The sequence below is a fragment of the Pelophylax lessonae genome (genome assembly GCF_965119305.1).
Source record: "Pelophylax lessonae genome assembly, chromosome: 5".
Taxonomy (NCBI): domain Eukaryota; kingdom Metazoa; phylum Chordata; class Amphibia; order Anura; family Ranidae; genus Pelophylax; species Pelophylax lessonae.
Window position 1 is genome coordinate 343922029 of NC_138772.1, and position 144179 is coordinate 344066207.

Sequence of the window (144179 nt, forward strand, 5' to 3'; positions counted from 1 at the left end):
ATATTTTTTTACAGACACATTTCATACATCTACTCATGATGAAGTGGCAATACTAGTCCATGAAACGCGTCAAGTCTGCTGATGTTATGATTACAGTCAACTACTTTTTACCTTTGGTACTGTGCCATGATGATCCTTATGAACCTGGACTGGGGACCACTTACCAGCTTTTCTACTATCTTGGTTTTATAAATTTTACATGTCATGTTTGTATATATGTATGTATCAATAAATGTGTTATTTTTTGTTCTACCAACCTTGTCGTGTCTCTCATATAAAGTCCCAACCCTTCTGTATTTCTACTTGAATAGGGATGGAGGTGCACGACACAACCCACTGTGTGCCTCATTTAAAGTCCCACACCTCCCCCCTCTTTATAATGGGGTGCATACTAACACCTTATATCATAAACTACCTGGTGGCCCTTTAATTAATAAAAAAAAAGTGGCACCTTATTAGCGTTTTAAGGCTAGGTTCACATTTGTGCGTTGTAGGAATGGGCGCAAAATTGCGCTCCTGCAATGCGCAAAGATGCATTTCCATTTTACAGGCACGTGGTGTTGCCAATTATTCTAAATGCACCCCAACACACCTTGGTAATATGCATGCCAAATTGCATGGTAACAAACTACCCTGTCGTTTGGTGCTGGGCGGTTTTTAAAAAGGGCATTGCGCTTCTATGTGCTTTTTGTGCTTAGGGCAATCCATTAAAATGAATGGGCTGCCCTAGGTGTGATGTGTATATATATATATATAGTGATATATAACTTGGCCCAACCATGATCATCAGCTGGGTCTGCAGTTACAGGTGATGGATAATGTAAATAAGAACATGTAAATTAAAAGGAGAATTGCAAATAGTAAATACTATCATGAACTGCATACAGATACCAGAATCCATATAAGGGGAATTTATTAAAGTCTGGAGTACATGGCAACCAATCAGCTTCTTGCTTTCATTTACAAAGAGTACCTGAACGACCTGAAGGCAGAAGCTAATTGGTTAGAATGCACACTTCTCCAGATTGTATTTCTCTCTGTAGATTCCTGTGTAGATTGGTGTAGAGAGCTGAGCGGATTGCTCCATGTCAGCTGAGTTGATGTAATCACCTGCACTGACCGAGGAAGCCCAGATGGGAAGAAGGAAGTGCAATGTTCAGGCTTCCTGTACTCTTCTATCCTCTGCTCTCAGCTCTCAGCTCTCTACATACAAGCTGTGACGTGCTCTCCACATAATGGCACCTCGCTGTGTATAGAGGGAGGAGATTATCATTGCTACACACAAGAGAGAGAGAGAGAGAGAGAGAGAGAGAGCTCCCTGGAAGGAGGAGACAGGGGAATACACATGTCTGTGTACCAGACAGGAGCTCCATAGGAACACACCGCACGGAGCGCTCCGTCCAAGGTAAGCTGCCTCCTTCCTTCCCTCACTTCTTCCCTCCACATGTGTCTGTCTGCACAGCTGTTACATATACACAGCATATACCTATACCACATACACATCACATACACACCATATACCTATACCACATACACATCACATACACACCATATACCTATACCACATACACATCACATACACACCATATACCTATACCACATACACAGCATATACCACATACACAGCATATACCACATACACAGTATATACCACATGCACATCATATACCACATACACAGCATATACACATCACATTCACACCATATACCACATACACAGCATATACACATCACATACACACCATATACCACATTCACAGCATATACACATCACATACCACATACACACCATATACCACATACACAGCATATACCACATACACAGTATATACCACATGCACACCATATACCACATACACAGCATATACACATCACATTCACACCATATACCACATACACAGCATATACACATCACATTCACACCATATACCACATTCACAGTATATACACATCACATACCACATACACACCACATACCACATACACAGTATATACCACATACACACCACATACACACCACATACCACATACACACCACATACCACATACACACCACATACCACATACACACCACATACCACATACACACCACATACACACCACATACCACATACACACCACATACCACATACACACCACATACCACATACACACCACATACCACATACACACCACATACCACATACACACCACATACACACCACATACCACATACACACCACATACCACATACACACCACATACCACATACACACCACATACCACATACACACCACATACCACATACACACCACATACCACATACACACCACATACACACCACATACCACATACACACCACATACCACATACACACCACATACCACATACACACCACATACCACATACACACCACATACACACCACATACCACATACACACCACATACACACCACATACACACCACATACACACCACATACACACCACATACCACATACACACCACATACACACCACATACACACCACATACACACCACATACCACATACACACCACATACACACCATATACCACATACTCACCACATACACAGCACACACTACATACACACTACACACACAGCACACACACACCACAAACTACATACACACTACTTACTAAATCTATCTAACTCTATTCATCTTAGTAAATCTATCTATCTATCTTAGTTAATCTGTCTATCCTGCTATGTATATCTAGCTATATTGGTAAATCTATCTATCTATCTATCTATCTATCTATCTATCTATCTATCTATCTATCTATCTATCTATCTATCTATCTATCTATCTGTCTGTCTGTCTGTCTGTCTGTCTGTCTGTCTGTCTGTCTGTCTGTCTGTCTGTCTGTCTGTCTATCTATCTATCTATCTATCTATCTATCTATCTTTGTAAATCTGTCTGTCCTGCTATGTATCTATATTAGTAAATCAATGAATCTATATATATATATATATATATATATATATATATATATATATATATATATATATATATATACAGTAAAACCTTGGATTGCGAGCATAATTCGTTCCGGAAGCATGCTTGTAATCCAAAGCACTCTTATATCAAAGCGAATTTCCCCATAAGAAATAATGGAAACTCAGATGATTCGTTCCACAACCATTTATTCATAAATCCTTCAGTTTATAGTCCATATAAAAAGATTATAGCATTGCGATAGGTTATATAACCATAAAATGTCCATCCACAAATAGCCGCTTCCATAAGGGGATTAGAAGCAAAATCCAGCAGGAGCTACAGAGTATGAAAGAGAAGAGAGGCGCCTCTAAGTGTAGCAATATGGTTCCATTTAATGAAGGTACAACATTTAGCAACTCACATGGTTGATGAATAAAACAGGCATATCTAAGTATGCAGGCATCCGGAGTAAAGCTGTCCACATGGACTATCTTCTGCACCGCCAGCTGCCAGTCTGTAATCCTGACCGGGAAGACCACCCTGGAGTAAATCGATCTGAAAGCGAGGGGCAACATGGAAGGGATGACGTAGATGATGGTGCGGAGGATGGTCTATGTGGACAGCTTTAGCCTGGATGCCTGCATCCTTAGATGTGCCTGTTCCAATCATCAACCATGTGAGTTGCTAAATGTTGTACCTTCATTAAATGTAACCATATTGCTACACTTAGAGGCGCCTCTCTTCTCTTTTATACTTAGCTGTGACTTGAGGCTACTTGTATATCAAGACATCACTTGTATATCAAGTCAAAATTTATTTGAAAATGTTGCTTGTCTTGCAAAGCGCTCTTAAACCAAGTTACTCTCAAACCAAGGTCTTACTGTATACAGTAAAACCTTGGTTTGAGAGTAACTTGGTTTAAGAGCGCTTTGCAAGACAAGCAACATTTTCAAATAAATTTTGACTTGGTTTACAAGCGATGTCTTGATATACAAGTAGCCTCAAGTCACAGCTAAGTATAAAAGAGAAGAGAGGCGCCTCTAAGTGTAGCAATATGGTTACATTTAATGAAGGTACAACATTTAGCAACTCCCATGGTTGATGATTGGAACAGGCACATCTAAGTATGCAGGCATCCAGGCTAAAGCTGTCCACATAGACCATCCTCCGCACCGCCATCTACGTCATCCCTTCCATGCTGCCCCTCGCTTTTAGATCCCTTTACTGCAGGGTGGTCTTCCCGGTCAGGATTACCGACTGGCAGCCGGCGGTGCAGAAGATAGTCCATGTGGACAGCTTTACCCCGGATGCCTGCATACTTAGATATGCCTGTTTTATTCATCAACCATGTGAGTTGCTAAATGTTGTACCTTTATTAAATGGAACCATATTGCTACACTTAGAGGCGCCCCTCTTCTCTTTGATACTCTGTAGCTCCTACTGGATTTTGCTTCTAATCCCCTTGTGGAAGCGGCTATTTGTGGATGGACATTTTATGGTTATATAACCTATCGCAATGCTATAATCTTTTTATATGGACTATAAACTGAAGGACTTATGAATAAATGGTTGTGGAATGAATCATCTCAGTTTCCATTATTTCTTATGGGGAAATTTGCTTTGATATAAGAGTGCTTTGGATTACAAGCATGCTTCCGGAACGAATTATGCTCGCAATCCAAGGTTTTACTGTATATATATATGTCTATCTATCTTAAGGTTATATGTATATGTATCCATCTAGCTTAGTAAATCTACCTATCTAACTATATCTATATTAGTAAATCTATCCAGATATCTATTTTAGTAAGTCTCTGATCTATTGAAATTGTTTGTAACCCTAAAAAAAAAAAAAAAAAAAAAAAAAAAAAAATGGATCCTGTTCTCTTAACCACTTGCCGACTGCCTAACGCCGATCTACGTCGGCAGTCAGCCCCTCACAGGCAAAGTGACGTAGGGCTACGTCACTAGCTTGTGAGGGTCTAGGGAGCGAGCGCGCGCCCCCGGAGGCGCGCTCCCGCTCCCGCATGGTCACGGACCCCCCCGCGCGTGTGACCAGCGGACCCGATGTCCACCGGTCACTCGGCGATCGGCGGGGGAGAGGGAGAATGTCAGGCAGCTTGTGTAAACAAGCCACCTGTCATTCTCCTTGCTGTTAAGACACTGATCACTCGGATCTAGTATGTAGATCCGTTGATCAGTGTCCATACAGCTCAAGCCCCAGCCAATCACAGTAGAAAGCACGCCCCTAGGGACACACACAGCCCCTCCCTCCCAAATAAAGTTAACCCCTTCACTACCAGTGTATTTTTACAGTAACAGTGCATATATATAGCACTGATTACTGTAGAAATGTCACTGGTAACCCCAAAAGTGTCAAAAATGTCAGTCAAGGGTCCGATCTGTCTGCCCCAATGTCGCAGTACAGCAAAAAAAATCGCAGATCGCCGCCATTACACGTTAAAAAAAAAAACAACAAAAATGACAGAAATCTTTCCCTTTGTTAGTAAACGTGATAACTTTTGCGCAAACCAATCAAAATACGCTTTTTGCGATTTTTTTTACCAAACATAGGTAGCATAAAACAAATTGGCCGAAAAAGTAAAAAAATTTTGATTTTTAAATTTTTTTTTTGGGGAATTTCATATAAAAAAATGTGAAAAATATTGCTATTTTTGCAAAATTGACGCTCTTTTTTTGTTTATAGCGCGTGATCAAAAAATCGCACAGGTGATCAAATACCACCAAAAGAAAGCTCTGTTTGTGGGAAAAAAAGGACGCCAAATTCGTTTAGGTACAGCGTCGCACGACCGCGCAATTGTCCGTTAAAGTCACGCAGTGCCGAATCGCAAAATACCCCCTGGTTGGAATGGGGGTAAAATCTTCCGGGGCTTAAGTGGTTAAAGCATGCATAACTGCCCAATGTTTGTGCTGTGTAATTTGGCCCCCTGTATCACCTGAAATACCTGGCTGATTCTGCCTTCTGCCCTCCCCCCTGTAAACTGACCACATTTGTCATGGCTGCTGAGTCCTGACACCGTGGTCAGTTTACGTGCTTCCGTCATCCAGCTGTCTGTCCTCTCTCCCCCCTCCCCCTGCCTGTCAGCTTGTGTCAGTGACACTCCGCTCCCCGCCCCTCCCCTCTTGAATATAACATCCGTAATAGATGTTATATTCATACCATATCCAGGGTTAGATAACGATATGTGCCCCACTATATGTGTTTTATAAAAAATATGCAGATTTATTCCTTATTTTAGAGCGCCTCTCAGCGCTCACATGACCGCCTGCTGCTCTCCTCCTCCCCTCCTCTAAGCTGACATAAGTGGGAGTTCTCGGGCCTTCCTGCTGGAGCTGTCAGATCGGGAGAGAAGAGCGGCGAGCAGTCACGTGAGCGCTGGGAGGCGCTCTGAAATAAGATAGAAATCTGAAATTGGGATATTTTTGGAGCACATATCGTTAAACAGAAGGTATGGTGTGATCATGACAAAGTGGCTTTACAACCACTTTAAATCTATCTTTCTATCTATCTTAGTAAATCTTTCTTTCTATCTATCTATCTATCTATCTATCTATCTATCTATCTATCTATCTATCTATCTATCTATCTATCTATCTATCTATCTATCTATCTATCTATCTATCTATCTATCTATCTATCTATCTATCTATCTATCTATCTATCTATCTATCTCTAACCTGTCATCATCTAATCTAAGTGGTCCCCAGCCAGTGGCTCAGGTATCACCTGCGGCTCCCAGCTCCCTGTGGTGTTGTTCTCATTGGTGCTTAATAGATACCTGGCTGAAATCTTGTCCTAGAATCTTCTTTCTAACAATGTTGTGCGGCTAACTGATGCCCTTCTGTTCTGGGAACAATTAACCTGAGCCCTACATTTAATGCTGTATGACACCATGTCTCCCTACTCAGTGTTAAACACTTGTATCAATGTGCCCATTGTCAGTGAGGGTCATCTGCTTTCTGTGTCTCAGCCAGTGAAGCCTAAGGCTCTGTTCACATATTGGCGTCTCGGATCGCAGGCAGAATTGCCACGATTCTGCCTGCGATCCCAAATTATTGCAAATCACGGGGCGCCCGTGCAATTCCAATGGCTTGCAATGGCACCCCAAATGTGGCATGATTTTGCAGCGATTGTCACCCCACGAATAGTGGTAAAATCATGCAAAGAGAATCATGGGACAAGAACTTCATTTAGACGGCAGGTGTCATGCAATTCTGTTTGCGCAATTTTCCCCGCGATTGTCGGTGCCATTGCAAGACACGGGAACCACATGGGCGTCCCATGATTTTCAGTGATTCGGGATGGTGGGCAGAATCACTGCGATTCTGCCCACGACCTGAGACGCCACTATGTGAACCGAGCCTAAACTATTTATCTTCTCTGGGAATGGCAATATTCATTTTTGCCATGTTCCCAAAGCATTGTACAACCATGAGTAACTGTATGTTCTTCTTTAGGTGGGGGTGGTAAAATCACAGCTCAAGCTTCTGATTTTACTGCCCCCCAGCTGCCTGTGTGACCAAGCCCTAGAGGTAGAGGAAGAGGTGGTATTACTTACCTTAATCCCCTGCTCTGACAGGCTCTGGCGCTCTACTCTTTTTCTGGCACTCCAGGCTGTGACCACTCTTATGACATCATCATGTACAATGTAGGACTATTACCCTGTATTGTATATGGAGAAGGATGGCATCCGGGAGTGCCTTAGGGAGGAGGGGATTGGTTGCACAGCAAGTCCTTGCTGGAGTGAGGAGTAAAGTAAGCATTGCTCTTTAATTACCTCCAGGGGTATCAAACTCAATTTCATCCCGGGCCGCACCAGCAGTATGCTTGCCCTCAAAAGGCTGATTGTATCTGTTTTGCGCTATATAATGAGTTTAGAGCTCAGGATTGTGTTACATAGTGCAGGGATCAGGGGTGTGCTATGTACAGAATGCAGGGTTTAGGGATTCACTGTGTACAGAGTGCAGAGTTCAAGGATGCATTACACACAGTGTACATAGTTCAGGGGTACACTACATACAGAGTGCAGAGTTCAGGGGTGCGCTATTTACAGAGTGCAGATTTCAGGGGTGTGCTGTATACAGAGTGCAGAGTTCAGGGGTGTGCTGTATACAGAGTGCAGAGTTTAAGGGTGCACTACTTACAGAGTGCAGAGTTCAGGGGTGCGCTATTTAGAGAGTGCAGAGGTGCACTACTTACAGAGTACAGAGTTCAGGGGTGCGCTAGTTAGAGAGTGCAGAGTTCAGAGGTCTGCTGTGTACAGAGTGCTGATTTTACAGGTGTGCTGTTTACAGGTGTGCAGCTTTCACCAGCAGTATGCTTGCCCTCAAAAGGCTGATTGTATCTGTGTTGTGCTATGTAATGAGTTTAGAGCTCAGGATCGTGTTACAGAGTGCAGGGCTCAGGGGTGTGCTATGTACAGAATGCAGGGTTTAGGGATGCACTGTGTACAGGATGCAGGGTTTAGGGGTGCTCTACATGCAGAGTACAGAGCTCAGGGGTGCACTACATACAGAGTGCAGAGTTAAGTGATGTGCAATATACAGAGTGTAGAGTTCGGGGTAGTGATGTGTACAGAGTGCAGATTTCATGGGTGCACTATGTACAAAATGCAGGGTTTTTGGATGCACTACTTACAGAGTGCAGAGTTCAGAGGTGCTCTATGTTCAGGGGTTCACGACATACAGTGTGCATAGTTTAGGGGTGTGCTGTGTACAGAGTGCAGATTTCATGGGTGCACCGTGTACAAAATGCAGGGTTTAAGGGTGCGCTACGTACAGAGTGCAGAGTTCAGGGGTGCACTACTTACAGAGTGCAGAGTTCAGGGGTGTGCAGTTTACAGAGTGCAGAGTTCAGGGGTGCGCTACTTACAGAGTGCATAGTTCAGGGTGCGCTACGTACAGAGTGCAGAGTTCAGGGGTGTGCTACGTACAGAGTGCAGAGTTCAGGGGTGTGCAGTTTACAGAGTGCAGAGTTCAGGGGTGCGCTACTTACAGAGTGCATAGTTCAGGGTGCGCTACGTACAGAGTGCAGAGTTCAGGGGTGTGCTACGTACAGAGTGCAGAGTTCAGGGGTGTGCAGTTTACAGAGTGCAGAGTTCAAGGGTGTGCTATGTACAGAGTGCAGAGTAAGTGACTTCCCACCCTGCAAAGCTTTCTTGCATTTCTTTCTCCTACATGGTCCAGCACTAGTACCTTCCCGTATAAGCAGTGTGTCTTGCAGGGAGATCATTCTATCTCTCTGGAGATCTGCTCCTGCAGTGCAATGCGGTGAGTGGGTGTAGGGATCTGTTACATCCACAAGCCGCTAAGCAAAGCTGTTTCTTGTAAACACAGAAAGCTTCTGTATTTACAAGTAACAGCAGGGAGTGGGAGCAGAGGGTGAGAGGCGGAGGTGGTGGAATAGGTTTCTTGACAAGGCCTGGGGAGCCGGATTCAGCCCACGGGCCTTGTGTTTGACATTTGTGCTCTAGGCAAACACAAGCATTTAATCCTTGCAGTGTGCAAAGGTAGTTTTTTTTCCTGTGTCCGGAGTGGGGCTTTAAGAGAATATGTCAGTCTAAAATTTTGGAAGCTGCCATTGCTCACCTGCTTTTGAGGGTGCAATGTCTGGGGCTTTCATATGTATATCAGATGACCTGACAGCTCTGGATCCTGTACCTATAAAACCAAGTCAGTTGCTATCATACTGATGATTTGGGAAGGGGTGGCATATAGGAACACACATAGTGGCACGCTAGATGCTCTGTGCTTCTCCTGTTTGGTTTAAAGTTTAATTAAAAGTTGACAACAGATTGGTCTCTATGCTATAAATGAAAGCAGGATTAAACCCCAAACCAACAATGTAATATATTGCAGTTTACCAATTCCTCCATATGGTGGCTGCATTCATTTTCTTTTTTAGGCTTTTATCCCTTTGTGTTTACATGGTGATCTGGCCAGTAACACACCTCCTGTATTACAGGGCCCCCCACTCTGGATGAAGGAAAACAGGGGCACCTTTTAGCAGCAGCATTGTCAGTCTGGGGTGTAGGGGAGTGTTAGATGCAATAGCAGATTTAGATACACCAACAAATTGAAGTAAGACTCCAACTCACACTGCAGTTACACAATCAGTTACAGCAAACCATTTTTTTTACCTTTTGGGGTAAAGGTTTTACATGAATAAATAAGAGCTGATCATTTTAACCAGTCCTGGACTGGAAGGATTTCCCCCCTAATGACCATTCGGCACTGCATTACTTTAACGGACAATTTCTCAGTCGTGCGATGCTGTACCTAAATAAAATTGATGTAATTTTTTTCTCCACAAATAGAGCTTTCTTTTGGTGGTATTTGATCACCTGTGCGATTTTTTTTTTTTTTGGTTATAAACAAAAATAGTGACAATTCTGAAAAAAAAAAAAAAACAATATTTTTCAGTTTCTGCTATATAACATTCCCCCCCAAAAAATGTAAAAATCTAAATTTTTCATCTGCTTAGGCCAATTTGTTTTCTGCTACATATTTTTTGTAAAAAAATCGCAATAAGCATATTTTGATTGGTTTGCGCAAAAGTTATCCCGTCTACAAACTAGGGGAAAGATTTATGTCATTTTTATTTATTTATTTTTACTAGTAACGGCGGCGATCTGCAATTTTTGGCAGGACTGCGACATTACGGCGGACAGATCGGACCCCTAACTGACATTTTTTACACTTTTGCGGGGACCAGTGACATTACTACAGTAATCAGTGCTTACAATATGCACTGTTACTGTAATAATGACACTGGCAGGGAAGGGGTTAACCTAGGGGTGATCAAAGGATTAAGTGTGAGCCTAGGGGGGTGTTTTCTAACTGTGTGGGGGTGTGGCTTGTGAAATGATCATAGAGACCTGTGATCCTATATAGAAGGATCACAGGCGCTCTGTGATCATTTCAGAAGCCCATCCCCTACAGTTAGAAAACACCACTAAGGGCTCTTTCACACGGGCGGTCCGATCAGATCCTCCTGTCAGTTTTTTAGGCGGATCTGATCGGATGCCCCATTCAGCCCTATGGAGCAGCGGATGTCAGCGGAGACATTTTCGCTGACACCCGCTGCCATCCGCATCCGATCCTGTCCGTGAAATCCAGATGGATGGAAACCCTATTTTCCATCCGTCCTGGGGATCGGATCGGATGGGATCGGATGGGAGCAGACAGGCGGTCCGCTCTCATCCGATTCCCCATAGAGAGCAGCTGGGGCTGTGACACCTCCCTCTCCGCACTGCAAGCGGAGACGGAGCTGTCATCCGCCGGCTCAGCGGGGATCGCGGATCGATCCCCGCTTAGCAGCACGGATCCGCCTACGGAGGCGAACCGTGTGAAAGAGCCCTTAGGCCCACACTTAATCCTGTATTTACAACAGCTGAGGAGCGATCGCGGGTGCCCGGCGGCAATCGGTGCTGCTGGTCCCGTACATCGGCATCCACGCTGCCTAGTGAGGGCGGGCGCGCGGCGGCACACGCTCGCCCCAGAACCGCTCCTGCGAACTGATGTACCCCTACGCCGATTCGTGTAGCCGAGCCATACTGCGGAAGGCAAGTGGTTCAGCACCCCTGTCAGTGGTAAATGGTTTGTCTCAGCCCTTTAACTGCTATCTGCATCTGTAAGAGAGCTTGTTCTTTTGAAAAACAACAGCCTTACTGGCCAAATCACCAGGTGAAAATAAAGGAAAGAAAGCCTAAAACGAAAACAAATGCAGCCATGTCAAATAAGAATTGGTAATCTGCAATATAATAAATGTTTGCTTTTTGGTTTTATATGGCTTTAAATTACTAGGAGCACACTGCTAAAGTGAAACCTCTTTCTACAAGTTCCAGCACAGGAAAGGAGATGTGTTTCCATGAATGTGTAGGGTATTCCCACAAGCAGTTCCTTTGAAAGTCCCATAGATTAAATATCACACATCTAGATCAGACCTGTCTAACCTGTGGAAGAGCCATGAGCCGGCTGTGATGTAGGTGTGTACTACCGCAGAGACTATACAGTATGTAAGTCTAAACATGAAGCTGTGTTTATTGGGTGGTAAGTATTTTTCCTGAATATTAATGCAAACAGCTGTAGAAAGGATAATTGGAGAATCGCAGTGCCAGGCCTTTTAGGTGACACATACTTTGTTTCCTTGGCTGTTTTGTAATCCATTGTTTTTTCGTCTCATCAATCTGCCTCCCTCGGCTGGTTCAGTCAGTCCCTTGCAGGTGTGTACTGTGCGTCTCTCCCCACTGATAAATGACCTTTTAATAATGTCACATTGTATTGTTATAGCTATTGAGTGGTGGCTTGGTGACGCAGTTCCCATTTTGCTTTTATTCATAGCTATAAGAAGAAGGGAGAATCATTGTAGAAAGCCATCGCTTTTGTTTTCAGTTCTAACGAGTTGGGACTAATTTTCAAGTTTAAATTCTGGGCTCGGTTACGCAGGCAGCCTGGCAGTAAAAGAGGGCACCGTTTTAATATTTTTTTATTTTATTTTTTGAATTCCTTTATTTTGGGCGCAGTTGACTTCACTTTCAGTCCTGGTGACCAATAGTAAAGGTGAATCTCCTCCGTGTGGACACAAATAGCAATTCAATCTTTAGATGCACTTCAGGCACACAAATCACCACATTCCTAATGCCTGGTACAGACGATGAGAAAACTGGATGAAAAAAATACTGATTTTGGAGCAATTGTCTGATAATCTGATCATTAGTACATAGCTTTCAAGAGTTGATCACGACAGTTCATCCGAAAATAATGAAAGGGACAAGCACGAAAATTTTTCTTGTACACTAACAGACCAAACGATGTAATTAGTATGGTATTTGTACGAAAACAATTGTGTGGCCAAGACAACGCATGCTCGGAAATGAAAGAATACAATACAATACATCAGGGCTCGACAAACCCCAGGCGCCAAATCACCATGGCGACCAGACGTTTCAAGCTGCCCTAATGCTCCCATCGCCCTGGGCTTCCCCCCCCCCGTGCTATGTATCCCAAACTCCCCTTGCCCATCTGGTAATAGCGGGTGCCGCCGAGTAGAGGGGGCAGGGGGGGGGGAGGGAGCAGAGCAGACACACATCATTTCCGGGTCCCCATGGACAGAATGTAATGCAGTGCGATGTACATTGCATTTCGTTAAGTGGAGCACAGGGGGAGACATGTCCCATTAAAGAGAACCGGTCACTAAAAGAAAATCATCACATGGGGGACTTTTTGTCCCCTAAGTGATGAAAAAAAAAACATTGATTGAGATACACATGTTACATATCGCTGCACACACCGGAATGAGAGCAATAATTCTAGCACCAGACACCCTTCGTAACGCTAAACTGATGGCTTATAGGAGGCTTTTACGTAAAGTATCTCCTATGGAAAATATAGGGTACTGACATGTGTAAGGTTTGATATGTTGGGTATCTATTTACTCAGTGTAACCTCAGCTTTTATATTTTACCAAAAATATGGTAATTTATTGTGTTTGCGTCCCCTAAAATGAACTTTTACTGTGTTTTACATTTCCTTTGTGGTAATATTGTGTGACATAAAAAAAATTGGAACAACCAGTATTTTATTCTCTAGAGTGTCTGCTTGAAGAAAATATACAATATTTGGACGTTTTATGTAATCTTAAGGCCTAAATTGAAAATTTAAATTGGGCTGTGAAAGGGTTAACCCCTTCCCGCCCATGCCTCCTGGCCCTTTAAGAGTTCTAAATGTGGTAGGCAGGCATTCAGGTTATGTGACCTCCGTAGTTGGTTCTCACAGTGGTCACAGGATCCGGAAGCTCCCGATCACAAGCATGCATCGGTAGCTTTCCGGTGCCCTCCAGTAACTTTGGTGGGAGTGCACAGGGCGAGCACTCTTAGCACAAGAGGTTAAAGGATGATAAGTTCACCTTTAGGGCTCTTTCACACGGTCCGCCTCCGTAGGCGGATCCGTGTTGCTCAGCAGGGATCGATCCGCGATCCCCGCTGAGCCGGCGGATGACAGCTCCGTCTCCGCTTGCAGAGCGGAGAGGGAGGTGTCTCAGCACCCGCTGCCCTCTATGGGGGATCGGAGGAGAGCGGACCGCTTGTCCGCTCTCATCAGATCCGCTCCGCTCCGATTACTGAACGGATGGAAAAATAGGGTTTCCATCCGTCCAGATTTCAGCACAGGATCGGATGCGGATGGCAGCGGGTGTCAGCGGAGGTGTCTCCGCTGACACCCGCTGCCCCATAGAGCTGCATGGAGGATCCGATCAGATCTGCCTAAAAAACTGACAGGCGGATCTGATCGGACCGCCCGTGTGAAAGAGCCCTTAGGAACATGTTACATGTTCCACCTCTAAGCTTTGTTAGTTAAAAAAAAAATGTGATTGCGACAGTGCGGCAGGCAATCTGGCTCTAAGTGACGTTAGGGACAACGACAACTGACCAACTTCCACTGACATCACCAGTGACACTAATACAGTGATCAGTGCTAATAATATTCACTGTCACTGTACTAATGACACTGGCTGAGAAGGGGTTAACATCTAGGGGCGATTAAGGGGTAAATGTGTGCCTAACATTGTTTACTGTGTGTATTTCACCAAGCAATGTGCCAGTTTTTACTCAGGGGAAAAAAAAGGGCGCATCGCTGGAGAGAGTAGAGACCCCTGTGTTGTTTACCTACACAGGACTCTTTTCTGCCATTCGCTCAGCCGATCCCTGAATTCAAGCCATAAATCATTGGCCAGGACCCGCTGATTGGCTTGTGCTGCAGCGAATGGCAGCACAGCCAGGGCGACGGGCATGCATGCCTACTATCTGGATGTGCTGGATCATTTACATGTGTACAGCGGGAGCCAATCAGTGGGTCCAGTGGATGCGTTGTCTGCTGGGACCCGCTGATCATTTGGAGGAGAGGCAGAACGGCGGTCTGCCTATTCTATGTAAACAAGGCAGACCGCAGTTCAGGCAGAGGGGAAGATGGAGATCTTGTAGAAACATGGATCTTTGTCTTCCTCCAGTTAGGCCGTCCCCCACACAGTTAGAAAGCACTCCCTAGGAGCACATATAGCCCTTTGATCGCCCCTGATTTTAACCCCTTCCCTGCCAGTGTCATTTATACAGTGACAGTGCATTTTTTTATCACTGATCAATGTATTGGTGTCACTGGTCCCCAAAATGTGTCACTTAGTGTCAAATTTGTCCACTGCAATTTTGCATTCCTGTAAAAAAAGAATCGCTGCCATAGTAAAAAAATACAATTTTCATAAATCTATCCCATAGTTTGTAAACGCTATATATATATCAATATACGCTACTTGGGATTTTTTTTTTTTACCAAAAATATGTAGCAGAATAAATTTTGGCCTAAAATTATGAATAAATTAGATTTTTTTACATTTTTTTTTATTGGGTATGTTTTTTTTAGCATAAAGTAAAAAATATTTGTTTTGTTTTTTTCAAAACTTTCTGTCTTTTTTTATTTATAGCAGAAAAAAACGCAGACGTGATCAAATACCACAAAAACAAAGCTCTGTTTGTGGGGAAAAAAAGATATACATTTTTTTTGGGTACAGCGTCGCACATCTGCGCAATTGTCAGTTAAAGAAACGCAGTGCCGTATCTTAAAAAATGGCCTGGTCATTAAGGGGGTAAAATATAAATGAATATTAAGTTATTGTCTTTCAAGAAAAATGCTTCTCTTTAAATTCTTAAAAATGCATCCCTTTAAATTCTATGTATGTCTTCACACTGGTCCTTTGTGCTTCCATTGTGGTGTTAAAAATTTTGCTTGCTGCATTTTTTGGTCAGTTTAAAAAAAAGCCCAAAAAAATCACCTCCCTGTTGCAATACATTGAAAATGCAGCAAGAACGCATCAATACTACAGCTGTGTTAAGTTTTTGATGAGGTTTTTGATGCCATTATCGCTACCTTTTTCTTTATCTAAAAAATGGCGAAAACACCATATTTGCCCGATACGTTTCGGCTGCCGGAATTTGGGTTCTTCTCTAGTATTGGTAAATCTAATGAAGAACTGAATAAAACAATTGTATAATTTATGGCCAACTTTACTCTAGTCTACTGTCCTCCCCTTCCCCAATTTCTCCCACCACAGCCGTATTACTTATCTTATTTACATCACTTTTTTCACGTGTCTCCGGTCTGGGTCTTCTTTCTCTAGCAGTAGGTGGTTCCTGAATGCCACAGAGAGCGGCACCTCATCATTAGTTAGCGATGCTCTCTGCAGCATTCTCCTGTGAGACCAGGGTGGCCTGATGATGTGTCCCCAGTGATTATACTCCTGTTGAGTCAATAGGGCAGCTCCGCAACTGCATACAATGCATGCAGTTGTGATGGGGTGGTGCAGGCTTCTAGGGGTTAAAACAGGTGCTGAGGAGGCAACATATTGTCTCTTTACTGTCTGTTAAAGGCTCTCGGAAAAGCGATCCATAACAGAATGGTCTTCAGAGGGAAGCGCTTATGTAAACGAGCACTATATTTCTTACATTTTCATGCAATGGTGTAAGGTTGAGTTTCTTGCCTGGTCTTCAAACCTCATCAGGGCTGTCCAATCCTCACTTCTGGCACAGCTTTCACAGATTGAGCCACTATTATCACTAGCCTGAGTTCCCAATATATTACTGTGAAGAAGAGTGTGTATGAAACAAAGATACTGCATGCATTTTCTAATGGATTCTTTCTAAAGTTTCTGGATAAAATGAGAATCACAATTTTTTTTGTTTAGAAAAAAGATCACGATTCTCAGCATAACATCATCTTATACAAAAAAAAAAATCACTTTACTGTTTCGTTTTTTTTTTTTTTAATTTCTAAAAATTAAAGTGTACTTTTTCCCTAAAAAATTGCGTTTGAAAGAATTCTGCGAAAATACAGTGTGTCATAAAATATTGCAACAATTGTCATTTTATTCTCTAGGGTCTCTGCTAAAAAATTATATATATATATATATATATATATATATATATATATATATATATATATATATATATATATATATAATGTTTGGAGGTTCTAAGTAATTTTTTAGCAAAAAATACTGATTTTAACTGATCAGTTTCCACAGACTCTGCTGAGCAGGCGGATGACAGGTCCCCAGGGCCGGCCTATGGGGTGTGCGAGCTGTGTGGCCGCACAGGGCTCCATGGGCAACAAGGGCGCCGTGCGGCCATCACAGCTCGCAGAGGATCAGGCGATTCAGGCCGCACAGCGGGAGGTGAGCGGCGACTGCGGCCTGGACAGGGTTAACACAGGCCGCGGCCGCCGCTTATCTCCCGCTGTGCAGCCGTGCCTCGATCACCTATTGCTGCAGTGAGGCGAGCTGTGTATCTCTCACACAGCTCAGCCTCCGATCCTTCCACGGAATCCACGCTGACTTCCTGCCCACACATCCCCGGGAGTGTGGGCGGGCGGGAGGAGGAGAAGGGGCGGGGCGAGGAGGAGCTGACGATCTCTCCTCTGGCGTCAGTGCAGGGAGGGAGGAGAGATCATCAGCTCCTCCTCGCCCCGTCCCTTCTCCTCCTCCTCCCGCCCACCCACACTCCCGGGGATGTGTGGGCGGGAAGTTTTAAAGAAAAAAAAAAAGCCGCAGACAATGTAAAGTAAGTGACATCTCTCTCCTTCAAAAAATGTAAGGGGGGGGCTCTATGTGTGGGGGGGGGGCTCTGTGTGAGGGGGGCTATGTGTGGGGGTCTGATGTAAGGGGGGCTCTCCTCTATGTGGGGGGCTCCGTGGGGAGGGGGGGGGTCTGATGTAAGGGGGGCTTTTTGTGGGGGGGGGGCTCTGATGTGAGGGGGACTTTGTGTGTGTGTGTGTGTAGGGGGGTCTCTGATGTGAGGGGGGCTTTGTGTGTGTGTGTAGGGGGTCTCTGATGTTAGAGGGGCTTTGTGTGTGTGTGTGTGTGTAGGGGGTCTCTGATGTTAGGGGGGCTTTGTGTGTGTGTGTGTGTAGGGGGTCTCTGATGTTAGGAGGGCTTTGTGTGTGTGTGTGTAGGGGGTCTCTGATGTTAGGGGGGCTTTGTGTGTGTGTGTGTAGGGGGTCTCTGATGTTAGGGGGGCTTTGTGTGTGTGTGTGTGTGTAGGGGGTCTCTGATGTTAGGGGGGCTTTGTGTGTGTGTGTGTGTGTGTGTAGGGGGTCTCTGATGTTAGGGGGGCTCTGTGTGTGTGTGTGTGTGTGTGTGTGTAGGGGGTCTCTGATGTTAGGGGGGCTTTGTGTGTGTGTGTGTGTGTGTGTGTAGGGGGTCTCTGATGTTAGGGGGGCTTTGTGTGTGTGTGTGTGATGGGTTGTCTCTGATGTTAGGGGGGCTTTGTGTGTGTGTGTGTGTGTGTGGGGTCTCTGATGTTAGGGGGGCTTTGTGTGTGTGTGTGTGTGTGTAGGGGGTCTCTGATGTTAGGGGGGCTTTGTGTGTGTGTGTGGGGGGGGTCTCTGATGTTAGGGGGGCTTTGTGTGTGTGTGTGTAGGGGGTCTCTGATGTTAGGGGGGCTTTGTGTGTGTGTGTGTGGGGGGTCTCTGATGTTAGGGGGGCTTTGTGTGTGTGTGGGGGGTCTCTGATGTTAGGGGGGCATTTGTGTGGGAGGTCTCTGATGTGCGGGGGGCTCTCTGATGTGGGGAGCTCCGTGGGGAGGGGGGGGTCTGATGTAAGGGGGCTTTGTGTGGGGGGTCTCTGATGTGAGGGGGGCTTTGTGTGGGGGGTCTCTGATGTGAGGGGGACTTTGTGTCGGGGGTCTCTGATGTGATGGGGGGCTCTGTGTGGGGGGGGGGGGGGGCTTTGTGTGGGGGGTCTCTGATGTAAAGGGGGCTCTGTGTGGGGGGTCTCTGATGTAAAGGGGGCTCTGTGTGGGGGGTCTCTGATGTAAGGGGGGCTCTGATGTAAGGGGGCTAAGTTATTAGTGATCATAAAAAAGAAAAGTCAAATAAAGTGCAAAAAAGGTGCAAGAAAATGCGCGCGGGGGGGGGGGGGGAGGGGCGCGCCACGGGATTAGCTCGCACAGGGCGCCTGATCACCTAAGGCCGGCCCTGCAGGTCCCTGTCAGAGTCCCGCTCTCCTCTATGGGGAGATCGGATGAAAAAGGACAGCATGTCCATTTTCTTCTGATTAGACCCGCTGGACGGATGGTGAATGTATCACCATCCGTCTGTTTTCAGCAGATCTTGTCAGATCGGATGCCAGACAGGTGTCAGCTGACACCCCCGCCTCCCCATAGAGTAGAATGGGTGGCCCTGATCGGTCCGATCGTGTGAAAGAGGCCTTAGTCTTATTTATTATTTATTATTTATTATTTACTTCAGGTACTTATATAGCGCTGTCAATTTACGCAGCGCTTTACATATACATTGCACATTCACATCAGTCCCTGCCCTCAAGGAGCTTACAATCTAAGGTCCCTAACTCACATACATACACAGTAGGGCCAATTTTTTTATACAGGATCCAATTAACCTACCAGCATGTCTTTGGAGTGTGGGGGGAAACCGGAGTACCCGGAGGAAACCCACGCAGGCACAGGGAGAACATGCAAACTCCAGGCAGGGAGTGTCGTGGTTGGGATTTGAACCAGCGACCCTCTTGCTGCTAGGTGAATGTGCTAACCACTACACCACTGTGCCGCCCCGGTCTTATGTGGTTAAACTGCCCTCATTTACAGACAGAAGTTCATCCTTTTGATCTAAAAGAACCAAATGATACTGTGTTTATAATTATCTTCCTAATTCTTCCTAGGAATGCAGTTAGGTTAGGTGACAATGTTATCTTGGTATAAAAGCTAAGCTTGATTTGTCAAAGAGTGAATGGGGTGATCTAGAAGTCCCCACCAAGGTAGAAGGCTTAAGTGAAGACCAAAAGTTGATTACCCACTTGACCTCAGGAAGATTTACCCCCCTTCAGGATCAGGAAAGTTTTTGCAATACGACACTGCGTTACTTTACTGACAATTGCACTGTCATGCAACGCAGTACTCTAATGAAGTGTATGTAGTTTTTCCCACACATAGAGCTTTCTTTTGGTGGTACTTGATCACCACTGGGTTTTTATTTTTTTGCTCTATAAACAAAAAAAGACCAAAACTTAAAAAAAAAAAAAAAAAACAATATTTTTTACTTTCTGCTATCAAACATTTCATAAAAAAATGTGAAAAAATCAAATTTCTTCATACATTTAGTCCAATATGTATTCTGCTATTTATTTCTGGTAAAAAAAAATCCAATAAGCATGTATTGATTGGTTTGCACAAAGGGTATAGCGTCTATAAACGATGGGATATATGCTGGAATTTTTTTTTATGCTAGTAATGGTGGTACTTAGCGACTTATAGCGTGACTGAGATATTGCGGCGGACAGTCTAACACTAACTGACACTTTTGAAATTAAACAATGCACTGTCACTGTACTGACACTGGCTGGGAGGGGGTTAAACATCTAGGTCGATAAAAAGGTTAAATGTGTGCCTAACCAGTGTTTTTGTGTAATATGTGTGCTGCTTTTACTCAGGGAAATTATGGATTCTGTTCCCTGCTTTGTAGGGACACAATATCTATCATTTTCTTCCTGTCAGAACGGATCTCTGTCTTGTTTGCCGGCAGACATCTATTGACCGCAGTGGCGGCTGGTGCTCAAAAATTTGGGGGGGGGGCGCAAAAAGAAAAATGTAATAGGTATTGCTTTGCGGCAAAAAATGCGGTAAAAAATTGCGTGACTTTGAGGTCATGGTACAGGCATGGCACAGGCATGGCACAGATGATGGTATAGCCATGGCACAGATGATGGTATAGGCATGACACAGGTCATGGTACAGGCATGGCACAGGTCAATGTACATGCATGGCACAGGTCATTGTACAGGCATGGCACAGGTCAATCTACAGCACTGCATGCAAAAGATCAGGACGTGTTCTCCAGGCGGTAGGATTCATACCCATTTCTGCAATACAGGCTGATTAGCATGCAGCTTCACAAAAACCACACAGTACGCCGCCACCCCCCTATCCCCCCCCCCCACCAAGCCGTGTTCCCTCATCCTGTCCAGAGTTCCACAGGGCTTCTGTGCCCACTTCAATGCTTACACTCCCCTCTCCATCATACCAGGTGAACAGCCGGAATGAAAGAAGAAAGGGGACACGGTACCTGTGCACCAGGATCACATCCTGTCACTTCACCTTCTCACTCGTACTGCGCTCTGCTCTCTGCTACTGCTTCGGGCTGGCTCCCTTCTCCGGCGTGGCGGCGACTGGCGAGTCCTCAGTCCTCCCGGCTCCCACCTCCGTCCTCCCCAGAGACTCCAGCCAATGGCATGGGGTTTGCCTTTCGGCCAATCAGGAAGCACATATCGGACGCGCTTCCTGATTGGCCAGGAGGAGGATCCGTAGGACAATAGTTAATTTTCATTCGCTATTGTCACACAATGGGTGGGCTCGGGACGCACTGCTTTGCGCCCCGGGTCCACCTTTTTTTTTTAGCCTGTGAGAGCCTCTGGCTCTAATCACATGGCTAAAAAAAAAAAAAAAAATCCCATTGTACTCCATGCGTCCGGCGCCCCACATGTAGATTAGGGGGCCGGACGCATGGATAGGGGGGCGGCCTCAACACACCGGCCGCCACTGATTGACCACAACACAGCCGCAGCGCCCCCTACTAGGAGAGCCACTCTGCCGCCATATATTTAACTTATGTAGTCGGCAAGCGGTTAATCCAATTGCATTCAGAATAAGGCTCCTTTCACACTTGTACAACTCCGAAGTCACGACAACTTTAACAACTTTGATGCAACTTTGGATGGGTGTGACTTGGATGTGACATGGCCCTCTGCAAAGTCAGACCCACAGTTGCATATAAAACATTCAGGTACAACTTTCATGCCACTTTTTACGGTTACTGTTGAAGTCTGTGGTCATCAAGTTGCATGAAAGCTGGACCAAAGTAGTGCATGAACTACTTTAAGTCGCACATACAATGCTTCCAGTCACACATACAGTTTGTTTGAAATCTCTACAAATTAATTAAAAATAAAAAATGAAAAAAAAATCACTTGTACATAATGTTTCACAGCTTTTGCTCAATACTTTGTTGAAGCACCTTTGGCACCCTCAAATCTTTTTGAGTATGATGCTACAAGTTTGGCACACTTATTTTTGGGCAGTTTCCCCCATTCTTCTTTGCAGGACCTCTCAAGCTCCATCAGGTTAGATGGGGAGCATCTATACACAGCCATTTTCAGATCTCTCCAGAGATGTTCAATCAGGTTCTAGTCTGGGCTCTGGCTGGGCCACTCAAGGACATTCACAGAGTTGTCCCGTAGTCAGTCCTTTGTTATCTTGGCTGTGTGCTTAGAGTCGTTGTCCTGTTGAAAGATGAACCTTCGCCCCAGTCTGAGGCTCAGAGCACTCTGGAACAGGTTTTCATCAAGGATGTCTCTGTACATTGCTGCATTCATATTTCCCTCGATCCTGACTAGTCTCCCAGTTCCTGCCACTAAAAAACATTTTCACAGGATGATGTTGCCACCACCATGCTTCACTGTTGGGATGGTATTGTCCAGGTGATGAGCTGTGCCTGGTTTCCTCCAGATATGACCCTTGCCATTCAGGCCAAAGAGTTCAATCTCTGTTTCATTGTACCAGAGAATTTTGTTTCTCATGGTCTGAGAGTCCTTCAGGTGCCTTTTGGCAAACTCCAGACGGGCTGTCATGTGCCTTTTACTGAAGAGTGGCTTCTGTCTGGCCACTCTACCATACAGGCCTGATTGGTGGAGTGCTGCAGAGATGGTTGTTCGTCTGGAAGGTTCTCCTATCTCCACAGAGAAATGCTGGAGCTCTGTCAGACTGACCATTGGGTTCTTGGTCACCTTCCTCACTAAGGCCCTTCTCCCCTGATCACTCAGTTTAGCCAGGCAAATTTGCAAAGATTTCAAACAAATTCTTTCACGTCGACATGATGGGGTATTGTTTTGTAGAATTTTTAGGAAAATAACGAATTTAATCCATTTTGGAATAAGGCCGTAACATAACAAAATATGGAAAAAGTGAAGCGCTGTGAATACTTTCCGGAAGCACTGTATATGAATGGTTATGATTGGAAAATATGGGGTATGACTTGTCATGGGACTTTGATGTCTAAAGTGGCATTACAAGTTGCACAAGTGTGAATGGGGTTTAAAGAAATGTGTTTCAGTTCTTCTTTAAACTATAATTATTTAGAAGAAATAAACATGTCTCCAGTTGGAATTGACAAAATATTTCTGGATCTTTGACATAAGAATGAGCAAGCTATGAATCTGTATCACTGACCTCACATTCCTTATAAACAGAGATCAGGTACACTATCATTAAGGACACTTTGCTCCCATATACTGGATGCAGACATTCACCCTATGTACAATGTGACTGAGCAGACACACATTAGGTTTTCATTAAAGAGAAAGAATATGGCAAGTTGGCATGTGGATTTTCCGGTCTGAAATACTGTACGTTACTCATCACACATTAGTGTGGCAGGCTGATTTGATTACTTAGTTTCCATGCGCTGGAAGCAGCAGAGCAGTTCACAGACTTGGCTATTTACATAGGTATTTTTCTGGTTAGGTTTGTTATTCAGTATGTGCTGAGATTCCAGGACGGCCTAGTAAAGTATCGGAGGTTCTCTAGGCTGATGTTAAAGTGGACCTTCATCCTAAATACAAACTTAATTTCCCCTGCCTTCTCCCCCCTTCCTCTCTTACATTTAGATATTATTTTATTTTTCTTAACTTTACAGAGATTTTAATTCTTAAGTGCTACTTCAACTAGGAGAGAATGATATTTGTTACCCCCCCCCCCCCCGATTCTGCATGTTTGTAGATGTGCCACATGGCTTTTGGTCTCCTTTACCAGAGTAAAAAACGATGGTGGTGCCAGAGGGGCACAATGCTAAAGGGGACAGCATTTCCTCTTTAATATTTGGGCTAAGTTATATTGGTTATAAACCCTTAACTATATACCCAGTGAAGTGACTGGCTTCAAGTCATACACAGAGATGAAACAAATCCTCCTACATAAGTTGTATCTGTCTATATGCAGTCTTCTCATTGCTAAATTATAAAGCTTGTCTGAAAGTTCAGAAAAAAGGGGGTGGAGAACTGTGAGTACACTCTGCAGAGCTCAGTGAGAAGAGCTCTGAGAGCTGATTGGAGAAAAGGAACACCCCCTCCCTCCACACAGTACACAGGAGCAGAGCGGAGGCTGTCAATCAGTTGGAGGCCCCTCCCCTGTCACCATTTTTCTCTTGGTGTCAGAAAAACTTGTCAGAAGAGACTCAAGCTAATAGCAGAGGTACGAAGCAGCAGACAAAAGTGACACTTAGTGCTCTTAACTCAGACAAGTACACACTATAGAGGGATATACTTTGTTCATATTTCATGTCTGAGGTTTACAACCACAAGTTTAATGAATTTGTAGATGAGAACTCTATCAGTCAATGGAACAAGACCTATATAGCAAGTTCATTGCTTCACAGGAAAAAAAATGTGTGCGTGTGGGATAAAAAGCTACAAGGCAAGGGTGACATCACCATCTATTAAGAAAGTTCCTGGGGAATACCTCTGGGTAGTTTAAATCTCCCAAGAAGACGCTACTGTGCTGTGCTGTGCTATTTAGCAAAATAGGAATACTTTAGGATCTTGTCAAAGGATGGTAACATCTCCCCTTGCAGTACGGAAGTTAGGGAAAATGTAAGTACATTAAGCAACTATCCCCTATATATATATATATATATATATATATATGTCGTTTTTTTCCCATTTTTCTGCAGTGGATTAAGCTAGGGGAAAGGGGCTCACGGTGTGCAAGCTTCCCATAAAACAGGCAGATGTCTCCCCAAAACTTCTGTCCTTAGCAGTGCTGAGGCCCACCTTAAAAGATAACAGGCAAAGTCCCAATTATTGCCAAGGTTACAGTTACAGTGCCTTGCGAAAGTATTCGGCCCCCTTGAACTTTGCGACCTTTTGCCACATTTCAGGCTTCAAACATAAAGTATAAAACTGTAATTTTTTGTGAAGATTCAACAACAAATGGGACACAATCATGAAGTGGAACGAAATTTATTGGATATTTCAAACTTTGTTAACAAATAAAAAACTGAAAAATTGGGCTTGCAAAATTATTCAGCCCCTTTACTTTCAGTGCAGCAAACTCTCTCCAGAAGTTCAGTGAGGATCTCTGAATGATCCAATGTTGACCTAAATGACTAATGATGATAAATATAATCCACCTGTGTGTAATCAAGTCTCCGTATAAATGCACCTGCACTGTGATAGTCTCAGAGGTCCGTTTAAAGCGCAGAGAGAATCACGAAGAACAAGGAACACACCAGGCAGGTCTGAGATACTGTTGTGGAGAAGTTTAAAGCCAGATTTGGATACAAAAAGATTTCCCAAACTTTAAACATCCCAAGGAGCACTGTGCAAGCGATAATATTGATATGGAAGGAGTATCAGACCACTGCAAATCTACGAAGACCTGGCCGTCCCTCTAAACTTTCAGCTCATACAAGGAGAAGACTGATCAGAGATGCAGCCAAGAGGCCCATGATCACTCTGGATGATTAGGTGGGAGACTCTGTCCATAGGAAAACAATCAGTCATATACTGCACAAATCTGGCCTTTATGGAAGAGTGGCAAGAAGAAAGCCATTTCTTAAAGATATCCATAAAAAGTGTTGTTTAAAGTTTGCCACAAGCTACCTGGGAGACACACCAAACATGTGGAAGAAGGTGCTCTGGTCAGATGAAACCAAAATCGAACTTTTTGGCAACAATGCAAAACGTTATGTTTGGCATAAAAGCAAGACAGCTCAGCACCCTGAACACACCATCCCCACTGTCAAACATGGTGGTGGCAGCATCATGGTTTGGGCCTGATTTTATTCAGCAGGGACAGGGAAGATGGTTAAAATTGATGGGAAGATGGATGGAGCCAAATACAGGACCATTCCGGAAGAAAACCTGATGGAGTCTGCAAAAGACCTGAGACTGGGACGGAGATTTGTCTTCCAACAAGACAATGACCCAAAACATAAAGCAAAATCTACAATGGAATGGTTCACAAATAAACATATCCAGGTGTTAGAATGGCCAAGTCAAAGCCCAGACCTGAATCCAATCGAGAATCTGTGGAAAGAACTGAAAACTGCTGTTCACAAATGCTCTCCATCCAACCTCACTGAGCTCGAGCTGTTTTGCAAGGAGGAATGGGCAAAGATTTTAGTCTCTCGATGTGCAAAACTGATAGAGACATACCCCAAGCGACTTACAGCTGTAATCGCAGCAAAAGGTGGCGCTACAAAGTATTAACTTAAGGGGGCTGAATAATTTTGCACGCCCAATTTTTCAGTTTGAAATATCCAATACATTTCGTTCCACTTCATGATTGTGTCCCACTTGTTGTTGATTCTTCACAAAAAAAAAATCAGTTTTATATCTTTATGTTTGAAGCCTGAAATGTGGCAAAAGGTCGAAAAGTTCAAGGGGGACGAATACTTTTGCAAGGCACTGTATCTTTATTCATTTCTTTATTAGTGCCATCCGCCCCTGCCCTCTGCACTACCTGGCACTCCAGTGAGCACTGGAAGGGCAGAGCAGAGAGCCAGTGACTGACAGTCTCTCTGCTCACTGAATGCTAAGAACTGAACAATCAGCGTTTTTTGATCGCTCAGTTCTCAGTCTTAGCTGTGTGCTTAGGGTGGGTGTCCTGTTGAAAGATGAATCTTCACCCCAGTCTGAGATCCAGAGCGCTCTGGAGCAGGTTTTTTTTATCAAGGATTTCTCTGTACATTGCTTCATTTATCTTTTCCTCAATCCTGACTAGTTTCAAAGTTCCTGTCGTTACAAAACATCCCCACAGCATGATGCTGTCACCATCATGCTTTACTGTAGGGATGGTATTGACCAGGTAATAAGCGGTGCCTGGTTTCCTCTAGACATGACTTTTGCTTTTCAGGCCAAAGAGTTCAATCAAACTCATTATTTCTCTTGCAGAAGGGATTGTTGCAAGGTAATTGTATTATGAGAGTCATTTACCTTTTACTGAGGAGTGGCTTTTGTCTGGCCACTCTGCCATACAGGCCTGATTGGTGGATTTCTGCAGAGATGGTTGTTTTTTTGGAAGGACTATTTGTATTCAAAATGTAGAATGGCTGACAGGTTAGTTTAATGTAGATCTGTAATTAAATAAGACTAAGTTTAACTTTTCTTTAAAAAAACAGCTCTTGCAGCAAGTAGGCCCCAGTAGGTATTCAAAAACTCCAAGTTAGCAATCCCCATGTCTTTCCTTGTTACTAGGATTTGTTTTTTGCTTTTGTAATGCTGGGAGTGAGTGTCCAATAGTTTTCACATCCTAGCAGTAAGGCAGGACGTGGGAAGGCCCAAATAGTCTACAGGTATGGCAATAAAATTAATGAACAGTTGGCAGTTTTTTAATGTCCACTGGGGCCCGTTGACTGAGTAGGACATTTTCTGGTAAAGTTAATAAAGTAGGAGCAATCTAGAAATAAATTACATTTGTTAATCAATGCACAACAAAGTGACGATATGACAACTTCATAGACTTGGTCCACACCTACACGGTCTCCCCGTGTCTTTGTTTGCTCAAGCACAGCCTACTAATTTGAATGCGATGCCTTACCCACTGAAAGTGCAGGGAAAAGGTCCTTGCACCATTTCGGAAAACGGGGCAGCAGGAAAACTGCATAGTGCGGTGCGGTTCCCAGTACATGGTGTGCCATTTGAATAATGGTACCCCACGCATCTCCTAAACTGCTTTGCAGCCTCTCTCCCCCTCCCTGTAACCGTGAGTGGGGGATATTTTCCCTGTGCCTGCTGTCATTTTTTTAAAAATAACACGGCCGTTCAGCCCTCCGCCCACATGGCCGTGCCATACATCCACAGTTTCCTGTGAGCGCATGAACTACAGCAACTGTCAACCATCGTGGCTGATGGCTTGTAATTCTGAATATACTGCGAGGTCACTGATGAGCGGCCTCATAGTTCAATCACAAGTCCTGCAGGTTGTAAGCAGTCAACCCGAATGGAGGTAAAAGCTTAAATTCTGAAAGCTGCAGGGCTTGTCTTCAGGAACCAGCCAAGATTCGAACCCTCTATGGCCGGCTTAATAAAGGCCATAGAGGGTTGACTGGACTTTAGCTCTTCAACGTGGAATTAAAGTCAGCTATACTTACCACCCCTTCAAGTAATGTAATGGTCTTGAGCTCCCTCACTGGTGCGGACATCTTCGCCTGGTCTTCTTCTGGGTAAGGCATCTTCAGCCTTCTTAACCGGCCAGCCAGTCTCCAGATTTGGAAACTGGTGGTTTTTAAGACCAACTCTGAACTGGCATAAGGTGGCACACAGTTCTCAGAGCGATGCTGCCTGTGCTCAGGAAGCTGTCATGTATGTGACAGCTTCCTGCTTGGGGGCGGTATTCCTTGCCCCATACAGCTGTGTGCTAGGAGAGCTAATTGTATACAAACAAAGCCAACAAATGTTTCACAATTTTGGGGGATTATTAAAGTAGGTATAAAGGCTGAAGGTTTTTTTACCTTAAAGTGTTTGTTAGCCTAAGAAAAAAAAAAAAATGGATCCCGTTCCCCTAACCACTTTCCGACCGCCCGCCGCGGTTATACAGCGACAGGGCAGCCCTCCTGCACGAACCGACGTAGGTATACGTCAGTCATGCGCCTGCAGCTAGGCAGCAGCTTGTTCTTCTCCCTGGAATGATCACAGAGTGCCTGTGATCTTTCTATATAGGAACACAGGTCTCTGTGATCATTTCACAAGCCCAGCCCCCATACAGTTAGAAACACACCCCTAGGTACACATTTAACCTCTTGATCACTTACTGTGTTTAACCCCTTCCCTGCCAGTGTCATTACAGTAAACCCCCCTCCATTGCGGGGGTTATGTTCCGGACCCAGCCGCGAAAAGTCAAAATCCGCGAAATAGAAAAACCCTATTAAAATGCATTGTAGGCATGTTTTTTTTTTACTGTCACGGTATGTGTAAAAGCATTTTAAGGTCTTTAACCACTTGCCTACAGTGCACTTTCACCCCCTTCCTGCCCAGACTGATTTTCAGCTTTCAGCGCTCTCACACTTTGAATGACAATTACTCAGTCATGCAACACTGTACCCATAAAAAATTTGCGTCCTTTTTTTCACACAAATAGAGCTTTCTTTTGATGGTATTTAATCACTACTGGGTTTTTTATTTTTTGTGCTATAAATAAAAAAGACTGAAAATATTGTGAAAAAACGCATTTTTCTTTGTTTCTGTCATAAAATTTAGCAAATGAGTAATTTTTCTTCACAAATTTTGTCCAAAATTTATACTGCTACTTATCTTTGGTAAAAATAACCCAAATAAGTGTATATTATTTGGTCTTTGTGAAAGTTATAGAGTCCACAAGTTATGGTGCTTTTCATTGAAAATTGATCACACTTGACCACACCTGATGTACTGAAGGCCTATCTCATTTCTTGAGACACTAAAAAGTCAGGAAAGTACAAATACCCCCCAAATGACCCCTTTTTGGAAAGTAGACATTCCAAGGTATTTAATAAGGGGCATGGTGAGTTTTTTGAAGTTGTCATTTTTTCCCACAACTCTTTGCAAAATGAAGATTTTTTTTTTTTTTTACAAATTGACGTATTAACAGGTTATTTCTCTCACACAGCATATGTATACTTGCAACTACACCCCAAAACACATTCTACTACTCCTCCTGAGTATGGCGATACCACATGTGTGAGACTTTTTCACAGCCTGGCCACATACAGAGGCCTAACATCCAAGTAGTACCGTCCGGCATTCTAGGAGCACAAATTACACATATAATTTCCTGACAACCTATCGTACTTTTGAAGGCCCTGGAGCACCAGGACAATGGAAACCCCCATAAAATGACCCCATTTTGGAAAGCAAACAGCCCAACGTATAATTTTTGAGGCATAATGAGTCTTTTGAATATGTCATTTTTTTCCACAAGTTTTTGGAAAATGTGGAAAGAAAATGAAAACACATTTTTTTTTACACAAAGCTGTCCATTTATGCAATATTTCTAACACATAGCATGTACATAGCAAAAATTGCACCCCAAAATACATTCTGCTATTCCTCCTGAGTATGGCGATACCACATGTGTAACACTTTTTCACAGCCTGGCCACATACATAGGCCTAACATCCAAGTAGCGCTTTACACAAAGTTGTCCATTTATCCACTTTAAGACTGGGCCTATTTTTGACACTTGGTGTTTACAAGCTAAAATCATTTTTTTTGCTAGAAAACTACTTGGAACCCCCAAACATTATATATTTTTTTTTAGCAGAGACCCTAGAGAATAAAATGGAGATCGTTGCAATATTTTTTATCACACCATATTTGCGCAGCAGTCTTCCAAATGCGATTTTTTTGAAAAAAATTCACTTTTTTGAACTAAAAAATAAGAAAACAGTAAATTTAGCCCATTTTTTTTCCATAATGTGAAAGATAATGTTACGCCGAGTAATTAGATACCCAACATGTCATGCTTCAAAATTGCGCATGCTCACAGAATGGCGCCAAACATTGGTACTTAAAAATCCCCATAGGCAACATTTTAAAAATTTCTGCAGGTTACTAGCTTAGAGTTACAGAGGAGGTCTAGGGCTCAAATTATTGCTCTCGCTCTAACGATCGCGGCGATACCTCACATGTATGGTTTGAACACCGTTTATATACGTGGGCGGGACTTGCGTATGCATTTGCTTCTGCGCGCGAGCTAACGGGGACAGGGCGCTTTAATTTTTTTTTTTCCTATTTATTTTATTTATTATTTTTTTATTTTTACACAGTTTAAAAAAAAATATGTTTTGATCATTTTTATTCCTATTACAAGGAATGTAAACATCCCTTGTAATAGAAATAGGCATGACAGGTCCTCTTTATTGTGAGATCTGGGGTCAAAAAGACCTCACACCTCACAACTACACTAAAAAAGAAAAAAAAAAAAAAATTGTTGAAAGAGGAAAAAAAAAAAAAAGCGGCCCTTTAAACCGGTTGCTAGGCAACGTCTTTTGACGTAGCTCCGGTCCTCCAAGACCATAGAGTCGAGTGAGGGCCATCTTGCCCTCACTCGACTTCCTGTCTCTGAGGATCCGGGACCGGATAGTTCTCCCCGCTGCCGGCGGGTCCGGTAAGCTGGGAAAACGTCTGGGACGCGGTAGGAGGGGGGGGGGCACCTCTTCCCTTGCACCGTAAGGGTAATTCCGCGGCGAATCCGCCACTGGGACCACCCTTATCTGAAAGCCGACCGCCCGCCGTTTCAAAAAATACCGGGGTTATGGGGGCTATCTGCTGCCATAACCCCAGTATTTAGCTTTTAATGGCCGACGCATATAGTCGTTATGTATATGGCAAACAGGTGACGATGACTGATGGGGTGACAGGTGACGATGACTGATGGGGTGACAGGTGACGATGACTGATGGGGTGACAGGTGACGATGACTGATGGGGTGATGATGATTGATGAGGTGACAGGTGATGTTGATTGATGAGGTGACAGGTGATGATGATTGATGAGGTGACAAGTGACGATGATTGATGAGGTGACAAGTGACGATGATTGATGGGGTGACAGATGACAATCACTGACAGGGTGACATGTGACGATGATTGATGGGGTGACAGATGACGATGACTGATGGGTGACAGGTGACGGTGATTGATGGGGTGACAGGTGACGGGCGATGGTCACTGATGGGTGACAGGTGACGGGCGATGGTGCACGGCGGTACTGATGGCAGTCTCTGGTGACCGGTGAACTTTAGGCTACGTTCACATGTGAGCGTAGCGATCGTGGGCAGATTCACTGCGATTCTGCCCGCGATCCAGAAATCATTGCAAATTGCGGGACGCCTGTGCGTTGCCTGTGATTTGCAATAGCACCCCAAACGCTGTGCGATGTTGCTGCGATTTCCGCCTGCCGAATCGAGGTAACATCACGCAAACAACGCATGGCGCCCCAAAGAAGCTCTTGTACCTTTTTTGGGCGTCATGCGATGTTTGCGTGATGTTACCGCGATTCGGCAGGCGGAAATGGCGGCAACATCGCACAGCGTTTGGGGTGCTATTGCAAAAAACGGGCAACGCACAGGCGTCCCGCAATTTGCAATGATTTCCGGATCGCGGGCAGAATCGCGGTGATTCTGCCTGCGATCGCTGCGCTCACATGTGAACGTAGCCTTATGGGTGTCAATTTCTGGGCACTGATGAGGTGACTGGTGACATTGGGGGGGGCTGAGGACTGTGTGGGGGGACCTTTATTTGTGTGATTTTACTTTTTTACATGTGTACAGAGCAGTAACTCACTATTTCTAGCTCTGCTCCCCTCATACTGGAAACTGTATGAGGGGAGAAGAGCTAGTGACAGTCAGTTACTGCTCTGTGTTTACATTTTGTGATCGGCTGTGAATGGATTCACAGCCGATCACTTAGTAAACAGTCACTGTCAGTGACTGTTTACTACCGCCGGTGACAGCTGTGTTCCTACGGAACACAGTGCCACCGACATGACCGCGCTGCGCGCTCCCGATCGCGCATGCGCGGTCATCTTCCGGGCTCCGCTATTGTGATCGGCTGTGTCATTGGAACACAGCCGATCACGTGGGAAACAGCCATGCCTATTGGCTGTTTCCCCCCTGCCGGTGACCGGCTGTGTCCCGGGGACATGCCGACACCGGCAGTGCACGGCGGCGCGCCCGCGATCGCGCGCCTGCCCTGCATTTCCTGCGGACGTCATATGACGTCCGCCCAGGATAATAGCCGCACCGTCCCGCCGTCATATGACGGCGGGCGGGCGGTAAGTGGTTAAACACACTTTTAAAACAATAGAAACTCATTTAAACACATAAAAGATACTGAGAGACATAGCAAGAGCTATGGAAAACACAAAAATATTTCATTTTTAATGATTTATATAGTAAAATAACATTAGAAAAAAAAACGCAATATACCGGGACCGCAAAAACTGAACCGCGATGGAGCGGGGGTTTACTGTATTACAGTAACAGTGCATTTTTTAGCACTGATTACTATAGTAATGTCACTGGTCCCCCCAAAAGTGTCAAAAATGTCAGTCAGGGGTCCGATCTGTCCGCCACAATGTCGCAGTCCTGCAAAAAAAAATCGCAGATCGCCGCCATTACTAGTAAAAAAAAAAAAAAAAAACAATAAAAATGACATAAATCTTTCCCGTAGTTAGTAGACGCGATAACTGTTGCGCAAAAAAATCAAAATACGCTTATTGTAAACCCTTACATATACCCTATGAAGTGACTGGCCTCAGGTGATACACAGAGATGAAACAAATCCTCCTACATAAGATGTACCTGTTTATCTACAGTCTTCTCTTCTCTACATCTGCTCAAAGTCCAGAATTTATAAATCTTGCCTGAGCTGTCGGAAAAAAGGGGCGGAGAGCTAAAATTACACACTGCGGAGCTCAGCGAGGAGAGCTGAGAGCAGATTGGAGGGAAGAGACACACCCCCCTTCACACTGAGGCTGTCAATCACCTTTTTTCTCTTGGTGTCAGGAAAACGTATCGGAGTGATTCATGCTGATAGCAGAGGAACAAAGCAGTAGACAGAAATGACACTTAGTGCCCTTTATTGAGATAAGTATACACTATAGAGGGATATGCTTTGTTATTTGCATATTTCATGTCTGAAGTTTACAACCACTTTAAGGCTTAAAAAGGCTTTAAAAATAGCAGCCGTAAATTTTGAGAATATATAGATATTATTTGATTTGCACATAGTTTTTTCGATCTGAGCTCATAGTTTGGAATTTTTTTTGTTTTATTAAGCACAGAGTGGGGATTATTTTAATTTGAATTATTTTAATTAAACGTAAATAAAGATGATATCATTACGAAAATATGAAACTGAAAATATTTGGGAAATGACTTGCCACTAGGTGAGTAGAGCCTGATGGGGAACTGAGAGACTACAACCGTGACCAAAGGTTTTGAAAATTAAACAAATATTAATTTCCACAAAGTCTGCTGCTTCAGTGTTTTTAGCTCTTTTTGTCACATAATACTATGGTATACTGAAGTATAATTACAAGCATTTCATAAGTGTCAAAGGCTTTTATTGACAATTACATTAAGTTTATGTAAGGGCTCTTTCACACGGGCTTTCCGTGTGAAAGGTCCGCTGCGGGACTTTTTTTTTTTTTTTTTTTTTTCACGGAGCGGATGACATTTCTGTCATCCGCTCCGTAGGTCCGCATATCATCCCATCCGTTTACGGATGATATGCGGACCTAATGTAAGTCTATGGGGATTGCGGATGTCAGCGGATGACACCGCTGACATCCGATTTTCATTCCTTTCCGTTTTTTGAACGGAACAAAAATAGGATTTTTTCAGTTCCAAAAAACGGAACAGAACTGACAGGAGGAAAATCGGATGTCAGCGGATGGTATTCCGCTGACATCCGCAATGCCATAGACTTACATTATGTCCGCAAATCATCCGCAAAAAAATAGGATGATTTGCGGACATACGGAGCGCCCGTGTGAAAGAGCCCTAAAGCGTGAATATTTGTAGTGTTGACCCTTCTTTTTCAAGACCTCTGCATTTTGCCCTGGCATGCTGTCAATCAACTTCATCCTGACTGATGGCAGCCCATTCTACCAATGCTTGGAGTTTTTCAGAATTTGTGGGTTTATTTATTGTTCACCCGCCTCCTATTATCTGATATTGACCACAAGTTCTCAATAGGCTTAAGGTCTGGGGAGTTTCTGGCCATGGACCCAACATTTCGATGTTTTGTCCCCCAAGCCATTTAGTTATCACTTTTGCCTTATAGCAAGGTGCTCCATCATGCTGGAAAAGGCATTGTTTGTCACCAAACTGTTCTTGGATGGTTGGAAGAAGTTGCTCTCATAGAATTTTTTGTACCATTCTTTATTTATGGCTGTGTTCTTAGGCAAAATTGTGAGTGAGCCCACTCCCTTGGCTGAGAAGCAACCGCACACATGAATGGTCTCAGGATGCTTCACTGTTGGCATGACACAGGACTGATGGTAGCACTCACCTTTTCTTCTCCGAACAAGGTTTTTTTCTGGATGCCCCAAACAATTGGAAAGGGGATTAATCAGAGAAAATTACTTTACCCCAGTCCTCAGCAGTCCAATCCCTGTACCTTTTGCAGAAAATTAGTCTTCCCTTCTTGACACCAGGCCATCCTTTAAAAGTCTTTGCCTCACTGTGCGTGCAGATTCACTCACCTGCCTGCTGCCATTCCTGAGCACTGGTGGTGCCCCGATCCCGCAGCTGAATCAACTGTAGGAGACGATCCTGTCGCTTTCTGGACTTTCTTGGGCACCCCGAAGCCTTCTTCACAAATGCAGCGGAAATGTTTTTTTTTTTTTTTTATGAGATTTAGTTATTTTAATGGCAAAGAGGGACTTTGCAATTAATTGCAATTCTTCTGATCACTCTTCATAACATTCTGGATTAATTGCATATTGCCATCATAAAAACTGGGGCAGCAGACTGTCAAAATCAATATTTGTGTCGTTCTCAAAACCTTTAGCCACAGCTATAGTTCCCCATTAGTTCCACTCCACTTTTGATCGACAGTGCATGGCAGCGAATTCCAAAGCTGATATTGGACTGAATAGCCGGTAGGGATCCAGCCACTGCTGTTCACTATCTTTTAACAACTTGCCGACCGCTCACGTTGAGGGTACTGCGGCAAAGTGGCTCATTATCGACCAGCGACGTAGACCTACGTCGCTGGACAACGCCCCCTCTTGGTGCCACGCGCGCACCACCAGAGGCTCGCTCCCGCTGTATTCAGACACAGCGGGAGTCGGGCCAGGGGAGGAGAGGCGGTGATCACCGCCGCTGTTCCCCGATCGTCTGGGATCAAGTGTGGAAATCCGCCCACTTGTGTAAACAAAGTGGGCGAATCTCCTATGTGACAGACAGTCACAGATTACAGGATTCAGCATAGCTGAACCTGCGATCTGTGTCTGTTTCACACAATCCCCTCCCCCCACACACGTCAGTAAGCATGAGGCATACATTAAACCCCTTGATCACCAATAAAGTTATCACTTCCCTGCCAGTGTCATTATTACAGTAACAGTGCATATTTATATGTCACTGGTACCCCCAAAAGTGTCAAAAATGTCAGTTAGGGGTCCGATCTGTCCGCCGCAATGTCGCAGTCCCGCAAAAAAAAATTGCAGATCTCCGCCATTACTAGTAAAAAAATAAACAATAAAAATGACAAATCTTTCCCGTAGTTAGTTAACGTGATAACTTTTGCGCAAACCAATCAAAATACACTTATTGCGATTTTTTTACCAAAAATATGTAGCAGAAAACAAATTGGCCTAAAATGTTAAAAAATTTGGATTTTTACATTTTTTTGGGGAATGTTATATATCAGAATGTAAAAAATATTGTTTTTTTTTTCAAAAGTGTCGCTCTTTTTTTCAAAAATTAAAAATCACACAGGTGATGAAATACCACCAAAAGAAAGCTCTATTTGTGGGGAAAAGAAGGACATAAATTTAATTTGGGTATAGCGTCGCACGACCGCGCAATTGTCCGTTAAAGTAACGCAGTGCCGAATCGCAAAATATAGCCTGGTCAGGAATGGGGTAAAATCTTCCTGTCTTAAAGCGGTTAAAAATACGCTCATTGAAGATTTTTTTGTCAAAGACATGTAGCTAAATACATGTTGGCCTAAATATATGACAAAAATTGAATATATTGGATATTTTTTAACTGTCAAATTAGAAAATGTCAATTTTTTTCACAAAATAATCGCTGTTTTTTTATTAATATCGCAAAAAATGAAAAGCGCAGAGGTGATCACCAAAAGAAAGCTCTGTTTGTAGGAAAAAAAAGGACGTAAATTTAGTTTGGGTACGGCGTTGCATGACCGCGCAATTGTCAGTTAAAGTCGCGCTGTGCCAAGTTGCAAAAAGTGGCCTGGACGTAAAGCAGGAAAGTCCTCCGGTGGTAAAGTGGTTAAAAGTAAAGCGGACCTGGTGGAGAACTCGTCATCCAGTTTCTCATCAGGCTACAAAACCCCTCAGCCATGTGCCTGTCAGTGGCTGGGGAGGGAGTGCACTGAGGAAGGAATGCCCAGCATGGACCCTCCCTCCTCACGGCATGCATTGACAGATTCATGTACCCTTCTTTGACAGGTACATGAATTGGGTGCATTGTCGGAGTCACCTCGGCAGAATTTTAAAGGGTGTCTACACTCCACAACACCCTTTATCAATTCCTCTAATAGCATTTTTTTGCAATGAAATCTTTCCTGTTACCAATATTTCTCTTATGTTTTGTCACGGTTAATGTTTTGCTTCAAGGTCAAGAATCTGTGCCAGTTATCTAGAAGGCTTCCAAACTGCATCATTTTTTCATCAGAGTCTGATTTTATTATTTAAATGTCTGAGCATTTTATACTTTGGGCTGTTCTTATGAGCAGTCATTAATATATTTGTTAGGAAATGAGATTACATTGCCAACTTAACTGTTCTGACCTGTGATTTAAAGTGCCGTTACATTTCGGGAAGGACACTTTCTTAACAGCTAAGTGAAGTGACGTCATTTTGTGACATATTTTGTCTAAACGTCCCATGTTCCCTTATCATTACTGTCCATATCACTGACTACTAATCAGAGAGGAGCAGATGGTGTCATTTTTGTTATTTCATTTCCCTTAGCGGACTCTTTGTGTATGGTGTAGGTGTGCTTTGAGTTTGGATATTTTTATATATGTAGCCATAACAAAGATATTGATGTGACCTCATTCAGACTCTGTATAACATTTATTGCAGTTTAACATATGGCAGCCAATGACATACTGACATGACAGTACTGTACACATAGGCAAGCCACTGTTAGTCAGGGCTTTTGGAGGCCAAAACCGAGGAAGAACATTTATTCTGCCAATAGGTGTATCTAAAAAAAAAAAAAATTCATGCATGTGCAAATACTGAGGATACTCATAAAGAATATGAATTTTGAAAATGGGAATGGCTTGTTTATTAAATATTTATTTATTTTTAAAATTGTGTTTCAGGCATATAGTACAAGGTTCATTTAGAGCCCATTCAGACAGGGGCGACACGACTTGCTGGGGGCAACCTGTGACCTCGGCGCGACATGCACGGACTTCATATAATTGAAGTCAATGCAAGTCGTCTCCAGGTCGCCCCAAAGTTGTACAGGACCCTTTTTCGGAGTGACTTGTGTCGCTCTTATTAGAACGGGTCCTGTGCTAATCAATGGCAGGCGACTGACCGCGACTTGTCAGGCGACCAAGTCGCTTGACAAGTTGCGCTAGTGTGAATGGACCCTTAGGCCTCTTGCTGCAGCTTGAAAAAGTTCAGTACAGGGTTTTCGTTTTACTGAGCTAAAATGTAGCCCATTATTTACAATGTGCCTGTGCACACATGCGTGTAAACACGCGCTGAATATTACCCAGTAAAAAAAAAATAAATAGGAAAAGCCTAGTTATTCCTGGTCAGTATTTTGCGCCGGTGTGGGCATATATATATATATATAATATATATATATATATATATATATATATATTGTATGCGCAAATACGAGAAGATGCATATACGTGCAAATGCGCACAAATTAGTGCAAAACAAACACCTAAACTTACGTCTAAAAAAGCAGAAGCTTAAACATCAGTACCCTGAGCAAGAGAGGCCTTAGAAGGAGTACAGACTCAGGACAAAATTTAAAAAACTCTGCCCCCACATACTGTATATGCTGATGCCCAGTACCAGCTGCCCACCCCCCAGTTACTTGCTGAATGTAAATAACAATAATGTCCAAATCAGAGTAAAGACCAATTTCCAAATTTAAAGCGGAACTTCACTCTCTCAGTCAACATTGACTATTTCTAATCCTTATGCTGTTAGCGTTAGTAAATAGATATGAAAGTATATCATATTTACTTGTTTTAAACAGTTTTTTACATTTCTTTAGTTATTTCCTAGTTTCCATGCCTAGGCAAATGATGTCATATGTCCCAGAAGTCTTTAGGAGGAGAGGAGGGGCTTTCCCAGCTAAGCACACCCTCCTGTCTGAATATCTGAGCTAAGGGCAGACGGATTCCATGATATAAATGCTACATGAATCATTTGCCCTTACTCAAGATTGCAACTGCCAGAAATGCTATGGGTTGTTTTTGTAAGTGATTTCTCAGCAAAATAAAGCATGGAGACATGGATGGATGGGGGATTTTACTGTGTATATTGAAAAGTAATTAAATAGCTATTTTGCTTTGTGGCGCTCAGATACAGTGTAGTTCCGCTTTAAGTATTCAAACAAGAAAATGTGCTTAAACTGGTGTGTAAAATGTACACATGTAACATTTGCTTAGGAGGATATAGTAAAGGTTATATTAATGAAGGCATGGTGTAGGCATAGGTTTAAATTACTGTTCTTTATACATTGGGAGGCTTAATCTAATCATCTGTGAGTGTGCATTGGCTGTATATACCCTCTGACAAGGAAGCAGCCGTGCCTGGCCATGTTTTTGCATTTGTTCTATTAGGTCCTGCTAGGTTCTGCTAAGGGTGGACATATTATTGTGGAAGCCATAAGCAGTTAGAAAAAGTAGCATATTGTGGAAAGTAGCATGTACTTGTTGGATTCTTTGTGTTATCTCAATGACATATTTATCTATATAAGTATGCTTTTGTTGCTTTTGGAATATGAATGCGTCTGTGAGAGACAGCTGAAAGCCCACATGAGTGGATTGGTCGCTTTTGAAAGCTACTTTCAACTTTTGAAGTGTCCAGCATGCTTATTTGATATTCAAAATCTGCAATTCTTGTATCTCATAGAAGTCATATTCAGCTGAGGGGAGGAATCTCTGTTGACAAGTAAATATCCGCTGCAAAGACAACTTCAAGTTGCGATAAATTTTTTTTTTCTGAGGCAACTATCAATTGGATTTGAGATATCCTGTGGGTGTTGGAGCCAATCCTAAGTGTTATTTTCATCTGGGCTTGAATTATCTACATGGAAGATATAGTACACTATATTGCCGAAAGTATTGGGAGGCCTGCCTTTACACACACATGAATTTTAATGACATCCCACTCTAAGACCCCGTTCACACTGGGGCGACCTGACAAGTCGCCTGCCATAGAGTAGCACAGGACCCGTTCTAATAGGAGCGACACAAGTCGCTCTGACTTAGAAAAAGGGTCCTGAGCTTCTTTGGGGTGACCTGGAGCTACCTGCATTGACTTCAATGATATGAAGTCCGTGCATGCCGCTCCGAGGTCACGGTGCAAGCTGTGCACCGAGACTTCACAGGTCGCCCCGGCAAGTCAGGTCGCGCCTATGTGAACCGGCTCTTAGTCCGTAGGGTTCAACATTGACTTGGCCCATCCTTTGCAGCTATAACAGCTTCAACTCTTCTGGGAAGGCTGTCCACAAGTTTTAGGAGTGTGTCTATGGGAATGTTTGACCATTCTTCTGGAAGCGCATTTGTGAGGTCATGCACTGATGTGGACAAGAAGGCCTGGCTTGCAGTCTCCGCTCGAATTCATCCCAAAGCTGTTCTGTCAGGTTGAGGTTAGGCCAGTCAAGTTCCTCCACCTCAAACTCGCTCATCCATGTCTTTATGAACCTTGCATCTATCCATAGGTAGAAAATATGGGCGCTTCCGTGGAGCTTAGCCCTGGATCAAAAGGGTGGTCTTGATCAGCATGCACTCAGGCAGCACTTATGAGGAGAAGCAGCCCTGTGGAATGTATGAGAAGAAAACAAGGCACCTCTAAGTGCAGTAAACGGTCAATACTGCACTTAGAGGCTCCTTGTTTTCTTCTATTGCATCTATCCATGCATGCCCCACCTGACATACCCTGAGGAAGACTGACTACAGTTGAAATGCGTTGGGAAAATATTTTTTTGTATAAAACACATTTTTCTCTTTTATAAAAACATTTTGTATGCAATATTACTTCCTGGCGGAGCAACCTTTAATCCATGATATACTCACCTTAATTTACAATGTTAGTATTCTAGTTTAGCAATAAAAATCTGATCGCGGTTCTAATCCTTCACCAATTTATATAAATCTAAAAAAAAGTTTGTCTTTAGTTTTACTTTAAGATAAAATAACTTTAAGTGTACAAAAAGTATATTAATATTTATAGTATGTATAGTGGAAACTTCTAATTCTAATTGGGATTATGCAAGAGATTGTATAATAGCAATCTATAATTTGTTTTGTAATACTCTTTTAGATCACATTTCCTAATATAGTAAGGTAATACACAATTGTTTTCTTAATGTTTTTTTTTTTTTCAGTTCTGACAGGTAGAAATGTTAAGCAACTAATGCAAGTATGGCTTCTGCTGCTAAGATCCTTCATCACACCATGATGATTGGCAATTCAAGCCATGGAGAATTGGCACTGGAACCCCTAATTATGTGCAAGCTGTGTCTCTGTGAACACCCTCTTAATATGATGACCACCCTTCGGGACTGCAGCTGCATTTTCTGTACTGTGGTAAGAAATTAGTTGAAGAATAACTATAATAACTATTATTTGACAGATGCAATCATTGCTTGTCGCTAAAATTTGATTGTAGGGGAAAAAAAGGTGCGGCAGATGGATATTTGGTCCTGTAAATAATTAAAGCCGCATTTACCAAGCAAAATATTAATTGAAATATTGAATTATTTGCAAGTGTAGTTATGGGCATAAGGCACTATATAAAGTACTGCTATACTGAACCCTAGAGTCACAGCAGTTGATGGTTCCCCTTGCTTTAAGGTACAATAACTGCTGATAACGTTTTTCAACCTTGTATTTTTTTTTTCTAAGATGGTTGATTGGAAATAGCCTTGTTTGTGATTCTTTAAGGAATATGTCTTCTAAGGTTGTTTGCTAGCATCTCTAAGTTATTGGTATGTGCATATGGCCAAATCTCTCACATAAAGCTGATTGTCCACATGTCTGTCTTATGGGCACATCCATAGAATCTGGCAATCTAGGGCATCTAGGGCAGTGATGGCAAACCTTGGCACCCCAGATATTTTGGAATTACATTTTCCATGATGCTCATGCACTCTGCAGTGTAGTTGAGCATCATGGGAAATGTAGTTCCAAAACATCTGGGGTGCCAAGTTTCCCCATCACTGATCTAGGGTCTCAGCTTTTTAGTGTCTGGTCACTGCTAGTTGTTCAGCAGCAGGAGCTGTCACCCACCGTATACATAGGCAATTCTTAGCAAATCTGTCTAATGAAGGGCAAAGAAATGAGAGGATTCTCACAGGCATATGGACTGGCTATCGGTTTCCTAATAGGAATGGTCAGCTTGGTTTTTGGTCAGCTTGTTTTTTTTTTTTAAGGTATGCATAACACACCACTTCCTTGTTATCAGGGGTACAACAGCAGTTCCATGAGGTTTTGAAACTATTTTTATTAAGGAGCCTCTGCTGGCAGTGCCAAAGGGTACCTTACAGGTATTAGAGCTTCACCCAATCAGTGGAAATCTGCCGACTCATTTTATATCATTAGGCACCTTAAAACTGCCTATGATAACTAGCCAGTATATGACAATATGTACACTCTCTTGAAGTGGTTGTAAACCCTCACATATACCCAGTGATGTGACTGGCATCATGTAATACAAATAGATTAAGCAAATCCTCCTACATAAGTTGTACCTGTTTATCTACAGCTGTCTTTCCCCTACATTCATTCAAAGTGCATAATTTACACAGGATCTCTCAACTCTGAAAATCAGGGGGTGGAGAGCTGAAGTTACATCAGTGATAAGAGCTCTGAGAGCTGATTGAAGGAAAGGGACACCCCCTTCACACAGAACAGGAATAGAGCTGAGGCTGTCAATCTGCTGGAGGTCCCTCCCCTGTCACCATTTTTCTCTTGGTGTCAGGCAAACCTGTCAGAAGTAACTCATGCTTATAGCAGAGGAACAAGGCAGTGGACATAAATTACTCTTATTGAGACAAGTACACACTATGGAGGGATATGCTTTGTTCCTATTCCATGTCTGAGGTTTACAACCACTTTAAGGTACCTATTGGTCGTTTTGAGAGCATCAGACCTATCTATTGCACAAACCACCACAAAATATGACCTTCCCACAAGCAAAGATATAATTGTTTTCTCACACACCGATTTAGAGACAAAGGATAATCATAGAGATAAATGATGCGCTATTGCATGAGTATGGAAAGTGAAGAAATGTCATCAGCACACCAAGGATTCCTCTAAAAGGGTCTAAAGCTTTATTATCGTAGTCACATGATAAATATACAGCAACGTTTCAGAGCCGCGCAGGGCCCTTTTATTAGGGAAGTGACTTGCCTGATGAAGGGGCCCTGCGTGGCTCTGAAATGTTGCTGTATATTTAATATGTGACTACGATAATAAAGCTTTAGACCCTTTTAGAGGAATCCTTGGTATGCTGATGACGTTTCTTCACTTTGATCATCCATGGTTTCCAGCCTATGGTCATTACAGCAACCAGCACTACTGAACAGCCAGCTTCCTGTACATGTGCGAGGGGAATATTGCACTTGGAAAATTGCATGAGTATGGGTACCGTGACATTGTCGCAGATGGCCCTAGGACTTCTAATGTCAGTGTTGGATTTTCTTAGCTGATAGCCATTGTTTCTTACAGATAGGACTGATGCCTGTATATAGATGCATGCTCTGCAGGTAATGCTGTCCTTATTTGGCAAATATCTGTATGAAGATGAATGCTGTGCAGGTGATGCTGTCCTGATTTGGCAAATATATTGATGATGACCTACCTGCAGAGAGTGCCAGCCAGGGTTCAAGGGGAATAGTGATAGGACATGTTGGAAGATCTTGCCTAAATGCTACAGTCTTCTGAATGGTAAGCCAGCACCAGAGGTATCTGCAGCACATCTCTTCCTCTGTAGGCTACTAAAATGCAAAAAAATATAGTTGTTTTGAGCATTGCTGAAAATAATTAGTTGTTAGTTTCTTGCCAGCCTTGACCTAACAAATCTGGCTATAATGGTCAAGGTGATGCCGACAATGACATTGCCATGATTAGAAAAGAGTGAACATGTGTTTATTTTCAGACATATTCACTTCAGGTTTCCGCCTGATAAGTTCCCAATATTGTGGAAAACAGAAAATAGATTTTCTCTCATTGCTAAGGAAAACGACTGCAGTTTAGCTTTGATCGTTTTTCTGAAGTCTTTCTACCCGGCAGCCTCTGAGCAGTTAGCGAGGCATTCTGAGACCTAGACTGCTCTGTGAAAAGGCAAACTTACTATGTATACTCCATATGATTTTCTGTCTATGAATTGAGTCTTTTTTCTAGCATCATGTCTGCAGTGTGGATCGAATGAATGGTCTTTTATACAAGTGTTATTTTAGTGTTTTATAGCATCCTGACAAACTGCACAAAACTGCAAAACAACACACTTATTCAAAATACTACCAGCATGCAAGAACATCAAGAGACCTTAGAGACTTTTAGTGAACTAACCTAATAGAATATTTCTCTGCAATTTAGTATTTATTCTCAAATGTATATCTTGTGCATCGCTGGCTCTGTCATGAAACAATCACATACGATCTAATACAGCTGTGGCCGTAGTGTTTTATGTACCATACTATAGAAGTTATATTGTACAATAACTGTATATGCAAATAAGCAGCACATTATACATTTTCAGAGTTAATTTTTTGGTGGCAGTTTCAATTTGTGGTTAAGCTTAGTATTAATCATTGATGCATTGCTGTGATACAGAAGAAATGGGTTACACATTTTATTCTTGGTTTGCCAAATCTTCTGCAAATATTTGTGTGATGCATCAGGCCTTCATGTGAGTAATCACTAGTTTAATTCTTTAAATGTGGAGGATTTAGAGGATTTACTTTCATTTAACACAACTTCCAAGTGACAGAATAGATATCAGTGATGCTGCTGCCTCATAGCCGTTCCTAAAATAATGACCTAATAAATTGAGGCATAGTAGTGCTCTTCAGTTCATGATCCAGCATCCTACTGTGAAATGCTCTTTGCTTAGGCCTTGAGATGATCTTTCTTTTTCTAGAACAGGGTTCTCCAAACTATCTAAACAAAGGGCCAGATTACTGACATTCTGACTTTGAAGGGTCCAGACTGTTGCCAGTGGGAGTAAATGCACCGTGTTAGTGGGAATAAATAATGCCTCAGGCTTGTTTGTCATTGGGAGTAGGAAAATTACATAGTGTCTGTGGTCAGTGGGAGGAGGACTACTGCCCCATTATTGGTATTGGTGAGGGTACTAGTGCCAATTGTTGGTATCAGTGGGAGAAATAGTGCCCCATAATTGGTATTAGTGGGAGGAACAGTGCCCCATTGTTAGTGTCAGTGGAAGGAGTAGTTCTCCTATGTTGGTATCAGTGGGAGCAATGGTGCTTCAGTGTTAGTGTCTGGCAGAGGAATAGTGCCCCTTTGTTGATATCAGTGATGGGAAAAGTGCCCCATCATTGATATCTGTGAGAGAAATAGCATCCCATTGTTGGTGTCAGTGAGAGGAATAGTGCCCCTTCAATGGTGTCATTGGGAGGAACAGTGCCCCATTGTTGGTGTCAGTGGAAGGAGTAGTTCTCCATCGTTGGTGTCAGTGGAAGGAATGTGGCCTCCTTGTTGGTGTAAGTTGGAGGAATAGTGCCCTATTGTTGATGTCAGTGGAAAGAATGGTGCCTCATCGTTGTTGTCAGTGGGAGGAATATTGCCTTGTATCAGTGGGAGGAATGGTGTCCCAAGAACCGGATAATAGTAAGCAAAGGGTCGCATTTGGCCCACAATCCACAGTTTGGAGACCACTGTCCTACAAGTTAAAGAGCAATCCCACGGCCAACAAGTTACTTCTTTGAAGCACAGCTGCAGTTTGACTAATATGGAGATAGATTTTGTATTCTGACTGACACATTGCCAAAATGTTGTAAACTTATATTTCACTGAAGTAAAACCTAATTAGTAAACCTAATTGTTTAACTGCAGATAAAATACTGACTGGGTAAGAGATTAGTCACATTACATTACATGACAATAGTCACTTAAACAAGTGTCTCCATTGGAAGATTTCCCCTTCTGTTCCTGTTCCAGTGACTACTTAAGTTCAGCAAAACAAAGGTTTTAACACTTTATTACTTTAAGCAAAATGAAACAAAATTTGTTTTAGATACAATTTGATCTTCACAGACAAATTCATCACATAGTGATTCATTTAAAAAAAAATAAAAAAAATCTATATTTGGACATTGACACAAGCCCAAAGTCCTTCAACACAGGTCCCTGTTTAGGCAACAATAGGTAATTAAACAAAAGGAGTAGGTGAAAATCAAACAGCAATTCACACTCACCAGATAGGACTTCAATTGCGCCTTAATCCAACAACTCTGATGCTTATGTCACCCAGAAGATCCCAGTCTGGCTGCTCACCAAGACAGAGTAATCCAGATGATATTCAGCACACTGTGAAGCAGTGGCGGCTGGTGCTCAAAATTTTGGGGGGGGGGGGGGCGCAAACAGAAAAATGTAATAGGCATTGCTTTGCGGCAAAAAACACTGTAAAAAATTGCGTGACTTAACAAACAATCATTAGGTTGGTTCAAGATTGACCAGCGTGTCCCCATTCAATGCACAGTGACCAGCATGTCCCCCATCAATGCACAGTGTCCAGCATGTCCCCATTCAATGCACAGTGACCAGCATGTCCCCATCAATGCACAGTGACCAGCATGTCCCCCTTCAATGCACAGTGACCATCATGTCCCCCATCAATGCACAGTGACCAGCATGTCCCCATTCAATGCACAGTGTCCAGCATGTCCCCCATCAATGCACTGTGTCCAGCATGTCCCCCATCAATGCACAGTGACCAGCATGTCCCCCATCAATGCACAGTGTCCAGCATGTCCCCCATCAATGCACAGTGACCAGCATGTCCCCCATCAATGCACAGTGACCAGCATGTCCCCCATCAATGCACAGTGACCAGCATGTCCCCCATCAATGCACAGTGACCAGTATGTCCCCTATCAATGCACAGTGTCCAGCATGTCCCCCATCAATGCACAGTGACCAGCATGTCCCCCATCAATGCACAGTGACCAGCATGTCCCCATTCAATGCACAGTGTACAGCATGTCCCCCATCAATGCACAGTGACCAGCATGTCCCCCATCAATGCACAGTGACCAGCATGTCCCCATTTAATGCACAGTGTCCAGCATGTACCCCATTCAATGCACAGTGACCAGCATGTCCCCCATCAATGCATAGTGACCTGACCAGCATGTCCCCCATTCAATGCACAGTGACCAGCATGTCCCCCATCAATGCACAGTGACCTGACCAGCATGTCCCCCATCAATGCACAGTGACCTGACCAGCATGTCCCCCATCAATGCACAGTGACCTGACCAGCATGTCCCCATTCAATGCACAGTGACCTGACCAGCATGTCCCCCATCAATGCACAGTGACCTGACCAGCATGTCCCCCATCAATGCACAGTGACCTGACCAGCATGTCCCCATTCAATGCACAGTGACCTGACCAGCATGTCCCCCATCAATGCACAGTGACCTGACCAGCATGTCCCCCATCAATGAACAGTGACCTGACCAGCATGTCCCCATTCAATGCACAGTGACCTGACCAGCATGTCCCCCATCAATGCACAGTGTCCACCATGTCCCCATCAATGCGTGCCCCCGCTCGAGACTTCACTTACCTCTGGTGCCACTGCCGTCACCATGCATGGCGTGCTGCTCGGGACTCGGTCGGACGTCTTCTCCCTCCGAGTCCTCGTCTTGACATGCATGCGCGCCGCCCATCACCGTCCCGACTCCCTGGCGACCGTGCTGCTCGGGAGTCGACTTCTTCCTCCTCCATGGCGCCGCGACTCGGTCGGACCGGTGTCCTTCGACCGGACACCGGACTCTTCTTCCTCCATGCGCGCCGCCCGCTGCCTCTTCTCTGGCGGCGGGCGGGAAGGTGACGTCGGGACGGTGCGTAACTAAAGCATGCACCGCCCCCCACGCAACGTCACCTGGGATGTCCGCTATGATTGGTCCAGGCTGGAGACTGGACCAATCACAGCCAGGACATCCTGAAAGTGGGGAGTGTCGGGGCGCAGAGCAATGACCCCCAGAAGGCCGCCAATCGACGGCTCTGCTGCAAGCACGTTGGGTGCAAAACCCCACCCCCCCATAGCCACCAGTTAGTCCGGCGCCCCTAGTGGGCTGAAAATTGTATTTTTTAAATTTTTTTTTCCTTTTTTTATTGGCCACAGAGATTGGGGAGGTGGCGCCCCTGCGCCCCATATAGCCTGGCCGCCACTGCTGTGAAGCTTGGTCCCATGGAATCTCATATCACGCATGTACCATGTAAGTAAAGCAGGAAGGACTCATAGCGTAATCTCGCATAGCATTTATTGAAACATATGGTCCCCTGCCCTCCTAAAATATTACTCACATAGGCATACTGTAAACAAGCATAGTAAAGCGTATTGTAGGTAATCGGTAACCTGCTTCCTCGGCCGACTCCACTAAGCATCTCTGCGGCTCGGTACCAGCCGACAGAGCTCCGTGGTGTGACGTCAGACGTTACACTGGTGACCGCGTGCTCACACCCTTACACGTTTCGTCATCAAAGGACTTCTACGGAGGGCGTGGGCACGCGGCATGGCCACCAACCTTTATCCCTCTCCCGAGGGGGCGGCTCTCGCAAATGATACACGGAGTGTACAGCACTTCCGCCCTCACAGGGGAGACACCATAGATCACTTATATCCGCCAACACCATGTCTCACTTCCTCATCAAAACAGTTAACCCCTGCATTCCCTTAACGGGCCGAGAGTTGTCACTGTCAAACAGATCATCAGGAGTTCATGGACATTGTTGATAAGCCTGATCTGTATAACCAAGCATATCTATAAGGCACTATGTATATGAAACATCTTATCATAGCTAAAAGCATATATCAACAATAGTTCAAAACTATATTATATAACATAAATAAATATGAAAGAAATTAAAAACGATTTATCACTAGATAAAATGCAATCCCAAATTTAGATCCAACATAATCTTGATAAACCAAATTGTTAAATATACATTCAATCACAGTATAAAAAATATAAGATATATATAAAATTAAATATCAATAAAACAACAACGCAGCAAGTAGTATTCAACATTTCTTTAGCTTATTATACTCTAAAACTAGAGGAATAGGAATCATAATAGTAGGATTCTTAAAATGGTTTACCACAAAGAAGCAGTTATCACCTGAAAAGAATTAGTAATTACTTATAAAACAATTCACATCTAGGTCTATGTTCAAACCATTCGGTTTCGGTTTTGTGCACCCTTAAAAGTATTGAATTAACCCAATCTGACAATATCTATCTAGTGACTGCAGATGTGGCCTCACCGTATACAGTGATCCAGCATGACGACGCCCTCCTGGCACTCATTCGGGCGTTTAGTACAAAATTCCTGCTAAATTCCTACTAAATATAAAAGTTAAACCTATTTCGAGTTAATAAATAAAAAATATTTTTACATTTTAAATTGCACCTTTTTGTGAAATGGTGAAAACTGAAGGTACACAAAACTGTTTACTCCGGAGATTTTTCACTTACAGCTTTCAGAATTTGAAAAGACCCATCAAAAACCATACATTTTCTGAAAGCACATGACCTGTAGAATAAAAAAAGTGCTACTGCCTTTTTGGCCCCTGCAATAATTGTGCAAATGTTCATCATATCGCTATTTTTACTAAAAATACACTAAAATCATTATTAGTGCACATAAACACAACATATCTTACAAAACTCCTGCTAAATTACTACAAAAGCATCGTTCACATGTGGCATACTAAAGTGTACACCCATGGAGGGCCATGTCTACCCGCCCCAGGGATGCACAGGTGTTCCGTGCATCCCCGTACAGGCAGTCCTATTTATGTCAATTGGGATGCAACAGCTGCACAGTCATAGCTGCTCCTCCCAATCTGACACCTGTGTGGGTGTGAGTGCACGATCCTGAATGCAGACAGTGTGAGCTCAGGGACATGCACGTGGACCTATATGGATGTCAAATTGGGAGCAACGGCTCTGTTCGTGCAGTTGCTACATCCCAAATTACATTACTGGGACTGCCTGCACAGAGATACATGGGAACACCTGTGCATCCCTGTAAAGGTATGCTGTGTATGCCTTGTATGAACAAGGCCTTAGGCCTCTTTCATACAAGCAGACCGATCGGGTCTGCCTATCCGTTTTTCAGGCAGGCCCAATTGGACCACCCATTTTTTTCTATGGAGCGGCTGATGTGTCAGTTTACACGCGCCTGCATCCAATCCGGTTCAGTAAAAATAGATGGATGGGGATCCCATTCCCCATCCATCTAGCAGATCTGAGGTAGTCCATTTCCATCCGACTGCCCCATGGAGAATAGCGGGCTGTGTCCATGTCCACTCTGCACATATTTCTTTTTTTTTTTGGTGGGGGGGGGGGGGGGCTTCTTTGGTGAGTCCACGCCATTTTTTTAAAAAAAATTTTAGAATGATATTTTTTTATCTATTTTTTTTTTGCTGGCGGGGGGTCTTTGGTGATATTTGAGAGATCTAAACAGACCCCCTTAACCTCTTTTTTTTTTGAGACAGAGAAAGGGACTTAATAAAGTCCCTTTTTCTGCAGCATATAGAGACTCCTTATCTATTCATAAACTGACAGTCTGACACATAGTAAACTCTCGGTTTACTATAATCAGTGGACTTAGGAGCGATCGGTAGTGATCACTGCCTAGGTCCACTGTACTACAGGGATGGGGCTGGTAAACACATGTTTTCACAAGCCCCATATTTACCAGCATCCCCCTCTTAGCCTGACAGCTTGCCGGAGCTTAGTGCCGGTCAGCTGCTGCAGGCGGTGGGAGGGAAAGGAAGGATGCCGCCGGAGCAGCAGGTAAGGATCAGGGGTGCGGGGGTCGGTAAGAGGGGGTGTGACTGAACTGGCGGGGGGACAAACTTTGATCCCCTCCAAGCCCCAGCAGCACCTGTAGCCGGCGGGAGTGGCAGAGGAGGGATTCCTGCTTCTAAAGGTAGCTGCAGGGGATCGGGCTTGGGGGGGGGGGGGTCTGATTGGGTGTGGGATAGCTGGATATCAGTGCTGGGGGGAAGAAGGGGGATGAAGGGGACAGGAAATGAGAGTGGGGGGCCAAATTACACAGCACAGTGCTTGTGCTGTGTAATTTGGTCCCTTGTGTAACCTAAAATACCTGGCTGATCCTGCCTGACTATACTCTCCCCCCTGTAAACTGACCATGGTTTATCATAGCTGCTGAGCCCTGACACCGTGGTCAGTTTACGTGCTGCCATCATCTGCAGCTCATACAATCCCCTCTGTTTAATAATGATATGTGCCCACAGTATGTGTTTTATAAAAAATATGCAGGTTTCTACCTCCCGGCACTCACGTGACTGCTCACCTCTCTCCTCCTCTCTTCCCCTCCTCCCAGCTGACATCAGTGAGAATTCTCAGCCCCTCCCACTGTAGCTGTCAGACTGGGAGAGGTTAGCGGCGAGCAGTCACGTGAGCGCTGGGAGACACTCTGAAATAGGATAGAAATCTGCATGTTTTTTTTATAAAAAAAGTACTGTGGGGCACATATCGTTATTAAACAGAGGGGGTTGTATGTTCCTGACCAAGTGGCTTTATAACCACTTTAATAGAGAATTATTATTTGTAGGAAACCAAATTCCACTGTGTTAAAGGGATGGGATTTTGTAATTGCTATTTGCATTAGCAGTACTGTATGAATTACGATAAATGTGCCCCCCCCCCCCATGGCACAGATGAAATGCTTTACTGGCATTATTTATCAGAGTTTTCTTGTCATATTTGATTATCATTTTTTCTTTATGTGTGTTTCCATAATAAGATATTTGTGCAATTAGTGAAGTTGCAAAGATTTAGCCGCTGCAGGAAAACATAATGGAACATAGTGGATGAATGTATTTGAGACAGAAGGCCAGTCAGTAATCATTAAGTTTTTTGCAAGTCATGGTAAAATGCTCAAGAGGCTTGAATGGAAATGAATGAAATAAGATATCTGAAAAAGCATTCAGAAAAATGGAACATGTGTGTCATGTACTGTATTTTCCTTGTTTAATTTCTTACATATTTAATTTTTAGCCAGACTAGGGTTTTTACAGTATTTAGAAATCACTAAACTGTACTGATCAATAAAGAACCTTTCTATAAGTGTTATATACGGTATATTTTACGATGTATGTAACTGAGACAGCAAAGGTTTCCAATGTGTCCCTGGCAAGGAATGCAGAGTGCAAATGTCTGAAAAAATCAGTGGTTTAATGACACATTTAGGAAATAAGATCAGAGGGGCAGTCTGCACTTCTTTTCATTAAAAAGCCAAACACAAAGTCGTTTGTCATATAAGTCGTGCAAAATAATTCACAAGTCGCGCTGAAGTCGCGGTAAAATTGCGGTAAAAAGTCGCTCCGACATGGGGCGACTTTTGGTCGCGGCAGTGTGAACCGGCTCTAAAGCAATGGTGTTTGTGCAGTGTGACAGTTGCTATGTTAGTAAAAAGACAGCATCTGCATATCAAAATTTGAAAAGTAATGTTTGGTAATAGTAACTTACTGAAAGAAAAAGAAAAAATGTTTATGCGCTTGGCCAATATGTGTTATGAACTGCTGCAACCCAATTAGTCTAAATACTAGACTACTGAAAACGTGTATAAAAATGGTGCACTGTTTCTGCAAAAATGATATAACTTTGTAAACAATGCTAATTTAATCACCCATTAACAACAAAAAAATATGTTATAAACAAAAATAAAGTGCAAGTGTACAAATGAATTACAAACGTGTTATACAATACAGTATGTATCAATGGGTAATCAAAGTTAAAGTCCATTGGATCAACTTATGTGATATGAATATATGTAAACACAGTCCACTTGTAAGTGTGGCAAGTAAATAAACTGCTCAGTGCTCATGGACAGACATGCACTTCAAAAAGTGCTCCAGTGCTCCAAATGCGCTCCTTTGAAATAAAAAGGCAGTCTCTTATCAGATAGCATGGATCTTGATTACTGAGATCAAACAGGCCAGCATATAATCTCCACAATGGAAGCTTTAATGATAGGGTATTCCTGCTGTGGTACTCGCAGTTGGGAATGGATTCAAGCGTCCATTGTAGAGAGCCGTTCACCAAGCACATGTATATAAATGTAACAGGGAGAACCTTCATAGCATTAACCAGTATGGTAACTTTATTAAAAGTGTAAAATTGCATTTACAACCAGGCTGAAATCACAAGCGGTGTATGAAAAAACAGGCCGGCTGCAGTGTCCCTCGAGCTCGACGTCACACGTATGCTCCGCCCGACGTGTTTCCCCAAAAATGGTGTCTTCTAGGATTGGAGTAATTTACTAAATGGCTTGTATAGCAATATATATAACAATTTTAGCGATTATGGAGATTTCCATCAGGACCCATTTAGATCCTTACAGTGCATTTAGTGCAGCACTAAAATGCACCAAAAAGGTACATTTAGCATTTTTGGCAATGCACCACAATGCACTTACATTGACAAGGTTCATTGTGGGGACATTCAGAATGAATGGCACCACAGCACGCCAACGTGCAAAACGCACATGTTACCGCGATACAATAATGTAAATCCAACATGGAAGGATGAGCGCATGTTCAAAGTTCCCCTTCACAAACTAAAGTACCCCACTCTCCCCAGGTGCATACTTACCTCCATCCTGTGGTCGCGGCCATCTGCAATATTTATATATTTTGCTGAAATCTTTATATCTTTTGCTGAAGAGTTCAATGGGACTGTCTTTTAGACTTCTTTGAGCTATGAAGTCTATATAAAGTCGACCACAGATAGATCGAATCTTGACCAGTTCAGCAGGGACCAGCTGAGATTTAATTCATCGATTGACTAATACAACCAGCCTGTTGGATCTTTTGCATGAGATTACTGTTATAGCCACCATCAGTGATCATTGTGTTCTGCCAGCAGAGAAGGTTCCCCACCAGTCTTAACTAGAACATTCAGGGCCCTAGTGCAAGAAACCATAAAGGGCCCCCTGATCCCTGGTCAGGGCCCCCACGGTGGTGAAATGCCAGGGCCCGGTCGCAAGTGCGACCTTTGTGACCCTAGTTATGCCACTGGTGTCAGTAGTTTTTTTATTATTTTATTTAATTTTTTTATATTATTATTATTATTTTTTTTTTTACAATTTTCTTTTTTTTACAATTTCTTAGGAGCCCCGTTGGGGGGCTTTTGTGAAATATCAGGGGTCTAAACAGAACTCTGATGTTTCACCTTTGAGACAGAGAAAGGAGATTGAGGACACAGCTCTTAATCTCCTTCTCTGTAGCCTCAGCTGCACAAAATAAATTAACATGAATAGCTCTGTACAGAGCTTCCTGTTCATTCACAAACTGAAGCATAGTAAACACAGTTTATGCCTCAGTTATGAATGAACAGAGTTGGTGATTGGTACAGATCACTGACTCTATTCATCAAGACAAAGAAGGGGCTGGTAAATTACACATTTACCGCCTCCTTCCCTGATCTCCATCCTGACAGATCCCCCGCAGCAGCCGGCAGGAGAGGGGAGGTCGGAACCCTTCAGCACTGCATGGGATGAGGGGGAGCTGGGAGAATATACAGGAGCCCGATCACTGCAGTTGTTGGATAGGAAGGGTGACATATAAAAGAACCAATCCTCTCCATTTTCCTCCTCCAGCTGACTGTGTTGATGGGGGAATAGAAGGGTTTTGTATTCTATTTTTCTATAAAATTGCATCATCTTTGACTTGCTTAAGTTTGTGGGGGTCGGCACAGCTAGCAAAGAGGTGATTTTTAATCCACGATGTAAAAATTGCGGGAGGTCTTGTGGGGGCAGGCAAAAAGGATAAATAGACTGTTTAAAAAATGTGTAATACAGTAAAACCTTGGATTGCGAGCATAATTCGTTCCGGAAGCATGCTTGTAATCCAAAGCACTCTTATATCAAAGCGAATTTCCCCATAAGAAATAATGGAAACTCAGATGATTCGTTCCACAACCATTTATTCATAAATCCTTCAATTTATAGTCCATATAAAAAGATTATAGCAATGTGATAGGTTGTGTAACCATAAAATGTCCATCCACAAATAGCCGCTTCCACAAGGGGATTGGAAGCAAAATCCAGCAGGAGCTACAGAGTATCAAAAGAGAAGAGAGGCGCCTCTAAGTGTAGCAAAATGGTTCCATTTAATGAAGGTTCAACATTTAGCAACTCACATGATTGATGAATAAAACAGGCACATCTAAGTATGCAGGCATCCGGGGTAAAGCTGTCCACATAGACCATCTTCTGAACCACCGGCTGCTAGTCTGTAATCCTGACCGGGAAGACCACCCTGGAGTAAAGCGATCTGATAGCGAGGGGCAGCATGGAAAGGATGACGTAGATGGCGGTGCGGAGGATGGTCTATGTGGACAGCTTTACCCCTGATGCCTGCATCCTTAGATGTGCCTGTTTTAATCATCAACCACGTGATTTGCTAAATGTTGTACCTTCATTAAATGTAACCATATTGCTACACTTAGAAGCGCCTCTCTTCTTTTATACTCAGCTGTGACTTGAGGCTACTTGTATATCAAGACATTGCTTGTATATCAAGTCAAAATTTATTTGAAAATTTTGCTTGTCTTGCAAAGCGCTCTTAAACCAAGTTACTCTCAAACCAAGGTTTTACTGTATTAGGTTTTTATTCTGATGCAATCTTAGACTCTATCCATAAATGTGGCATACTCTTAGATTTAATGTGTAAGTCCAGCCAAAACCATTTTTTAGTTTTGAGTAGAATGGGGTAGAATTAGAATCCATTGTTTTGTTTTTCTGCTATGTGAAGCTCTCTTGCTCTGGTGACGATGATTTAACCAGACAAGAAGAGCAGGTAAAACTGCAACAGGCACTGTACATGGAGAACAATAAAAATCTGACAGTGGCTCTTGCCTTACCCACTGTGCTTAAAAAAAAAAAAAAAAAAAAAAAAAAAGCTTTTCCGGTCTGTGTTCCAGGTCTGGGATCCTGGTTCAGAAAGTAAGGTTCACTTCACTTCTTGGGTAGTAAAACTGTCATTGTGGCAGTCAGAAGGAATCTCTAAGAAGAAAAGGTGCCACTCACCAACCCAGTAGAATAGTATGTAGATGAATGTAGCCTCAGCCAGTACCGCGCCATCTGGCATGTTTTGTCATGACCCCCTGACAGGTTTTGTCCCTCTCCCAGGGCCTTTTTTTTTCTTTGATAATGCTCTTACACCTCTGAATGGTGCACTGACTCCAGCCCCTTCTACTGCAACGGGCAAGGAGATCTCAGCTTAGAGCGGCACTGCAAGTTTCATTTGGATCACATGGAGGAATCTCTGTCACAGAGCTACGAATAGCTGTAATAACCCAACAGAAAAAATGACCAGACATACACATTAAATACGGTTGATAAATGGTCATTATTTTCATATAGTTGTTCCTTGATCAGCAGGTTCAGCCAATAGTTCTCTTTACCTGTACATGGCTTCAAGCAGTTCTTAAATATATGCAAACTCATGTGTTTAGACAATCTACATTGCCGTTTTCTCACATTATTTAACTTTATTTAAAGAACTATAATTTTAAAGCACTAAACAGCTACAGGAAATTGTAGGATGCAGCACACTTTCTATTGGTGTGTTTCAGTTTTATCATTGACTTACAGAAATGTTTTTGTTTGTGGTCTGTAATATAGGTGTGAATACAGTTAATGCAGCTTGGTTCTGGAATCTTTAGTTTCACAAACTGTATAATATAGTAAAATGTACACAAAAAAATGTCCCTTATTAAAGGGGTGATAAATCCAGAAACCATATGTTAATATTTTGCAGCTTACCAATCCTAAGGTTGGTGGCTGCATTCGTTTTTTTTTTTTAGTCTTTCTTCCCTTAATTAATTTACCTGGTGATCTGGCTGGTAACACACCTCCTGTCGTAGGGTGTCTCCTCTCTGGACGGAGGAGTAACAGATACATCTCTGGGCAGCAGCTTTGCCATTTAGGGGAGAGGGTAGTAGATGTACTAGCAGAGTTTTGTGAACTTGACCAGGGGTCTCCAAACTGAGGCCCGAGGACCTGGGTGTGGCCTTTTGCTTGCCTTTATCTGGCCATTACTTCCATGGATTGGCAGTATTCCTTCCACTGACACCAGAGACGGGGCGCTATTCCTCCTCCTGACCCCAACCATGGTGCCCTATTCTTCCCACTGACACCAATGATGGAGCACTTTTCTTCCCACTGACACAAACAATGGGGTACTATTCCTACAAATGACACCAGAGACGGGAACTAATCCTCCTACTGGCACCAATTATAGGGTACTATACCTCCAGTTGACACCAATGATGGAGCACTATTCCTCTTACTGACCCCAATAATGTAATTATTTTACTCCTACTGATCACCAAGCCTATGTCATTGTTTACTTCCACTGATGCCAGGACATTTTCTACTCCCACTGGCCACAGTCTGGCCCTCCAATATTTGAAGGGCAGTAAATTGGCCCTTTGGGTTAAAAGTTTGGAGACCCCTGGACTTGACTAATGAATTAATGATGAACTCCAGCTTACACTTTATAAGCAGTTACAGTAACAGTTTTTTGGGGATAAAGATTTTACATAAATTAATAAATTACCACCTGTCAGTGGTAAATGCTTTTCTCTCTCATTTATTGACAGACACAGCTCCTGATCTTCATAACCATTGGGTATACTGCCCCCTACAGGAGTAGGACACTAGGCAGAAAAAGAATCTGGCTACGCCTATGGGCAGTCCCAGGGGGTATACCACCTCTCCCTGCTATAGGTACTTCTTGCTGGGATCTCTGGCCCTGGCAAAATTATTTCCTTTTAGATAGAATTTTTTTTCTCCTGTTTTTTTCTTTTGAGATCTAGTCAACTGCTTGACTGAGAGACGGGCTGTATAATCTAGATCCAGTGGTCACCCCAGTCTGGCCAGCGAGCGCACGCAGACCTCGGCTCCACGCTAGGTTCGGCCACGACATAACCCCAGTGGACAGGGGCTGGCCTGCAAAATAAATGCCTTGCGAGGTCGCATAAGACCGGGTCTCGGCCTAAGTCGCAGTGTTTATTCTGGTCGACAGCCACCTATTTCAATGTCGAGGGATTCTGTCTGGAGCGGTACTTAACGCTGTTAAAAGCTAGGAAATCTACTTCTAGGAAGACGCACATTGCGTGGTGTGAGTCTCTTGGGGTTCATTCTCGCTCCTCCTCGGTGGCTCGGATCTTGATCTTCCTTCAGCGGGGGGGGGGGGGGTTGAACAGAAATTTACCTTGAGTACCATCAAGGGCCAGGTGTCGGCTTTGGCAGTCTTCTTCCAGAAGCCTCCCTTTGAGAATATTTGAGAGATTCCCTTACTTATGCTGTCTCAGAAGGTGGCCTCTTTTGGTGGCTATCACCTCTGCGCACAGGGTGTTGGAACTGGCGGCGTTATCCTGCTGTTCACCTTACTTGGTGATTCACAGAGGTAAGGTGGTTCTTCGCCCCTGTCCGTCGTTCCTCTCAAAGTTTGTTGCCTTCCCTGTGTCCCTGGCCAAAACATCTGAAGGAAATTGCCTTGCATGCCTTGGATGTGGTCTTAGGAATTAGGGTGTACCTGGCACCTGGAGTCTTTTAGGAAGTCAGATTCACTATTTGTTGCTCGCGGATGGGCCTCATAAAGGGTTGTCCACTTCCTCTGCGAACATTTCCAGATGGATCAGACAGACGGTTATTCAGGCCTATTCCATCAGGGGTCAGGTTCCTACTTTCCCTGTTAAGGCGCACTCTACTCGGGTATTTAGTGCCTCCTGGGCTTTCCGTCATTAGGCGTCAGTGATGCAAGTTTGCAAGGCGGCCACCAGGTCGTCGTTGCACACTTTCACAAAGCTCTGTTAGGTGGATGTGTTGGCTTCTGCGGATGCTTCTTTTGGCCGCAAGGTTTTGCAGGCTGCTGTTTAGAAGACTTGATCCTCTTTGAGGGCGTATTGTTTTTTTTAGGTGGGCTCCAGTTGTTTTGGTTGAGCTCCTGTTGCCTGGTTGCTGGCTACTGTTTAGTCTGGGGAATTTTTTTGCTATTCCCACCCCTCACTGCTTTGGGATGTCCCAATGCTTATGAAGATCAGGAGCTGTGTCAGTCTGTCTGAACGAAAGAGAAAATGGGATTGTTGACTTCTCGTAAAATCCATTTCTCTGATGTTCATTGACGGACACACCACCCATCCCTCTGTGGAGTTGTAATTCTTCTAACATTGCTTGTAACAAAACTGAGTTTCTATAGCAGGGAGAGGCAGTATACCCCGGGGACTGCCCATAGGTGTAGCCAAACTTTTTTTCTGCCTACTGTCTTACTCCTGTAGGGGGCAGTATAACCCAATTGTTATGAAGATTAGGAGCTGTGTTCGTCAATGAACATCAGAGAAATGGGTTTTACAGTAAGTCAAAAATCCTATTTTTGCAAAACTCTCTAACTGTACTTTTACTGGACAGCTTGGTCTGTTAAAGGAAATGGAAGAATAACAGACTTATTGGCTGGATCACCAGGTAAAAATAAAGGAAAGAAATATATTAAAAAAAGAAAACGTTTACAGTCTTCACATCTAAGAGTTATTAAGCTGCAATATAATACATTTTTGGTTTTGGGTTTAATAGCACTTAAAGCCCAGCTCAGAATAATATATATAGCTTTGTGACTTTGTCTTTCTCTCTCCTGTACAGTGCCTCAGACAATATGCCCAGTTGTCAGTTCGGGAAGGATTTGGTTCCCCAATCACCTGTCCAGACATGGTGTGTCCAAAGAGGGGTCTCCTCCAGGAAGCAGAGGTACAGATAACTAAGCTATTTCCGTTTTGGATAAATGCCTCGATTCTGACCAAGTCCTTTTTTAGGTGTTTTACTTTCTCATAATAAACATTAAGCATCGGCCTCTTGCAGCAGCCAGACTCAGCAGCAATGGGTTTTTTATTTTCTACCTTTAGGTAATGTTTACTCAGCTCAGTCAGTATGTGTGCTATTTCTAGCTACTAATTTAAAGTTAAAATATCCCAGTCCTCAACTTCAATTAACTTTTAGGCTGGGTTCACATCTTTGCAGTGCGTTCACACAAAGTGTGTTGACATGTGTTACTTTGTGCATCTCTTGTGTTAAGACAGCACATTGATTGAAAAGTGCTCCCAAGTACACTAAAATGCACAAAAAAGTGCATGTATTTTTTTTGAAAGGCAGCTCACCAAAATGCACTGCAGCACACTGTGGTGCGCTAAAGCGCACAGGAATTAGCAAGGGGTGTTGGGATGCCATTAGGAATAAATTAGGAATGTTCAACATTGTGCGTTGCGGTAACACAAATTTTTCCAAAGCGTGTGAGCTTTAAAGCGGAGTTCCGGCCTCAAAATTGAAAAAAACGATTTTGGGCCATCCGCTTGCTGAGGGCCACCTGAAAAAGAAATGGATGCTCCCAATTTTTTTTTTTTTTGGTCGCTTACCTTGATATTGAAGAAAGAATACTCACCTTCCTTCCACTTCCTCCCTCTGGGGCCGCGCCCCGAGCCGTCAATTCCGGCTTGCGATGACTCCTGGGAGCTGAACGTCATTGCTCCCAGGAGTCAATGCGCCTGCACCGGCCCCGCTCGTCAATTCCGGTGCAGGCGCGACATTCCCTGCTAAACAGCTTCTGGGCATGCCCAGAAGCTGTGCAGGGATGCCGCGCTTGCACCGGAACTGAAGAGCAGGGCTGGTGCAGTGCATTGTGGGACTCCGACGTCACGAAGAGGCCGCAGAAGAGGACGCGCTGGCTTCAGCTGCCCACATCTGAGATGGCAGCGCTGGAGAAGAACTTTTCAAGGTAAGTATTTCTTCTTACAGGTAAGTGCGACCCGGGACAGTTCAGAGGCTATCCATTATGGAATGTACTAGCCCTGACTGTCCCGGGGGTATTTTTATCTAAATTTGACCCCCGAGGCCGGAACTCCGCTTTAAGCTGCAACATAGTAGCTTCTGTTCTCTTTTATAACTTCAGACATCTCTGCTATCAGACAAACTAGGTGCAGCTGTAATTTGCATGTTTATGCAGAACTTATTTGAATACTGTCTAACCAGTTTTGTGTGTTAGCCAGAGATGAAATCTGGATTGATTGGAGATTTTGTGAAGCATTTGCATGAGACTAGTTTTTTTGCCTACTTGTACCACATCTTAGTATGTAAAATGTATTTTATCATCTCCTTATCTATATGTAACATCATTCATCCATTCCCCTTCCCTCCATCTCTTCTGCATTTGATGATCTTTGATCATATCTTGTTTTTTTCATAAACACATTAGGGGAATGAATACAAAGGGGGTGTATTACTAAAACTGAAGCACACAGAATCTGATGCAGCTGTGCATGGTAGCCAATCAGATTCTAACTTCAGCTTGTTCAATCAAGCTTTGTCAATAAGCCCTCGTTCACATTGAATGCGTAGTTCACAGGTCAAATCACATGACAAGTCGCACCCGATTGTCGACAATGGCCATGTTCAAATCGGTGCAATACCAACATTGAGGTGCCACAACGATTTGAAAAAGTAGTTCCTGCACTACTTTTGGTAATTTGAAATCGTGTGATTTCAGATGAAGTTGCACGATTTCAAAGCCGCATGTCAGTGCGACTTCAGATGCAACTTTGAAGACATCTGTGCATGACAAGTCGCTCCAATGTGTATGAGGGCTAAAGCCTAAAAACTGATTGGTTACTATGCATAGCTGCACACCACACCAGTGTATCTGTGTACACTAGTTTTGGTAAATCCCCCCCACAGTGCCTGAGACAAGTGCTGTCTAAATTGCTGCCATTGCCCATAGCAACCAGTCAGCTTCTAACTTTCACTTTTGTCTACACAGCTTTGAAAATTTGAAAGCTGAATGGCAGCTCTAGGCAACTGCTCCAGTTGCCTCAGACACTTTTTTTTAAATAATTCCCATTATGTTTTTTGTATCACAAGTTGCATGCATGCCAATAGACTGCTTTTCAGTGGCTCATCACCTCCACCTAAAATTGACTCAGTAAATGAAAAAGTGTTATTAAGCTGAGTGTACAGACAGCAATTTTTGGGGCCTGTTCACACAAAATGCTGCTGCCTGCACAGCGTTATGAGCTGCAGAGCTATGCAGCAGGGGGCAGTTTAATTTGCATTTTATCACATCACACAGCTCCCTTTTTAAAAAAATGAATTTGAAGTGTAAAAAAGTTACACTTTATCCATGTCACTGCATAGCAGCATGGTATGCTGCACTTACTGTGCGGTGACAAGCAGGACCATACAGAGCAGTGTGATATTTTGCAATTCCAAAGGGTTCACATACTTTTTATTGCCACAATACTCTTGTCATCCACCATCCTTCCGATGTAAGGGAGTGAAAACACTATTTAAAATCTACCATTCTGTGTACTTTGTACCACTGCTTCACCTTTTCCTATATTTTGAACTACTGCTGTACATAGCAGGACTGGTGATGCTCAGCCTAAATTGCCTCTCGTTGTCGTATAGAGCAGGCAAGACTGATTTCAGTTTATGGCTGGAATTAAATTAGATATTTAATGACCTAACCTGAAAAATACATTGATGAATTTAGAAGGAATGCATAACTAAAAATATTGGGCTGATTTATTATGCCGCTGACTTATTGTTTGTAAGCTCTTCCTGTTTCTGTTTCTTGAAGAATACTGTTGCTTAGTAAGACCTCCCATCAAAATGATGGCACAGAATTATTGTACAGGGGGCATAGTTTATGAGAAAACAACAAGAGAAGGGCGCACCGACCTTGTGCATTACCACTTAAAAGTTTATTAAAATCAAAGAAGGGTAGCGTACAATATACTCACAAACGTAGCATATGAACAAGCATATAGGAAATGGGCACCGCTCGCTTCCAGGACACTATTCTACTGCTGGATAGCGTGATGGCGTCCTCAAAACCTGATGTGGCTTACGCGTTTCGAAGGAGGACCCTCTTCCTCAGAGCCAAAATCGCCACTCAGTCCTCCCTCGTCACATCAGGTTTTGAGGATGCCATCACGCTATCCAGCAGTAGAGAAGTGTCCTGGAAGCGAGCGGTGCCCATTTCCTATATGCTTGTTCATATGCTACATTTGTGAGTATATTGTACGCTACCCTTCTTTGATTTTAAAGAGGTTGTAAACTCCGTAAAATATTTTTTTTTTTTTACAAGCTGAAAGATAAACACATAATGAGCTAGTATGCATCGCAGATTTACAGGAGTTAGGACTGCAGGTGAATTCACTGAGTCTATTAGAGGATTGACTGGTATTCATAGAGGCATTTCCTGTGGGAGGATTTTTTATGTCTGTCCACCTAGTGAGAAAGGAGCCAAGTTCCTGCTTAAGGCATACAGAGATCCCTGTAATGGGGATCGTCCATTTCCGGTAAGAGGCCAATTATACTGGTGTTTGGTGGAGGCTACTTCTTCTGAGTTTCATCACCCTTATCTTGGACCTCTTATGGGACTCCTTTTTTCGTTTTAGTATCAAAACTATTACTATTGATTGATTTCTGTGATCACCATATTGAGCGCTGCATACCCTGTTTTTATAGCTCATTATGAAATACTTACCTTAGAACGAGCCCCCGTCGTGCCGTCCGCTCACCTCTATGACGGGCGACATGTCCAGTCGCCCGTCTTCCGGGATCGCGGCATCCGGCTATCTGAATGACCGGAGCCGCGGTGACGTGACTCCAGCGCACGCGCGCGGGAGCCGACAGTCACAGAACGGGTCTCTGAAGAAACGGCACCAGCGGCCGTTCCTTCAGAGCGCATGCGCCAGTGATGTCACTGGCTGCATGTAAGGTAAATATCTCCTAAACGGTACATGTTTAGGAGATATTTACAGTACCTATAGGTACGCCTTATTATAGGCTTACCTATAGGTAAAAGTGTCAGAGGAGGGTTTACTTCCTCTTTAATAAACTTTTAAGCGGTAATGCACAAGGTCGGTGCGCCCTTCTCTTGTTGTTTTCTTCTAGTGCCTTTTGGATACCCTTGGTCCTGAGGGGGGCAGCAAGACCACTTAATTTGTGTCATAAAACCGCCTAGAAGATTCACCTTCCCGCATACCACTTGAGCGCAGGAGAGATATTGTTGTTTTTTGGCATAGTTTATGACCATGAGAGGTGATCACTGGTAAGTATACATGAATCATTTTTTTCACTCAACCAGCAGGTTGAACGAGAAAAAGGACTTAATGCCACAATTCACACACTCCTTGTGGGTGGAGGGAATTCTCCTGCTGTGCTATTGTATTGTAACAGCGGGGAGACTTCCCCAGCATCAGAATACACTGATCAGCGCTGCCTGCTATAGCCGGCAGCGCTGATCAAGTTGCAAAAGTCAGTCTTGCACATTGACTTCTGTACAACCAGGCTGCCCAAAAATGAATTAAAATTCGGCAGATCCCTGCTGAATTGGCCAAATTTTGAACCATGCGTGGCCAGCTTTAGTGAATTGGAGCTTCCTGGTATTCAGAATCAAAATTGAGATGTTGATGCAAATGAAAAAAAGTCACAGACAGTACCCAGTTGTTTCTGTGGTGTAATGAAGAGATAAAATCTGAAGGTGTCTTCCCTAGTAACCACTATAATTCTTGCAGTAAACGTTTTCCTTGCAAAAGGTAAATGATGATAAATATTTAATCAGTGGAGTGCCCTCCTGTTTTATTTTTTCCAGATTTGATATGGGGTTTTGTTGCTTTTGCTTTTTGTTATGTGTCTAAAACCCTCATCTGCTAGTGTTAATAGGACCATTAGGTCAACATAAAGGTGAACCTAAAAAGAGGGAGATGTAACATTCCTCACTACAGACAACAAACACATTATTTAGGATTTTTTTAAGCGGATCTGTACTGAAATGGCAACATAAACTTTATTAATGATCTTACTGGAATATATAAAGAAAACATGATAGAAGGATTGACATACTTACCTTTCCCTCCAAAGTCTAGATATTTAAAGTGATTGAAAAGGAAAAAATGTATTAAAAAACAAACAAACATGGTATACTTACCTGCTCTGTGCAGTTGTTTTGCACAGAGCAGCCCCGACCCTCCTCTTCTCGGGTCCCCCGCCTGCGCTCTGGGCCCCTTCTCCTTGCCGAGTGCCCCCATAGCAAGTCGCTTTCTGTGGGGGCACTCGTGCATGCTCGCTCCCGAGCTGGCTCTCTGCGTCGATAAGACACAGAGAGCGTGGCTCAGCCACCCAAAAGGGAAATTTACGCTTTAAAGACTCGTCCTCCGCTCCTCTTGCACAATTGGCACTTTTGAGGAGTGAGGGGGAGGGAGCAGGTACCCGATTTTGACAGGTACCTGCTCCCACATCTGTCCTGACTGCCACGGTGCTCAGCAACGGAATTTCTCCTCCCCCTTCAGACTTCTGGGACACTGACAGGTCCCAGAAGACTGTATCCACCAGTTAGGATGCGCAGCGCAACTTGCACATGCAAAGTGCGCACCGGGCTGTGAAGCCGCAAGCTGCCACAGCCGGGTGCCTATAGTGAAAATGCCGGCGCCGCCAAGGGAGGATGGAGGATGAAGACGGCTGGGGCAAGCTCACTGCTGGACTGTAGGACTGGTGAGTGACGGTTTTTATAAAAGTCAACAGCTACACTTTTTGTAGCTGCTGACTTTAATTTTTTTTGATAGGTGTCTGGAGCCCCAAAAAGTAAACACCTTCCGGCCTTCACAACCACTTTAAGCTTATATATTCTGCTGTTGGTTGGTTGTGAAAGTCATACTGTAGGAAGCCAGAAGCTGAATTTTCTTCAGGCAAGGAACGTATTTAAGCCCTCTATATCTCATTATTTATCCATTGCAGCAAGACTTAAAGTGGTTGTAAACCTCAGTCATGAAGTCTGAACAAAGCACACACAGTATCTCACAAAAGTGAGTAAATCCCCCACATTTTTGTAAATATTTAATTATATTTTTTCATGTGACAACACTGAAGAAATGATACTTTGCTACAATGTAAAGTAGTGAGTGTACAACTTGTATAACAGTGTAAATTTGCTGTCCCCTCAAAATAACTCAACATACAGCCATTAATGTCTAAACTGCTGGCAACAAAAGTGAGTACACTCTTAAGTTAAAATGTCCAAATTGGGCCCAAAGTGTCAATATTTTGTGTGGCCACCATTCTTTTCCAGCACTGCCTTAACCCTCTTGGGCATGGAGTTCCCCAGAGCTTCACATGTTGCCCCTGGAGTCCTCTTCCTCTCCTCCATAATAACATCACGGAGCTGATGGATGTTAGAGACCTTGCGCTCCTCCACCTTCCGTTTGAGGATGCCCCACATATGCTCAATAGGGTTTAGATCTCGAGACATGCTTGGCCAGTCCATCACCTTTACTCTCAGCTTCTTTAGCAAGGCAGTGGTCGTCTTGGAGGTGTTTTTGGTGTCATTATCATGTTGGAATACTGCCCTGCAACCCAGTCTCTGAAGGGAGGGGATCATGCTCTGCTTCAGTATGTCACAGTACATGTTGACATTCATGGTTCCCTCAATGAATTGTAGCTCCCCAGTGCCGGCAGCACTCCTCACTTGGTTGCCACCACACATGCTTGACACCATTTGAACCAAATAAGTTTAACTTGGTCTCATCAGACCACAGGACATGGTTCCAGTAATCCATGTCCTTAGTTTGCTTGTCTTCGGCAAACTGTTTGCGGGCTTTCTTGTGTATCATCTTTAGAAGAGGCTTCCTTCTGGGACAACAGCCATGCAGACCAATTTGATGCAGTGTGCGGCGTATGGTCTGAGCACTGACAGGCTGACCCCCCACCCCTTCAACCTCTGCAGCAGTACTGGCAGCACTCATACATCTTTTTCCCAAAGACAACCTCTGGATATGACGCTGAGCACGTGCACTCAACTTCTTTGGTCGACCGTGGCGAGGCCGGTTCTGAGTCGAATCTGTTCTGTTAAACTGCTGTATGGTCTTGGCCACTGTGCTGCAGCTCAGTTTCAGGGTCTTGGCAATCTTCTTATAGCCTTGGCCAGCGTTATGTAGAGCAACAATTCTTTTTTCAGATCCTCAGAGAGTTCTTTGCCATGAGATGCCATGTTGAACTTCCAGTGACCAGTATGTCACAGAGTGAGAGCGACAAAACCAAATTTAACACACCTGCTCCCCATTCGCACCTGAGACCTTATTACACTAACGAGTCACATGACACTGGGGAGGGAAAATGGCTAATTGGGCCCAACTGAGACATTTTCACTTAGGGGTGTAGTCACTTTTGTTGCCAGGGGTTTAGACATTAACGGCTTTGTGTTGAGTTATTTTGAGGGGACAGCAAATTTACACTGTTATACAAGCTGTACACTCACTACTTTACATTGTAGCAAAGGGTCATTTCTTCAGTGTGGTCACATGAGAAGATATAATAAAATATTTACAAAAAAGTGAGGGGTGTACTCACTTTTGTTAGATACTGTATATCTGTAGTGTTTGCTTGTCTATCTCCAAAGCTCTGACTGTCATTTATCTCTGGTGCTTCATTCCTCTGTTAAAATGGTGACATGGGGAGGAGAGCTCAGAACACAGCTTGTCTATTCACAACACAGTTCCGCATTGTTTTTTTGTTCCTTCGCCGTGTGTGAAGGGGAGTGTGTCCCTTTTCTTTCAATCAGCTCTCACACACTGTACAAGAGCTCTGACTGCAGCTCCCCACCCTCTCCTCTGTCGGATTTTATCTAAATTCAGCACTTTAAAGGGATCTAGAAAGAGAAGACTTCAGATAAATAAGTAAAACTTATGTAGGAGGATTTTTTTTTCATCTCTGTGTATCATCTGAGCTTCTTCACTTCACTGGGTATATGAGAGGGTTTACATCCACTTTAAGAAAAACTGATAGTAAACCAACACTTTGTTCATGTAGCACAACAGACTCAAATAAATTGCCTCCTCCACCACCACATACGCTCACTTTCTCAACTGCTCCCATGCTGCTCTGCCCAGATGTCTGCAGTAAAGAGATAAACATAGAAACATAGAATGTGTCGGCAGATAAGAACCATTTGGCCCATCTAGTCTGCCCAATATATCTGAATCGTATGAATTGTCCCTGGCCCTATCTAATATGAAGGATAGCCTTATGCCTATCCCATGCATGCTTAAACTCCTTCACTGTATTTGCAGCTACCACTTCTGCAGGAAGGTTATTCCATGCATCCACTACTCTCTCAGTAAAGTAATACTTCCTCATATTACTTTTAAACCTTTGCCCCTCTAATTTAAAACTGTGTCCTCTTGTGGTAGTTTTTCTTCTTTTAAATATGCTCTCCTCCTTTACCGAGTTGATTCCCTTTATGTATTTAAAAGTTTCTATCATATCCCCTCTGTCTCTTCTTTCTTCCAAGCTATACATGTTAAGGTCCTTTAACCTTTCCTGGTAAGTTTTTTCCTGCAATCCATGTACTAGTTTAGTAGCTCTTCTCTGAATTCTCTCTAGAGTATCTATATCCTTCTGGAGATATGGCCTCCAGTACTGCGCACAATACTCCAAGTGAGGTCTCACCAGTGTTCTGTACAGCGGCATAAGCACTTCTCTCTTTCTACTGCTTATACCTCTCCCTATACATCCAAGCATTCTGCTGGCATTTCGTGCTGCTCTATTACATTGTCTTCCCACCTTTAAGTCTTCTGAAATAATTACTCCTAAATCCCTTTCCTCAGATACTGAGGTCAGGACTGTGTCAAATATTCTATATTCTGCCCTTGGGTTTTTACGCCCCAGGTGCATTATCTTGCACTTATCCACATTAAATTTCAGTTGCCAGAGTTCTGACCATTCTTCTAGTTTTCCTAAATCCTGTTCCATTTGGCATTTCCCTCCAGGAACATCAACCCTGTTACATATCTTTGTGTCATCAGCAAAAAGACAAACCTTACCATCGAGGCCTTTTGCAATATCACTTATGAAGATATTAAACAAAATTGGTCCCAGTACAGATCCCTGAGGTACCCCACTGGTAACATGACCTTGTTCTGAATGTTCTCCATTGACTACAACCCTCTGTTGTCTGTCACTCAGCCACTGCCTAATCCACTCAACAATATGGGAGTCCATGCTCAATGACTGCAGTTTATTGATAAGTCTTCTATGTGGGACAGTGTCAAAAGCCTTACTAAAATCTAGATATGCAATGTCTAGATATGCAATAAACATCAGGTACTCTTTGGTATGGAGAGTATGTGGTTCACTCCCATGTTCGGGCCCAATTTTACTAGGCACTAGTGCAGTCATGTGTTGATGGGGAGAGGGTCCTGAACTCTTTTAAAGCTCATTCCAGAGGGACAAACAAGGTGCCTGGGAATCTAAGGGAAAGTGAATATAAGCAGTTTACAGAATCAGGCTATGAGTGAACCTGTTGCTCTGTCTTGTATAGGTAAAGCACAAGTTCATTTAGTTCTAAAATGTATTTTCTAGTCTACATTTATTCCTAAATAAATGTTTTATACAGACTACGCGCATATGTAGTTTACAAGATAAGTGGCTAGTTTGATAAGTTCCTTACAAATAGAACATTTACAAATTCAATACCAGCTTCTTGTGCTAAAAGGTTGACGGCCATATACCCGGAAGATCAGGAGATGCAATTTAATGGAGAAGTATAGCCAAAGCTCGTTTTGCACTCCTGTGATCCATTTTCAGTAGAGAGTAGACTGAAGTCCGCTCTCTGCTGACAGAACAGAAGTCACCGCTGAGAGCCTGAGCCGGTTGCTCCCCCGCCCCTCTACAGCTCAGCACTCCAATGAGCGAGGAGAGGGCAGAGAGCTGCTGACTGACAGTCAGCATCTCTTTGCTTTGGGAGCTGTCAGAACGGAGCGATCGGTGGTGTTCGATCGCTCGGTTCTCAGTGTGGAGGCGCCGGGGGACAGATGCAGCATCAGTAAGTATTAATCCTAAAAAAAAAGACCAAACCTATACTTCTCTTTTAAAATCACATAGCTCCAGTCCTATGTGTTTTCCCTTTTACCACTTTGTAGACAGTTTGGGGCTAGTATATCACCATCTTCTTTCTAGTGTAAACAGACACAGTAATGATTTTGTTAATGTTTACCCAAAGGCAAAACTTTTTTTTGTTTTTGGTGGAGTGGAGAGGGAAATGAACCCGTGAGTGTTTTTTTTTTTGTTTTTTTTGTGCTGTGTCCCATTAGGGAGATTCATCCTCTCTATTTGTCCTGTTTAACATTATTATTGAAAGTGAAAGTAAAAGAAAATCCCACATTTTGGATTGCCCCCAGAAAAGTAATAAAGGGGAAATCTTCTAATGGTGACACTAGTTCTGGTGACCTGGGGGTCCCCAAGGGATTCCTCTAATTTTTAGGAATTTTCTCTCACTTCCTGTTTGGCTACGGGACAGGAAGTAAAGGGAGATCTCTGAAATGGGACACAGATGAGGAAAAAAAACCTGACAAGAGTAATGACACTCCCTTGCTCTATCCAAATGAAAAAAAAAAAAATGTTTTCTATACTTCTGCTTTAACCACGTCCAGCCCGCTGTATAGACAAATAACTTTTGGAGGGTGGCTCTCTCATTCTGGGGCTACATCACATGACGTCGTCCCACTCTCACCACGCTTGTGAGCCCTGGGGGGTGCAGATCGTCGTGCTGGGTCTCTGGGACACGGCGCATCCCAGATCTCAGTAAAGAGCCGATGATGAGGCTCTTTACCCATGTGATCAGCTGTGTATAAGTAAATGCCGGTTATCGGCTTTCCTCTTCCCACACTGACAGCTCAGGGGAGACATGCACAGATAATCAGGGCCCTGATGGTCAGTGCTCTGTTGATCAGTGCAGCCCCAACATTGCACAGCAGTGATGCCAGTCAGTGCCCATCAGTAATGCCAATCAGTGATGCCAGTCAGTGCTGCCTTTCAGTGCTCATCAGTGCTGCATATCAGTGTCACCTATTCCTTTTAAAAAATGATAAAAATTTGTTTTGGGTACAGCATTGTCTGCACAATTGCCGGTACTGAAGTTGTTAAAGTGTAGTTCCACACAAAAATGGAACTTACACTTTAAGCCTTCTGACCCCCTGACATGCCACATTTGGCATGTCATTTTTTGGGGGGGGAGTTCTCCTCTCCCCCTTCCTCCCTGCAATCTTCTGGGACACGTCACAGGTCCCAGAAGTTTGCCTGTCCACTCAGGAAACGCAGTGCAACTCGCTTGCTTCACAGCCGGGTGCCCACACTAGAGATGCCAGCGCCGCGGGGAGAAAAGGGGGAGAACTGAGGCTTCCGTCGGCCGAATCGCTGGACCGTGGGATAGGTGAGTGTGTGTTTATTAAAAGTCACCAGCTACACTTTTTGTAGCTGCTGACTTTTAATAAACACAAAATTGGGTGGAACTCCGCTTTAAGTATTTTTTTAGTCAAGCCAGTCAGATATCTTGTAAATCATATGCAGTATAGTATGCATGCATTCAACATATCAGCTCTTTTAAAAAATTACACATTTCTGATAGATGTCCTTAGACTTTTTAGTATAGGTCAACTTCAGTGGAAGCATGTTGAAGCAGTGCTTAGTGTTAAATAGAATTACACAGTTCTCTGAGTAGGCTAAGGGTGGTTTCACATCCTATTTTATTTTCTCACCCATTCCTTTTAGCAAAATTCAACTAAGATACCATGATGTCAGTCAATAAAACATGTCTTGGCATAGAGTGTCTACTACTAGTCATCGAATGAGCTTTCATCATAGCAGGAACATGGGTAGGACTATTAAAGAGAAACCATTCATCATATCGTTCTCATTTATAATATACATGTAATTGGTGGTAGAGAAAAAGCAATGTTCTACAAATATTTCATTGTATATGATGGCTTTGTAATCTAGAAATGTGTCATGTTTTAAAAGAGCTTATATGTTGAATGCATGCATACTATACTGCATATGATTTACAAGATATATGAGTGATTATTTAATCTATACCTTTAAATATAGTGTTATTTTCTGCTGACTACACAGACAGTAATAATACCCTGATATTCTAACCCTTCTCCACTTTAAAAAAAAAAAGAAGTTGTTTGTTGCAGTTCCCATCACTGCCTGTTCTGACACAAATTGCAAAGAAAAAAAAAAGTTCCCATTAACTTCTATACTTGGTCCAAGACTAGGGCCTCTTTCACACAGGTGCCTCTGTATCGCGGATTCCCTTTTTAGTGGGTGATTGCTCTGCTGATCCCCGCTGAGCAGGTGGATGACAGGTCCGTCTCCTCTCACTGTGCAGAGTGAAGACTGACACAGTCCCACTCTCCTCTATGGGGAAATCAGGTGAAAACGGTCCGCCAGTCCATTTTCATCCACCGCAATCCGATCCTGCCCTGAAAATACAGACAGACGGTGATCCAATTTTCCATCCGTTTGGATTTTGGGGGCAGGATCGGATAGCGGTGGATGTCAGGGCAGAGTAGGGGATGAGTGCCAGGTCCGATCAGGTCCACCTGGAAAATTGACAAAAGGGGCCTAAGGCAGTTTTGGCTGGAGTTGAGTTTTTTTAAAGCATGCTTTACCCCAAAAAATAAATAAAATACTGTATATTGCAGTTTACCAGTCCTTAAATTAAGTGCCTTTTTTCCAGGCTTTTTTCCCCTTTAAGTTTACATAGTAGTTCTGTGAAACACTCCGTGTCACTGGGTGGCTATGCTCACTCCTCCACTGGATTGGTAGTTTATAGAAAATAAATATTATTGTTTTTACTTTCAGTTCAGCTTACAGTAAATGACAATTACACTGCAATTTTTTGGAAGATCAATAGGTATTTTTTGTACTCTCCGAAACTTTTTGGTCAAAAAAGAAAACCAATTCAAGGACTGGTAAGCTTCAATATATTACATTTTTTTTTCTTGGGTTTAGTTATCCCCTAGGGCTTGTTTTTACCACTTGACACTTTACAGAACTTTATTGAAATATCACAAGTGACGTTCACGCTGTGAATATTCACTGCAGTGGTGTTGCAGAAAATCCCAAATTTTGGGTTGTCCCTAGAAAAGTAATAAAGGGGAAATCTTCCAATGAGGACAGTAGTTCTTGTGAGCTGGGGGTCCCCAAGAGATTCCCTTAACTTAAAGGGATTTCCTCTCACTTTCTATTTTGGCTATGGCACAAAGAAGGCAAAAAACACAGCAAATGACATGGCTCCCCAAATCATAACTGACTGTGGAAACTTCATACTGGACCTCGTGCAACATGGATTCTGTGCCTCTCCACTCTTCCTCCAGACTCTGGGATCTTGATTTCCAAATGAAATGCAACATTTTCCACAGTCTGTGATGATTTGGGGAGCCATGTCGGTCGACTGTGTTTTATCAAGTCCAAAGTCAGCACAGCCCTCTAGCAGGAATTCCTAGAGCACTTCCCCCTGCTGACCAGCTTTATGGAGATGGTGATTTCATTTTCCAGCAGAACTTGGCACCTACCCACACTGCCAAAAGTACCAATACCTGGTTTAATGATCATGGTATCACTGTGCTTGATTGGCCAGAAAACTCACCTGACCTAAACCCCATAGAGAATCTGTGGGGTATTGTCAAGAGGAAGATGAGAAACACCAGACTCAACAATGCAGACAAGCTGAAGACTACTATCAAAGCAACCTGGGCTTCCATAACACCTCAGCAGTGCCACAGGCCGATCGCCTCAATGCCACGCCAGATTGATGCAGTAATTCATGCAAAAGGAGCCCCGACCAAGTATTGAGTGCATACTATACTGTACATAATAAAACTTTTCAGTAAGCCAACATTTCTGTATTAAAAATCCTTTTTTTTATTAGTCTTATGTAATATTAAAATTTTCTGAGATACTGAATTTTGAGTTTTCACTAGCTGTAAGCCAATATCATCAAAATTAAAAGAAAGAAATGCATGAAATATATCACTCTGTGTGTGACGCATCTATATAAAATTTCACTTTTTGAATTGATTTACTGAAATAAATTAACTTTTTGATGATATTATAATTTTATGAGATGCACCTGTATTTCCATTGATAATATGGTGGTGGTGCTTTAATACTTTGTGTCACTGATGTGGAACAAGGTTGCAGATAAGGACCTTTACATTTCTTTGATTTTCCTAGCTTTTGCGTAGCATTTTAAAGTGGTTTTTAAGACACTATGTGATCCTAATATCATCCCCTATTAGATTACAAACTGTATCATAGTGCCTGTGCTTTATTTAAAAAAAGCAGATTTCTACCTGTTCTCACAGCTTCTATTGGCAATCACGTGACTCCCGCCTCTCTTCTCTCCCCGTCTGACATCTCCAAGGGGCCAAGAACTTCCTCTGACTTCAGCTGGGGAGGAAAGGAGCAGAGAGTCATGTGACGGCCGAGCGGCCCTGTGAAAGCAGGTAGAAATCAGCTTTTTTTAAATAAAGCACAGGCACTAGGATACAGTTTTTAATCAAACAGAGGGGATGATATAAAGATCACATAGTTTTGTAGCAGCTGGGAGGGGAGCAGAGCAGCGCTAGTGAGCTGACAGGCAGGGAGGGGAGGGGGGGAGGAGGACAGAGGGAGACAAAGGAGAGCTGCAGATAGATGCGGATGACAGAGACACGTACGCTGACCACGATGTCAGGGCTCAGCAGCCATGATACACTGTGGTCAGTGTACAGAGGGGAGGGTAGGAACTGGCAGGATCAGCCAGGTATTTTAGGTGATACGGGGGGCCAAATTACACAGCACAAGCACTGTGCTGTATATCATGCTTTAAGGCAGTGGTCCTCAACCCTGGCCTACAGGGCCCACTAACAGGCCAGATTTGCAAGATAACTGAAATACATCCCAGGTGATATCATTTGCTGCTCAGTGATTGCAGTACTCTAGTCTGCATCTCCCCAAGGTAATACTTAGAATCTGGCCTCTTAGTGGGCCCTGTAGGCCAGGGTTGAGGACCACTGCTTTAAGGGAACATGATCTGTTTTTTTTTTTTTTTTAGGGTAACAAACGCTTTAAGAAAGAAGTTAAGTTGTGAACTTCCATATTTCACTCACGACAGGTCTATTTTAAAGCACTACAATGCTTTCCCACAGTTTAATAAAGGAATGTGACATCTGTTCCTCTGTTAGACTTATGGTTATTTATTAGGAGCAAAACAGTAGCAATAAAGTATGAGTACAATAAAATTATAGTAAAATGTTCATAACATGTAATCAAATATATCTAGAAATGTTAAGGTATGCACTTTGTTATGTTATAATTACAATTGTGGAATTAGCAGATGATGTGGACTCAAATAATTGTAAGCCCACACACAAACCGTCAAAATGTTTAGAAAATGAATTTAACTTTTGTAAAGCAGATGTGTTTTAACAGCGTGGCAATGGGTAAATGGTTCTTACCTTCACATTTTTTTTTTCTGTGCTAGTCACCTTTGCCAGACTAGGCCGGCTTTGACCATCCCTAAATCCTGACCTAAATCGTGATCAAATTATTTTCGTTGCATAGAATTACAGAAAGGAGCATCAGACCAAAACTGGATAAAAGAATGCAAGAACATTTTAATTGTTGATAACAAAAACTGTGTTGACTGGTGTTGCCCCAAAATGCATTGGCTGTTTTTATATAACTTTTTGTTATCCAATCTGGTCTGGCACTCCTTTCTGTATTTCTGTGGTTTGAACTTCTGTTGGAGGCTCATTGAAGGAAGCCTTGCTGTGTGGGAGCCATCTTGCCAGAGCTATTGAACTTGTTGGAGGCTTTCCTTAATCTGATTACATTTACAAGTCTAAAAGTTTCCAACACCTCTTTGAGTATGTTTTTCTGGAGTCTATTATTTTCCATGGGCTGTCTTAACACAGAGCACATTAATTTGTGACATAATACACAGCACAAATGTATTTGGCATTTTCAATGACCAATATGGAGGGTGAAAGGGTGGGGCCATGATTGTTACTTTTCCAGGATATGATGCATATTAGAATTTGCGCATAACATCAACTGGCTTATATCTCTGGATCTACTGATTACTTTGACATGTGGTTTTCACTAAACAAAACCTCAGCTTCTGTTTTCAGTTATAGTGGGCTTAGTTTGAATTGTCTGGTTTATGATTGATTTACTTTAAATCATATATCACTGCAAATTACTTTGAAGACTGATGAAGCAGATTATATATCAGGAAAAAGTTGCATACATAAGTCTAGTTCTAAGCAGATACAACACTTGATTTGTCTATGGCTGAAATATTCTTACTTATCTGATGGAAGCTCGGTGATGACACACCTGTATGTGTAAAAAAACACAGTCAAATATTTCAGATATTTTAGAATGAATAATCATATATGAATGATAAGCATAACAGCCACCCTAATTTTATTTATGTAATATGTGGTAGAAATACACCTGCACCACTCCTTAGTAATGATATATTTATGAAAATGTATTTTTCTCTATCAAAGCTAAACTCCAGGCAGATATAAAAAGCACCAATCAAAGTGGCCTACCAAGCATTCATTAAAAATCATGAAATTTATTAGCGTAGTGTAGCACAAGTATGTTAATTTGTCTTCTAGCTTTCTGTAATCTTCTATACAACAAGACGTAGACAGGGAGAGGGAAGACCAGCACTAGAAATCAGTAAAGCCCTATTTTGCTCACAGAGAATATTCTGCCAGGAGGAGAGAGAAGAATGAGCAGAGGGATAACCTCAATAGTGTGCTGCAGCTCATTCATTGTCCAATAAGTAGGCAAGGGGTATGTTTTCGATCAAGCTGCACTCTTGCTGTATTGGAGATCGAGGATATAAATGTATTGTCTGCAAAGGAAAAGCTAGATCAGAAGAATCTCTGCTCAGAACCTAGATCACAAGAATCTGTGCACAGAACCTAGATCACAAGAATCTGTGCACAGAACCTAGATCACAAGAATCTATGCACAGAACCTAGATCACAAGAATCTATGCACAGAACCTAGATCACAAGAATCTGTGCACAGAACCTAGATCACAGGAATCTGTGCACAGAACCTAGATCACAAGAACCTGTGCACAGAACCTAGATCACAAGAATCTGTGCACATAACCTAGATCACAAGAATCTGTGCACATAACCTAGATCACAAGAATCTGTGCACAGAACCTAGATCACAAGAATCTGTGCACAGAACCTAGATCACAAGAATCTATGCACAGAACCTAGATCACAAGAATCTATGCACAGAACCTAGATCACAAGATTCTATGCACAGAACCTAGATCACAAGAATCTATGCACAGAACCTAGATCACAAGAATCTGTGCACAGAACCTGTATCACAAGAATCTGTGCACAGAACCTGGATCACAAGAATCTATGCACAGAACCTAGATCACAAGAATCTGTGCACAGAACCTAGATCACAAGAATCTGTGCACAGAACCTAGATCACAAGAATCTCTGCACAGAACCTGGATCAGAAGAATCTCTGCACAGAAACTAGATCACAAGAATCTGTGCACAGAACCTAGATCACAAGAATCTGTGCACAGAACCTAGATCACAAGAATCAATGCACAGAACCTAGATCACAAGAATCTATGCCAAGAACCTAGATCACAAGAATCTGTGCACAGAACCTAGATCAGAAGAATCTCTGCACAGAACCTAGATCAGAAGAATCTGTGCACAGAACCCAGATCACAAGAATCTGTGCACAGAACCTAGATCACAAGAATCTGTGCACAGAACCTAGATCACAAGAATCTGTGCACAGAAACTAGATTACAAGAATCTGTGCACAGAACCTAGATCACAAGAATCAATGCACAGAACCTAGATCACAAGAATCTGTGCACAGAACCTAGATCACAAGAATCAATGCACAGAACCTAGATCACAAGAATATATGCCCAGAACCTAGATCACAAGAATCTGTGCACAGAACCTAGATCACAAGAATCTCTGCACAGAACATAGATCACAAGAATCTGTGCACAGAACATAGATCACAAGAATCTGTGCACAGAACCTGGATCACAAGAATCTGTGCACAGAACCTAGATCACAAGAATCTCTTCACAGAACTACAAATCTTTTAGCAGAGAAAGCAGTTACTATATATGTATTTCAGTTAGCTTACTGCCTGGAGTTCAGCTTTAAATACGTTGTATGTGATATATACATATTTTTTTAATGTAACTCTATTCCTTTGTATTTCAGATTGCTTGTTTAGTAACAATTGATCAGTTACATTTGTATCAGCGGCTAAAGCTTGAACGAGGTATAATTCCAGTACATTTTCTCTCTCTTTTTATTTCTCTCTCTCTCTCTTTTTATTTGTAGTATTAAGAAAAGTGTTATTATTAAAAGCATTTTTGATGCTTGTATGACAGAATATTGGAAGGAGATTGAAAAGGAACAAATAGGCAGTAATGATGAAAGTCTAAAGATAAGAGTGGATAAAAAAGAAAATGACTACATAGTAACACTATTTTGAATAAGCTATGATCAAGAAAATGCTCAACCTTTTTAATATAAATAGTCCTACCTCTATGCTTAATTCATGGAGTGGGAGCATGATAACTGCATGTTGTTTGAATCAGCTATTATTGTAATAGTAGTGTGGAATTTCAAATCTGAAACCACCCAGGCAATTGAGATGATGTGTACACAAGTGCATCAGTGATGGGTGTTACTGTCCTTTCATATTATATAATTGTATATTTAACACAGGCTCTATTGTTTGTAGATGATAGAGAACAGTGCTAAGCACTGTTACTATTTACACTGTTAACATAACCCAAATGTAATCCGTGAAAAACAACCCCTATTTTGTTGAAACATCACATACCTGCACTAGTCCTATTCATGTCAATGTACTAAAAAAGTAGGGAATTGTATTTCGTCACCTCTGCTTGCCAGAATGTCAAAGCTGTCAGTGGTGTGGGTGGTCCAGCATGGACCCTGCTGACTTTCAGTGATCTCAAAGTGACAGGAAAGCCACTGCCACTATTTTTGCACATGCACTGCTTTTCCACAGCACAGGCAGTTACTTTTTCTTATTTTAGGAGCCCAGCTTGCGATGTAAAAAAGAGCCACTTCCTGGACACTTGGTATTCTCCCAATACTACCTCTATTTTGGCCACAGTATGTGATGGGGCCAATGGGAAAGTGTAGAGAGATAGCTAAACAATAGTGGACAGAAGCCGCTCAGGTGGATAGATGACAGCCTGAAGGTCGGGTGCACGTCTGGTCCGTAATCGAAACAGCAATGAGTACAAGAAAGGTTGACCACACTCCGGCAAAAAGGCAATGGTAATGTTTATTGAATTAAGGTATTCAATATGACAAGCTCATGGACATAACAGGCAGTAAAGGATGGTTAACACGTTTCACAAATAAATTCGCTTAATCATAACTTGGTTATGACAAAGCAAATTTATTCAGGAAACGCGTTAACCATCCTTTGCTGCCTGTTATGTCCATGAGCTTGTCATATTGAATACCTTAATTCAATAAACATTATCATTGCCTTTTTGCGGGGGTGCAGTCAACCTTTCTTGTACTCAAAGTGTAGAGAGATGGCTGGGGCAGGCTGCAAAGGAACCAAGCAGAAATCTGGCTGTTTTTTACTCTGTTATAGCAGCTGATTTGTAAAACTGCACACTAGATAAATACACAAATGAAATACATTAAAGGGAGCCAAAGACTTTGAATTTTTGTTCACTCAATCCTGATATTTGCATAGCTAACCTACATATCACAGCCAAGTGGATAATACCACTTACTTTAAGAGATACAGCGGTGCCCTCAACCCCCCCCCCCCCCCCCCACCGCTGATTGTAAAGTGAATGAGCAGCAGGAAAATGATACCGCAGTCCCTCTACTCACTCTGCTCTCTTCTGTTTTTAGCATGTCAGTACATTTGCATACAGCACATGCATGTACTGTAATAGGTTCCCAGTGCTGCCCTCCCAGTCTGTTTGCTGTTGCATAGGGGCACATACTGAGCCATAGTTAGGTATTTACACTATTTGCATTTAAAACATAATTTTATTGATATAAAAATGACTACAGAGCTACATTGATTTGTGTCTTTTATATTTGCCTGGAGTTTAGCTTTAATAAGTGGTTGTAAACCTCAGACATAAAATTTGAACAAAGCATATCCCTCTATAGTGTGTACTTGACTGAATTAAAAGCACTAAGTGTAATTTCTGTCTGCTGCTTCATTCCTCTGCTGTCAGCATAAGTCACTTGTGACAAGTTTTCCTGACGCCATGAGAAAAATGGTGACGGGGAAGGGACCTCCAGCTGTGTCTCTTTCCTCCTATCAGCTGTCAGAGCTCTGCTCACTGAGATCTGCAGAGTGTAATTTCAGCTCTCGCCCCTATTTTTTCTGAACTTTCAGCACTTTCAACAGATGTGGAGTAGAAAAGACTGCAAATAGACAAGTACAATTTATGTAGGAGGATTTATTTTATCTCTGTTTATCACCTGAGGCCAGTCATTTCACTGGGTATATGTAAGTGTTTACAGTCACGTTAAGGAGGGCACATTACAAAACTTTTGAGAACACCAAAGAAAGCCCTTTACAAAAAACATACAGCATTCTGTGTCATGCTGATAAGAAGTGACTTTTGTCTGCTTTAATCTATATGTACATCCCAGAATTTAGAGAGGAGTAAATAAGAGACAGCAAGGATAGTTGTAGATTATATGTTTACTTTTATAGGTAATGGCCAGACAACTGATGCAAGGTATGGCTTTTTCACTAAAGTTCCAACTAGACTAAACACTCTTCATATCATGCATACATTTTTTTACTTGTTGGAACAAGTAAGTGGAACGTTTTGAGAGTAACAGATAGATCATTTACATGTATTTTTTGCACGCACATGAAACACAATATAAAAGAACATATGATATCTTGGTTATTAGACCTGTCATAAAAAAGTGACTACATAAATTTACCTAACCTATGGCAGATAAAGGCACAAATGTTGTTCTGAATTTACTGTATTAAAATAACATTTAAAGGCCACTTGCTATTAAGTATTTGCTTACTTGTTTCTGAGAATGCTAGAAAATTCTTAGCTTTTGCGGGGTTCAGTACTTTTTGAGACACTAGTGTTAAAGAACTGCTGATCTGTATACTTCTCCATGTCAGTGACTCTAAATGATTGAGGCCAACGACAGCCAAGGAACTAGCATTTTCAAAATGAGCTTCTCACTGGCAGCCCTGAAATTTGGCACATTTTCCATAGATGTGCAAGAAGTTAAAGAAGAACTCTGCATAAACATTTTTTCATACTTACTGATCTATGACTATAACTCTTAACCTCCTAGTATGTGCCTTAGACTCAGAATAATTTGTTTTCTGCTATAGCCTTGCTTTAAAGGGTAACTCCACTTCAGTGGGGGAAAAATAAAGCAGATAAAAAAATATTATAGCGTATACAGTTGCGACTCCAGCAATATTGTTGATAAAAGTTGTTAAAAATTACCTTTTCCTTTTAATCTGCAGCGCTGTCATTTTCTGTAAAATACAATGCAATTTGGCTACCTGAAGGCATTCTGTACACAGATGGTGTACCCAAGGGCCTCTGAAAAATGTCACTTCCTGCTTGTGTGATTGGCTTACTGATCATCCCAGAAGTCTGCACTAAGATACAAGTCAGATATCAGGCATTCCCTGCAACAAAAATGTCACATCTAAAGGGATGCAGACCTTGCTACTTTCCTCATTAGAGCCCTGCAGGTGAAGCAGCGGATTGATAATTATAAGGCCACTCACATACATATTCACTTAGCAAATGGACACAGGAAAACTATAGGAATCTGCAACAAATTTTATTAGAATCCTTGCAATGTACACAGATCACCTGGAGGGAAATGCTTTTTTGTCAATAAAGTGGAGTTACTCTTCAGGCTTCTTTCAGACGGCCGCTCCGCTGCTTAAGTCCGCTGCAGGACTTTTTTTTTTTTTTTCCACGGAGCGGATGACATTTCTGTCATCCGCTCCGTGTGCCCGCATATCATCCCATCCGTTTGCGGATGAAATGCGGACATAATGTAAGTATATGGCACTGCGGATGTCAGCGGATGACACCGCTGACATCCGATTTTCCTTCCTTTCCGTTTTTTACACGGAAGAAAAAAATGGGGTTCTGTTCCATTCGTAAAAACGGAACAGAACTGACAGGAGGAAAATCGGGTGTCGGCGGATGGTATTCCGCTGACACCCGCAGTTCCATTCACTTACATTATGTGCGCAAATCATCCGCAAACGGATGGGATGATTTGCGGACACACGGAGCGGCCGTGTGAAAGGACCCTTAAATACATTTTGTCCAGGCGAAAAACAAAAAAAAACAAAACAAACTGCTTAAGTTATACAATGCAGACAGAGGTACCATCACAAAACCTAAGCAGCCTCCCCCCCTTCTTGCCTCCCACATGTTACTATTGCTGCCCACTATCATTATGGACAATTAGAAATGTTCTAAAAACCAGTAGAATTTCATGTAAAATCTTTGTTTGTTGAACATTCAATAGATTTTCTAATGATCAGTGGGGTCAAATGGATCATAGTGACAACACGATTCGAAGCAGCAGGATTGATTTGATTGCCGCCTGACACCCGCGATCGCTCCCCGCTGAGAGAGAAGGACGGTCGGCTGTTGTAAACACAGCAGACTGTTCTTCTCCCTGAAATGATCACAGAGCTCATGTGATCCTTCTATATAGGATCACATGTCTCTATGGTCATTTCAGAAGCCATGCCCCCCCCACAGTTAGAATTACTCCCCTAGGCTAACATTTAACTCATTGATCAACCATAGGGTTAACCCCTTCCCTGCCAGTGTCATTATTACAGTAACAATGCATATTTTTAGCACTGATTACTGTAGTAATGTCACTGGTCCCCCCAAAAGTGTCAAAAATGTCAGTTAGGGGTCCGATCTGTCTGCTGCAATGTCGCAGTCCCGCAAAAAAACGCAGATCGCCGCCATTACTAGTAAAAAAAAAAAAAAAAAAAAAAAGCAATAAAAATGACATAAATCTTTCCCGTAGTTAGTAGACGCCATAACGTTTGCGCAAACCAATCAAAATACGCTTATTGTGATTTTTTTTTTTTTTTACCAAAAATATGTAGCAGAAAACAAATTGGCCTAAAATGTTAAAAAATTTAGATTTTTACATTTTTTTTTTTGAGAATGTCATATAGCAGAATGTGAAAATTGTTGCTCTTTTTTTGTTTATAGGGCAAAATATAAAAAAAGCGCAGGTGATCAAATACCAGCCAAAGAAAACTCTATTTGTGGGAAAAAAAGGACATCAATTTTGTTATGGTACAGCGTCGCACGGCCGCGCAATTGTCCATTAGACTAACGCAGTGCCGAATCGCAAAATAGGGCCTGATCATTAAGGGGGCAAATCATTCTGGTCTTAAAGTGGTTAATATGTCTGAGATTCAATTGAAATTACAGGTCTGGGCAAAATTTTAAGAGCTTTCGAATGAAATTAATTGAATGTTCTGACAAACAATTTTTCCATGAATGTTTGAATGAAAATCTGCCTGTGTATGACTTGCAAAGGTGTGCGCAGCCTATTGCATTAGGGCAGGGGTGGGGAACCTACGGCCTGAGGGCCGTATGCGGCCCGCAAAGTCATCTAGTCCGGCCCTCCATGCAGCTGAGTCTGTGTCTCAGCTGATCTGTCAGAACGGAGCCGATGCTTTCTGTATAGTTCAGGCTCTGTTCTGACAGCCGGAGTGAGTCACAGGCGGAGTGATATCAATTGCACTCCGCCTTTGACCAATACAGGAAACATCGCCTCTTCCTCCAGCGCAGCGCCGCTGCACGCTACACTTCTCCTAGCCAGCATTTCCCGCCAGCAGGACACACAGCAGTACCAGCCAGAGCCAGCAGTACCCACCAGCAGTACCAGCCAGCTGTACCCACCAGCAGTACCAGCCAGCTGTACCCACCAGCAGTACCAACCAGCAGTACCCATCAGCAGTTCTTTTCAAAACTTACCACCACAAAGAGTCGACTGCGCTCCAGACTGACCGACGCAAACCTGGAAAACCAGTTGCGAGTAGCAACATCATCAATACCAGCACATCACACACCTCACCAAACAGAAGCAGTTGCAGCCATCACATTAGGGGTGATTTAATTAAATGTTTTACCAAATATAACAGGCACATTTTTAGGTTGATAATTTTGTACGGCCCCCGAAGGATTTTATAAATACCTAAATGGCCCTTGGCAGAAAAAAGGTTCCCCACCCCTGCATTAGGGTGTAAACTCCAAAGCTAAAACACACATGCATGCTTGTGTGTATATATATATATATATATATATATATATATATATATGCCCCCCGCTTATTGATCTCCCTGCCGGCACCGTGAAAGAGAAGTGCATAAACATTTCTTTTATGGCAGAGCCGATAAGAGGGGGATCTTTGCCATCTCCCCACCTGCACACAGATTAATAATGCTAATGCACACAAGGTGATTAGGGTGTGCTCCAGTTGTGGTTCCAAGAGGGCCGTACCGGTACCATATCCCACAATCCTTTGCATGCAGCCTTGACTGTTTGTCACTACTAGCCACTGATTGGTCAGAGAATCATTGTTATCCCACCCACTTTACTTTAGTGGAAAAGCAAACCGTACCAAACCGTTCCAACACTGTACGATGCGGTACCATGCAGTGGAAAACCAAACAGAGCCAAGCAGGGCCGAGTGGAGCCGAGCCGGTACTTGCAGTGGAAAAGTGGCAATAGAGTAAAAAGCAACCAGATCTAGTCACAGTTGCTCTGTAGCTCTCTAGCAGAGACCAGCAGCAAGGAATACAAGGTCATTTAAAAGCATGGGGGAAGTGTCTTTTGTATTAAGCTGTAACTGGGAGAACCAATATAACTGTTGGCTGGGCTATCGTAAACATTTAGGAGTGAATAAAGCTAATCAGTTAAATTATTTTAAATACAGATGCTGGATAAATACTCCTGATGGACATCATAGCTAGGTCCTGACCATTTACTTTTCTTCACTGTTGTCAAAACTATACAGCTTGTTCATGATTGTTACTGGATAATGGAATTGCAGCTCACTACATAGGTCATATATGTGTTCTCTTCTCCAATCAACAGGCTCTATTTGTTAGATTCACAGTAGTGTGCACTAGTAGAGCCCGATAAGTTTATGGTGACATCCCTGTCTCTCCCAATCTAATGCTAATGTGCAGGGGATCACAGGAGGGTATACCAAAGATAGACATTGCTACTTAAAATTACATTTTAAGTGGAATTCTAGCTTATACCGAACTAGTCTTAAAATAGCCTCCTTTCTGCTAATAACACCTATGCTAGCTAGCCTGTGTAAAAAAGATATATATATATATATATATATATATATATATATATATATATATACTTACCTATTTCTAGGCTGCTCCAGTTGGGTAATGTGATCTCCCCTGTGTCAACCAACAGCAGCTGCAGGGGAGAGGAGAGAGCACTTCAACAATGGCTAGTACAGTGTGGAAGAATGATGCAGTCCATAGGCTTAAATGGTCCATTCTTTGTCAGCACTCCCTCCTCTCTACCGTAAAGATTCTGGCTAACACAGGGGAGCCAGACTGTGTAACCGGACTAAAGTGGCTTAAAAAAAGTATATGCTGTGCATCTTTCTTACACAGGTTAGTTATCATAGGTGGCAGGAGGGGCAAAGGGATAGTTTAAGTCTAGTTAAGTACAAGCTGAAATTTTACTTTAACTATTTTAAACAAATACACAGCTGGATTAATTGACTGATTTATATATAGCTACACTTACATTTTACTGCTGTTGTACAATGTGCCACTTATGTTTGGTTGTCCAGTACATTTAATCACTGTCTCTTCTTATATTTCTATCAAATGCCTAACACATAGGTACTTTTGTTAATGAAAATATGTATGAATCACCAGTTCAAGGGTATTGATGTTCTCAGAAAACAACTCATTCTGTTGCTGAATAAAAGTGTGAATCATTCTTTCATGCAGTCAGTTTCCATTAAAACCTACCTGTTTAAATCACAACACTGCTAAGGAGTTCTATGAATAGCCAGCCAGCTCAATGCCTAATAGGGATCAGTCAAATGAGGAGCTATTTCAACTCATACAGTAATGTGCAAACGTTTTAGACAGGTGTGAAGAAATGCTTTAAAGTAAGAATGCTTTCAAAAATAAATGTTTTAAAGGGGTTGTAAACCCACTTTAATTACTTTTACCTATAGGTAAGCCTATATTAAGGCTTACCTATAGGTGCTGTAAATATCTCCTAAACTTGCACCGTTTAGGAGATATTTGCAGTGCTTGCAGCCGATGACATCATTGGCGCATGCGCTCTAAAGAAACGGCCGCCCGTGCCGTTTCTTCAGAGCCCAGTGCCGTGACTGGCGGCTCCCGCGCACATGCGTGGGAGTGACGTCACGCGGCTCCGGCCAGTAATACTGCCGGAGTCTGCAGACCCGGAAGAAGACGGGTGAACATAAATGCGGCCAGTAGCGTGGACATAATGGGCTTCGTTGGAGGTAAGTGTCACATAATGTGCCACTTTGCAGGGAAGAAAAAACTAAAAAAATGTTGAGGAGTTTACTTCCTCTTTAATTGTTTTTTTATTCATTTACAAAATGCAAAGTGAGCGAACAGGAGCAAAAATGTAAATCAAATCAATATTTGTTGTGACTACCCTTTGACTTTAACCACTTAAGCCCCGGAAGATTTTACCCCCTTCCTGACCAGGGTTTTTTTTGCGATTTTTTACTGCGTGACTTTAACGGACAATTGCGCGGTCATGCGACGCTGTACCTAAGCGAATTTCACGTCCTTTTTTCCCCACAAACAGAGCTTTCTTTTGGTGGTACTTGATCATCTGTGTGATTTTTTGATCATGTGCTATAAACAAAAAAAAAGCGTAAATTTTGCAAAAATAACAATATTTTTCACATTTTTTTTATATGAAATTCCCAAAAAAAAAATGTAAAAATCAAAACTTTTTAAAATTTCGGCCAATTTGTTTTATGCTACATATGTTTGGTAAAAAAAATCGCAAAAAGTGTATTTTGATTGGTTTGCGCAAAAGTTATCGCGTTTACTAACAAAGGGAAAGATTTTTTTCATTTTTGGTGTTGTTTTTTTTAACGAGTAATGGCGGCGATCTGCGATTTTTTTTACGGGACTGCGACATTGCGGCAGACAGATCGGACCCTTGACTGACATTTTTGACACTTTTGGGGGTACCAGTGACATTACTGCAGTAATCAGTGCTATATATATATGCACTGTTACTGTAAAAATGACACTGGCAGGGAAGGGGTTAACTGTATTGGAGAGGGAGGGGTTAAGTGTGTCCTAGGGGCGTGTTTCTAACTGTGATGGGACATGGCTACTAGTGTAAAAACAAGAGTCTGATCTCCATTTTTACACAGGGGAGAATGACAGGCGGCTTGTTTACATAAGCCGCCCGCCTTTCTCCCGCTCTACCGACGATCGTAGTGTGACCGGCGGACATCGTGCGGACTCCTCCGTGAACGAGCCGGGGCGGGCACGCGCCTCAGCGGGCGCGCGCTCGCCCGCTATTGGCTCACAAACCGGTCACAGGCTAGTGACGTATATATACATCACTTTGCCTGGCTGGAGCTGACTGCCGCAGTATATCTACTTGCGGCGGTCGGCAAGCAGTTAAAACAGTGTCAATTCTTCTAGGTACACTTGCACATAGTTTTTGAAAGAACTCAGCAGGTAGGTTGTTCCAAATATCTTGGAGAATTAATCACCGATGGTTTGGCCTGCGCAGAGCCCTGATGTCATCATCATCAATTCTGTCTGGGATTACATTAAGAGACAGAAGGATTTGAGGCAGTCTATATCCAAAACCTATCTGTGGTTAGTTCTCCTAGATGTTTGGAACAACCTACCTGCCAGGTTCCTTCAAAACCTGTGTGCTGTACCTAGAAGAATTGATGCTGGTTTGAAGGCAAAGGGTGGTCACGTCAAATATTGATTTGATTTGGATTTCTCTTCTGTTCATTTACTTTCCATTTTGTTAATTGATAAAAATAAACTATTAACACTTCTATGTCTGAAAGCATTCCTTATTTACAGCTTTTTTTTACACCTGCCTAAAACTTTTTCACAGTACTGTATGTTTATAATAAGTTCATCTAAATTTTTAGGCTACAGTATGTAGTCGTCATTGTCATTCTTGCAGTTCTGCACTCCTGTACTTTTCTGTCACCACTGCACCTATTCTGACATACAGTATAGTATGAAACTATCATAGTAAAAGTTAAATGATGGTGTTACTGTTAAAATTGGCATATTATTGGCCTACAGGTTCTACTGTGTTGTGTCAATAAGCAATACAAATTATCTTGTATTTATTACAGGATATGTATGATTATCTCTAAAGAATATATTATAGGACTTAATTGCATTTTGTATACTTTCCTTATATTGCTGTTCTTATTCATATATTTGCACCATCAGTTATGACCAGGGCTTTATTCTCAGAGAATAGGTACAAGAACTCCCTCTTTCCAAGTCACCTTTTGTCTCCGCTCCTACCCACCTCCAAGCATCATTTCTTGGTTCAACCCGCTTCCCACCTTCCCACCTTCTGCTCCTTTCAGAATACAAAACCAAGTAACGTATAAAACTAAGTAATTTTATGGATTTTGTTAATGATAAAAAGAAAAGCAGTAGAATAGAACCTCTGCAGCCAGCAACAAGGGACCACCCAGCAACAATAGATTGCCTCAGCAACAATAGACCACCTGCAAGAAAATACCCCCAGCAACAGTAGGCCACGTAGCAGCAACAACAGATCTCTCCACAGCCAACGTCAATATACTGTCCAGCAGCCAGCAACAATAGACCCCTACCTTAACAGTAAATCTCTTCCAGCAACGACTGACCCCACAGCAACATAAGACCCACCCCCAGCAACAATAGGGCCCCCAACAGCAACGATAGACCTCCTCAGCAACAATTGACCTCCCCTTACCCCTGCAAAAATAGATCCCCTCCAGCAGCAGTAGATTCCCCAGCAGCCAGCATAAATAGATCCTGCAGCACACCTCAGTACCCCTTACCATTACATACATTCAGTGCTTGAGGTGCCAAAACTGTGTTCCTCACAGTCCTGCTAAAAACAAAAAGCCCTGGTTATGACTAATTCCAACAGTTCCAAAAAAACTTTTGCTTTGCCCATTCAGGTTTGCTACAATGCCCCATATACCAAGGACAGATACTCACCTCTCCTTGCATTGCTTCATGCTGGGATCCACCTCCGAATAGGAAGGAATATGTGATTTATTACAATCTGACAGCATTCAGCCAATCGGCACTGTCACGCAGGTAGCTAATGGAGCTGTGTAAGCTCTGATTTCAGCGATTCCTAGCTTACACAGGGATTTCCATTCCCTCTCAGCGACTAAACTGGGCTGGGGGCAAGCAATAGGAAGGTAAGGCTATATTATTGGCGAGGGCTGCACTAAAGTAAACCTGTTGCTTTGCCCTGCATTTCAAAGTGATATTTTTCAATTTTTTATATAAAATATGCATGTTTATTTAGATGAACTGTGTGGTATGTTTCTTGATTTCAAAAATACTTGGAGCCAAATATTTACAGCAAGGACATTTTGTAGCCTTGTCAATGGATGTAGCCATAAAACCCCATTCCCAATATTCATCTGCATTAAAAAGTGCAGAATGACAATCTTTTTTAAAATATGCACCACACGCCAATAAGTACCCCAAGTCAAAATACCCGTCTACAATATAACACAAAATTAACTGCACAGCGCTATGGGGCATAAGGAGCCATGTTTTGCCCACACATAGCATGCTAATAGTCAGTAATATGTTCTTAATTATAAGGTAGAACCCCAAAAGTAATTTGAGGTTTACTATAGTGCTTGCTGGAGTGAATCCAGGAATGAACGATAATAGATATCCTGGGTTTAAAAGATGGTAGGCATTTGTATAAAGTGCTGAGTGTTGAAGTATAAATTACAAAGATTATAAAATCCAACGATATATATAACACAGTAAAATAATCATCACCTCCTTTATCATAGCATTTATTTTACTGTGTTATATATATCATTGGATTTTATAATCTTTGTGATTTATACTTCAACACTCAGCACTTTATACAAATGTCTACCATCTTTTAAACCCAGGATATCTATTATCGTTCATTCCTGGATTCACTCCAGCAAGCGCTATAGTAAACCTCAAATTACTTTTGGGGTTCTACCTTATATTTATCTCATTCCCCTATAGCAGCTGCTTTCACCTTCTTCCCCCTTCCCCCACGTCCATTTATTTTATATATTTTTCACACTTTAATATCCTCATATTAGCACATCCATAGGCACGAGGGATATACATACCAATTTGGAGTATATCTACTTTTTTAATAAGTCACACGTGCGGGGGGTCCGTGACCACGCGGGAGCGCGCCTCCGGGGGCGCGCGCTCGCTCCCTAGACCCTCACAGGCTAGCGACGTAGATCTACATCACTTTGCCTGTGAGGGGCTGACTGCCGACGTAAATAGTCGTGTGGCAGTCGGCAAGTGGTTAAAAACTGCATAAGACTGTTTCAGACATTTTGATCATCATCAGTGTAGTGTATGGAAACAGTGGTTTTTGTGGAGTAGAACTTGGAACCCAAAGAGACAGTATAGCCATACAGGGTGTGGTGAGAAGGGACTAAAGCAATCAAAAAGCCCTCATTCTAATCAGCAGGGCTGATTTACTAAAGGCAAATAGATTGTGCACTTTGCAGGGGCAGTTGCTCTCATTTCCCCCCTGAGCTTAGTGAATGTAGCGAATGTAAAAAAATACCCAATTAGGTTCAAGGGAAATAAAATAAGTGAAATTCTGCTTGCACATGATTGGGAGATAGAAATCAGCACATTTACTGAGGAAAATAAACCTGCACCTGCAAAGTACACAGTCTATTTGTCTTTAGTAAATCAACCCTAGTGTATAGCACAATAAAGCCTTCTTAAAACAGAAGTTATTCACATGTCTCATTCCATCCCATATTCCAAAAATAAGTGGGAGGAGCCATGAAAATCATTGCTTTACGCCCCATTGGCCAGATGCACATCAAGAACTGCTGGTATATAATTATATAGAATACTGTTCTATAATTCTTTTAATCTTTTTTATGTTACTATTTTTTTTTTTTACCTTGTTACCTTATTTACAAGGGGTTAACAAACCCCCCATGTGATAGCATTGGGCAGATGAAAGGTACTCTTTATGGAGATATTAGGGGTCTAATAAACCCCAATGTCTCTCCTGCCCTCCAAAGCTAAAAGATTTGCTTGGTTAGAAGCTCCTCTGGGGGTACTGGCCACGGAATTGAAGCTCTGAAACTGAAAGGGGTTGAAATCCTCGTCGCTTCCAGTTTCATTCAGTGCAGAGGAAATGGAGGAATGCATGTTTCTCCGTTTCCTCCTGCTCCCTATCCTGAAGTGGCTCCGGATAAGAGCAGGAGAGCTTGGGAACCATGCCGAGCTGCCCACACAGTGAAAGTGATCGGCCATTAGCTTGTGCTTAACAATTCACTCTTTGTATGTACTATATACACCCAAAGAGCTGTGCTAGTAATGATACAACCTTCCATATCCCCCCTTCACCCTCTTCAGCATAATAGGTGTAATTGCAGACTCACCTGGTAACATGGCACAAATATTGTGCATGTCCTAGGACAGTGGTCTTCAAACTGCAGCCCTTTGATTGCCTTTATCCAGCCCTTGAGGTGTTATTCCTACCACTGACACCAACAATAGGGCAATATTCTTTCCACTGACACCAACAATGGGGCATAATTCCTTCCACTGACAAAACAATGGGGCACTATTCCTCCCACTGACACCAACTATTTCTCCCCCCAATACCAAAGATCTGACATTATTTACTCCACTGGGCGCAATCTGGCCTTACTAAAGTGAAGGACAGTTAACTGGCCCTTTCTTTAGAAAGATTGGAGACCCCTGGCCTGGGATATTGAGCCTTATACCTCCAGTTATCTTTAAAACTGAACTCTAGCCCTACCTTCTGTCTTGCGCAGTCTCTTCCCCTGTACTAAAATTGCTTATTCAGATTTTTTAGAAGACTGTAAGCTTCTCATAGGTTGCATTACAAGCTCCAATAAGTCATATAGAGTCCACTTTATTTCTTGGCTGGAGGACATTGTGGAGATATGGTAATGCCCACATGTGATGCTGAGCACATCACATGTGGGCATTACCACATCTTCCTGTTTTTAGGAAGCTATGTACTGCACCCAGCTAGCCCCTGCTACCAACCATGATCTGCCTGCATTGCATAGAGAAGCAACAAAACCTACAGATGATGTCGCTGGGTCTAAAATAAAGTATGTAATGAAAATGAAAAGGTTTTATTTAATAATTTCATTAGCATGTTAATGAGGGGAGAAAGGAGGTACCAGAGAATGCAAAATATTGTATAAGTAGATTAAACTTCAGCTTTAAGCTGTTCTTGATTAACAAAGGTGGAATTCTGCTCTGCTGAGTATCAGAGGTTAGAATAACGGATTTCAGTACACCCTTGATTCTAAAAGTTTCCAAGGTTCTCTCTTGTTTTGCTGCCATGCTGTGCCTGGGGCAGCAGATCATTTCACCTTTTTCTGTGAGTCTGGCTATGTAAAAAGCAGGCAGCAGGTGACAGATGGCATAAACACAAATGATTGTTCATGTTCCAGGCACATTCAGTGCTTTTTTTTATCATTGTAATATAGTTTACCTTGTTTGCTGATGGGTATAAAGAACCACCTGGAAATTCACCATACCAGCTGCAAATTGCGTGATCTGCAACAAAGTTCCCCATCCACAAAATTGACCAAATCAGATAACAGTGTATGAGACCAACACAAGATTGGGGCTATATAAAGTGACCATAGTCCAGTGCAGCCTCTAATTACTTGTTGACTTTGAAAGTTGGCAGTGGCTAATACAAAGAGCAGTTATCTGTGGTCTAAAATAAACTTTTGATTTAGATAAAAGCTCTTTAGTTAAACAAAAAAAGGTTATATACATTAAAAAATCTTTGATTCTAATACTTTTCCAGAAGTTCATCTTGACCCCTGCAGAACATGGTGCCCAACAGCGGATTGCCAAACAGTTTGCCAGATCGAAGCTAGCGATTCTGATATGCCTGTGTCTGTGGAATGCCAAGTTTGCCTTATGAAATTTTGTTCTGTATGTAAAAAACCTTGGCACCCTGAACACTTATGCCAAGAAAACCAGCCTGAAGCAGTTCAATCTGAAAAAGGGTAACTTGTATATTTCATCTGATTTTATTATTGTGTGATATTTGTGCCCATTTTGCAAATGTTTTGATTTTAAAATCAGTTAAGAACTTTTTTTTTCTAACCACGTATGTAAGTTTGGCCTCTTTAATGCTCTTTTCATGCTAGGATCTCAGCTTTCAGCAGCAGGATGAGGTTAGTATACAGCTATGGCCCTCCACTATGGCCCTCCAGTTGTTCAGGAACTAAAATTCCCATCATGCCTAGTCATGTCTGGGCATGTCAGAGTTTTACAATGCCTCATGGGATGTGTAGTTCCACAACAGCTGGAGGGCCGTAGTTTGAGGATCCCCGGTATACAGAATAGCAGTTAAATAATGTTAGGGCGTGGGGTAAGCAAAACATTAGGTCTCAATGCAGGTAGCTTGGCATTAATAATTTTCAGCACTGATCTTCCATTTCTAAGAGCCGTACCATACGTTTTCAGCACTGATCTCCCATTTCTAATAGCCGTACCATACGTTTTCAGCACTGATCTCCCATTTCTAAGAGCCGTACCATAAGCTCACTGAAAAACACTAAAATTAACCCTCACGCTAACCTTACCATTAACCTCAACACTAAAGTAAGATTATCTCTTTGTCTGCATACTTCTCTGCCCTTCCCCCAGGATGCTTTGCAATAAAGACTAAAGCAAGCCATAGATTATACAATTTTCTTTCCTTCCACCACCACCATGAGTGATAGGAAAGAAAATTGCTCAATTCATCATCAACACAGTCAGTGTTGATGGCAGGATCCCTCCCACAGTGCTGTTGTATTCTGCCAGCAGGGGGGTGGGGAGCCTTCCTTGCCAACAGAACAAAATTATGATTGCTGGCTGCTTTAGTACAACCAGCCTGTCCATACATTAATCGAATTTCGGCCGATCCCTGCTGAACTGGCTGAGATTCGATCCAGCTATGGCCGGCTTAAAGTTGGCTATACACTATTTGAATTCTTTAGTTCAGCCTGTAGGCTGAAGGAAAAATTCTAACAGATTTCTCCATCCAGTTTGTACAGCACAGATGAATATGCAGCCGATGTTTGGCTGAAAATTTTCCAACTTTTGCAACATTGGTTTTTCAATTGGATTGAAAGATGTCGGGTGGAAGTGTGGCGACAGGGCCATTTACAGAGTGAATTTATAAACCATCCGAAATTCACATTTCTATGGCCAGCTTAAAACCTCTGCCTCAAATTTGCCCTTTCTCTTTCAGAGTTGAGATCCTGAAGCTGGAATCCACTGTTCTGTTCTTTAGGCGTTAGGTTAGTGTTAGGCTCCATGTACACGGGACGTTGTTAAAAGTCCCTTTGAATGCTGGAATTTTTAGGACGTTTGAAACGTCCCTTCGGTCGCGTTTGTACCCGCGTTTAGCGGCGTTTGCGGGCGTTTGCGTTTAGAACCGTTCCTAGAGGTCAAAAAAAATTATTCCCCTTTAAAATGGAAAAACGCAAACGCTAAACGCGGGTCATCGCGTTCGGACGCGTTCAGACGCGTTCAGACGCGTTCGGACGCGTTTGTGCGTTTGAAACGCCGGGAAACACACGTTCGAACGCAAATAATTGCGTTCTAAAAAAAGTCCCTGAACGCAACTGCCTGCAAATGGCTGTAAACGACCCTGTGTACATGGACAGATAAGATAAAATGTAGATGGGTTCAGGGGCTTCTGAAAAAAACTCCCAACAGCTCCTAAACGGCCATTTCCAGCGTCCCGTGTACATGGAGCCTTAAGCCTAGCTTTTAGTGCTTTGGGGAGAGTTTAGGTATTAAAGGCTTACCTATGGGTTAGATAAAGTGTTTGTTGATGAGAGGGTATTAAATGTGCTTACTGCAGGGGTCAGGTTAAGTGTTAGCATGAGGAGGGAAATACTGTAAGTGTGGAGAGACAAATTAAGGTCATGTTTTGGGGGGTTAGGTGTTAAAGAGCTGGGTTAGCAGTTACTGGCAAACTGGGTAACTACTGTATTTACACTAGTCCTCGTGTTCGGAGCCTCATGCCAAAAACTACTAGCACTATACTCCCTGTGCTGAAAACCAATGTATCAAAATAATTGAACATTGAAAATTGAACAGTATGCTTTGCAAACCAAGACTCATCTGCAGTGATAGGTTTGCGTATTGTGTTAAGAAATTTTTTGCAAGAATCCCTTAAAGTGAAAACTGGTTTGTACTATAATTGTTTACTGTGTTTTATTATATCTTACCGCCCACCAAACACCTACACTGCTGTTTAGTCATTCTGCTTTTCAATGACCCTTGTGGATATAGGATTCAAACTTCTTCCAGCTGTAGCTAATTTTAAGTTTTTTCCTCAACAAACAGTTCAGATATGTACAAAATGTCAAAGTATTCAATTTGGTACAAATGAAGCAAGCCAGCGAAATCAGGAGCAGTTCTGAATGCCCGAGGCAGCTTGAGAGAATTAAAGATGAATTGTGTATTGAGATAATTTAATGTCTGTAGATACTCCCTGATCTCTCCAGATATATCCTGATTGACAGTTCCAAGGGGAAGATCTGATTGGTCAGGTTGGATTTCCCTGTTGTTGTTTTTTTTCTAAATAAAACAGGCTTCTTTTGTCTCCCCTATCCCCTTCCGTAGACATACACATGTATGCTTGGCTAATCAGAGCATTAAAGATAAATTGCAGAAATGCATAGAATGAATACATACGTTGCAGCTGTTTTACCTACTAAAGCAGGGAAGTCAAACTCAATTTCATCGTGGGCCACATCAGCATTATGGTTGCCCTCAAAGGGCCGGTTATATCTGTAGGATTAGATGTCCAGAGCACCCCATGCCCCTGTAGCACAATTCCCAGCCGTTTTGCTGTATATGGGTCCCCCTGGGTTACCGCTAGCAACAACAGAACATTTAAGCATGTTCTCCAAGTGTGGGCACTGAGACAATGACCAGTCCAGTATCTTTGTTTTTTTTGTATTTATTTGGTAACTTGGATGGGAGAAGGGATGAGTTGGATACTCCTGGAACTAAACTAGGCACATTTGGCTGAAACACTTGAATATTGCTGTTTGGTGCTCACTTGACGCTGGCTGAATGCCTATCAATGCTGACTTGACGCTGGTTAACGCTGGCCGGATGCATGTTAACGCTGAATTGACTTGGGACTGCTTTCTGACTAAAGAAGTCCTCTTCAAGCTCCCCTAAGCACTCCTACTGAGGTAGCTACTTGAATACACAGCTGCACTGCTGAACAATTCAGGGCCCCCACCGGCGCCCCCTTTCTCTCTCTAATCTTCAGGGCTTAGACACTGGCACCCCTTTTCTAAGCCACCACTACTGGCTAGCTGGCTCCTGGATCCCTTTGACCTTCTGGAGAGGTCCCATCTCTCAGGCAGACCCCTGGGCAGTTTCGAGTACTCACTACATTGTTTTTCCAGGAAACTTCTGCCCAGCAGCTCCACTCGGTCCACAGCACTCTGGATCCTTCTTGCAGCCCAGCTCAGCCTCCAGTCCTTTTGGCCGACTGCCCAGGACACCCTCACTTTCTCTGACAGGAGGAGAGACAGCCGTCAGCCTCCCCCTGGGACTCTGCTTCCCGCCAAAGACAACCTGTCACATGCTCCCATCAGACTTATATGTGATCCCAGGGTGCATTGCGGCAACCTCCGCCCACTGAGACAGCTATAAGCTCTGGTGCGCTATTGGCCAGGTTTCCTCCACTGTCCAACAAGAGCCCTCACTGGATACAGTGGGGAGACTCCCCAGACTCAACAGACCACACCTGGAAGCACATGACAGCCTAAATGAATGATCAGGCCCCCCTGACAAGTAGACGGGGCCACATATATACTTTTCCCCCTTTTACACCCCCTACATGAGATGTCAAGAACCCCCGCACCATCAGAGGTCAAGAGTCCCCCTCCCTTCCTTACATCACAATGCATCCCCTTACCTTGTGCTGCTGCCAGGAAGAAGATTCGGGTGGATCTGGGAAGAAGTACAGGGTCTGGAGGAGAACCAAAGGAGGGTTGGAGTCAGCTTCCAGAGTCTGCTGAATGTGGAGACCAGGGTAGGCAAAGGCAAGGTAGTGTTGCAGATGCACAGAGAGGTGCAGGATCTGTAGGAGGAGTTCTGCTCTCCTCTCTGCTGCAGACTGCTGAGAAGGGGGGGGGGGCAAAGAAGAGCCTTTCTGAAGCTGCACAGAGGAGTGCAGGATCTGGCAAAGGAGATCTGTCCTCTCTGCTGCCTATTACAGATTCAAGGTGGGAGCAGAAACATGGGGGGAGCTGCAGCTGCAGGAGAGGTGTGAGGGCCACATGAAATGGCCTGGGGGGGGGGCACATTCGGCCAGCGGGCCTTGTGTTTGACACCTGTGTAGTAAAGGATTCGTATTTTTGTCCATTAGTTCCAAAATTTACGCAGCTCTGCCTCATACCACAGCCATGTCTAGCAGCACAGGGGATCTGATCTTTCTCTGCTGCAGTTTCACTTTCTCTTACCGCACTAGGACGTGTGCCCGACTGTTGCGATATTATCAAATTTCCCTACCTATTGCGCGCATGCGCACTAGGACGTGTGACGCGGCTACAGCTGATGCATACAGCTGATGCATGACGAATCCACAGCTGATCTGAACCGGAAATGACGAGGGTATGGATTTCTGATGGGGTAGGGAGATCTGATAGAACACCGGCCCCCTCCCTGTCCCCACCCTGCAATTGGACAATGAAAGTGAAAGCAACACCCTGATGACCTCATCTCTCTCTCCATGTGCTCTCCTACTCTGCTTCTCTGCCCCTCTCTGTTCTGCAGATTGTACAGTAGACTACAAGATAATAATACTAAAGGGCCGTACACACTTGACGAAAATCGGACGAAATATCCTCAGATTTTTCTCTGTCTTCTCAGCGTTCATTACCGTTTTCAGTCGACAGTGCATAAATGTTCACAAAATTTCTCGTCCCATTTTTTTTTTTTTTGGCACATTTATTCCTAGACTTCCGGGTTGTCAGCAACTTCAGATCATGCGCGGTCTTTAGTATCCGATTTTTCACGGACGTACTGCATACACATTAAACGAAAATCGATCGTCTGGGGACAGACGAAAAAATTTTTGGTGTTTGTCCCTCGGTTTTTTTTCGTTGAAAATGTCGGCATTGGCTGCTGAAAGTTGTGTACACACTAGGGGAAAATCGGACGATTTCACATCGGGCGGGAATTTTCGGCAGATTTTCTACTAGTGTGTACCCCACTTAAGTCGATTTCGGTTATTTACATGCTTGAATTTAAAAATATACATTTAAATCTGTATTAATGATTACAGAACTGCATTGTGCTTTTCATATTTATCTAGAGTTCAGCTTTAATATGAATGATGTAGTGGTCTTTAAAGCCTCTACTAGCCACTCTGCTAGTTTTTTTTTAACCAAGCAGGCTGGACAAAAAAAACTGACAGCTCAGGTCGGAGCCACTGTACTAACAATCTGATGTTAGTACAGCAATCTCCCATGCTGTTCTATTGTGTTCTGACAGTGGGGCGGTTCCCCCCCCCCCCGCCAGAACGCTCAGCTGTTAGCTATTAGCTGAGAGCGCTGATCGGGAGCCGATCAGCAGGCCTTTTTTGACCGGCTCCTGTCGGACAGGCCGCAGTTTGCACGGGCCGAATGTCAGCCAGTTTCTATTGAACCAGCTAATGCCGCCCAACATTCGGCCCGTGTGTACTAGGCTTTACTTTTAGTGCTTGTGGGTAGTTTTAGATGTGCACTCAGTGTGTACGAATGCACACACTGAAAGTATGAATACATTTAATAAATATTTGACTTGAATATATCAAGTCAATCAATTTCTTTTTATTTTTTAATAAATGCTTAGTCTCTAAAAAGGTTCAAGATAATCTGATAAGGATTTTTTGACTCAATAGATGGTCTGTGTTTGGCTGACAGTATGGAACAAAAAGAGAAAAATAATCAAAAACCTTGACCCGTAAGAACATTTACTGGTCAAATCGCTGTTTCTGCTAAAGTGCACATATAAGAAAGGCTTGTACAGCAAGTTTTGCAAATATCATGCCTTATGTCATTAATTCAGGTCAGTGATGATTGAGTTTGGTATATTTTTATCAAACACATTAGTCCTCTTGGTAAAACATCAAAAATCAGTGCTATTTTATAATCTCTTTTGGCAATGGGCCAGAACTCAAAAGTATACCACAAAGCTAGCTTAGTGTGCAGTTTACGGGGCTAAAAGAGGCAAGTATGGAGGCTTCATATTGCTTCCTCACCGTGTGCCAAATGCCTCTGAAAAGCCTTCTGAACGCAGATCATTTCAGAGGCATGACAACATTGCTGCATGTTTAAACATAGCCTTAAAAAGGTCGTAAACCCAAATTTTTTTTTTGTTTCACCCTGAAAGAGAAACACATAATGAGCTAGTATGCATCGCATACTAGCTCATTATGAAATACCTACCTTAGAACGAGCCCCCGCCGTTCCACCCGCTTACCTCTATGACGGGCGACATGTTCAGTCGCCCGTCTTCCGGGATCGCGGCATCCGGCCATCTGATTGGCCGGAGCCGCGGTGACGTCACTCCCGCGCACGTGCGCAGGAGCCGACGGTCACGGCACGGGGCTCTGAAGGAACGGCACCAGCGGCCGTTCCTTCAGAGCGCATGCGCCAGTGACGTCACTGGCTGCATGTAAGGTAAATATCTCCTAAACGGTACATGTTTAGGAGATATTTACAGTACCTATAGGTAAGCCTTATCATAGGCTTACCTATAGGTACAACTTGCAGAGGAGGGTTTACTTCCTCTTTAAAGTGATAATAAAGCTTTGTTTTTTTTGTTTTTCAATAACAAACATGGTATACTTACCTGCTCTGTGCAGTGGTTTTGCACAGAGCAACCCGGGTTCTCCTCTTCTTGAGTCCCACACCGGCGCTCCTGGCTGCTCCCTCCTACCAGGTGTCCCCACCCTTCACAGCTTGCTCTGGGGGCACCCAAGCAGGCATGCTCCTGACCTGTGGCTCTGTGTGTCCATTCACCTCACTGGCTGTGATTGACAGCTTCTGCTGCTGCCAAAAGCCAATCAGGAGTGTGAGTCCCAAGAGATAGTCGGATCGATAGGGGGCTCGGGTAAGTATGGGGGGGGGATGCTGCACACAGAAGGTTTTTCACCTTCATGCCTAGACAAAAACCTTGGGCCTTTACAACCTCTTTAAGCTAAATACACACGCTCAATTCTTTTTTTCAGCCAGTGGGCTGAAGAGAAAAAAAAAAGGATTTCCTCTTCCACACAAGCCAGGTGGATGGAGGAATCCTCCCTGCTCTGCTATTGTTTTCTGAAAGCTGGAACCTCTCTAGTGTCAGAATACACTGATCAGCACAGCAGCTGATTTTCTTCAACCGATTGGCTGTAGCCACTGATTGAATAAAATATTTCCAACAGTTTCAGTCAAGTCGATCTACCTATCGACTTTTAGTGTTAGTGTTACTAAACGGCAGCAAAGAAAAAAATCAGGCCTCCGCCCCAAACAGTCAGGACTGTGTGGTATGCCAGAGCTGTGTAAATGCGGACTGGATGGACAGAAATACAGATCCTTTCCTGGGCAGGTAAAACTTCTCTCCTGTATGCAGTTCCTCTGTGTGTTTAGCTGTCTAGTGTTTAACTTTAATAATTAATTTTTTTTTGGGCACACATACAGCTACACTTAGTGCATTTTTCACATAGTGGATGGGTGTATGTAAAACTCCACAGAGCCTGGTATTATTGTTAAGCAATTTAATATAAAATTAAGATGAACATCATATTTTAAAAGTAGTCAAAACAAAGGAAACAAGACTTGTATGTCTGATTTCTGCGGGATAGGCAACTGCCGATGGTTTGTTTAACCTAATGTAACCATATTTAAAAAAAGTTGGGACACTGTAAAAGCTACATGAAAACAGAATTCAATGATTGGCAAATCTCATAAACCTATACTTTATTCACAATAGAAAATAGAAAACATATCAAATGTATAAACTGAGAAAATATACCATTTTAAGAAAAAATAAAGTTATTCTGAAAAAGTCTCAAAAACTTTGGAACAGGGCAACAAAAAACTGGCAAAGTACAACCCCGATGCCCAAAAAGTTGGGACAGAGCCATGTTTACCACAGTCTAGCATCCACTCCTTTTCCAACACTCTGTATAGGTCTGGGAACTGAGGAGACCAGTTGCTTAAGTTTTGGGAAAGGAATATTTTTCCATTCTTGTCTCAGCATATGCTGCTCTAAAATCTGGATATATCTTTCAGCATTGCTGGTACCTTTCCAGATGTGCAAGTTGTCCATTCAAGACGCACTAATGGACCCCCATACTATCAATAATGCAGGCCTTTGAACTGAGCGCTTATAAAAAGTCTGAAGGTACCTCTCCTTTTTAGTCCAGAGGACGTGGCACCCATGGTTGCCAAAAAAGAATGTCAAATTTCGGTTTATCTGACCAAAGAACAGTTTTCCACTTTGCAACACAATATTTTAAATGAGCTTTGGCCCAGAGAAGATAGCAGCATTTCTGGATCGTGTTCAGATATGGCTTCTTCTTTGCATGATAGAGAGTTAACAAGCTTTTTTGGATGGCACGGTGAACTGTTTACAGCGAGCTTTGGAAGTCCTCCTGAGCCCATGTCTTTGGAATATGTTGGAAAGACTTTAAATATATCTTCACCCACAACTTTTCCTTGTTAGTATTACTTACTCTGCCAGCTTTTGGTTGCCCTGTCCCAACTTTTTTAGATGTGTTGCTGCCATCAATTTCAAAATGACCTCATGTTTTTCTTAAAATGGTACATTTTCTCAGTTTACACATTTATTATGTTTTCTATGTTCTATTGTGAATAAAATATGGGTTTATGAGATTCGCAAATCATTGCTTTCTGTTTTGTGTGCATTTCTTTGAAGTTGTGGTTGTATGCAGAACATGCTGGGTACTGTATTTAAAGTGTTCAGTTGTATCTGTAGTCATTTAATCAAACTTATTTCCATTTTAGGGCTGACTGTACAGATGTAGATGCTTGTATCAAGCAATGTCCAGTGTGTCATATTTACATTGAGAGAAATGAAGGCTGTGCACAAATGATGTGCAAAAACTGCAAACACACATTCTGCTGGTACTGCTTACAAAATCTTGATGTGAGTATCTGATATTGTGGAGACTTGATTTGTAATTTTTTTATGCTTATGCAAAATCCTCCCTAGCTGTGCTGCACTGCAAAAGGTTAACGGCTCTTTACTATCTAGAGCATTTGGCACTTTTACTTACCTGATCCTCCACTCCTACAGGCTCCCCCAGGCTGTTATGCACTGCATATTATCACATTATGAAAGACTTACCTGTTAAATAATGCCCTCCACTAAAGCACTGTCAGCACTCTCACTGGTCATGGATGCTTACATCCTGTTCTGATCTTCTAAATTTGCTCTGTTTGGCCTCTTAAATGGCTGGGCCATGATGATGTCACTCCTGCGCATAGGAGTCACATCATCATGGCACAGAGTGGTACCATAAATTCATGCAGCGAGTCTTGCACGGTACCCAGAGATGTGGGGTTTACAAGTGAATCACAATTTACTAAAGCTGGAAAGGGCAAACTCAGGCTCACTTCTGCATAGAAACCAATAAACTTCTAACCTCAGCTTGTTCAATTAAAAAATAACTATAGGCAAATGTTTTATTTTTTAATTTTGGATAGAGTATTGGATGGTTATAACCCTGATTTATGTCCACCATCTGTGTCTCATTGCAGAGATTTCCCTTCACATTAAGGGATTCCCTGGGGACCCCCAGGTCACAAGGACTAGTGTTCCTATTGGAAGATTTCCCCTCTATTACTTTTCTGGGGACAACCCAAAATTTTAGATTTTCTTTTACTTTCACTTTCAATGATAATGGTAAGCGGGACAAATAGAGAGGGGGGGATCTCCTTAACGGGAGCAAAGACAACAATGAAAAGTGACAGGGGTTCTAATTCTTCTCCACTCTATCCAAAACTAAAAAAAATTGTGATGCCTTTAGTTATTCTTTAAGCTTTGGCCATAAAACCTGGAAGCTGATTGGTTTCTATGCAGAAGTGAGCCTGATTTTGCGCTCTCCAGCTTTAGTAAATAGACTTCACAGTGTTTGTGAAGAGTAGGGGTGTTGTGGTAACTAGTGGCCTGCTGTTCATAACCCGCTTACCTTCTTTAGGGTACATTCAATGGATCCTGCTAACACTGTGGCTGGTGTGCAGTCCAGCGGGATCACCACTGTGTTGACATGGTACTGTCTAAATTTTTTTTTTTTTCAAACAAACTTCATTGAAATGTCACAGAGACATTTCTTAAATTTGAATTGCCTGCCACTGCACTGCGCTGAAAAAAAGTACTGTACAGCCACCAATTCCAACATAACACTGGTGTCATCTCCACTCCCCAGTGGATTCTACATAGGAGAATATGAAGAATGCACTATAGAAAGAGCACTGGATGTCAATGGATGGCTGTGGGTTGAGAAAGATCTCCCTGCCTTTAGACAGCTATATAAACCTGACATCAGATTTAACCCATCTTGACTGAACCTAAGCTAAGGTTTTGGGGAAGATTTTCACTTCAGATTGTGAATAAAAAGAAGATTTTCTTTTCTGTGAACATTTTTAAAATAAAAAAAAGGAATTAGAGGTTCCCTCTGGCTGAAATATAATTAGCTTTGAAATAGAGCTGTCTGGCAGATGAATAAGAAAGAAGACAGAGACATAGGTGACGTTTTTTGTTATGATAGATTAGTGACATTTATTATTATTGCTTAGCAACTGAATGTGCAGCATGTTAAGTATTGTAGAAACCTAACAATTTGCCAGTAAATTATTAACGGCATTACAACTTTCCCTTGAATATTTTAGTTAGCTGCCTCTGACTAATATCTTCTAAGCAGAACGCAGTTTTTAATAACCCGGAATAAACAAGAGAACACAAAAGCTCAGATGTCTGAGGCTAGCAGCACGTGCTGTTAAAGGGGAACAATGCTGGATTGCTATGTTTATTTCACTACTGTCAGAGAGCATATATTAAAAATAGACATAGACAGTACAATATAAATGAACAATAAAAATGTATATCTATTCACCATGGAGGCAGCACTTAATAATCCCTATTTCAGAAACATGCTAAACTCTAGGCTGCCATGCTGATCCTCTGGCTTCAGCAAATAGGCATCCCTCCTCCACACAGGATTTCTCAAAACAAGTGAAAATCTTCAAATGACACCATAACACTAGAGGATTCATGAGAATCAACAGTGTAGTAGTGTGGATCATTCAAAGGATTAACTCAAGCACATCCTGGTACACAGCGCTTATCCTGCCTTCTTCAGACTGGGAAATCTATGCCAACCAACAAAAAACAAAGGCCTAGTACATTATCAGATATAACTTTTATTAGGAAAGGAGTGCATACTCACCATAGTCATAGGCTGATAAGCAATGCAAACCAGACCCAAGTGGCAAGATGTCCCTCACAGGGAAAAGTATCATACACCCTGGCGTCACTGGGACTCGCCAGCTAACGCGTTTCTCAGGGAGGAACCCTCTTTATCATATTGATACTTCCCCTTACCAGGGACATCCCGCCACTTGTGTCTGGTTTACATTGCTCGTCAGCTTTGGGATTCTGTGAGTTTGCACTCATTTCCTTTTTTTCTTTAATAAAAGGTATATCTTGTAATGCACTACACAAGATTTCTCAGTTAATTCTGCCTGTTGCTTAAGATCTCTGCTGCATTCATGCTCCACTAAAAAAGGTCTGAATCAGAGTAAGACTTTCATTCTTTTGATCAGGTAAATGTAGAGTATACCTTTCTTGATAAGCACACCTTTATTTTATTTATTTTTTTAATAACAAACATGTTATACCTACCTTCTCTGTGCAATGGAATTACACAGAGCAGCCCCGATTCTCCTCCTCTGGGGTGCCCCACACCCACCTCTACTGGTTCCTCCTCTTCTCAGTTTGCCACCATAGGAAGCTATTTCCTATTGTAGCAGATCTGCGAGTCGCACTGCTTGCATCCATAGACACAGACAGTGTGGCTCAGCCCCACTCCCCAGGGTGAGGGCTCAGGTAAGTACTGTACAAGGGGGGATGAGGGGGCAATATTATTTTTAAAAATGTATTTACCTTAATGCAGGGAATGCATTAGAGCCCATTCACACTAGCACCACTTGTGAGGCGACTTGTGTAGCCCCAGGTCGCTTGACATAACACAAGCAATGTTAATCAATCAGTGCCGTCTTAATTGGCACTACTGAAGTCGCTCCGACTTCAGAAAAGGGTCCTGTACTACTTTGAGGCGACCTGTGATCCGACTGTCCCATATACTTCAATGGGCGTCGCCTCCTTATCTTAATTGACACGACTTGTTATCAGACTTTCCAGGAAGAAGAAAGAGATTAGTCAGGCATTCCCCACAGACAAAGTCGCCTGTCTCTTCAAAGTAGTGCACAAGTCTCTTCCAAGTCTCTAAACAAGTCTCTAAACAAGTCTCTTCAAGTCACGGGGCGACTTTCTGGTCGTGGTAGTGTGAACCGGCTCTTAAGGTTAAAAATGTTTAGGCTTTAGAACCACTTTAAAGTCCAACTATGGGAATTTTTTATTTTATTTTATTATGGTCTTCCAGCAGGTGTTAAAAAAGCAGCCCTGACTGCAGTACTTAATTCCTCTCTAGTGCGGACACCACATTAATCTCTGTCCACCTCCTAGGTGTCCTCAGTCTTGCAGGATAAATTATGCCCAGTGTCATTCAAGCCAGAAGGCCAAACATATCTTGTAAGTGCTGGGTGTCATAGACCCGCCTCCTAACAGTTTAATGATTCAGAGAGTGATACTGACATCATCTTTCTGCATATTGAAAATCATCCAGTGCCAGGCTTTGAGTGCAGTTTGTTGCTGAACTTCCCTTCACCTCCCATGCATCCTTGAGTGCCGGTTCACACTAATGAGGTGCCGAATTCGCAGCAAATTCTTTGCGCTTTCTGCACCGCATCAAAATCTCATTCCGTTCATGTGAACCACTGTGGAGGTATATGTTAGGTTAACGATACTCCGAAATTGGTTCGCAAAACGTAGTGCAATTTCCAGAATCAGATCATATGGGTGTGAACACCTGTGCGATCCGATTCTGGTGCGGCAAAAATAAGGGTTCTGCATAATTTTGGTGCAGATACAATGTGATTTGAGACATACAGAATGATAGCTCAAATCGCACTGCTGCAGAATCGCATGTGATTTGAACAGGAATTCAGTGCGATTCCTGTTCAAATCGCATTGGATTCCTGTACCACATCCTGTGTGAACAGGTGAGACCGGCCTGGGCTCCTTGCTCAACAGTCACGCCTCAGGTGCTGACTTGACTTTTCTCCACCAAAGCAATCAGTTGCACCAGACTGTACTACAAACCTGGCAAAGGCACTAGCCCTTCCTTGGCTTTTTTTTGTACTTTTATTCCTGTCTATGTTTGAAAGATTCTGCTATGCAAGAAGTGAGGGAAAATCTCATAGGAAAGACCCAAAAAAAAAAAAACTGAGGTTTTGATCCATTCCCTCTCTATCCATACCCATTGAGAAGTTTTGGATGGAGCTGGACTAGAGATTCATGCATGGATTGCTATGTCCTTGCAGAGACCAAAGGTGAGTACTATGCAGTGTTTGGATTCTGTAAAAAAACACAGGATGCCAGCTAGTACAAACAAACAAAATTGATTGCTTAAAGTGGAAGTACAGCCTAATACCTTAAATTCTCCCCTGCAATCATTAATGTAAGCAGAGTTCAGCCTTATGTGTCAAAATGAAAAAATCCCAGTTTTTCTACCTGTATTTTGCAGTATTCAGTGCTGTCACATGACTTCAATTCCTCTTACTGAAAGATAGTGACATCACTTCCAGGGAGGGGCACTGTTCCTCTGGAGCCAGTGAGCGTATACAGATTGGGAGGGCTGATCGTAGGTTCTCACCCAGTGTTCTGTCATCAGTAAGGATGCATTGTACATTTCATGAGAAAATAAAGAAATAATTCCTTTATAAAGTTGAATCAAAGTGGCACTCTAAATTGAAATGGTGGAAACGTAGACTAAAGCTTAGTTTCCACTAGTGTGACTTGTCATGCGACTTTGGACACACAAAGTCGCATGACAAGTCACAGCCCATTTATTTCAATGGCACCCGTTCCCATCTATGAGACTTTGGAAATCAGCAACTTTGAAAAGGTACCAATACTACTTTGATGCAACTTTGGATGCCACTTTGATCCAGAGAGTGTAAAGTTGGATCAAAGTCGCACTCTAAATTGCAGTAGTGGAAACGTAGACTAAAGCTCAGTTTCCATTTGTGTGACTTCACATGATATTAGAATATTACAATTTAGAGCCATCAGCATCAGCTCAAAACCAAACAGGGATCCAAGGCTGAAGCAGGCCGGTCTTAGCTCAGTTTATAATGATAGGTGATATACCGGCAGCGTGCATGCCTTTCTAATGATTGTGTACACAGTAAACAGAGCCCATTTACACATATGCTTTGCAACTTTGTGTGATCTCATTTCACTGAACCACAGTTTTTACAATATCTGCAGGTAAAAATTATAGTTTCACAATGTATCTGGCCGAAGCATAAGCTTCTAAATGCTTTGAGTTTCTCGTCATTGCAACAAGCATGTTACTATATGGTAAAGTTAAAATTCAGATGCCTGTAAAGCAATTTTGTTAAGAAATTGTTTTTATTTATGATTTATTCAAAATGAAGTTTAGGTATGGCAAATTTTACATTGGTCTAACTTCCTGTGGGATCCCCATGGAGGCTGGAAATCACCACTGCTACAGTGATCTCAACTAGCTTTTGGATCCTGTGAAATTCATCAAACACTTTGCATTTTCTCAATAAATGCAGAATGTTCTCTGATTAGACAAGGTGAGGTGGTGATCTCATGCTGTGCGTGCCCCTGTTGGTACCCTTTGGCTTGACAGAAGTTGATTATTCAATCAACTTTTGTTGAAGGAGCTGGGTAAAAAAATTGTTGGCCAAATCAGATGCAGCCATTGTTCAAGTATGATGACAGCTGGGGGTGGGGACTGTTAGAATACAATAGACAGCAAGGTGATTGACCAAAGGGGTTTTGTTTGCCAGGGTTAAATTCCTACTAAAGACAGCAGTAAAACCTACTTGTTTTTAATTTACATGTGATCATATGTCTCCTAATGAACTCCATGAAATGGATTTTAGTACAAAGTACAAAAATACAAAGTACAAGAATGTACTTTTAGTACTTTTAGTACAAAGTACAAAAATGTGGTTGTTATTATTATTATTATTCATTCTAGAAAATAAAATGTTGTATTCAAATGATATACAGAGAAAACATGACTAAAGTATGGGGTGGAAAGTCATTTTTAGTCCGGAATAGAGTGGAAAATGGTTAAAACTTGTGCGTGTTATATATATTTTATATATTTTCTATATATTTTTTTTTATACCTAGCTATGTTCCCACTGTGCGAAGTCTCCTCATTTCCCGTCCTGGTGTTATCAAGATAGGAAGTGAGGGGAAATCTTTCTAGTAGCAAAACAAACAGCAGTAAAAACTTGGAGTATGTGTATATGAGGCACTAGATCTTCTGTTTAATATCCTGTATTTTGAGAGACCCATTTAATCAATAGAGCTGACTTGTTTCGGTGAGGCTCTTGTGATATAACACAGCAACCCAGCTGTTTTATTCTATTCTAACATGAACTAATTAAAATCTTCTTTGTTCTCCATGATCAGTGGTGTGACATGTACTGTTTTTTTCACATTTTGAGCAATAAAAATCTAACAGTTCCCAATTCTGTATAAAACTAGAAAACAAAAAAGCTGTTCCTTAGTTCCATTTAGGTAACCATAATGGCTTTGATTGTTTTCTTGTGCAAATGCAATATTTTAAGATTGATTGTGTTACATAACAACAGCTAATCTAATCTTGTGCACGGGAGTATTTCAGTCTTTGCTGTGGGTGGTGAGTCACCCTTCTGATTGGTGACATGTTGTTCCTGCATATGAGCTTTGTATTTTGCACGAGTTAAACACTCACACAGGTATGTGGCATTCATTGACTATTTCACAATATGAAATACTCACCTGAACTAGATTATCCCATTGTTTCATTCCACTCTTTTTACATAACAGCCCAACTGGAGACCACAAAAACAACTTCTAATGACAGGACTGTATTACAAAATAGTCCACAATAACATCAAAACAAAATAAAAAAATAAAGCAAACTCCTAACCTATACTGGGTATACACTGCACGCTTTTCTTCCTACAACCCAGTGGTTTAAACCCAAAAAAAAAAAAACACCAAAAAACTGACAGATTGCCATACCAACACAAGCAATGTGTGGTGATCTCCCCTGCCGTGCTAATGTATTTTGACAGGGGGACTGCCCCCCACCAGAATACACTGATCAGCGCTCGCAGCCATCGACTGCAAGCGCTGATCAGATTCTGGTTTTCAGCATGTCCCTTCGACAAATTCCAGTTGTTAGACTGGCTTCTGTTGGACAGACTGTTGTACACGCTGACCAAAAATCAGCTGCTGAACCGGCCCAATATTTGGACAGTCTGTATACAATTTAAGGATGGGCAAATTAGTTTGAAAGGCAGATAAAAGTACACATTTTTAATATTTCTGTGCACTTCAATAATGTAGATTTGTCAAATCTGTAGAGAAACAAAGAATATATGAACCACAATTGCCTGAATTCATAAATTGCATCAGATAGATCAAACAGATCAGACAGGTCCACATGCAGAGATTGAGGTTGATCACAAATGTCTGAGTCTCATTTTTTCATCATCACTACTGCGACATTGTGCATAATCAAATTAAGACTTCGTTCACACCATGCAGGTGCGGCGGAGTGTGTGCACATTTCCGTGCGTTTTTCACGTGTTCTCGCACATTCATTTTCATGGGCTGTCCTACACAAGAAACATGCAAAGGAGGTCCTTGACCATTTTGCATAAATATGCTGCATTGAACTGCATGTTGCTGTGTAAAAATGCACGCTTTAGCAGATGCATAGGGTGTCATTACATTTTTGAATGAATAGTGCTGTCGCACGTCTCCTGGAGAGCAGCGCGTTTCTGTGTGAGTGTTGGGATAATGTGCGACTTTGCACTTGCTCCTGATACCAACAGAGCGTAAACTTACCATTACCAACATGCATACCCCTGATTTACTTGATTTAGTTTATTAACTAAAACTGGAGATCGCAAAATATGGTGCACCTCTGCATAGAAACCAATGAGCTTCCAGTTTTTTTTTTTGTCAAAGCTTATTTAAACAAGCAGACGTTAGAAGCTGATTGGCTACCATGCACAATTGCACCAGATTTTGCATTCTCCAGTTTTAGTAAATCAACCCCATAGTTCAATAAGTTGGAACAGCTAAAACCAATGAGTACTTAGTATAGTAACTTAGGTTTACCAAGACAGCAAATAGCTTTGTGCTAATTATATGGTTGCTGTGACCTTAGCATATGCAGTTAGGGACCTGTATGGGAGTGTTTGCTGGTGGCTGGGTAAAGAAGCACATGGCCAATAAAGCAAACAGCCTATATGAAGTTGTTTTCACATAGGTAGAGCACATCAGTAGAACCAAAAGCTGCAAAAAGGCACATCATTTTCACTTGTGGTAAAATAAAATAAATTTGTTTTCTTGTCTTGTTATTGTATTATAGAATGACATATTTTTGCGGCATTATGACAAAGGCCCCTGCAGGAATAAACTGGGACATTCAAGAGCCTCAGTCATGTGGAACAGGACACAGGTAAGCAGCAATATAGTAGTGATGCCCCTTAATATAGGTCATGTTTGTGGAAATTGCATACAACTGTTAAAGTTTCTACAGTGTATAAGCCTAATTTTTGAGAGTACCAACATTGAGATATACCCATAAATGACTAAAGAACAAAACTAACCACGAAGTTGCCCTAACCATAGTTTAGGTGTAGCATGTCATGGGAAGATGAGGTTCTTAGTGCATCTGTAGACCTCTGTTGGATATATATCAAACTATGCAAAAAGAAATAGTTGCTTTTATATTATAACCTGTAAGAGATGCATGGGGGATGTACAGTTAACTAAAAGTGCAAAAAACTAATTACCTGTTGTTTGTTTTCCCAGCTAATAAAGTGACTTAAAGTAGAACTATGGGCAAAATTTCTTTTTCACTTTGGATATAACCCTTGTCAGTTGTTTTTTCGCCATCTGTGTCCCATTACAGAGATTTCCCTTCACTTCCTGTCCCAAAGCCAAACAGGAAGAGAGTAAATCCCTGCAAATTAAGAGAATTTCTTGGGTACCCCGAGGTCACCAGAACTAGTTTCCCCATTTAAAAATTTCCCTTCTTACTTTTCTGGGGACAACCCAACATTTGGTATTTTCTTTTACTTTCACTGCTAATGGTAAACAGGACAAATAGAGAGGGTGAATTTCCCTAACGGGGGCGCAAACAGCAATAAAAACTGACAGGGGTTTTTATCCCTCTCCACTCTATCCAAAACCCCCAAAAAAGTTTTGCCTTTAGTTATACTTTAATTGAAAGCGTAGAAAATCATAAAAAAAGAAGAGGTCTTGGCTGCATACATTCGCTCTTTTACCATTCTGGAGAAATCTAGAGATTTGGGATAAGCCACTCGGGCAGCAGAGGGGCAGTCAAGTTTAAAGTCAATGGGATTGTGCCGCATCTGCGAGCCAAGCATATGTCAGTGCAAAATTCCCCCTTCAGTCAAAAAAACAGGCCTTCAGAAGGCAGCAGTATTGCCGCATGGATGCCTGCAAGCTCTGAAAAAGTGATCCACCACAAATAAATTTTTCAGAAGGGCTGTAGGGACTACCATATGAAATAGGCCTACTTTCAATTCAATAATATATATATATATAGGTCCAAATGTTGCATTTAACCTCCCTGGCGGTATGATTCTTTTGGATTTTAGGTGCTGAAAGCGGTACCATTATTTTGCATGTAATTCTTGTGAATGAGCAGCCCAAACCAACTGTATGTAGAATTACGTATATATATATATATATATATATATATACGTGTGTATATATATATATACGTATATATATATACATATATATGTATATACGTGTATATATATATATATATATATACTGTATATATATATATGTATGTATATATATATATATATATATACATATATTTACATAAAAAGTACAGTAAAAGTGCAGGAAAGGGCACTGGGGGGCAATGTAATGTGATTTTATTTTATTTTGAATGGTATCAGTGTGTTTGGTGTGTTTTACATTTGAATTTGCCGCCGGTTCCACCCCCCGGCGGACGTCACGTCGCCGGAGACGGAAGCCGGGGCTCGCAGACGATCAGGAGGAAGCTCCGCCGCCGCATACCGCCCGCATTCATCGCTGGATCCCGGAGAAAAGGTAAGTAAAACCTCTTCCAGCATCCAGCGATCTTCCTAGCGCTACCCCGAGTGTGGCTCGGGGTTACCGCTTTTGGCTCTAAAATCTAACCCCGAGTCTCGCTCGGGAATACCGCTAGGAAGGTTAAATAACAACATGCAGCTAACCTTTATTTTGTATCACCTTTGTTTGGTGTATTATAGTATAGGAATAAACAATCCTGGTTTCTTACTTTTTAGTTATGTACATGTATGATTATGATATCTAAGATAATGCAGATTATTTTGTTGTTTGTCCACAATTTAACGTTTTTAGGCTAAATCACTGTTTTATTTCTATTTATCTGCTGACAACAAAAGCAGCAGAATTTAGTTTGGCCGCCAGAGTAGGCTAAACACTGCATTAGTAACATATCAGTAATTCATTATTAGATTTAATTTAAAGTTAACGATCTCCAAATGAATCCTTGAAGAAAGTTCCCTTTTGCTACCATCTTAATAGAATTGTCTCTTTAGATAATATATACTAGTCTGTTTGTATTCAACCCTTTTCCCTTGCTGCAAAGCAACTATTTATTGCATCTAATAAAAGAAATAAATATATTGCATTGTTTAATGTATAACTAAAAGCAAAATGTTTTTTTTTTTTACTAATCACACAATATGGGACGCAGCCCTGGTATTCAAAGACCTATTCTCCTTTTGCTAGGGCTAACCCTAGACTGTATCCATATATACCCCCAGCTCACTCTGTAAGGCTCCAGTGTCCTTAGGAGATGGAACTACTCTCTTTTGGGGAAGTCATTTTTCTTTTTTCATCCGCATAATTTTTCCACATCTGACTGCCAAATGCATTGTGCTACCTAATAGTTTCCGGATTGGTCACTTGGTGTGTACCTTGGACACAGTAAAACAAATGCTACTCTTGTCTGGAACCACTGCAAATTACTTTTCAGAGAATCAACAGGTGTAAACCTGGTTTTAGTGCACCATTCATCTATTTAACTGGTGCCTTTTTTTGCAGTATTGGGAAACATGTTGTAGTGAAATTAAATCAGTCAGTGAAATTACTTTTTGTTAGGGCTCTTTCACACGGTCCGCTTTCGCTGAGCCGGCGGATGACAGCTCCGTCTCCGATTGCAGTGCGGAGAGGGAGGTGTCACAGCTGCTCTCTATGGGGGATCAGATGAGAGCGGACCGCCTGTCCGCTCTCATCCGATCCGATCCCTGAACGGATGGAAAAATAGGGTTTCCATCCGTCTGGATTTCACGGACAGGATCGGATACGGATGGCAGCGGGTGTCAGCGGAGGTGTCGACGCTGACATCCGCTGCCCCATAGAGCTGCATGGAGGATCCGATCAGATCCGCCTAAAAAACTGACAGGCGGATCTGATCGGACCGCCCGTGTGAAAGAGCCCTTACTCACATCTAAAAAGTACAACTAAAATCATACACTATTAATGTTGTTCGGTGTTAGCTAAATATAACATTTCTTGTACTGTATTTAAGAATAAAATGTGTTGTTCTACATTACTGTTGGATTTTACAAACCTTTTTAAACTTTTTTTAATGCAGGTTGTGGGAATCCTAGTTGGCCTCGGTATCATTGCTATTGTGACATCACCCTTACTACTTTTGGCATCACCATGCATTATTTGCTGTGTCTGTAAATCCTGCAAAGGAAAGAAGAAAAAGCACAGCCCAGCACCAAGCACTTAGGCATTTATTCAAGCCTTTAATCTTAAAACCCAAAGGACAGATGTGGTTAGCGGGATCTCAGCATTTCTCGTTAAAGTGGACCTCCCCTCCTCATTCGTGTAACAGCAATGCAATCTTTAGGTGAAAACCAATAAACCTAGTTATAATTACTGGACACTTTTTCTATGCCTTTTGCAGCCTCTGTGGTTCATTCCCCCCAGCGGATAGGAAAATATGCTGCCATTTTTTAAAATGCCATCATTGGTGGCCAGCTTATTCTTCTATTATCCAAGCCACCTCAATGATGATGTGTTGTCTTGTTGTCTAATCTTGGGCATGTATGAGCTGTGGAGAAGTTTGTGACTGTTGAATATCAAAACCACTTCACACCTCCTACTGAGCATGTGCAAGCATACGCTTCTGTGCATGTGTTGTGCAAGCTGTTTTGCCTAATAATAACAAATCATCACATGCATACTTGTGCACCTGAACGCACACATGAGCAGCATAAACTGTGAAGCGGACTATTGTGGAACAATAATAAACCACTCCACAGCTTGTATAGCGCATGTGACTTCACCAGTGTTTCAGGAAACCAGGTAGTGAAAATGAGTTCATTGTATGTTAATACAAAAATCATGCACGGGGGTTTTTTTACATTTGAAGGGGGAGGGGGTCCACTTTAGTTTTCATTCATGCACTTTTTTAAGATAGTGTGTGCTAATATGTTCTGTCACAAGAGATATGTCATTGTTGATGAATGCCTTACTGTGGAAATGTACCAAATACATGGGAGTTCTAACCAAAATGAATTTATAATGAAACCTGCATTCCTACATATACATTTTTTAACTTATAATTAAGAGAGAGCAGTGTAAAAAGGGCAGTAATACAATAAAATTAAAGCTGAACTCTGGGCAAATACACAGATGAAATACATAAGTACTGTCGATGTTTTTAACCCTTGTATTTCTTTCATCCAGTTCTGAGATTTACACAGCTCTGCTGGTCTTTACCACCCTGTCTGACAGAGCAGAAGACCCAATTTGCCTCTGCTGTTGCTAAGTTAAGTCAGTCATGCATGGGTCGAAATGTGGCTGGCTCAGCAGTGTACAGAAGTCAGTCTACCGATCAACTGCCTTGTTGGAAAATTTCCACTCGATCAGCAACATTGGCCATAGCCTGCAAAGCTGATCAGTGTATTCTGATGGTGGGGAAGTCCCTCCGCTGTCAGAATACAAAGGATTAATGGCGAAGATTACCCAATCCACCCTAAATATGTAGATGGGGCAATCAAGTCAATTTTTTTCATTTAACCCCACTGGTTGAACGAAAAAACAAAAAAGAATCATTACATTTACAGGTCTTGTCCCTGCTTCAGCCAGTAATTGGACAGTGAAAGGTAAAACAGCAGACAGGTGAGCTCACCTCTCTTCCATTCTGCTCTCTTCTCATATCAGCATGGTTTGTACATTAGCGCTGCAGCACAATTGGCTGGCTCCTTGAGCTGCTTCTGTCTTTCCTAGTCTGAGCTCTGCCGTACAGTGGATACCATTTTTAATTCAGGTACTTACACTTCTTATATTAATAAAATGTAGTTATGTATTAGTGAATACAGAGATGCAATAAATTGAGTTTTATATGTACATGGAGTCCAGCTTTAATCTTTAATTGATCTGATTGGTAACCTGAAACATTGGTTGCTTTAGGTTTCTGCGCTCTGCATATTATTGTTGATTTTTGCATTTCCTGTGTATAATTTTATTCAGGACATGCAAAGCTGTTCAAAGCATTATGAGCATACATAGTTATATATTCATGTGTATGCTTGCAACACATTCCTAGTAAAACTAAAATAGACTGTAGATAGTAAAACTTAAAATATACTTATTCACTTATATATGTATATTATACTTTTGTATATATAAAGTTATTTATATTCCAAAGAGAGGGAAACAAATATTTGGTTAAGTGTACTATAATAAATTTAAAAGGGAATTTTAGCTATTTGGTGCTAAATTATTATTGGTAACCAATTTTTGGTGTTCCTGTTGTAATTTTTATGACTATTATATGACTAATATGTTTCCCTTGTTGGGAAGAAATTACTTTTGGCAAATGTGCAGTGGATTCAGAGCTTTTTGCAATGTACGCAGAGTTATTTATGTAATACATTTAGGCCAGAATATATTTTTAAGAATTTCCATTGCTGTTAACATTTTGTTTGTGTAGTGCGATGAGCATACGTTACAATAAAAATGCAAGTAATGATATGGCTTGTAATATATGCACCTTATTTTTCTTAATGCTCTTGTTGGTATGCCTGTTCTGTGTCAACGCTGTCCAGCTATGCGGGATTGCCAACTCATCCATTGGATCACTGACAAAGAGGAATTATAGAGTTTCTGTGGCTATTAAACTCTGGGAAGGCGCTGACTGAATCTTACTGCAGAACTTGTATTATGTGCACATTATGTTTATTAAAGATGTACGTTGGCAAATCTGCAACTAGGTTCTTTTCTTCTATATGTGTTTTGTTTTGTAGCAAAATGTTGGTATGGCTTTTTTTTTAATCAGCACCACCACTTTTCTATTATGATGCCTCCTGTTTGTGTTCCAGAGCTGTTTTCCATATCCTGTCCTGCCATTAAATTACTGTTACAACCTGACTCAAAATCAGATGTGTTATGATAAGTGATATTACTAGAGACAAGTGCTCCATGCTACTCTTGCATTTAATTCCCAGGTTTACCACCATCACTGATGGCAAATGCTTGAATTGTAGTACTTTACTACTAACCATATCTCTTATGAGTCTTACTTCTTGTTTTATTGCAATTATTGTATGTTTCCATGCAATGCCCACGCTACTACCTCCAGTTTTATCTTAGCTGACAATGGCAGACACTGAGCTAAAGATGCATAGCAGACTAGACTGTATTTAGGGATGAGGACTGAATGGTATTCTGGGTTTAAAGCCTAGTACACACTGACCGAATATCAGACGGCATTGGCCGGTGCAATAGAAACCGGCCTACATTCGGGCTGTGTGTATGGCAGCCAGTCTGACAGCCAAACAGCCGGCTTCTATCAAAGGGAAATGATCGAAAAAGGTCTGCCGATCGGCATTTAATTTGTTCTGTCAACCAATGGTTGAAAGCACTGACTGGTGCGTTCTGGCGGGGGGCCATCCCCCTATCAGAACAAAATAGCTCAGCAGGGGAAATTGCTGCATTAACATCGGATTGTTAGTAAAGCAAATCTTCCTGAGCGCTTCTGGGTAGAAAAAAATAATTACTAGTTTGGGCCAAGCTTTAGTCAGAATATTAGATGTATCATCCTGACAATAACCCTGCAAAGAAATTTAAACAAAAAAATTAGTTGTTTTTGCTCACACAATTGGATGACTGAAGTCAGTAAAGCTTAACCTCACTCACTATATTGAGTGAAAATTCCCTTTTCAAAGAGAAAATTCTCCTAGTTTAGTAAATGAAGCACAGTTTTGCTAACGTAAAGTGGTTCTAAAGGCTGAAGGTTTTTTACTTTCATGCATTCTGTGTGCAGAGTCCCCCTCCCCCCAATCCTTACCTGAGTTCCCCGTGATCCAGTGATGTTCACTATAGCCTAGGCCAGTGATGGGGAACCTTGGCACCCCAGATGTTTTGGAACTACATTTCCCATGATGCTCCTGCACTCTGCAGTGTAATTGAGCATCATGGGAAATGTAGTGCCGCAACATCTGGGGTGTCAAGGTTCGCCATCACTGGCCTAGGCTGTCCTGGGACTCTCCCTCATTGGCTGAGACAGCAGCGGGAGCCCATTGGCTCCCACTGCTATCATCAGTCATAGCCAGTGAGCCAATAAGGAGAGAGTGGGGGGGGGGGGGGCGAGCCACAGATCTATGTGTCTTATGGAAGCATAGAGCAGCAGCTCGGGAGCGAGCATGCAGCGGAGCCCCAAGTGCAAACGGCTTTCTCTGGGAGCACTGCTCGAGGGGGAGGAGTCAGGAGTGCCAGCGGGGGACCTGAAAAGAAGAGAATCGGAGCTGCTTTGTACAAAACCACTGCACATAGCAGGTAAGAATGACATGTTTGTTTTTTTTTTTTTAAAGGAAGCTTTATTGACACTTTAAGTAATCCAAAAACGTACTTGTATATATCTTGTTTTTTCTTTTTATTTATCTTAGCACATGATTGTATATTCTTTGCAAATCAAATCTTCTCTTTCTTCACATTCACTAAGATAGATGAAAATTCACTAAGTGAACATGCTCTATTACTTTAATAAATCAACCCCAATTTCAACCTCTTCATGGTGAATCCTTTAAAAATTAGGCATGGTCAGTTTCTTGGAAACATAGAGGTTGATTTACTAAAGGTAAATCCACTGTGTACCACAAGTGAACTGCAAGTGTACCTGGTAGTGCAGTCACTGTAAATCTGAGGGGAAGATCTGAAATGAGGGAAAGCTCTGCTCATTTCTCTGATCCAATCATGTGCAAGCAAAAATGCTGTTTTTTGTTTTCCTTGCATGTCCCCCTCAGATCTACAACAATTGCACTTCCAAGTGCACTTGTAGTGCACAGTGGATTTGCCTTTAGTAAATAAACCTTATAGTACATGTGCTTAATTTTAGGTGTACTCTGTATTATCAGCCACTTTCTTGTTAGTACTGTTGGATCTGTCTATGATTTGCAAAGAAAATATGCACTTTGCAAAGAAAAAATTGCTTAGTGAATGAATGGTGAATTTTCACGTTTCACCTCTTTCACTAAGAGCAGTAAACAAGAACTCTACAGAGTGAATATTCACTTTAGAAGTAAACATGCCCTGCACCCTTTGTAAACCAACCCCAACGTATCTCAAATGTAGCAAACAGAGTGAAAACTCCAGCTTATTTACTTTTTTTTTTTTTTTTTTTTAGGATTAGAGCTCATTACCCGTAGAACTAAAGACTTTAATTTGTTTCTGTAAAACGTTCAGAAAAAAATATAAACCTATTACGACACAGTGGTAATTATTGTCCAGTAACAACCTTGACCTGTTAATATTATTAAGTTTCTTTTTACTAGCAGACAAGTGTGTTCATAGTGTGTCCCTGGTTTACTGTGACAACATAAGAATAATATTTGACTTTGCTCCAGAAATTCAAGCGTGGAATAAAAAGCTTTACTTTGTTTTTAAAGATATTTTGCAGGAAATGTAGCTACGTGGGTGCCATTTCTTTCTCAGCAAGAATAGTATGGTAATTAATGTCCTTTTGTTTTACAGAAGACCTGTCTATGTTGGTTATTGTGTGTCTAAATGAGATTGACAAGCATGAATAATATGTTTGGCCCAAAAAGTTAAATAACTATGCAAACTAGTTTCTAGAAAAGCAAATCTGATTGATGTACCGAGAGGCTAATTTACGAAAGAATTGTGAGAATATTACTTCACTTGTCCAGTCATGTAAAACAGTTATTTCATCCGCACATGGTTGGTTATTATAAGTAAACAGGAATTAGCTTTTCACGTAATTGGATAAAGTAAATTTTCACACGATTTATTTTGTGAAGATTCCTAAGGGCTCTTTCAGACGGCCGCTCCGCTGTTTTTGTCCGCTGCGGGACTTTTTTTTTTTTTTTTCACGGAGCGGATGACATTTGTGTCATCCGCTCCGTATGTCCGCATATCATCCCATCCGTTTGCGGATGATATGCGGACATAATGTAAGTCTATGGGCATTGCGGATGACACCGCTGACATCCGATTTTCCTTCCTTTCCGTTTTTTGAACGGAGGAAAAATAGGGTTCTGTTCCGTTCCAAAAAACAGAACAGAACTGAAAGGAAGAAAATCGGATGTCAGCGGATGGTATTCCGCTGACATCCGCAATGCCATTGACTTGCATTATGTCCGCAAATCATCCGCAAAAAAATAGGATGATTTGCGGACACACGGAGCGGCCGTGTGAAAGAGCCCTCACTCCTTTATTGAATAATTCCAAACATCTCTTTGGCTCAGTTTATATGGAACAGAATAATTTATTTTAGGAAGAAAAATAAAATGCACAAAAATAAAAAGTACAACACACCATGTAATATTTTCTGTCTAATAAGAACAGTTATATCTTTAAAAAAAACAGCATTTTAAGATTCTGTGGCTAAAATGAATCTGCATGACACTAAAGATTTTTTTTCGCTCTAATACATTTAAAATACATTTTGTTTAAGAAGAGGTGTTTATTTTGTTTAGGAAGAGGTATGCTAAATATCAATGCCAGCAAATAAATAAGCAAAATGTTAAATGAGGCCAATCATTAAAAAAAAAAAAGATCAAAAGACCAGCAAGTTCACTTCCTTCCCCAATCCTCAGTGAATAAACAGACTGTAAAAATGACCCCGTGTAACACCTGCTGTATTTGTTTTCATGTGGACGCTATCCAAGTCGCTGTGAGATACTACAATTTAGAAATGATAAAACATATCTATTGCTACCGCTGACATTTTACCAAAGGCCTAAAAATAATGAGAGAGAAAAAAAGGGGAAAATTTTTGGCAAATGTTATTGTTAAACACTGCAGTGCTCTGCTGATGACTAGAAGTGAAGGAGGGAGGGGATTAAAAAAAAAAAAAAAAGAAAGAAAGCACTATTATTATTATTTCAGGTACTTATATAGCGCTGTCAATTTACGCACCGCTTTGCATATACATTGTACATTCACATCAGTCCCTGCCCTCAAGGAGCTTACAATCTAAGGTCCCTAACTCACACACATACACAGTAGGGCCAATTTTATACAGGATCCAATTAACCTACCAGCATGTCTTTGGAGTGTGGGAGGAAACCGGAGTACCCGGAGGAAACCCACACAGGCACAGGGAGAACATGCAAAGCACTAGCACTGATGGTGCCTGATGAACAATAAAATATCATATGTGGTATACGAGGTTTACTTAGAAACCTCCAAGAGAATTTGATACTAATAAATTCAGTTCCAGCATCTAGTTATCCCCTCAAGGAGCAGAACAATTATCATCATATGCAGTTTAGAGGTCATCTCTTTGATCTTTAGATGAAGAGGAACAGAGTAAATACAAACAGTAATGTTACTTTATTAATATAAGGTGCATAAGGTCATTATAACCATTATACAATCAAGTGAAAAAGGTCTGTGTGATTTAACCGCTTTCATACTGGCCACTTTCACCCCCTTCCTGCCCAGGCCAATTTTCAGCACTGTCACATTTTGAACAACAATTGCTCATGCAACACTGTACCCAAATTAAATTTTTATAATTTTTTTTCACACAAATAGAGCTTTCTTTTGGTGGTATTTAATCACCGCTGGGTGTTTTATCCTTTGCTAAAAAATTTTTTAGTAAATAAGTCGTTATTCTCTTACACTAATGTGCGCTGATGTGGCAGCACTGATGGGCACTGATAGGCTCCACTGATCGACACTGATGAGACGGCACTAATGGGAACTGATAAGACGGCAGTATAGGGCACTGATTAGGTGGCACTGATGAGGAGGCACTAATATGCTGCACTGATGGGCATCTGATAAGTGGCACTGATAAGCGGTACTGATGGGCACTGATAGGTGGCACTTATTGGCATTGATAGGTGGCACTAATGGGCGGCATTGATAGGCAGCACTAATTGGTGGCACTAATGGGCACTGATTTGTGTCACTGATGGGCACTACTGGGGCTGCACGGATAATCAGGGCACTTGTGAGGCGAGGAGAGCCGATAAACAGCACTTTCATGTTTACATGTGACAAGCTGGGATTGAAGATAGCCAATCACATGGTTAAAGAGCTGCGTCATCATAAATAGTACAATATATCCAAAAAGAAAGTGCTTTTGTTCAAAAAGTTTATATAAAAATGTAAGTGTTAACAAGATCCAGTCCTCCAAAGTGAATGAAGAAGGATTCTTCACACCCCAAAGTGCACACCCCACTCACAAGCCACTTACCAGCTGCTAAGACCTCAAGATGGGGGTCTGGCTGCGCCTTATTTCAATATCCCTAGGGGATGGATGGATACAAAGTGGCGGGGTTCCAAGATGGATGAACCATGCAATCAAGATGATCCACAATCAGCTGGAAAGACCCCAATATGGATGTCTGGCTGCACCTTATCCCAATATCCAGCAGAAGTAAAATTGCAGAGTACAGTCATACACATTCCAGCACCCTGGCAGGCGTGATGGTTTCACTGCTTCATCTCCTCCCGACACGTTTCATGCGAACAAACGTCATCAAGGGATAAAGGAGTATATATCCCTTGATGACGTATATTGAAATTAGGTGCAGCCAAACCTCCATCTTGAGGTCTTAGCAGCTGGTAAGTGGCTTGTGGGTGGGGTGTGCACTTTTAGGGTGTGAAGAATCCTTCTTTATTCACTTTGGAGCACTGAGTCTTTCTAACACTTAAACGTTTATATAAACTTTTTGAATACAATCACTTTCTTTTTGGACTTTATTGGACTGTTTATGAATTAAACAGACCTTTTTTCACTTGATTGCATGATGGCAACACAATTTTGGTTTTTATTGGTTTTTTTATTTGTTTATTGCATATGTGGATATATTGTGAGTGCAACTATCATTGATATCATTTATTGTTGTATGGTGACACAGTTATTGTTGTATGAAGAAACTTTTGCACGACTTATTTTTGGTTAAGTAATGTTATTTTGTATCTCTGAATCATGCTTCTAAATAAAGTTTATAAAACACTCTACAGAAGGCCTTTTTTTTTTTAACAGCCACAGCATTCATGGTCACTCTGTACCATAAATGCCCATGTTTATATGTTAAAAATATGTGCTCATGACTTCCGACTAGATGTCAACAAAGGTACTTTTATTAAAACAAAATGGCTGAATCAATGATGATAATTACATCAATAGTGGCAAACTTTTATCCAAATACCCTTGTACTGCGGCTGGAAAAAAAAAAACCCACATCAAGTCCTTGACAAAGCGCTCTGTAGTGCGAAACAGGTTTTCATGGCAGCCAATTCAGCTTGCTGGCCATCTCCCTCCTCCTGTGAATTCCTCCCTGGTGACTTCCGGATCCTGTGGCATCACTTCCTGTGAGCCATGCTGGCCTGAGGGTTCCTGGCCCAGGGACTCTTCCCTGAAACTCAATCCATCTCCATCTGCTCTCCCAGCCTTATGTGGGGGGGTCTTTCTTCCATCAGAGCCAGAGTACATAGGGTAATCGGGTGACAGTTTGCCTCTATTGACGCAATGTTTATCATTCATTCAGTAACTTTGTTTTAATTTTGTTGACATCCAGTTGGAAATCATGAGAACATATTTTTAACATATGACTGTGGACATTTATTGAAAGGAGTGGCCATGAGCGCTATGGTTTTTGGTTCTTTTTAATTATGGTTCACCACTTCAAGTGACGTTTCTCAGCAGCTGCAGATTACATGTACAAACGACCCATATGAGATTAGAAAATTAGCACCAAACCAGGTATTGTGCCTTTTTAACAGCAGCAGCTGTAGTAGCTATTGTATAGCACAGCAGTTTCCAGCTGTTATTTTGACAGGCAGGAAGTGCCAGCCAACGGGCAGGAGGAACAGCAGTGGGAGGAAAAAGACAAGTTGCATCAATTAGGTTTTTAAGGAGGTTGTATGTTTCATGCCCAATGTCCACTCTGGCTAAAAAGAATATACAATATTCACACAACATGATCTAGTTTATCACTAAAAAGCAAATTACGATCTTGTAACCTTGTTACCTATGGAATACTTATGCTATAAGTATGAGAAGGTCATATATATAAAATATACACTATTCTAACATATACCGCAGCTAAACAGGGCTACATGGTCAAATGGAAGCAGGACATCCAAGAAAGTCTTGAACTAGAGGAATGCTACTCAATTGCGCAGGCAGCCTCGAGGTCCCTCATCAATACTTCCATTATTGAAGCAAACTATAAAGTACTGTTGAAATGGTATATGCCGGCCAGATTGGCTACCTATGTCCCGAGAGCCTCTCCAAAGTGCTTTTGAGGCTGTGGTCCGGATGGGACAGCATACTGCTACAGATGACGCCCTGGGAGGAGGGCAAAACGTGTCTAGCGATTGGCTGAAGCGTCCCACGTCACGCACTACGTCATTTCCAGCTGGTGGAGCGCACGCTGCGAGAGCAGAAAACCACCGAACCGTGCTCTGTACATTTTACCTGTCGTTTGTAAGTAGGTTTCTTTATTTAATAAAACAATATGTTTACGCACTTCACCATGGATGACTTTATCTTTTATGAGGGCACCCTGCATTTGTGAATTACTGGTACAAAGGGTTTTTCCTACATTGGTATCCATAAGGCTGCTCCTATTAGGATCTTGAGATATATATCAAGAGGTTATATGCTATTCAACGCTGGTTATACATCTTCCTGTGGTAAGTAGGGAACCACAAGGGGGAGACCCAGCACTGTAACTCAAGAAAGTGGAGCACTACAGCACTTTGATTATCTGCACTTAAAGCGGAGTTCCAGCCATTTACTCACCTGTCCAACGGTCCAGCGATGCGGCCGCCGGAAGCCTCGATCCTCTCCCACGGCGCCGGCATCACTGCTGTGGGCACCCGGCTGTTACAGTTTGCGGCTTCACAGCCGGGTGCCCACTGCGCATGCGCGAGTCGCGCTGCGCGCCGTGATTGGCCGGCAATCTTCTGGGACCTCTGACGTGTCCCAGAAGATTGCAGGGAGGGAGGGGGAGAGGAGAACTTCCGCTCAGGGCGCCGCGGCGCTCCGAGCGGAAGTGGGAGCGGGTACCTGTCAAAACTAGGTACCCGCTCCCCCCCCCCCAAAAAATGACATGCCAAATGTGGCATGTCGGGGGGTCAGGACTCCCTAAAGCGGAAGTTCCACTTTTGGGTGGAACTCCGCTTTAAGGACTGTTTTGTTATTTGCACACAAAGACTTTTTATACATTTTTACATTTTATATTTATTTATTAAGCATATTATCTATTCACCATTGCACTAGGAGTTGATTTGCAGTATCCACTGATTGTCGTTGATTACTGGATTATTATTGATTACTTTGCACAGATACTATTTGCACTGTGAATTTATATTTTAAGATAGCAGCGCTGATCACCTGTTGTTCATTTATACTATATATGGTGGCAGTGTTCCAAGGTAAGGCGGTTTTGGATCAGAGTCTACGACTTCATTTTTACCCTCACCCAACTCAATCTAATCAAGTCTCCTAAACATGCTGGGATGCAAGGTGGAGGAAGCCTCTAAAAATCAGAGAGGATTCCTCACTTTTATTTATATCTGCTAAAATCACCATAGTCATAATCTACCATAATGTTTGACCAGCTCAAACAAAAGCTTTCCTGGCTAATGATAAATGAACAGTTATCGGCAATCCTACATGATAAGATGAGGGTGTTTGAAAAGGACTGGGGCCTGTGGATCAGATTTTTGACAAATGATTAGACCAGACTATACCAGACTAAAACATGTCTTCTGGTGGCATGTGTCAGAACGCGGATTGCTTATAATGCTAACTCTTTTTTTTGTTATTATCGTATATGCATTTCATGTTGAGAAAATTGCGTATTGTACTTTATTGGCATTTCTTTACCTTCTGTCAAAATCTTCAATAAAAACATTGAAACAAAAAAGGGAATTGCGTGTAACAATAAATATGGTTAAAAATGTTCTCAAATTTTATTATAAAGAGGCTGAATTACTAACGGAATTGAGAGTGTTCACGCAATAAATTGTGTGAATATTGACCTAAATTGTCCATTCATTTAAAGATGAAATAAGTTAACAAGGTTTTTGTTTTGACAGTGGATAACTGGAAAGGATCTTCATGCAATTTATTGAATGAACATTTTCAAATCCTTTAGTAAATCAGTTTCAAGATATTAGTAAATTAAAATATTATTATTATTTTTTTTTTTTTTTTTATCTGAAAATAACAAACATATATTATATCAGTTATATCAGTTATACTTACCTGCTCTATGTAATGGTTTTGCACCGAGCAGCCCAGATCCTCTTTTTCTCGGGTCCGTCGCTGATGCTCCTGGCCCCACCCTCCTGCCCCCACAGCAAGCCGCTTGCTATGGGGGCACCTGAGCTTCAGATACGGAGCTGCGTCTCGGCTCTGCCCCCTCTCCTATTGGTTCATTGAATTTGATTGACAACAGCGGGAGCCAGTGGCGCCAACTGCTGTGTCTCAGCCAATGAGGAGGAAGAGTCCTGGACAGCCAAGCCTCTTGTGCAACATTGCTGGATAGAGATGGGGCTCAGATAAGTATTAGGGGGGGCTGAGTGGGGCTGCTGCACACAGGTTTTATTACCTTCTGATTTTAGAACCACTTTTTAAGATCTTCTCAAGACATATAGCTAAGATTAACCTCCCTGGCGGTATGATTCTGTCAGGAATTCTGTACCAAAAGCGGTACAATTTTTTCATGCAAATTTGGCGTTATGTATTATAGGCCTACAATTCTTAGTAATTACTGACTTAAACCTGACCAAAACAAGACTCTAGTAGACATCCCAGATGTGATAAATTTGAAACACAAACGCATGAATTATAATCTAATCAATAATATAATTTTATTATATAATATATAATATAATATATATATATATATATTATATTATATAATAAAATTATATTATTGATTAGATTATAATTCATGCGTTATATTATATATATATATATAGGTGTATATGTATATATATATATATACATACGTGTGTATGTGTGTAAATATATATATATATGTATGTGTGTGTGTGTGTATATATATATATATATATACACACATACATATGTATATATATATATATATATATATATATACTATATATATATATATATATATATATATATATATATATATATATACATATATATATACATACATATACATACATTGCTGCTGCAGGGAACGGAACTAGGAAGTCATCACACCGACGGAGGATGGACGAGTGGCGGGGATCTCAGACGGCTGGCGATCTCAGCAATGGGAGATCATCGCTGGATCGCCAGGAGAAGGTAAGAGACCGCTGCGCGCTCTGCCCATCCACCCCGAGCGTGACTCGGGGATACCGATCCTAGCCTGAAAAATCCACCCCGAGTCACGCTTGGGGCTACCGCTAGGAGGGTTAAGGAACAATATGAACACATTGGGGTTGGTTTATTAACCACTTCCCACCCGATGCATAGAAAAATGACGGTGGAGCGGTACGGCTATTGTTCTGGGACAACGTCATATGACAGCGTGGCATGACCCTGATCTAAGCAAAGACCCACAGCTGCGGCTCTTTACCCATGAGATTGGCTGTATCCAATCACAGCCAATCACATGTAAACAAGTAAGTGGGAGGTGAGGAGAGCCAATCAGCGGCATCTCCTTACAGGGAAGACGTGTAAAGGTAATCAGTGCCCTGATTACAATGCAGCCCCATCAGTGCCCATCAGTGATGCCACTCTGTGCCCATCAGTGACACCAGTCTTTGCCCCTCAGTGACACCAGTCTGTGCCCATCAGTGAGGCTAATCTGTGCCCATCAGTTATGCCAATCAGTGCTGCCTTTCAGTGCCGCCCATCAGTTCCCATCAGTGCCATCTATCATTGCCCATAAGTGCTAGATATTAGTGCCACCCCATCAGTGCAGCCTATCAGTGCCACCTAATCAGCGAACATCAGTGAAGGAGAAGAATTACTTATTTACAAAATTTTGTAACAGAAACGGAAACATTTTTTTTTTTCTAAATTTTTGGCAATCGCCGCCGCTCCTCCCACGGTATGCCTCCTGCTGTGTTCAAACAGTGGGAACGTGGCTCCGGCGGCACGTGCGCCCCTAAGACCTCATGCACAAAATCACGTAGTACTACGTAATTTTGCGCAGCCGAGCTACTCTGCTCTGCTTTGTAATACTACGGTGGGCGGTCGGCAAGAGGTTAATAAAGTAGTTGAGAATCTTTAAACATAAAATTGTCAAAATTGATTTAAATTATCCGATCATGTGCCAATGAAATAAGTTAACAATAACTTGCCTTTCACATGATTGGAAAGTTTATTGTGTGAATATTCTCAGCTTATTTAGTAAATCAGCCCCACTGTTTGGGGCCACAAATTGAAGAGAGAACTACAGGCGGCCTTGTTACTAACTAGCCAACGGCCTTGTCAAGCACCCTCCATCCCCTCTATAGCATGCTGTTGATGCATTTTTCAAAAAATACCAAAGGCCATTAGTTGGATAAATATAACAAAAATATAATTGAAACAAAAAAGAAGGATGGCGCTTTTATGTGCACATGTGGTTAATCAAATATAAATGATGACACAGAAAAATAGCCTCATAGTGAGCCTTAAAGGTTTAATGTACACAAACGGATTAAAATGAGTAAATATACTTCCAAACCAATCCCTGAAGCCTCCGAGTCTCCTTGGGGTGCTGTGGGGATCCCTGGTGGTAATTGTGGGAATCCAATAACATTGGGTAACCCAAGATGAAGAAAGGTGCTCCATGATGGTGATTATCAGCATCCAATGGTAGAGGCTCACACGGTCCTGTGTGCGGCCGCTACACTGAATCAGGGCCAATGCGTACTCCGAAGCCGAGTCCTCCGCATGAATGGCGTCATCGGAAGTGACGCGGGGGGGAGATGAACAGGAAGCTGGGCGGGACGGAGGAGGTGTCACGAGAGCTTCTGAAAGCTTCTGGTTGCCACAACTACATGTTTCGCTATGCCTAGCTTTGTCAAGTCACTTCCGGTGACGTCATTCATGCACCATTTCCGGTCCTCAGGGAGGACTCGGCTTCGGAGTACGCATTGGCCCCGGTTCAGTGTAGCGGCCGCACACAGGACCGTGTGAGCCTCTACCACTGGATGCTGATAATCACCATCAGGGAGCACCTTTCTTCATCTTGGGTTACCCGATGTTATTGGATTCCCACAATTACCACCAGGGATCCCCACAGCACCCCAAGGAGACTCGGAGGCTTCAGGGATTGGTTTGGAAGTATATTTACTCATTTTAATCCGTTTGTGTACATTAAACCTTTAAGGCTCACTATGAGGCTATTTTTCGGGGTCATCATTTATATTTGATTAACCACATGTGCACATAAGAGCTCCATCCTTTTTTTTTTTGTTTCAATTGTTTCCATACACCATCCCGTGTTAAGGACTGGGCAGCCGTGGTGCAATTGATGTACAGTGTCTACAATTTAATAACTTCTGGGTTCATGACATAACAGGAAAACTGCATCCAGGACTAGCGCTTGAACCTTTTTTGTGTTATAACAAAAATATATAGACTGTAGAAGATCTATAGAAGACAAAAATATTTCTCTGTGTATAAAATGTTAAATATATGTAAATAAATACCAATCAAACTACACTACATTACCAAAAGTATTGGACGCCTGCCTTTATATGCACATGACTTTTAATGGTATCCCAGTTTTAGTCCGTAGGGTTTAATATTGAGTTGCCCACCCTTTGCAGCTATATCAGCTTCCACTCTTCTGGGAAGTCTGTCCACAAGGTTTAGGAGTGTGTCTATGGAAATCTTTGACCATTCTTCCAGAATCGCATTTGTGCGGTCAGGCACTGATGTGGCTTGCAGTCTCCGCTCTAATTTATCCCAAAGAGGTTCTATCGGGTTGAGGTCAGGACTCTGTGCAGGCCAGTCAAGTTCCTCCACCCCAAACTTGCTCAGCCATGTCTTTATGGACCTTGTTTGACCTTTGGAATGAATTAAAGTGGAGACTGCAAGCCAGCGCCTGACCTCACAAATGCGCTTCTGCAAGAATGGTCAAACATTCCCATAGACACACTCCTAAACCTTGTGGACAGCCTTCCTAGAAGAGTTGAAGCTGGTATAGCTGCAAAGGGTGGGCAAACTCAATATTGAACTCTACGGACTAAAACTGGGATGCCATTAAAGTTCATGTGCGTGTAAAGTCAGGCGTCCCAATACTTTTGGTAATATAGTGTATTTTATAATACAGAAAAACTAAGGGCGGGTATCTAATTATTTATCTGTGTGTCTTTAATAAAACAACTATGCAGATATGTAACACTTTGAAAAGATAAGTCAAATAAATTGTTCTCCACATGGTCTTCAATGCTGATTCAAGACAAGTGTGCAGATTAGGAAAACCAGAGATTGTCAGAAATCTTTATCTATATATTTGTTTCAGGCCATTGATTCAAATACTGAGGCATGATGGTCAAGCAACTAGCCAATGCAACTAGCATTTTCATTGGGAGCTGTCAACAATGGCAGCTTCTCTTTCTTTCATAATAGGCTTACTTTCTTGTGTTCGGGGCAGTGGCGGAGCTAGACTTTTAAAACAGGGGTGGCAAAGGGGTGGCTAGGTATTATTTTGGGGGGTCAATATACAAAGTGTAATTTAGTGTCAGATTCGTCCACCGCAATGTCGCAGTCCCTCTAATAATCGCTGATCGCTGCCATTACTAGTAAAGACAGGATACAGGTGGTGGTGATCAGAGGATACAGACAGGATACAGGTGGCGATCAGAGGATACAGACAGGATACAGGTTTGCCCCCAATGATTATTGCAGAGTGCCACAGCAATGCCCCTAATGATTATTGCAGAGTGCCACAGCCTTGCCCCCAATGATTATTGCAGAGTGAGACAGCAATGCCCCCAATGATTATTGCAGAGTGAGACAGCCTTGCCCCCAATGATTATTGCAGAGTGCGACAGCCTTGCCCCCAATGATTATTGCAGAGTGCCACAGCCTTGCCCCCAATGATTATTGCAGAGTGCCACAGCAATGCCCCCAATGATTATTGCAGAGTGCCACAGCCACAGCATTTGCCCGCAATCATTGCAGAGTGCCAGCTTCCCCCCCCCCCCCCCCCGTGAGACCGGCTTACTTACCTCACGGACGGACGGTCATCACAGCAGCTTCTCATCGGTCCGCGGCTCCCTGCATCTTCTCAGTCCTCCCGCCGGCGCCTCCTCGACCAATGGCACGGCGTTTGCCATTCGGCCAATCAGGAAGCGGGAGGGCCCGCTCCCTGATTGGCCGGAGGAGGATCCATGTGACAATAGCGAATTTTCATTCGCTATTGTCATAGAATGGGCGGGCTCTGCTTCGGGACGCACTGCTCTGCTGCTCCCTGACCCTGGCCGCCAGCTTAGAGGGATCAGCCGGTTCTGCGAACCGGCTGATCCCACCACTGCCTGTGATTCCTCCGCTGCCAGCCAGGATTGGGGTGGCAACAGGGGTGGCAGGGACTTTTTCTGGGGTGTCAATTGACACCCCAGCTAACCCTCTGGCTCCGCCACTGGTTCGGGGTTGTTGTAATGAAATTAAAAAAAAAAAAAAAATGTTGTAGAAAGCATCCCCCTGTCAGAACACAATAGCTCAGCAGGGGAAATCGTTGTACTAACATCGGATAGTTAGTACAGCGGCTCCGTCCTGAGCTGTCAGGTTTTTTCATTCAATCTGCTGGGTTGAACAAACAAAAACTGATAGTGTGTACTAGGCTTTAGGAGATATTCCTTGTACCTACAAGTAAGCCTTATTATAATCTTCCCTTTCCCTTTCGCTTTGGGTGAATTAAATCTTGATCCCACCCTTACATGTTTCTTTTTCAAATTAACACATTGTCATCTTGTAAACTTAGGTTCATGCTTAGCTTACCTTTGTAATTACCTAAATATATAAAGCTGCTCTAAATGTGGCAATGCTAATTAAAATGCCATAGAAGGCATGTAATTGATCCTAAATAGAGTGCAGTGGAAAATAGGAAAACTCAATCTTGGCATACTTGAAGAATGTTCATTAAAAAACCCCAAAGTCATTTTCAAACTTTAATTGAGTTCATATGGAGGAACAGATGAACAGTACGTTTGTATATGGTGCAGTTTTAGTGCCATCTAGTGAGGATTTGTCAAATGATAGCTTACTCAATAAAACTGGGGCACTTTCTCAGGAACAGTATTATAATAAAAGTTGATTCCAAGAGTTTCTATAATGAAAACTAAAGAGGGAGCAGTTCTAAAACTCAAACAAGCAGAAAACAGTAATTTGTGAATATCATGCATTTTTCTGATGCAATATTTAAATTTACAGTTGTTCATTTTATAAGTTAAAGACAGTAAATGTCAAAAATGCCTGTTCTAGTAAACCAAAGAAACACCATTGTTTTCAAGCTATTAATATCATATACCTGCCATCCTTATGCATGTACAGTATATGAATGAGATAAAAAGAACAATGCTTAGAGCTTACCATGACCTCATGTTATTATATTCCTTTCCCACTTCTGGACCGGAAGGATTTGCCCCCTTAATGACCAGGCTATATTTTGCGATTCGGCACTGCATTATTCCAATGGACAATTGCGCAATCGTGCGATGCTGTACCTAAACAAAATCGATGTCCTTTTTTCCACACAAATAGAGCTTTCTTTTGGTGGTATTTGATCACCTGTGTGATTTTTATTTTTTGCACTATAAACATAAAAAGAGCAACAATTCTGAAAAAAAAAAAAAAAACAATATTTTTCACATTCTGTTATCTAACATTACTAGGGTTGAGCGGACACCTAGATGTCCGTGTTCGACGGGTTCGGCCGAACTTTAAAAAAAAGTCCGGGTCCGTGTCCCGGACTTTTACCGAACTTTTCCCGGACACGAACCCCATTGAAGTCAATGGGGACCCGAACTTTAAGGCACTAAAATGGCTCTAAAACACCAAAGGAAAGGGCTAGAGTGCTGCAAATGGCAGCAAAATGTAATAAGAGCATGGCAAGTGCTCTGCAAACAAATGTGGATAGGGAAATAACTTAAAACAACAAAAAAAAAACAGAAAAATAAAACAATGTTCTTCTTCATCTCTGAAGGGCGAGGCCCATATGGAGTAGGAGGGAGGTTGAGGTGGTGGTGGATGTGGCGGTGACATAGGCATGCGCACAGGGTGTGCCGGGTGTGCCTGGGCACACCCTAATCACCTAGGGCACATAGCATTGCCAGTGAGGAGATGGGAAAGATCTCCCTCGGACCTGCTCTGCTCTATTTCTCTTTGCCTACAGGTACATGGCCCCGATACATTACTCTCCCTGCTGGCAAACACATGCATGTGTATTTCAACTTTAGGGTGCACACCTTAATGCAATAGGCTGCGCACACCTATGGGTGGTGTAGGTGGAAGCGGCGGTGGAGGAGGACCAGGGCCGGATTAAGAGCATCATGGGCTTGGTGCTGAGGATTTTGAAGGGCCTTAAGGGCCGTGCCTTGCCATGCACCCAGAGGAGGAAGGGTGCAGCCATGCATGCCTAATTCAACATGGGATGCTGTCTCTGAAGCCCATAAACACATCCATGCATCGGCAACTGTCCCTCCTTGTCCGGCCTTCGCGCTGTGTGGGGAGGTTCTGAGGGTGCTGCCTGGGGAAGCGAGCATAGAAGCCAGGCTTCTGTGTTTACAAGTGACAGAAGAGCGGTAACAGTGAATATGGCCAACCCGGGGGCCTATATAAAAAGGTAGGGGCCTGGAGCTGCAGCTCCAATAGCCCCTACGTTAATCTGGTCCTGAGGAGGAGGACGAGGTAGCCAACACTGCTTCTTTTCACAAATTTTAAATGAGGGTACACCCCAAAAGAGTGAGAAAGAGCAAAAATGGAACAATGGGTGGGTAAGGTCGGTATCCATTGCTATTCTGCACAAGGTACGGAAAAGTCCCGTGGGATCCATGCCTGGTTCATTTTAATGAACGTGAGCTTGTCCACATTGTCTCTGGACAGGCGGCTGCGCTTGTCTGTTATAACGCCCCCAGCCGTGCTAAATACCCGTTCAGATAATACACTGGCTGCAGGGCACGCCAGCACCTCCAAGGCGTAAAGGGCAAGCTCAGGCCATGTGCCCAATTTGGAGACCCAGAAGTTGAAGGGGGCAGACCCCTCATTCACTACATGTAGGCGTGTGCACACATACTGCTCCACCATGTTGGTAAAATGCTGCCTCCTGCTAAGACGTTCCATCTGAGCTGCTGGTGCTGCTGTTTGTTGTGGCGTGCTGACAAAGCTTTTCCACATTTCGGCCATGCTAACCCTGCCTTCTGAGGTGCTGGCGGTGCCCTGGTTGCGTTGGCGACCTCCTCCTCCTCCTCTGCCTTGTGCTTCCACTGCGGCCCCGCTGTCAGATGGGAATGCCAGCAGTATGGCGTCTACCAGCGTGCGCTTGTACTCGCGCATCTTGCGATCGCGCTCCAGTGAGTGAATTAAGGACGGTACGTTGTCCTTGTAACGGGGATCCAGCAGCGTGGCCACCCAGTAATCAGCACAAGTTAGAATGTGGGCAACTCGGCGGTCGTTGTGGAGACACTGCAGCATGTAATCGCTCATGTGTGCCAGGCTGCCCAGAGGCAACGAAAGGCTGTCCTCTGTGGGAGGTGTATCGTCCGTGTCCTCTGTATCCCCCCATCCACGTACCAGTGATGGCCATGAGCTGGCCTGGGTGCCACCCTGCTGTGAACATGGTTCCATCTCCTCCTCCAGCTACTCCTCCTCCTCATCCTCCAGAACTGTGCCCCTGCTGGACAATTGTGTCCCTGGCGTTTGTGTGTGCAGGAACCCACCCTCGGAGCCCCTTGCGAATGACTGCCCTGAAAGCCTTGGAAATGTTACCTCTTCATCCTCCTCCTCCTCCTCATCCTGTGCCACATCCTCTTCCATTATCGCCCGAATTGTTTTTTCAAGGAGGCATAGAAGTGGGATAGTTAAGCTGAGAACGGCGTCATTGCCACTGGCCATGTTGGTGGAGTACTCAAAACAGCGCAACAAGGCACACAGGTCTCGCATGGAGGCCCAGTTATTGGTGGTGAAGTGGTGCTGTTCCGCAGAGCGACTCACGCGTGCGTGCTGCAGCTGAAACTCCACTATGGCCTGCTGCTGCTCGCACAGTCTTTCCAGCATGTGCAAGGTGGAGTTCCACCTTGTGGGCACGTCACATATGAGGCGGTGAGCGGGAAGGCCGAAGTTACGCTGCAGCGCTGCCAGGCGAGCAGCAGCAGGGTGAGAACGCCGAAAGTGCGCACAAACGGCCCGCACTTTCTGCAGCAGCTCTGACATATCGGGGTAGTTTTTAAGGAACCTCTGCACCACCAAATTCAGCACATGCGCCAGGCAAGGGATGTGCGTCAAACCGGCTAGGCCCAGAGCTGCTATGAGATTTCTCCCGTTATCGCACACCACCAGGCCGGGCTTGAGGCTCGCTGGCAGCAACCACTCATTTGTCTGCTGTTCCATGCTCCTCCACAACTCCTGCGCGGTGTGTGGTTTGTCCCCCAAACAGGCAAGTTGTAAAACTGCCTGCTGTCGTTTACCCCTGGCCGTGCTGAAGTTGGTGGTGAAGGTGTTACGCTGTCCGGATGAGGAGGCGGTAGAGGATGAGGAAGCGGAGTAGGAGGAGTTAGGAACAGGAGGCAAACTGAAGCGCCCTGCAATCCTCGGTGGTGGAAGGACATGCGCCAAATTGCTATCCACCTCAGGCCCATCCGCCACTGCATTTACCCAGTGTGCCGTTAGGGAGATATAACGCCCCTGACCGTGCTTACTGGTCCACGTATCGGTAGTTAGGTGGACCTTGGCACAGATGGCGTTGCGCAGTGCACACCTGATTTTTTCCCCCACTTGGTTGTGCAGGGAAGGGATGGCTTGCCTGGAAAAGTAGTGGCGGCTGGGCACGACGTACTGTGGGACAGCCACCGACATAAGGTTTTTAAAACTGTGCGTCTCCACCAGACGGAATGACAGCATTTCAAAGGCCAATAATTTTGAAATGCTGGCATTCAGGGCCAGGGATCGCGGGTGGGTAGGGGGGTACTTCCTCTTCCTCTCAAGTGTTTGGGAGATGGAAAGCTGAACGCTTCCACGGGACATTGTGGAGATGGTTGTTGGTGACCCAGGTGGTGGTGTTGCTGACAGATCTTCTGTTTGCGGGGTGGCAGGTGCCGGTATCACTACAGATGTGGCTGGAGCGGCCGAGACTGCAGCAGAAGAGGAAGCAGGATGAGCCAGAGACGTTTCTTGGTTTTGAAGGTGTGTACTCCACTGCAGCTCGTGCTTTGCACTTAGATGCCTGATCATGCAGGTTGTGCTCAGGTTGAGAAGGTTTATGCCTCGCTTCAAGCTCTGATTGCACAGGGTGCAAACCACTCGTGTCCTGTCATCAGCACATTTTCTAAAGAACTTCCACACTAGAGAACTCCTTTGAGCTGACTTTGGTGCGCTCGTTCCCTTGCTGCGTTGGGCAGTAGCGGGCGTAGTGTCTAGGGCACGGCCGCTCCGCTTCTGCACCCTGCTCCCTCTTCTGCTGTGCTGGTGGCTCTGTGCGACCACCGCCTCTTCCTCCAAACTACTCAGGTCACCTACATGATGTTCATTCCATGTGGGGTCGAGGACCTCATCGTCCTCCACATCATCTTCCACCCAGTCTTCACCCCTGCCCTCCTTGTCGGTCTCCACAATGCTGAACGCCGCAGCAGTTGGCACCTGCGTTTCGTCACTAGAGAAACTTAACATAAATAAATCCCCGGGACCGGATGGCTTGCACCCAAGGGTTCTGAATGAGCTCAGTCAGGTGATTGCCAGACCATTATTCTTGATCTTTAAGGATAGTTTACAGACAGGTATGGTGCCAGCTGATTGGAAAAAAGCCAACGTGGTACCAATATTTAAAAAGGGGCCGAGATATATCCCGGGTAACTATAGGCCGGTCAGCCTAACATCTGTAGTCTGCAAAATTTTGGAGGGGATGATAAGGGACCACATACAAGACTTTAGTAATGAAAACGGTATTATAAGTAGTAATCAGCATGGATTCATGAAAAATCGTTCATGCCAAACCAATCTATTAACCTTCTACGATGAAGTGAGCTGCCACTTAGATAAAGGTAAGCCTGTGGATGTGGTGTATCTGGACTTTGCAAAGGCCTTTGACACCGTTCCCCACAAACGCTTACTGTACAAACTAAGGAAGGTAGGTATGGACCATAAGGTGAGTACCTGGATAGAGAACTGGCTCCAGGGGAGAGTACAGAGGGTGGTGATTAATGGGGAGTACTCGGATTGGGCGGGTGTGGAAAGTGGGGTCCCCCAGGGTTCTGTCCTGGGACCAATCCTGTTTAATTTATTCATAAATGATCTAGAGGAGGGGATATCTAGTACAATCTCAGTATTTGCAGATGATACTAAATTAGGCATGCCAATATCTTCTATGCAGGATGTGGAAATCTTGCAAGCAGACCTGAACAAAATAACGGGGTGGGCAACTACATGGCAGATGAGATTTAATGTAGAAAAATGTAAAGTAATGCACTTGGGGGCCAGAAACCAGAAAGCAAGCTACTCACTAGGGGGGGAACCTCTGGGTGAGTCTAGGATGGAAAGGGACCTGGGGGTACTGGTAGACAACAGGCTTGGAAGTGGCATGCAATGCCAAGCCGCTGCAAGCAAAGCCAACAGAATACTGGGTTGTATAAAAAAGGGGATTCACTCCAGAAATAAAGAGATTATTCTTCCACTATACAAGACTCTGGTCCGGCCACATCTGGAGTATGCTGTCCAGTTCTGGGCACCGGTCCTCAGGAAGGATGTGCTGGAACTGGAGAAAGTCCAGAGAAGGGCAACAAAAATAATTAGGGGAATGGAGGACATCGGCTATGAGGAAAGACTACAAGCACTGAACCTATTCTCTCTGGAGAAGAGACGCTTGAGGGGGGATATGATATCAATGTACAAATACTGTACTGGCGACCCGAGCATAAGGAACAAACTATTTAGAGTAAGGGAATACAATAAGACACGTGGCCACTCACTAAAACTAGAGGAAAGGCGGTTTAACCTTAAAGTGCGTAAGGGGTTCTTCACTGTAAGAGCGGTAAGGATGTGGAATTCTCTTCCGCAAGCAGTCGTATCAGCGGGGAGCATTGATAGTTTCAAAAAACTATTGGATGGACACCTTAAAGACCACAACATACAGGGGTATACAATGTACGGTTAAAAGCAAACACACACACATAGGTTGAACTGGATGGACTTGTGTCTTTTTTCAGCCTCACTAACTATGTAACTATGTAACTATGTCATCATCGGAGACGTGCTGCGATGATCCTTGCATGTACTCATCTTGAGAAATAAGTGGTTGGGCATCGCTGCACTCAATCTCTTCCACTTCTGGAGCAGGGCTAGGTGGATGGCCCTGGGAAACCCTGCTGACATAGTCATCAAAAAGAAGAAGAGACTGCTGTATGGCTTGGGGCTCAGACTGCTTGCCTGATTTGCAAGGGGGTGAGGTGAAAGACGGTTGGACATCGGCTGCAGGTGCCAACTGTGACCTTTCTGCAGTAGACTGGGTGGGAGACAATGTGAAGGAACTGGAGGCACTGTCAGCAGCAAACCAATCTACTATCGCCTCCACTTGTTCTGGCCTCATCACTTCTAGGGGCGTATGATGCCCTACCCAATACTGATGCAGGTTCTGTCGCCTACTCACACTTGAGGAAGGTGTTTCACTTGTGCGTGTAGCTGGCACAGATCGACCACGTCCTCTCCTTGCAACAGGAGCTCTACCAGCAGCACCGCGACCCAGGCCACGGCCCTTATTTGACGGTCTCCTCATATTTCTGTAATTTAAGATCTTGCCCTAGAAAGGTTTTTATTGAATAGCGGAATAGGAAATATGATCCAAAAAAGTGTATGTATCTCGCACGTACAAAACCACACTAGGCCCCAATTACTATTGTTTCTACCCCTAAAAGGATGGATGAGGAGTAGGAGGAGTATGGAACAGACAGCACCCTCAAATCTTCAGAAGTATGAGATGAACCTCAAAAACTTGGAAAGGTGGATCTCACACGTACCGACACAGACTATCCCGCAATTCAATTGATCCTCAAAGGTTTTTATTGAATAGCGGAATAGGAAATATGATCAAAAAAAGTGTATGTATCTCGCACGTACACCACCACACTAGGCCCCAATTACTATTGTTTGTACCCCTAAAAGGATGGTTGAGCAGTAGGAGGAGGAGTATGGAACAGGCAGCACCCTCAAATCTTCAGAAGTATGAGATGAACCCCAAAAACTTGGAAAGGTGGATCTCACACGTACCGACACAGACTATCACGCAATTTAATTGATCCCCAAAGGTTTTAATTGAATAGCGGAATAGAAAATATGATCAAAAAGAAAGTGTATGTATCTCACACGTACACCACCACACTAGGCCCCAATTACTATTGTTTGTACCCCTAAAAGGATGGTTGAGCAGTAGGAGGAGGAGTATGGAACAGGCAGCACCCTCAAATCTTCAGAAGTATGAGATGAACCCCAAAAACTTGGAAAGGTGGATCTCACACGTACCGACACAGACTATCACGCAATTTAATTGATCCCCAAAGGTTTTAATTGAATAGCGGAATAGAAAATATGATCAAAAAGAAAGTGTATGTATCTCACACGTACACCACCACACTAGGCCCCAATTACTATTGTTTGTACCCCTAAAAGGATGGTTGAGGAGTAGGAGGAGGAGTATGGAACAGGCAGCACCCTCAAATCTTCAGAAGTATGAGATGAACCCCAAAAACTTGGAAAGGTGGATCTCACACGTACCGACACAGACTATCACGCAATTTAATTGATCCCCAAAGGTTTTAATTGAATAGCGGAATAGAAAATATGATCAAAAAGAAAGTGTATGTATCTCACACGTACACCACCACACTAGGCCCCAATTACTATTGTTTGTACCCCTAAAAGGATGGTTGAGGAGTAGGAGGAGGAGTATGGAACAGGCAGCACCCTCAAATCTTCAGAAGTATGAGATGAACCCCAAAAACTTGGAAAGGTGGATCTCACACGTACCGACACAGACTATCACGCAATTTAATTGATCCCCAAAGGTTTTAATTGAATAGCGGAATAGAAAATATGATCAAAAAGAAAGTATGTATCTCACACGTACACCACCACACTAGGCCCCAATTACTATTGTTTGTACCCCTAAAAGGATGGTTGAGCAGTAGGAGGAGGAGTATGGAACAGGCAGCACCCTCAAATCTTCAGAAGTATGAGATGAACCCCAAAAACTTGGAAAGGTGGATCTCACACGTACCGACACAGACTATCACGCAATTTAATTGATCCCCAAAGGTTTTAATTGAATAGCGGAATAGAAAATATGATCAAAAAGAAAGTGTATGTATCTCACACGTACACCACCACACTAGGCCCCAATTACTATTGTTTGTACCCCTAAAAGGATGGTTGAGCAGTAGGAGGAGGAGTATGGAACAGGCAGCACCCTCAAATCTTCAGAAGTATGAGATGAACCCCAAAAACTTGGAAAGGTGGATCTCACACGTACCGACACAGACTATCACGCAATTTAATTGATCCCCAAAGGTTTTAATTGAATAGCGGAATAGAAAATATGATCAAAAAGAAAGTGTATGTATCTCACACGTACACCACCACACTAGGCCCCAATTACTATTGTTTGTACCCCTAAAAGGATGGTTGAGCAGTAGGAGGAGGAGTATGGAACAGGCAGCACCCTCAAATCTTCAGAAGTATGAGATGAACCCCAAAAACTTGGAAAGGTGGATCTCACACGTACCGACACAGACTATCACGCAATTTAATTGATCCCCAAAGGTTTTAATTGAATAGCGGAATAGAAAATATGATCAAAAAGAAAGTGTATGTATCTCACACGTACACCACCACACTAGGCCCCAATTACTATTGTTTGTACCCCTAAAAGGATGGTTGAGGAGTAGGAGGAGGAGTATGGAACAGGCAGCACCCTCAAATCTTCAGAAGTATGAGATGAACCCCAAAAACTTGGAAAGGTGGATCTCACACGTACCGACACAGACTATCACGCAATTTAATTGATCCCCAAAGGTTTTAATTGAATAGCGGAATAGAAAATATGATCAAAAAGAAAGTGTATGTATCTCACACGTACACCACCACACTAGGCCCCAATTACTATTGTTTGTACCCCTAAAAGGATGGTTGAGCAGTAGGAGGAGGAGTATGGAACAGGCAGCACCCTCAAATCTTCAGAAGTATGAGATGAACCCCAAAAACTTGGAAAGGTGGATCTCACACGTACCGACACAGACTATCACGCAATTTAATTGATCCCCAAAGGATTTAATTGAATAGCGGAATAGAAAATATGATCAAAAAGAAAGTGTATGTATCTCACACGTACACCACCACACTAGGCCCCAATTACTATTGTTTGTACCCCTAAAAGGATGGTTGAGCAGTAGGAGGAGGAGTATGGAACAGGCAGCACCCTCAAATCTTCAGAAGTATGAGATGAACCCCAAAAACTTGGAAAGGTGGATTTCACACGTACCGACACAGACTATCACGCAATTTAATTGATCCCCAAAGGTTTTAATTGAATAGCGGAATAGAAAATATGATCAAAAAGAAAGTGTATGTATCTCACACGTACACCACCACACTAGGCCCCAATTACTATTGTTTGTACCCCTAAAAGGATGGTTGAGCAGTAGGAGGAGGAGTATGGAACAGGCAGCACCCTCAAATCTTCAGAAGTATGAGATGAACCCCAAAAACTTGGAAAGGTGGATCTCACACGTACCGACACAGACTATCACGCAATTTAATTGATCCCCAAAGGATTTAATTGAATAGCGGAATAGAAAATATGATCAAAAAGAAAGTGTATGTATCTCACACGTACACCACCACACTAGGCCCCAATTACTATTGTTTGTACCCCTAAAAGGATGGTTGAGCAGTAGGAGGAGGAGTATGGAACAGGCAGCACCCTCAAATCTTCAGAAGTATGAGATGAACCCCAAAAACTTGGAAAGGTGGATCTCACACGTACCGACACAGACTATCACGCAATTTAATTGATCCCCAAAGGTTTTAATTGAATAGCGGAATAGAAAATATGATCAAAAAGAAAGTGTATGTATCTCACACGTACACCACCACACTAGGCCCCAATTACTATTGTTTGTACCCCTAAAAGGATGGTTGAGCAGTAGGAGGAGGAGTATGGAACAGGCAGCACCCTCAAATCTTCAGAAGTATGAGATTGTGTTCACTGTACCCCACAAAGATTGTGTTCACTGCACCCCACAAAGATTGTGTTCACTGCACCTCAAAAAGGATTTTGTTCACTGCACCCCACAAAGATTGTGTTCACTGCACCCTAAAAGGATTTTGTTCACTGCACCCCAAAAAGATTGTGTTCACTGTACCCCCCAAAGATTGTGTTCACTGCACCCCACAAAGATTCTGTTCCCTGTACCCCACAAAAATTGTGTTCACTGCACCCCACAAAGGATTTTGTTCACTACACCCCAAAAAGATTGTGTTCACTGCACTCCAAAAAGGATGTTGTTCACTGCACCCCAAAAAGGATTTTGTTCACTGCACCCCAAAAAGATTGTGTTCACTGCACCCCACAAAGATTGTGTTCACTGCACCCCACAAAGGATTTTGTTCACTGCACCCCAAAAAGATTGTGTTCACTGTACCCCCCAAAGATTGTGTTCACTGCACCCCACAAAGGATTTTGTTCACTGCACCCCAAAAAGATTGTGTTCACTGTACCCCCCAAAGATTGTGTTCACTGCACCCCACAAAGATTCTGTTCACTGTACCCCACAAAGATTGTGTTCACTGCACCCCACAAAGGATTTTGTTCACTGCACCCCAAAAAGATTGTGTTCACTGCACCCCAAAAAGGATGTTGTTCACTGCACCCCAAAAAGGATGTTGTTCACTGCACCCCAAAAAGATTGTGTTCACTGCACCCCACAAAGATTGTGTTCACTGCACCCCACAAAGGATTTTGTTCACTGCACCCCAAAAAGATTGTGTTCACTGTACCCCCCAAAGATTGTGTTCACTGCACCCCACAAAGGATTTTGTTCACTGCACCCCAAAAAGATTGTGTTCACTGTACCCCCCAAAGATTGTGTTCACTGCACCCCAAAAAGATTGTGTTCACTGCACCCCACAAAGATTGTGTTCACTGCACCCCAAAAAGGATTTTGTTCACTGCACCCCAAAAAGATTGTGTTCACTGTACCCCCCAAAGATTGTGTTCACTGCACCCCACAAAGATTCTGTTCACTGTACCCCACAAAGATTGTGTTCACTGCACCCCACAAAGGATTTTGTTCACTGCACCCCAAAAAGATTGTGTTCACTGCACCCCAAAAAGGATTTTGTTCACTGCACCCCAAAAAGGATGTTGTTCACTGCACCCCACAAAGATTGTGTTCACTGCACCCCACAAAGGATTTTGTTCACTGCACCCCAAAAAGGATTTTGTTCACTGCACCCCAAAAAGGATGTTGTTCACTGCACCCCAAAAAGGATGTTGTTCACTGCACCCCAAAAAGGATTTTGTTCACTCCACCCCAAA

General features: G+C 42.7%; 1 protein-coding gene across 1 annotated transcript; it reads left to right on the plus strand.

The window, feature by feature from the left end:
- The first annotated feature begins 1309 nt into the window (after positions 1-1309).
- RNF144B (ring finger protein 144B) lies at positions 1310-115144 on the plus strand. The gene is made up of 8 exons (XM_082258770.1): positions 1310-1405; positions 41341-41542; positions 59894-59998; positions 78379-78439; positions 93324-93528; positions 102544-102685; positions 111296-111385; positions 114578-115144. The coding sequence occupies exons 2-8, from the start codon at positions 41378-41380 to the stop codon at positions 114719-114721; spliced, it is 912 nt and encodes a 303-aa protein (XP_082114896.1). The 5' UTR covers positions 1310-1405; positions 41341-41377; the 3' UTR covers positions 114722-115144.
- The last annotated feature ends 29035 nt before the right edge of the window (positions 115145-144179 follow it).

What these genes read in the sequence shown, in the direction of transcription:
- RNF144B (XM_082258770.1), top strand. Translation starts at nt 41,378, where the DNA reads ATGGCTTCTGCTGCTAAGATCCTTCATCACACCATGATGATTGGCAAT. An exon ending in GCTGCATTTTCTGTACTGTG is followed by an intron (nt 41,543 to 59,893) that starts GTAAGAAATTAG and finishes TCTCCTGTACAG; the next exon opens with TGCCTCAGACAATATGCCCA. An exon ending in ACTGCTTACAAAATCTTGAT is followed by an intron (nt 102,686 to 111,295) that starts GTGAGTATCTGA and finishes ATTGTATTATAG; the next exon opens with AATGACATATTTTTGCGGCA.